At 39.2% G+C, this 102,925-nt stretch overlaps 7 protein-coding genes and 2 long non-coding RNA genes across 11 annotated transcripts; 4 read left to right on the top strand and 5 right to left on the bottom strand.

Moving 5' to 3' along the window:
- Positions 1-1,920: 1,920 nt before the first annotated feature.
- On the top strand, positions 1,921-12,245 carry LOC135080775 (uncharacterized). 2 transcript variants are annotated; one of them, XM_063975499.1, is made up of 9 exons: positions 1,921-2,521; positions 2,840-3,019; positions 3,380-3,576; positions 3,813-3,946; positions 4,164-4,291; positions 4,834-5,077; positions 7,024-7,159; positions 7,306-7,390; positions 7,687-12,245. In XM_063975499.1, exons 1-9 carry the CDS (start codon positions 1,964-1,966, stop codon positions 7,837-7,839), a joined length of 1,815 nt encoding a protein of 604 aa, XP_063831569.1. In that variant the 5' UTR covers positions 1,921-1,963; the 3' UTR covers positions 7,840-12,245. The 2 variants fall into 2 exon arrangements, with proteins under 2 accessions (XP_063831569.1, XP_063831570.1); XM_063975500.1 differs by lacking the exon at positions 2,840-3,019.
- Positions 10,468-23,785, bottom strand: LOC135080776 (protein phosphatase 1B). Its single transcript, XM_063975501.1, has 4 exons — positions 22,629-23,785; positions 21,975-22,092; positions 15,371-15,497; positions 10,468-13,321 (listed from the first exon to the last, which is right to left on the bottom strand). The coding sequence occupies exons 1-4, from the start codon at positions 23,439-23,441 to the stop codon at positions 13,213-13,215; spliced, it is 1,167 nt and encodes a 388-aa protein (XP_063831571.1). The 5' UTR covers positions 23,442-23,785; the 3' UTR covers positions 10,468-13,212.
- Positions 23,786-23,925: 140 nt separating this feature from the next.
- Positions 23,926-34,258, top strand: LOC135080774 (translation initiation factor IF-2, mitochondrial). The gene is made up of 15 exons (XM_063975498.1): positions 23,926-24,207; positions 24,269-24,422; positions 24,578-24,698; positions 24,947-25,110; positions 25,648-25,828; positions 26,590-26,766; positions 27,233-27,282; positions 27,677-27,891; positions 28,518-28,596; positions 28,881-29,006; positions 29,325-29,550; positions 31,685-31,806; positions 32,637-32,820; positions 33,211-33,351; positions 34,061-34,258. Exons 1-15 carry the CDS (start codon positions 24,182-24,184, stop codon positions 34,231-34,233), a joined length of 2,139 nt encoding a protein of 712 aa, XP_063831568.1. The 5' UTR covers positions 23,926-24,181; the 3' UTR covers positions 34,234-34,258.
- A 3,572-nt stretch (positions 34,259-37,830) lies between these two features.
- On the bottom strand, positions 37,831-42,732 carry LOC135080773 (WD repeat-containing protein 20). Its single transcript, XM_063975497.1, has 3 exons — positions 42,195-42,732; positions 41,630-41,812; positions 37,831-41,281 (listed from the first exon to the last, which is right to left on the bottom strand). Exons 1-3 carry the CDS (start codon positions 42,474-42,476, stop codon positions 39,956-39,958), a joined length of 1,791 nt encoding a protein of 596 aa, XP_063831567.1. The 5' UTR covers positions 42,477-42,732; the 3' UTR covers positions 37,831-39,955.
- A 232-nt stretch (positions 42,733-42,964) lies between these two features.
- LOC135080772 (17S U2 SnRNP complex component HTATSF1) lies at positions 42,965-44,822 on the bottom strand. The gene has a single exon (XM_063975496.1). It carries the CDS (start codon positions 44,675-44,677, stop codon positions 43,091-43,093), a length of 1,587 nt encoding a protein of 528 aa, XP_063831566.1. The 5' UTR covers positions 44,678-44,822; the 3' UTR covers positions 42,965-43,090.
- Positions 44,823-50,993: 6,171 nt separating this feature from the next.
- LOC135080780 (uridine diphosphate glucose pyrophosphatase NUDT14-like) lies at positions 50,994-53,355 on the top strand. Of its 2 annotated transcripts, none has more exons than XM_063975505.1 (5): positions 50,994-51,098; positions 51,175-51,383; positions 51,478-51,688; positions 51,886-51,962; positions 52,111-53,355. In XM_063975505.1, exons 2-5 carry the CDS (start codon positions 51,194-51,196, stop codon positions 52,266-52,268), a joined length of 636 nt encoding a protein of 211 aa, XP_063831575.1. In that variant the 5' UTR covers positions 50,994-51,098; positions 51,175-51,193; the 3' UTR covers positions 52,269-53,355. The 2 variants fall into 2 exon arrangements, with proteins under 2 accessions (XP_063831575.1, XP_063831578.1); XM_063975508.1 differs by having other exon boundaries at positions 51,046-51,056; positions 51,180-51,383.
- On the bottom strand, positions 53,232-90,017 carry LOC135080781 (DNA damage-binding protein 1). Its single transcript, XM_063975509.1, has 23 exons — positions 89,849-90,017; positions 89,186-89,334; positions 87,336-87,601; positions 87,135-87,234; positions 86,950-87,055; positions 86,743-86,825; positions 86,080-86,233; positions 82,619-82,840; positions 80,172-80,334; positions 79,663-79,771; positions 78,978-79,162; positions 77,590-77,741; positions 76,798-76,969; positions 67,087-67,230; positions 66,149-66,272; positions 64,156-64,357; positions 63,280-63,413; positions 60,754-60,879; positions 59,650-59,799; positions 58,971-59,101; positions 58,116-58,282; positions 55,413-55,639; positions 53,232-53,631 (listed from the first exon to the last, which is right to left on the bottom strand). Exons 1-23 carry the CDS (start codon positions 89,907-89,909, stop codon positions 53,548-53,550), a joined length of 3,411 nt encoding a protein of 1,136 aa, XP_063831579.1. The 5' UTR covers positions 89,910-90,017; the 3' UTR covers positions 53,232-53,547.
- Positions 83,495-84,485, top strand: LOC135080783 (uncharacterized). The gene is made up of 2 exons (XR_010259077.1): positions 83,495-83,980; positions 84,267-84,485. It is a non-coding gene; the product is annotated as an uncharacterized LOC135080783 (long non-coding RNA).
- An 809-nt stretch (positions 90,018-90,826) lies between the features above and the next one.
- On the bottom strand, positions 90,827-91,839 carry LOC135080771 (uncharacterized). The gene is made up of 2 exons (XR_010259076.1): positions 91,472-91,839; positions 90,827-90,965 (listed from the first exon to the last, which is right to left on the bottom strand). It is a non-coding gene; the product is annotated as an uncharacterized LOC135080771 (long non-coding RNA).
- Positions 91,840-102,925: the final 11,086 nt, after the last annotated feature.

Genomic DNA, 102,925 nt, shown 5'->3' with positions numbered 1-102,925 from the left:
CATCCGTACACAAATTATTGCCATGACTTAACGGCAGCCCTTCCCAAAGCTTATCTCAAATCTGCCTGGGATGAGAATTGGGAGTTCACTAGCCAATCTAAGGGGAAACATTACAAGCTCATTCAACCATCCATCCTTTGTAAACCATGGTTTGTTAAAATTAATCTTTCCAAAACAGTTACTACCATTTTAACTAGAATGCGACTTGGTCACGTGTGCACTCCAGCACACTTGGCTAAAATTCATGTACTTGATTATGATTCGTGCACTTGTGGTTCTGGCGTCGGAGACTTAAATCACATATTTTTTTACTGTTGCCTATATGATCGTTCCTCTTTTATTAGTTCTCTTTTAGCCATTAAAATTCCTTTTCCTACATCCATCACTTGCCTATTATATACCAATAACATTGATGTTTATAATATCCTAGCCGAATTTATTACCCATAATAATATAAAATTGTAAATAGTAATGTATATTGTACTTATGTAAATATTATTTTATTTTTATTATTTTGTACTTATATCACACCTAAATTGATCCTATGAAAACCATCCTTTGTTCCGTTTCCTTCCGTAATTGATTCGTTTCCCTACCTTTTAACTTTAACCCAATCCCACCCTGTCTAAACGCAATGTCCGCAAAACTTATGGCAAAACTGAACGCAAAAATCAAGAACCCCGTCGTGGCTAAACGCAATCCGCGAGAGCCATAAAGAAGAAAAAAAAAAAAAAAAGTATTGGAATTTATCGACTGAAGTCGCTGTTTGGAAGCAAGTTTGATCGTAGTATGGAAGTTTCCGTACCCTGCATTCATATTTTGAGGTGTTTTTGATAAAAATTTTGATAACCATTGACAGATAAACCTTCGAGACAAAGTCCACGGACGTCAACAACCACAGATTAGACAGAATTCAGCCAACAAAGACAAAATTCCGGAAGTCGTTTTTTTCTTAATATAGAATCATAGACAACAACACCAATAAGTCGTAGCAATAACTGTTGCATTACAAGATGGCAATGTGCCAACCATGAAGCTAAAGATAAAAATGGAGGGCAGAGTTGGAACAAAAACTTGAGTCAAATACCTACTTATATCTATCTCGCTCTCTGCGGCCCTACCTCTCTTTTTAGTGTGAACTGTAGTATTGCTATCTTCTGATTTAAATCTCCTTGTAAATTCTTTGAAATAGCCAATTCACTAACCAAATCAGAAGTTAAACAAATAAATAATTAATATTTGAAACTAAGATTAGCTAGTTAAATAAAAAATCACAAAATTGTCGGCCATTTAGGCTTAATGTGTTGGCGAATCAGGGAATTACAATCCCAATTCCTGGGTAATCGGTACCATGTGGCAACATCGGCCCAATCCGGCCCATCATGGCGGTTGTTTACTATTTTGTTTATTAAGCAGTTAATTTCGTTTGAGATTGTTTACAGGAAATAATCATTGTTTTATCACAAGAATTGGTGCAAAATTTTGTAGTGCGTGGTTGCGGTAGTACGTGGTGTCCTGGAAGTGACATAAGATTCCACGCGTAAGTGTTTATTTCGTGATTTCCGACATTGGATCATTGTAAACATTTTTCACATTTTTTACAGTAATTTCTTCCTAAAACGTTTTACCACTAATTACACTTATCATTTTTAATGATACCTATGTCAAGAAATAAAGATTTTACATTGGTTTCATTGAATTTGAGCAATTTTATATTTTTTGTTTATTTAGAAAGAGCGAGTCTGCCCACAGAGAGCGAGATAGTGATACTTAGTTTGTGCTTCAAGTAGGTATTCGGAGTGTGGCCTCCATTTTTATCTGTAGCTTCATGGTGCCAACCGCGTGAGCCACAGACATAATTGTGGCGTTAGCCATAAAAAGTAAAAAACATTTTGGCGTCAATTTTCAAAAACATCTCAAATTCTTTGCTTTTCTCTCATTATTTTTTCTTCTTCGTACAAAAATGAGTGTTCTCAAAGAATTTATGCAAAGTTTTCGAAAATCATCGTTTAAAGAAGTTTTTATTATATTGAATGTTGATATATTTCCTCAAGTTACAAATTACATAAACCTGATAGAAAATATAAAGTTCGAAGATGGCTCTTACCATACATATTTCGGAGAGGTTAAAAAAGTGATCAATGGCTTTCTCACTTATTATAAATTCGTTATAGACGACGTTATACAGGAAGCCGACAAATGCACAAATGTTATGAATCGTAACGAACTGTTGGTGCTAATAGATAGAACTATTGATATCCACCAGTCTCGACATATTTTTTTTGGTAGAGAATATTTACCTGTTCATACTGCAGCTGAAAAACAGTCGTATGAAGAAATGGAACAACTGTTTCAGCAGTACATGGAAAAGCTGCTGGAATTAAAAAACAATATAGAAAGACTGGACAAACAGGAAAAAGTTGACGATTTCATTAAGGATCATTTTAAAATGTCCATCAAAGGGACTCATGAACTATTTGAGCTGACGCACACATATTTGGCACTGTTGCTAGCTGACCGAGTGAGAATTTCATACATTAATTTCTACTAAATCAGTTAAATAGGTATTTTGTCTTTGAATTTTATCAAGCGGCATGCTTAGCTGTACCTTCTAATATTAGGAGTTTCAAAAACCGCACTGTTCGTAACGATGTCGTCTGGCGTACCTACCTTCATAAACCTAACCGCTTATCTTATTGCCTAGTTTTTCAATTCTGGTGAATTAAACGAGGCAACGAGAGAACTGCTAGGAAGAGTGCTCTTCCTATAAAAAATAAGTAGCCGTAAGCTAATATATTTTCCTGCTGGCCCTTCGTGAAACCAGTACCATTAATACCAGATCAACCAAATCCGCGTGAGCGTCGAGGAGATCCACTTACGAGCGCGGAACAACCTGCGCAAGATACAAGCGGAGTGCGGCGAGAAACTGAACGCTTTGCTGCAGCAGCTGTATGATAGGAACAAGAGCCTGCTGCAAGTCAACCGCCAGCACCGCAAGTGTTCCGTCGCCGTTGCTGAAGTATGGTTTTTTTTTTTTCGGTTTTTGGCTTTACACAGCTTGTGTGTTGCCATATGGTTCTTTCTTCGTTTACACGGGAGTTTCGCGGTTATTATCTGACCATAGACTGACCATAAAAGAGAAACAAAGCAGACCATCCATTGCCAAGTTGCAACACCAACATTATTACCAATTACTAACCATCTATGTAATAATCGCAGTTCCATTCGAGTCATTATATTTCTTCTTAAAATTCAATCAAATAACAAATTCCTTAACGCATTTAAACTGCACAGAACTTTTCTTCAAAATGTCTCCCTCATTCCTGTTTTCCTAAGCGTCGACCCATTGATTCTATCTCTAAACGACTCTTATTTCCAGGCTAGTCGCAGTATAGACCGCATCCGCTCCAAGATCGAAGAGTATTCCTATGACCCGCCCATCTCCCGGCTGGAAGAAGAAGTCGCGTACTGGGAGGACCGCGTCAACGAGTTCCACCAGATTGCGGGGAAACTGGTGATGCTTAAGAAGGAGCAAGCAGACGTCATAAAGCAGGAAGAGATCTATCAATCTATGAAGTATGTTCCACGAATAAAACATTGATGATGATAGCATCTGCATCATTCGCGTAGAATTCTTAGAGCGCTTTCATATTTAAGCGACTTAGCAGCGCGACAAACGCGCTGCCGATATATGACTATGACAGCGGATGTCTGCCTTCACATTATAAAAATGCTGCTGTCGCGCTTCTTACGCCCTAATGTGAAAGCGGCCTTTGAACTTAGATTCGTATCCATGGACTTCCTTATTCCAGAACAACTGAGCTTCCCGGATCGAAACGTATTTGCTGGTGGACCATGGGCAAAAACTTCGCACAAAGAAAGGAATACCTAAAAGATAGAATCTTGGAGGCTGCCAGACCTTTGATGTCTTATTTCTCTATTCGAGGTATTTCAAGATAGTTTAAGCTCTCAAATAACGTTCTACTTACTTCGCTAATGACGCTTTTCCAAATCAAAAACATTTTCAGATAGGTACATACTAATTTAGAACTTACTCGCGCATTTTTAATACGGTTCCTTTTTCAGTTTGAACCTAAAACACTACCTACTTGCCTTCTATCCCTAGATCTGCTCACGATTTTACAATATTTCAAACCTCATAGGAACCGACCGCCTTTTTTACACGGACAACATCGGCTCCTATTACGTGGACGAGTATAACCACCAAGTCTACGTGTTTGATTACGGGATGGGCATTTACCATCTCAACTGCGAAGGCGATTTCAGAGAGGTACTTACTTTTTAAATCACTTCTTTAAGCAAGTGAAACTGTGTCTTATACCCGGGAAAATTTGACTCACAGCTAAGATTAAGTACGTTACTTACCTAAGTTACCTACTGTCTTTTCGTCCAAAGACTATAAAGGATCCCTGTTTTTGTGAAGGTATACCCTGGATTTTGTCCCATTAATGGGACCACGAGGGAGAACTGTTTCTTATAGTCTCGTGAGCGGAAGAGCTAATTAGGTGATGTAAGATAAGACCGAAACATTACCCAAGTACAGACGATGGAATATTATAGAAAGACACGGGTCTTAACGATACATTTATTATTGAGTTACGTTATGTAGGTACCTACTCATTAATGAATCTCGCGTTAAGGCCCGTGTCTTTCTATTTAAGTCGAAATGGAAGTTTAAAATCTTATACAGACGATGGCTTATCAAGCTTAACACTGTAGCATCTTATGTGACTACATAAGATGCTATTGCGATTTGCGACTGCAATAGGTGCTATTTACAACAAATATAGTCTGATATCCTGTACATCCCAGGTGTCAGACAAAGACGTCCACTACTTCGACACTCGCGGCCGCTACGTTCTCGACTCCGAAGGGCAGAAGGTGTACCAATGTGCGCCCTGCACTAGTACCTACAAGCTGTGCAGCTCTGATCTCCTGAAGAAGACCACGAAGGACTGCGGACATTCTGAGAAGATGAACAAGAAGTGCCGGATGACTATTAAAGACCCGAGGAGCGGCGAGATACTGCCTGATGTGGAGAATGTTGATATCAAAAGTGAGTGGAAAAAATGTTATTTTCAGACGCCAAGAAAATATAGAAATCCTACCGAGGCGGACCGGAGCAGACAGGAAAAGTGTTGGACCGTTAAATGTTTCTATAGAATTTGACAGTAGTTTGCGGTGCGGCGCGGAACGGATCTGTGCGGTGCGGAGATTCGTTATTCAACACACTTCTCTGCTTAGTTCCGCTTTAATAATAATAATAATATACGTAATATCATCCACAGGAGTAGTACCGAAATCATTGGCAAAAAGCCTCAAATTACTAGACATGAATGACCAAATAACATACCTACTACAAAAGGCCGTAATTTTAAACACTTGCCGTCTCACCCGTAAGTTTTTATCCTCGGACATATCGTCATTTAACGCTGTTATGCTTGGCTGAGGCCCGCATAACAGATGTAATACCCCATCTTAAAAAGGTGGAGGAAAGATGCGAAAAATAAATAATAATAATAAATACTCTTTATTGTACACCACATAAAAAGAAACAGAAAGAAAAGGAACACATAAGGTACAATTAGGCGGTCTTATCGCTACGAAGCGATCTCTTCCAGACAACCTATAGAGAGGACAGTTATTTAAAACAAATGAAGGGGAAGGCGGTGTCGACACTAATGAAATAAATAATAATAAACAAAAGTGTAAAATTTAACCCAAAATAATACATACAAATAATATATAAAATATATTAATTATACATACATATATAGCATATAATATATACATACACATACAATTCTTGATACGAACCAAAGATAGAACTAGATAGCCAACAGTAAATAGATAGGAATTTTAAGAAGCTAAAAGGAATAGAGATGTAGGGAAATTAAGGTAGCAACGTGAGGAAGTGAGACTTGAGTCTTTTCTTAAAAATAGGAAGTGACTCAGATTGCCGAATAGACATCGGCAAGGCGTTCCATAGACGGATAGCTTGAACAGTGAAAGATCGCGCATAGGAATGTGAGGTGTGAGAAGGAAAATTAAGATGGAGTTTTTTTGACGACCGCATTTCGTGACCCAGAGCCGACTGCATAAATTGAAAACGCTCCTTCAAGTATGGTGGAGACTTTGGGTTAAAGAGGATAGAGAAAAGAAGGGATAGGATGTGACAGTCACGCCGACGTCTGATCGGTAACCATTTTAGCTGGGCTCGGTACTCAGAAACATGGTCATACTTTCGCAGGCCGTAGATTATACGAATGCAAAAATTTTGGAGGCGCTCGAGCTTAGCCAAATGGATTTCGTTAAGGTCAGGATAGCAACAGTCGGCGTAGTCGAGAATAGGAAAGAGTAAAGCTTGAACAAGAGCAATTTTGGTGGGTATGGGTAAAAAGTTTCGCAACCTATTTATTGACGCTGCAGCCGCAAACACCTTCCTGCTGACCTCCCCAATCTGGGTTGTCCATGTGAGAGCACTATCGATGTGAATGCCGAGGTTCTTCACGACTTTGCTAAAAGGTATCTGGACACCGTCAAACATGATGGGTGGAAGGGTACTCCAGTTAATCTGGGAAATCTGCCTGGCACCACCGCTTTGGTGGACACGGCCGCATTCAATTTTCATTTTTTGTTATGCATGGTGGCTCCCACTTGTATTTATTTCCCCAAGCTTGCATTGCATATACTTCGCTGTAGAAACTTCAATATGTGACAAAGCCACTAAAACTTTTAATCATCATCATAAATGACTGCATTGCAGGAGCACGCCCCTTTAATTTTAACAGACGGATATGACTGGCCACACGCCTTAACCCATGCTTCATCTTCATCATCATTTCAGCCACAGGACGTCTACTGCTGAACGTAGACGTCCCCCAATGATTTCCACATCGCCCGGTTGGTCCCGCATCCAGCCAGTGCCTTCTTGCTACTATTATGAGGTCGTCAGTCCACCTTGTACCGGAAAACGCAACCCATTATTAAGCTTTATTCTAGGTTCTCTGGACTCTGAAGTGGTGCGTTACCTCTGGGACAGCTTCGGGCATGTACTGCCGTTTGCCCTGCACGACGTGGGACGCGATCGCACTAAGAACCCCATACAGCATCTGGCGCATAAGCTGTTATATCACAAGTAAATGAACAAACTTGTTAAAATCTAACTTACCCCAATATAGGTAGTGGATAGCCTCTGACATCTGAAACTCAAAAATAACAAAGTTAATTAGTATTTAAAGAAAATAAATTACCGACCTTAAAATTTAAACTCTATTTTTTTAGGTATAATAAAACAATTTCTGAACTCGAGAAAAAGAAGAAAGAAGCCCAAGATTATCGCGCCAAAATATTCCAAGACAGGAAAGATGTACGTATAAAGCATACCTACTTACCTCTTATTATTTTGACACGCACGTGGACTCTTGCACGTAGCGTCAAATATTTTGATACAGGTAAATTGAGAAATTATTTGAGGACCAACTGTACCTTCGGTAGACATAAAAAATTCTTTTATCGAACTTCTACAAAAAACAGTTATACAATAGTTCTCCACGGTTGCTACGGTATAACAAGTGACATTTTTTATGAACAACAGTTGAATGATTCGTTATTACAATATTAGAAACTGCTCCACTTCTTACTGTGCCTCAAAACTTATTACAGAAAGCAATCGCGGCCAGCAAGGCGTGGAAGGCCAAGCAAGTGCCACGCAGCAAGCCTGAGGAGTCCTACGACGACTCCGACCAAAGGGCCCACGACGCGCAGGCGACGACGCAGATATTCCTCACCTCTTTGCAGTACATGAACTACGACTGACTTGAATTGTAATTTTTACAAGCTTATTTTAATATTGTACAATGTTCCGTTAATAAATATTACTCATTTAAATAACACCAGTTTGATTTTATAAAATTTTATAGATATCCGGCTCGAAGGACCACAAAAATGTCTACTTTAAAACACCATCAAGTATTGTAAATATTTATTCTTACACACCTAAAATCTCTGAACTACCGGCCCAAATTGGGGATGCTTGAATATTTGACGGGATTTAAAAATTGTGTACTTTCCATTAGGATTGACACTGCTCAAAAAATACATCCCCAAGTGTTTGAAAAGGGTGCCCAACCCGAATCCATGAATAATAAAAACTTTTAACACATTTTTTCCAGCAATCATGTGCTTGATATAACTCTTCCAAATGCACTGACTCCGGATTTTGTATAAATAAAGGCAGGTGAACAAGGGCTCATGTGAATTCTAGTTGAGCACCCTTTTATTCTATTTTTCTAGAACATCGAAAGCCCTGTACGAACTAACAACGAACAACCATCATTGATTGCTACATCTTGTCTTTCTGTAAACTATTATGAAAATGTTAGTATAGCCTGACCAGGAACATAAAAACCCTGGCATAGAGGCGCGTCAATTGCATTTGATAGTGCAACACTGAGTACAGTCGTACCTGTGTTAAATTAATAGGCTAACTTTATGTATCAGGATTTAGGATTACGGGCTAATTTGATATTTTCATGAATTAACGAAAAAATATTATTATAGGTAACCTGGTTTAAATAAATTAAATGAAAACATCAATCGAGCTAGTAGGATTTATTTTATTATTCATCAATAATCAAATTCAGAACTTGAGTATTCAACTGCAATGTCTGCTCATGAACGCTTCAAACTCGGCACTTCTTTCCCAATTCCATAAAATTCAACACTTAGAAAGTGACAAAAAACTTTAAAATAGGTAGTTGAAACAAAACACAGCTAATTTTCATAGTGGACTGTACTATACGATAAACATGTCAGTCAATTTGACACCCTTGTCGGAAAAAATATTCAATGAAAATATTGTCCGAACCCTTAGTATTTCTCTTCGACAAATACTTTAACACATTGTGAACCACTTTTCTTTCACGACTATAAAAAGATTTTAGCAATTTAATTCACAAAATCAATTGCGCACATTTAAAATAAAGTTTGTTTACACTTTGACAGCAATAGACTGACATGCAAGGTGACATGCCAATGAAGTTTTCAGTTACTGTTGCCATTAAAAGAAATTAGTACCATTAATTTTCCGCAACATGGCGAGGGTTTTTATGTTCCTGGTCAGGCTATATGTATAAAGTGACTGTAATGTAATATTCAGCAGCAAATAAATAATTTTAGTTATTGATGTGATACGAGTAAGTTATAGACTGCTCTAACTGTTTGATACTTGCTTGTGATCATCAAGGAAGGCTTTAAAAATAAATTTGAAAGCTAAAACCCAATGTTAACAACTTAATAGATAACTGAAACCCTAGATAAAGTAGACAGATATTACTGTGACAGATTTTTAACTTTGTCTAAGGCCCAGAACACACGGTGAAACGCAATGAAGAATGTTCACTAATTTTGTTTTTTAGCTTTCTGTATTCTCTGTTAAAAATAAAAAATACACGTGAAAGAATTATTTCGATACGTCAATTAGTTTCCAAGATATTGAATTTTAAAAGTGCGGGCGGCGGCCGGCCCGCCATTTTATGCGCGTGACGTCATATTACAACGACTGGCTCATATTTGTATGGGTGGAATCTTGCAAACTGAATTAAGACCCACTTCCAGGCAACCGATTAAGCTGAAATTTCGCAAAAACATGTGATTTGGATGACCATGCAATATTATGATGACATGGAGCTGATCTGATGATGGAGCTGGAAGGTGGCCATAGGAACTCTATAATAAAACGACTTAAATGCATCGAGTTTGGGCTCGTTCGTTTTGTATTGATGAGTATTTTAATTCTATATAGTAATCGGGGTCTAATGATGGAGCTGGAAGGTAATTCGCAATAAAACGACACAATCGCAACAAGTTTGGGTTTGGTTCAATTTTAATTTCTGTGATGGGTCTGGGTGTTAATATGTATAATAAGTTTGTATTTACAAAAAAAAATTATTTAAGTATGTTTATATCCGTTTTCTAGTGAGCGGACGCTGTGAATGTACGTCACACGGGGTCACGTGACCGTCGGCGGGACTCAATATTTAAGCGAACTTTGAATGCCTATAAAATCATAACTACTGGGTATTTTTGAATGAAATAAAAACTAATGTATTTGTAAATGTAAAAGCTTAACTGTAACATAGGTTTCAAGTGATTTTGCATACCTAGTAACATTCTCAATTGCAACGAAACTGCAACTTCTAGTTACTTTTGAGTTGCATCTAAGTTTCTGCCATAGATTCCGTTGAGAAACCACACATGACAGGACGACCAGTTTGAAACCGGTTTGAAATGGAACCAGAAACTTAGATGCAACTCAAAAGTAACTAGAAGTTGCAGTTTCGTTGCAATTGCGTTTCACCGTGTGTTCTGGGCCTAAGGGGGAAGGGCAATTAGTTTCATCGATTTATATTAAAAGGAACATAAAAACAATAAAATCAACGTTAGTAAAGGTACAGGTATTTATTGTTCAAGCGTCTACTGGATAATAACGAGACACACTGTAAGACGACGTCGACTTCCGACCGAAAGCAAAATTATAATAAAAAACAACCTACATTATTATTCTGGTGGATATAAAATGATTCCAATTAAACCCACTGCCAGTATTTGGTACATAAACAAAAACGAACTATCTAAACTAAACCTAAATAGCACTATGTATGAAACAAATCAATTTGTAAAAAGCAGTGTTGCCAGAATTACAAATAAAATACAAATAAATAGATAATAGTTTGCTCTGCAATGGGTCAGACAATATTTGTAACTGAAATGGTGATATCCAATCTGACACTTGTATATTTTAATAATTAAAATGGATTAAACCGATGAGATGAAATACTATGACACAGATGTTTTATTCTACATGCATATCGTATATCTGTGATGGGTTCTATCGTAATACAATAATATTATATCACTTTAGATATTACCTAGAGCTTACTTAATTTTACAAAGCCAATAAATGTCGCAGTATAAAAAAGAAAATCTTTCAAATAGTAGAAAACATCTCCTGTCATAGTCAAGATAATATTATGTTGGGAAAACAACACTATAGATTTAACTTTGGAAATGAAGACTACAATATTATAATAGGTGAAGTTATTTTCCGCATATACACTAATTCGCTCGAACAGGTACAAAAAGTATATATTTCTTTTTATTCACTCTTATATACAAGAGGAAAGAGACCAACCATAAAACGTGTACGATTTTACAGTAAAATTACTAAGAAAAAGTCATAGCCTTGCCCCATGTTATGTTTTTAAATGTTATGACACAATTTAAAATGCAAGTACCTTTATCATGAGTTTGATGTTTTCAATACACGCCACGTTTGATGGTCGGCCCGTAAATAAAGTCTTTGTCATTAAGTAAGATTGTTATTAGTTCTTATAAATTTGGTAACAATAGTGCTAATATGATATATTGGATTTCAGACTACTCGATAACTTTGTACGGTTATAGTACAACTCCCTAAAACAATTTAGATTTCCAAACACTGCTCGACATCAGTACTCACTAATACCGAAGCAAATTAAAAGCGAATTTCTAACAAAATTATGAAAACAAAAAATAGCTCGAAATTAAAATTTTAGAAGCGAAAATTAAACCTACTCATTTCATAACACGAAAAATTAATAATTTTGAACATTAAAAAATCTTTACGGGTATCCAAATCCCATTAAAATGTTTTCTGTGTAGTTTACAAATATAAGTTTACAGTTACTGGTGTCTTTCAGAATTTGGCAACTGAACTTACACTTGTACATTTATTAGAATTACAGCTATTAATGTTGTAGTATAGAAATATGTACAAAAAGAAACTACGAATATAATTGAGAACTCTGTCAATATCATGGAATATAACCGATGTATTTATTAGGCTTTTACGTGAAAACGATGAACATTTTAGATACCAATGTCAAGATTTACTCGATAGTAACACTAATGCGACTGGCCACTTCGAATCCATAGACTTGAAATCAAGACGATAGAAAACAAGGTTTTGCAGTTACTATAGTACGAAGACATTTTTAACAATATTTTTACTCGAGTCTCTATATTACACATCTAATATTATGACATTCATAAAGGGCCAATGAAAACACGAAAAATTAAAAATCTAAACTACAAAATAAAATTGTGAACCGGCCAAATGAAACACCCGTTTAATTCTGTACAAACGCTTCGAGACGCGAGGAGCCGTCAGTTGCGCGACGGCAGGAAAGAAATTTGTGCCACACATTCACATTTACAACGCCGGCTCGGACCGGCCGGCTGTGGGCGAGGACTCGCTAACGTTACAACCGATCGTCTAAGACCAAAGGAAGATGCCGACCACAGCGGATTATCCAGAATATAAAATTACACACCGTCAAACCCCAGAGTTCAAGCAAAATACGCGGTCACAATGTAGCTTCATGAGCCTAGAATGTGGCGAAAATTGATTTTATTTGCGTTGTATCTCGCTTCTGGAGTGGACCACGACCATATCCGGCCACAAAGTAACAAAGACAGCCGACATCGTAGCAATCTGTGGCCGGACTTTCCGCGCCGGTATCGCCGCACTACCCGCTACCGTAGACAACCACTAATTTATAGACTATTTAAATTTATTTTCACGTATGGGGCCGATGTTTTTACAAAGCGGGCGATGAAGTAACGACGATCGACACAGACGAAGTTATCGCGTACGAATCGAGCGAGTGGCGTCCGCGTGTGTCCGTATTTTTATTTACAAAAAATAATGTCGATCTCGACAGCCGAGGCGGCCGCCACTGCGCTCGGTTTGTACTGCGAAGTTGTATTCATCTAAAGTACAAAAAGCGTACACTATCAGGTAAGTTTGAAGTGCGTGCCGTTTAGATTGGCATAACTTTCATTTAATTTTGTCCCGTCGGTGATTTTGAAGTTAAATTACAACGTTAATCTAACATCATTTACGATTCAAAAGGTTGTTTTTAAATTCTGATTGTGACCGGACTTTGGAGTTGAACGAATTCAAATAACATTAGTTAAATGACAAGGACAAACAAGTTTAGTTTTTCAAGATGTACATACCAGATAGAAGATTCAATCGTAATCGCCATCTCGCAGAAGGCGATTACGCTAGATGCTATGTGAGTCAAGTCGATCGCATAGAGTCTATGTCAATCTAGCCGGCACGCGTGATAGCGGGTCGCCCGCGGCCTAGTTGGCGCCGAAGGCGTCGGCGAGCTCGGCCTGGCAGTCGAATGTCTCCGAGCTGTCTGCGTGCTCTGGGTAGAACTCCCTGTATATTTTGTCCAGTAGCGCTTGCCTGGAAACAACGTTTCAAAATTAATAAAATATCACTATAGTCTGGTCCGGGAGCACGTAGAATTTTGTCCAATGACCCCAAGCTACCCATCCTTATCGCTCGCGCGTAATTATATTGCTGTCGCGACTGTGCGACGGGCGCCCGCAGTGAGTGTGCGAGCACGACAGCAACATAATTACGCGCGAGCGACAAGGATGGACAGCTTGGGGTCGTTGGACGGGATTCTACGTGCTCACGGACCAGGCTTTAGACAAAATTATATTCTTGGACATTTTACAGCGCCATGTAGTCTTAAACTAATCCGAGAATTTTATCATTCTCAAATACTTTTTTGTGGAAAATACCCAGAATAATGTTCGTTCGTTACACCCAGAATAATAATAAATGTAGGCCGCCACCAACCGGCCATTGTGGAAATCATTGGGGGAGGCCTATGTTCAGCAGTGGACGTCCTATGGCTGAAATGATGATGATGAACGTTCATTAACACAAATTATCGTAAATACTGGCTAGTTTTATCGATGACGGTAGTCGTATAAATCCGTCGTTGTTTAAATTAAATGCTTAAAGACAATTTTGACACACATTCCATTATCAATAATTGGCATTCCTTCGAGCTAAAGTGTGTATGAGACGCGATAAGCTAATGAGAAAAACGACACTGCACATTTGTTAAAGCAAGCCTACTTGTTGGATATTTCCTCAATTTTCCTCTATCTATGCTGGAAAGAGGTTAAGTGAGTCTTAATCTAAGTATCGTTTTCATATTGATGGCCCGTTGGTATACTACAAAGTCCTTCCTAGTTGAGTTAATTTAGAAAACAATATTCTCTAAACTGGAGGACTACTCCGTAGCGCCATCTACGTAGTTTTAGTTTCGGGTCTATCTGTCACTATCTCTCATGTTAGCATCCCTCATTGTGCGAATGGGGCAGAAACATTCGGAACTTCGGATATCGTTTAGAAACTAGCCCCGCTGGTATGCTGAGTTTATTCAGAGATGACCTTGGTAAAACCAATGCTGTAACGAGTACGAGTTGTTAAGAAACCCGGTGCAAGGTTCTACATATAACCGCCGCTGCATGAAGGCGATGGATGCAGGACGCTTCCAAAAGCGAACTGCATCCAAACCTTTATAAAGCCTTGTGCACTAGTCGAATAACTCGCCTTCAGTGAAACTTCTCGCCAAAAAACTGTTCGCACTTTGGTCGAGTACAGTATACAAGTCATAAGCATTATGTGATTTTTATTGAACTCGACTAAACCGCCCGGTTTGGACTTGTTTATCCGATGAGCAAGTGAGGAGGGAACGCGTGGACGCCTGTCAAAATGGATTGGTTCGACAAACCATTTATAGTTCCAATATACTGAACTGTCCTAACCGTGTCATTGACAGCGGGGCGCCACCGTCAATACCGGATCGCTGGTTCCAATTTTTGCCATATTGGAAACTATTTAATTGAACGATGGTAGCAATGATTTTGGTGGGACAGTTCAGTTTAGGTCATCTATAGTTACCACTCGACTAAATTACTCGACTAGTTTGAACAAGGCTTCTTTCGTTCGTTTCAGCCAAATGACGTCCGCTGCTGGACAAAGGCCTCCCCCAAGGTTTTCCACAATGAACGGTCCTGCGCTGCCCGCATCCAGGCTCTTCCCGCGACCTTTACCAGATCGTTGGTTCACCTAGTACAGGGATGGCGAACCTTTATGTGGCAACGTGCCACTTTTCTAAAAAAATGTTTGATGTAGTCATAGACGTGCCACTTAATGCTAGCAATGGGGAAGCATCGTACAAGTGGCGCCACTGGCGAATGACAGCATTACAGCACCTTACTCTACAGTGGCGCCAACTGTTGTGGGCAAATACGATAGATGAGGGCTCAAAACAATTATTTACTATTTTATTTCATAGTGAATTTTGGGGTGATTGGTGGCGTGCCCTAAATATTGTGCCGCGTGCCATCAATGGCACGCGTGCCATTGGTTCGCCATCCCTGATCTAGTAGGTATTTAATTTATGAATTTGTAATAGCAATGTCGACTCACTTGGCAGCCAGCCCGCCGCCGGGCGGCAGGCCGGGGATGTTCTCCTGGACCAGCTGCTTCAGCACCCACGAGAAGTGGCACGACGTGTCCTCGCGCTCCTCGCTGCCCGCGCTGCGCTCGATCAAGGCTGGAATACAGAGACACTTGATTACTAATCATATACCTAAGTAACACTAATGTAATGATCACACAGATAATTTACTTGATGTAGACAAATTTTCGTGTATTTTCACATTTTTAATATACATCCAAATAGCCTATGGTTGAAACTATTATGAGCACGTGCACCAGAAGAGGCCACTCTTTCATAAATTATCTTATTATAGGTAAAAGATGAATTCTGAAATATCACAGATAATTAAGAAGTACAATGTTTGTGTGTGACTAGATTTTCTGGATCGTGCTTGTGCCATAGCTATATTCCGGTTCCCGTGAGTTTTGAAATAAAACCGCAATTCCACAACCGCCGCGGGAGCGGGTGAAAATCGCGCCGTGAGTTCTTAGCCTAACCCTGATGATCGATGCAATAAAATTACAGGGTGTAATTTTTAACAGATTTTAGTTGGTTGGACTCCCGGGTGTGGCAAGAAAATTTTTGGAAATCTCTGAATGCAGTTCTATTTCTCTTCAAAAATAAAGGAATGTTTTCTTTGAGTAAAATTTTCTATCTCCAGTATTAAGAGTACTTTCCCTCCAGGTGGCATTGCAAAATTCCACCCTGTAATAGCTACATCCACATACAGGGATATAAATCATGGCTTGTGCAGGCTGCAACATTATAAATAAATATGCTGGCCGAAAATCATGGCATGACAAAAAACTAATGACCCCCATTGCAGATCTAATCAGGAAGACAATGCAATGCCAAAAAAGCTATCTTTTATCTAAAAATAATCACCTTGCCAACAATAGCCAATGTCGCGACCGCTAAATACCAATAAATTAATTACTAAACACTCACAAATCATGCATTTTAATACTTCTAGAAAATGTTGGCATCAATAAGTAATGCTTGCGCTAATATTATTATCTTGGATGTAAGAGATACCTACCAGTTCGTCTTACAACTTATTTACTTCGTATTAAAGTCTTAATAATATTCGAATGACGTTATTGCTTATTGAATTATAAACGTTCATTCATCATTATTGCAATGTGCTAATCGGTAGCTCGTTAATAGCTGAAGTGTGTACGATATAAAACGCAATTTCGCGTTCAAAAATATGAGACTCATATTGCAACTTTCCGTGGGAAAAAAACTTGAAATCTGACCACACGGTCACTGATAAGGTGATTATGCTGTGTTTAGTAAAAATAACATAGGTATATTAAAAAGTAAGTTATAATTTCCTATTGTAATGCTCATATTAGAGACCAAAACTAGCTTTTAGAAACTATAAAGGTCGAATTTCGATTCCTTAATTCATTCTTCGACTTCTGTATTATTTTACACCTGTTCAAACATGATAAATGTATGAAAATCTATCTCATAATTTAAATATGGACGGACACATTTGCTTAATGCCTACCTACAGTCTATCTCAGACAGCGTTTTTTTAGAAATTGAATATTTTGTATCAATGTTTTCTTTGGTGGATAAGAACTTAAGTCAACATTAAAATACATATTCAATCGAAATAGAAAAACCCAACTGCATTTTTATAAAGCTTGCTGCAGTTGCAGCATAGAAGCGATTTGACAACTTTAAAATATCGCCATTCATTCCCGAGCATGGCAAAGGAATATAAACCGCGACAAGGTATTGGATGCCACCGTATGTGATCGGGGAGTTATCGCGCATTTATTTTTAGTGGCTCTAAAACCCGTGGCGGGAGGTGCCACTCGCGCTAGCAGGGTTGCCAGCAAACCGGGCTTATGCAAACTTTTGGCTTTCAGTCTAAAATTGAGACTAAAATCGTCAGAATTTATGAAAGATGAAAATTTTTGAAAGGAAGTTACTTCATTATTTCATTTTACGACCAAATTTCTGGCTTTTGAAAAGGACTTTCGAACTTTCAGTTGGTAGCCCTACAAGTGACGACTTATGGCATCCTTCGAGCCACACTTCAGCTGACATTCGCGTGACCGCTGCCTTACAATTTGGTTCAAGGGCGGGTGAATCATACCCATTCTAGGGCTCCCTTCGCCAATGTATAAATACAACCGTACATTTCTTGATTAAAACTTAATTATTCCATATCGGAGCAAAATTATATTTATAGACAGTAGCACCAAACATACTATCTGCGTTATCTCAGAATGACATCATGCTTTTCTTTGTAAAATGTTATACAGTGATGTCTTACCACGATACAACAAAGTCGCATAAAGACTAATGCCCAATTCATAACATTAGAAGCAATTTTATGGCATGGATATTTCTTAAACGGATCAATAGACACGAGACGTTATAAACTGCAGTATACAGTAATGAAAAATTTATAGCCACTGCAACCTCATGGCAATTGCATTTGCGTCCCCAGTGCATTTATGACGGCTCCATAACCGACTCTGACTAATCCGTCTCGAGCCTTGAAATAGCATCGACAGATCATTGCATTCGAAAGGGAGAAAATTGCCGGTAACTGAGGCACGATTGTATGCAAAATGAGTGTACACTGTGCAGCTTGGTCTATAATCAGCGTCGCACGTGACAATCGAGTAAATCGATAACAGCAAGAAACAGGATTATAATACACGCGTCGTACGGCTTCTCAAGATCTTATATTATAGCCTACGATGCTTGGGCACGCACTGCAGCCGCAAGCGTCGGCGCGGACGCATTCATTGCTTTAACCCTTTCGACACACCAACAATATGACTCAATTATTAACCCCTCTAGAGTGCAAAGGTAACTAAGGGTCAGGATTAAAGCAATGAAACTATGTATTTACAGTTTTCAATAACTTTAATAGCAAACAATGTTAACAATCTTCGTTGGGGGTATAAAAATTTAGTATCACATTATTAGTAAAACGTCAAGACAAATAGTAAAAAGAGTCTTTTAGAATTTAGATAGTTAATAATATCACAATGGTTAAATTACACAAATTGGATTAGAACAAGAATTATTTTACACAAACACTGAACTTTACAATATTTATACATAGGGTAGGAAAAATAGAAACTACTATCTATTCAAATGTCTTTTAAAATTAGTGAAATGTTCAAGTAGAAGATTTCTTGATATAGTTGAAATATGTAAATATTATATCAACATTCTAGATATTAAACAGTTGTTATTATTTAAATGGATTGTATTGCACTCAAGTCTTAAAATATAATCTAAAACGAAACAAATTAAAACTCTTCACTACCTTCTAACTTTTCATAAAATCAATAAAACTAAATAATAGAAAACAACAAAAAATGTACTTATTAGTACCAATATAAAAGATATATAATATTATATAACATAAAAATAAATATAATGAGTAAAAAAAAGTGATAATAATAACTATTATCTATTTGAGGAAAAATGGTTTTTCCTGGGTTTAGTTTTAGCAAGTGTGGGTTATTAAAATAAATATATGTAAATAGTTTGGCATTATAGTTTCCTTCTTCTTCTATTGGTAACTTGAAAATACTACTCAAATGTGAAATATACTATTCAAGATTAATAATACACATTAGACATTTATACAAGCACAAAATGACATTATTTAGCAGCTGAAATAACTATCAAATTCATGCTACATTTCAAAAATCCTTATCTGGATAAAAAATATTATAATCAGAATTATAATTATAATTTCTAGGGAAAATGTATAAAAATTACATATAAGTACTTTATTACGTATTTAGTTAATTATGTCTTTTCATCAAGGGAAGTTTTAAGTATTTTTACGATAGTGTAATTAATACATAGGTACAAATTTGGTCCAAATTACACTAACATTTATTTACATTACAGATAATATTGCTTTTATATTTTTTCCATATCTAATTCTTACAACCTCTCATAGACTAATAATAATAAAATCTGTATGTACTTTGCCATAGCCACTTATACAACTGACGTATAGGAATCCATTATATTTATAGGAGATGCAAATTAATTAATATGCTATGCATGATTCGAAAAATATGTATGGCAGAACGATACCATTATGGATTACTAATCGTTGGAACAACTAGCAGTAAAGATAGAAGTTTGAACGCGTTTATCTTGGTGCTACGTAAATAAATAAAATTGATACTTTCAACTTAATATTAAATGAGCCCATTACAGACTATGAACTTTCGATGGTTTTGTATCTGCAACTGGGTTTCATTAGTGATAAAAAAGTTGATCATAGTTACTTAGAATAAAATAGGACTGAAATCAAATCCTACGCTCAAAATATCTTTAATTAAAACGGTAACATTTGACAAATGTTGCAACCTATTAAAATATTATTTCGTAATAAAGTTGCCAACAATACCAATCTTCACTTCGGAATTGGTCCAGCACATGATAATCGAAAACAACACTATGTAATGAACTCTATCCAGGCCTTATTTTAAGCATAGCTTGTGATGCCTAAAGACCAAACCCTTTGTTAATTTTAGAGTACTTTAAGTACATTCTTTATGTAAAATTAACTATAACTAATAATAATAATGGCTCGGTAAAAACAGTAACTAGTTTAAAATGTAAACTAATATTATTTTTTATTTTAGCATGCATGCCTTTGATTTTAGAAAATTGAGCAACAAAAAATATTACTGGTTATCTCAGTCTCTTAACCAGTAGGAAAAAATCTAAAATATTTTGGGGATAAAAACAAAAAATCCTACATAATAACTCAAATCCTGCCTAAATTAAATTTCACGAGTTTTTATATTACTTTTAACACGCACTTTGGAGTAGAGTAGTGTTAAACTCGTGTAAGTTGCACTAGTGTAAATAATAAGGGAATACAAGTTTTATGAATGTTTCAAATAGGAACAAAACCAAATGAGATTCGATATGGCAAGCTCGTAGTATGACTATCGCAAATCGTATCACTGTAGCAAGTCCAGTTGGAACCTCATTTTTATGTACCCTCAGATGCGTGAGGCAAATCAATAAATTAAATTATGAATCGCTTATACAATCCAGAGATAACATGCAGACATTGAACTGGCTTCACAAGGATTCTGTTAACGTGTGCTACGTTTCAAATGATATGATAAGTTTTGCAAAATGGATGTGGAAAAAAGTTGAAGGTTCGCGTGACTTGAAAACTGCATTTGAAATGTGAATGATATGAAAATGTCATGAGAAACAATCTTTAGAGTCTTTAGACACATAACTATGTAATTCAGTAACTTCACACTGGTCATATTTGAGTTTTATTCTGGAAAAAAGGCTATGAATGTTAAAGCAGATATGTAAAAGTAAACAGATGGTTATTTGTTATCATGAAAATGTTCAATTACGATGCGCGATATCGGTCTGTTTAGTCCAAGAAAGATTTATCAGGTGTCTCTCAGTCTGAGTCAGACTTGAATAAACTCGAGCCAATGAGATTCGTTCGAACTGTTGCAGTTCGAGTCCATAACTTTCAACCCCACGAATATTCGATTCTGTAAACATCGAACTATGTACTGAGTTCGAATCAACTTCGAACTAATCGAAATTAAACGTCTTCCTTGGCGTTCAAATTCGATCGCTGAATTTCGAACTCATGGATGTATCTATCTCTTTCTTTCAGGTACTGTGCAACTGGATAGTGATGATAGTACAACTAATTATTCGTAAATTAATTTTCAGAATCAGACGAGACCATAAACAAACAGGCATATTTGAAAGTATGGACTATGCATGTTGTAATGTTTTTTTAACATTATGATCACTGAACTGTATCAAAACGAATGATACATGAGCTGTTATCATAATGACATTAATAAATTCGATGATTTAATTAAAGTTATCTACTAGTTTAAAAAAATAAACTCAAAATAAATCATAACAATGTACATAAATTATTTAAATAAAATACAACAAAAATCTAAGTACCTATTTGAACCCTGCATGAAAAAAAATGAATACTGGCAAAAATGTACTTTAAGTACATAATATATGGCTTATTAATAAATAAGTGAACTTCCTATGTGCTTTTAATAATTTTGAAGAGATATCCTTGAAATGAGTTTAATTGTTGACACAGGTGTATAATTTTTTCTTAAAAATTTTTAGTTCTTATAATATTTACCTAAGTAATGCTTTCCAAATTATTAATTTGGATACATACTTACGTACTTTAATCCGAATAATTACAACCTTAATTTTAGTTTTACTTGCGCATTTTTTTTGTCACAACACCTATCTGACAACCAAATTTCTTTTTCTAATTAATTTTGTTACTAAGCAATAAACTTAGCTTCAAATTGTTAGTTATCTATTATGTATTCTTTAGCACTAAAAATATGTTTTGGAAGTAAAATATGTTATTACAGCATCCTGTAAGTGCATTAAGTTGTTTGTTTAGATTTGCCTATTCGTCATCATTAGTCAACGTTAGTTAACCTCTAACTTCATTTGAGGCCCTACACTCAATACTTCGGTTTTGTCTGTCTGTCGGTGTGTTGCGGTCCCTACTTTTATGGGAGCAGGCATGCAGTAGTGAGTAATAGCAACCTGTGAGCCTCTGCCGGAGTGTCTCGTCCAGCTCTCGGTCCGCTCGCTGGGCTTCTGGGCTGGGTTTGGGGGCCGCCGGGAAAACCACTAGAACGATGCTCATGTTGTCTTTGCTACCCTGTAAAATTTATAATTATGTGAGCAAATGAAATGGGAAAATAGTGTTGTGAGGAGATTTCTGAAATTTGAAAATTTGAGCGATGTGTGAAATTGTCCAGATTTATTATTATTATTCTTGACATCAGAACTTGGACATTAATAATATAATACGGGTAAATAACATAATATGGGTAATCAAGATAATATGGGTATATTATACTGCATCATAAGGAACAATGAATAAATGCAGTGGCATATTGATTCAGTTCAGCAAATAGGTACCTACTGTGATATGTAAACTACCACTTCTAATCTTACTTGGTCACAGTGATGACTTAATTATTCATCAACCAGTAATGATTGTTCATGAATGAGTATTTCATCATTAAATAAATGTTCTTGGCAATTATCAGGATTTAAGCAAAGTAACTAGCACCAGGAAGTATGTTTGATATGTAAGATACAGTAAAAAACAATGCTAAAAGTATAACTACAGGGTACAGACCTCTACCACAGGGTTAACTATTGTAACATAATATTGAATAAGCTATTTACCTTGTATAAGCATGTGTCGATGACCTGATTGGTAATAGCCGTTAAGTCGTCTGTGAGCAGTAGAAGCGAGTGCACATAAGCACACAGGGCCTCATTGCTCATCACATCCCACACTCCGTCGCACGCCAGCACCAGGAACTCATCCTCGGCCTCGGACCGCTCGTGGACTGACACCTCAGGCTCAGGGGACACCAGCTGTTCACACGGGCCACGGTCCAAAACCTTCTTGTATTCATAATCTCCAAGCGCCCTAGACACAGCTAAGCTCCCATTCACACGCTGGATCATCACAGATCCACCTGCTTGGACTATACGCGACTTCTCCGAAGGTAGTTCCGGTTTGTGATCTCGGGTGGCGAATATCGGCGCGCCGTTTCGCGCGAGCACTGCGCGGGAGTCGCCACAGTTGGCGATGTAGATCTGCTTCGGCGACACGAAGGCGCAGACCGCTGTTGACCCTGACTTCTCCTCGCCGTTGGACAGCTCCGGCAGCTCACGCATCTTCTTGTCGAGGTCCAGGAAGCCAGCGCGAATAGCCTCCGCGATCTCCTCGCGCCGGAACTCGTCCGTCTGCAAGATGCACTCGAGGAGGTTGTCCGCGCAATGTGCAGACACCCGCGCCCCCGCGTGTCCGTCGAACACCGCGAAATATGACCAGTCCGATAGGGTCCCGTTCAAAGTTAGCTGCGCGTGGTGGGCATCCTCCATCTCCACCCGCCAACCCTGCATCGACGCCACGCCATATCGAAGACCGTTCCCTTCTCCGTTCTCGTTGTACTTCTTAGTTTCGGGCTTATTCAAAAACGCCCCCATGCTGAGTCCTCAAAATTTAATCCGTTAATCACACATAGTTCCCACACCATCAGGCACTCAAACGAACGTCGCAACCGATAACGTAAAAGGGAAGCAAAAGCATCATTGGAAGTACGATACGATCTCACAGACAGATCACGTCACACCGATGTTACACTACACTGGTGTCGAAGAAACTTCGACGCGTGGACTGTTTAGTTTTAGCTGCTTCCAGGTAGGTTATTCAATTACGCGATGGTGTTGCGTAGACCTTGATGACAAATCGGGCACTTTTGGAATCGTAAAAACGAAAAACCAACTCAAAAGAATGAATGGCGGACATAAATATGAATTGTCTATGATTTAACTTTTTAAGATTTTATTGGAAAATATTGTCTATGATTTTGAGGTCCAACTAAATATTTTTCATACTTGTCACGTGCGCGGGTTACAAGAGGAGAAACAAAACGCAGCTACTTGACACATCACATACTGTCAAGTCTCCGGAAGATTGTCAAAATATTGTCAAATGTTTTTGGTTAGTTTTTCAAAACTTACATGAGAAAAACCCATACGAATTACATACTTGACGAACACAGCATTAGTGTTTAAATGGTGTTTTTGTCTGTAACAAATGATTCATAATTAAAATACATTAGCAGCAGTCTATTCCTAAATGACATAACCTCTTTCAATCATCAACATTATCAATGAATTCTTCGGCTTCGATTAGTCTAAGCTCGTAATTTTTTACAGACAAAATGTACAAAACGGTCATATCTCGGTGGTAAGTGCACAACAGTTTTGCCTGATTAATTTAAGTTGAAAAACAGGAATAATCTAAATAGTACTTTTAGGTTACCTATTCGATTACTCAAGAGGGAATGTTACTTGAAACCCAGTGGTTCTAAAAGGTTGCCAGTGAATGTAAGCCAACAATGGACGAGGCAGTTGTCTATATCTGCCGTGTGTTGTAAGAAAAGGCGGTCTGAGGAAGAGAAGGTAAGTAAGACTAATAATAATTATCTTGCATAAAATACAAAAGTCAGCTGCAATCAAACTGATAGACTTCAAAAGCCTTCAGTCTTTTTCTATTTGATAACCTCTCACCCATATTACTCTGATATGTTATTAATTAACCTTTCAATTATTCACAGGCACTGCCATCAACTGGAAGACCTGCAATTAGATATTCTCCTAAGGGAGGTTCTGAAGTAGTGGGCATATGGAGGAATATGACAGTTCAAGATATAGCCAATGTGCTAAATAAAGATGTAGGCAAGTGTACCCAACTTATCATTTTTATGTTATGGAATTGAAAAGTTGAATAATGTCACTTCTCTCGATAGAGTATGATAATACTCAACTATTTGAGTTATTTTTCTCTTTAGTCTCTCTTCATAATTAAATATCAATATTTTGAAAAAGCATTAACCAGCTAAGACAGTCATATAGCACTGTATGAAAAATAAAGATAGTTATCTGTACTCAAAATATCATTTACTTATAAAAAAAATATTTTTCAGACCATGTTTTCAAAGCACTGGAGTTTGCAGACAAGACGTCAGACACAATTTACAAAAAGAACACTGTGATACACAACCCCCAGATCATCAGAGATGTGGTCAAGATATCTGGGATGAGGTTCAAGATCGTGCCCCGGCCTGACCAGGAGGTAGAAGAAGAAGTGGTGAGTATTCAGACAGTAGTAGTATTACTGTACCACATTTATAGCAAATAAATGATGATTCTGATTCTGATTCTGCTTTTTAGATGGATACAGGCTGATTCTATAGGAAATGGGTGAATGATAAAATTAAAGTTTTTTTAATCTGTTGAAACTAATTTCAAATGACTCAATAGAGCAGTAGAAGAACTATGTCAATAATATCAATAATGAAAGGTTATGATTACAAGTCTGATGTGAGTTCACTATGTAACCAAAAGAGGACATCGACAAGACAAACATCGATACCGTCGCCGCCTCCCTTGCGCCTCGTGCAGGTCTAACGCAGCCCCTATTGTACCTTGGTTTATTATGTAGTCAAAAATTGACACAGACAAGAGAATTTTCAATACCGTCGCCACCCCTAGGCTCGCATTTCCCTGACTAACGAAGCGCCTATCCATTGTATCCTTAAAACTCGCAGTTGTTTTTTGCGGCAATGTTGTGCAGTTGTTTTGAATACAGAAATGCTATCAAAACATACTCCATCTCCTAATTTAGAACAAAGACGCGGTACCAGCGCCGCCGGCGCCGCCCGAGGCTCTTAAACCGCGGCCGCCGGTGGTGTGCGTGATGGGACATGTAGACCACGGCAAGACCACGCTGCTAGACTCGCTGCGAGATACGTCCGTGGTGGACCAGGAGTTTGGTGGCATCACGCAGCATATCGGCGCTTTTGAAGGTGAGATTTGATGCTTGAGAAGATTTTTTTATCAATTGTGTCTATTTTCGTTTAATTCTGAGTTTATTATTTTATTATATCAATTTATAAAACCTTGTGTAAAGAACAGTTTGTTCCCCACACAAATGTTTAAGATTTATTTTCGTGACACAACGTAGTCCTATGTTTTCCTCGACCCATCTATCTCTGGAAATATTAATTAAAATAGATTCAGCTGTTTAGAGCCTAAATTTTGCGCGGGCGCACGCACGCATGTCTATCGAAATATAGACGCGTGAGAATAGTTTCCAGACGCGCGTCGGTCGGACAACTGGAGCCGGCACCTGGGTGGGTACTCCGAAACGCTGTTCACGTAGTTTCGGGTCTATCTGTCACCGTCGCATGCGCTGGCATCTCGCTTTGCGTGAGAGGGATAGCAACAATCGAAACTTCGGATAATGTTTTTTCGGAGTAACCCCGCTGCTCCGTGCGCCCGCGCAAATTATAGCGTAGGCTCTAAAGCGTGAAACGTGACTGACACTAAAGCCTGGTCCGTGAGCACGTAGAATTTTGTCCAATGACCCTAAGCTACCCATCCTTATCGCTCGCGCGTAATTATATTGCTGTCGCGACTGTGCGACGCGCGCCCGCAGTGAGTGTGCGAGCGCGACAGCAACATAATTACGCGCGAGCGATAAGGATGGGTAGCTTAGGGTCATTGGACAAAATTCTACGTGCTCACGGACCAGGCTTTACATTATTGTAACCTTATCCCCGTACAGTGAAACTCCCCTCCGGCGACCGCGTGACGTTTCTGGACACGCCCGGGCACGCAGCGTTTACAGCGATGCGCTCGCGCGGCGCGCACGCGACCGATATCGTGGTGCTGGTGGTGGCGGCCGATGACGGCGTCATGGAGCAGACGCTCGAGTCTATTAGGATGGCGAGGGAGGCGAAAGGTAACCCTTAAACAAATTGCAAACTATACTAATGCCCGTTTTCACCATCAATCCCTAAGTTAAGACCCCTATATAAGTATCCACTTGAATATACTCAGGCGAATGAGTGGCTCATTGCCTGAGCATGCTCCATTAGCCAGATCTCCAATAGAGGCTCAAATGGAGACGCTGTCTCAACCTGAGGCTGTCGTCGCCGCGGTTCCAGCCACATTTTGTCGCTCGGAACGAGGCAGCCGCTCTAGTTAGCCAGTCCGAGCGGATCGACCAAATGAGCCACTCATTAGCATGCTCAAGTGGATACAAGGCTTAATACATACATAATATAATTCCTGTCCATGCCTAATGTCCATAATTTTACAAACTACATATTATAAGACCGCCTTTTTTCCATTATAATTTATAGTGCCAGGATAGATCTTTGCCTACTCTAGATTAACGCAAGCTATTTACCATTATTTTGTTCCAGTTCCAATATTGGTGGCGATCAACAAAATCGACAAGCCAGGTGTGAACATTGTAGGTATGCCTCTATTTCACATTATTGTGCTTTTGTGTAATCCGCTTACAAGAACAGCATTTTGACAACATGTACACGGCCTTACAAAAATATTCTACAAACCATCTGGTTCCATTTAAAATCGCTGCTATAAACGCTTGATACAGGAGAAAACTAACGCTCGTTTAGGCCCAGAACAGACGGTGAAACGCAACTGCAACTGCTAGTTACTTTTGAGTTGCATCTAAGTTTCTGCCATAGTGTCCGTTGAGAGACCACACATGACGCGACCAGTTTGAAAGTTCTAACTGATTTCGTTTTGTTGCAGTTGCGTTTCACCGTCTGTTTTGTGCCTTAGACGTTTATTCTAAGTTTGAAACATTACGGCGAAAGCTAAGCTATAAACGCTTTTAGGAGCGGACTATGCGCGCACTTGCCCAACACGGCATAGTGTGCGAGGCGCTAGGAGGTGACGTGCAAGCGATCCCGGTGTCTGCTCTAAAGAAGACCAACTTGGATACCTTGGTGGAAGCTCTGACCTTGCAGGCTCAGCTTATGGACTTAAAGGCCGACCCTGGAGGCTATGTGGAGGGTGTGGTTATTGAGGCGCTGTTGGATCCGAAGACTGGGTGAGTTCGTTCGTTCGTTCGTTTCAGCCAAATGACGTCCACTGCCGAACAAAAGCCTCCTCCAAGGTTTTCCACAATGCACGGTCCTGCGCTTGTCCTAGCTGCATCCAGGCTCTTCCCGCGACCTTTACCAGATCGTCGGTCCACCTAGTAGGAGGCCTGCCCACGCTACGTCTTCCAGCCCGTGGTCGCCACTCGAACTTTTTTCGAACTGGGTGAGTGGTATTGAACAATACAGGGATTTTTAGAATATTAAGATAAGACCAACCTGGATATTAGAAGCTCATAGGCACCTGAAGGCCGACCCTGGCGGGTATGTGGAGGATTATTGAAGCACTGTTGGACACCAAAACTGGGTGAATGGAAAAATGTAGGGAGTTAGAACGTTAAGATAAGACCAACCTGGACACATTGGAAGCGCTGACGTTGCAGCGTTAGCTCATGAGCTTGAAATCCGACCCTGTCTTTATTGAAAAGCTGATGTTCCGAAGAGACTTGTCTGAAAATGTATCTAGGGTAGCCTTGAATTTAAAAAAAAAAAACTTTTATGTTGAAAAGGGTTATGGGTGACAACTTGTCGTATATATGTATAGAAGCAGTTTTAAAACTATTACTGTCCTTTGCAGAAAACAAGCAACAGTTCTAGTGCAAAGGGGAACGTTACGGCGCGGAAGCGTCATAGTGGCCGGCACTGGGTGGGCTAAGGTAAAAAATCATAAAATAAATTAATAACATTTTATAGATATAGGGCTATACAATAGTTACAGCGATGGGAATAGTGAAAATTAAATAGTCCCGTTACATTTCATTCAATGTTTCTTTAACCTTTAAACGATCATTACAATTTCAAATTTTAACCTTGAGACATGCGTTTAAGGCTTAAAATATGGTGGGAACTATATTCCCACTAGGTAATGGGATTATATTTCCATTACCTAGTGGGAATATAGTTCCCACCATATTTTAAATCTTATTCTTATAATGCATAGGTGCGAGTGCTGAACACGGCAGACGGACAGACAGTTCAAGAGGCGCCGCCTTCCACGCCCGTTTCGGTACTGGGCTGGCGGGAGCTACCTTCCGCTGGGGACCAAGTCTTAGAGGTTGAGTCCGAGGTATGTACTGCTTTATTGGACTTGGCCATTTTACTGCTTTGGCTTGTTAACGTTCAAACAAATAGCCGAATGCAATTGAAGTCACAACGCGAGGTGCCATATGAAGTAGACTACAACAAAAAAAAATACATCATCTTTTTTCCTCCTGATTAGTGTGCACTCCAATCCATGTATTATTCTTCTTGAAGTTGTCTAAACTATGCCAATATGTGTATTTCTTGTGATTATCAGTGGAGTGCAATAAGACTACTTCGTCGTCTTTTTAACTATGATCCCTCCCAGCTCTTAGAATAAAAAAGATTTCTGTTACTCCCTTAGAAAAGAGCAAACGAAGTAATGAAGTGGCGCCACAACCAACGCATGAAGGAGAAGCAAGCAGTGGACTTACAAGCGATAGAAGCGAAAGAAGCCGCGCACGAAGCGGAATACCGCGCCATGTTGGCACGCAAGCGAGCCATGGGACGCTACAAGATGCGCCGCGAGGGACCGAGAGAGAAGATGCTGAGGGAAGACACGCATCCTACCCTCAGCGTGCTCGTCAAAGGTAAGGGAACCTTTGCTGAAGGTAGCTGGTAGGGCAGAATAGACCTGCTACAAGCGATAGAAGCGAAAGAAGCGGCGCACGAAGCGGAATACCGCGCCATGTTGGCACGCAAGCGAGCCATGGGACGCTACAAGATGCGCCGCGAGGGACCGAGAGAGAAGATGCTGAGGGAAGACACGCATCCTACCCTCAGCGTGCTCGTCAAAGGTAAGGGAACCTTTGCTGAAGGTAGCTGGTAGGGCAGAATAGACCTGCTACAAGCGATAGAAGCGAAAGAAGCGGCGCACGAAGCGGAATACCGCGCCATGTTGGCACGCAAGCGGGCCATGGGACGCTACAAGATGCGACGCGAGGGACCGAGAGAGAAGATGCTGAGGGAAGACACGCATCCTACCCTCAGCGTGCTCGTCAAAGGTAAGGGAACCTTTGCTGAAGGTAGCTAGTAGGGCAGAATAGACCTGCAAGCGATTGAAGCGAAGGAAGCGGCGCACGAAGCGGAATATCGCGCCATGTTGGCTCGCAAGCGGGCCATGGGACGATACAAGATGCGCCGCGAGGGACCGAGAGAGAAGATGCTGAGGGAAGACACGCATCCTACCCTCAGCGTGCTTGTTAAAGGTAGGGAAACATTTGCTGAAGGTAGCTTGGTAGGGCAGAATAGACTTGCAAGCGATTGAAGCGAAAAAAGCGGCGCACGAAGCAGAATATCACGCCATGTTGGCTCGCAAGCGGGCCATGGGACGCTACAAGATGCGCCGCGAGGGACCGAGAGAGAAGATGCTGAGGGAAGACACGCATCCTACCCTCAGCGTGCTCGTCAAAGGTAAGAGAACCTTTGCTGAAGGTAGCTGGTAGGGCAGAATAGACCTGCAAGCAATAGAAGTGAAGGAAGCGGCGCACGAAGCGGAATACCGCGCCATGTTGGCACGCAAGCGGGCCATGGGACGCTACAAGATGCGCCGCGAGGGACCGCGAGAGAAGATGCTGAGGGAAGACACGCATCCTACCCTCAGTGTTCTCGTCAAAGGTAAGGGAACCTTTGCTGAAGGTAACTGGTAGGGCAGAATAGACCTGCAAGCGATTGAAGCGAAAGAAGCGACGCACGAAGCGGAATACCCCGCCATGTTGGCACGCAAGCGGGCCATGGGACGCTACAAGATGCGCCGCGAGGGACCGAGAGAGAAGATGCTGAGGGAAGACACGCATCCTACCCTCAGCGTGCTCGTCAAAGGTAAGGGAACCTTTGCTGAAGGTAGCTGGTAGGGCAGAATAGACTTAAGTGACCGAAGCGGAATACCGCGCCATGTTGGCACGCAAGCGGGCCATGGGACGCTACAAGATGCGCCGCGAGGGACCGAGAGAGAAGATGCTGAGGGAAGACACGCATCCTACCCTCAGTGTGCTCGTCAAAGGTAAGGGACCTTTGCTGAAGGTAGCTGGTAGGGCAGAATAGACCTACAAGCGATAGAAGCGAAGGAAGCGGCGCACGAAGCAGAATATCGCGCCATGTTGGCTCGCAAGCGGGCCATGGGACGCTACAAGATGCGACGGACCGAAAGATGCTGAGGGAAGACACGCATCCTACCTTTAGTGTGTTGGTTAAAGGTACGGAAACCTTTGCTGAAGGTAGCTTGGTAGGGCAGAATAGACTTGTAAGCGATCGAAGCAGCGCACGAAGCGGAATACCGCGCCATGTTGGCACGCAAGCGGGCCATGGGACGCTACAAGATGCGCCGCGAGGGACCGCGAGAGAAGATGCTGAGGGAAGACACGCATCCTACCCTCAGCGTGCTCGTCAAAGGTAAGGGAACCTTTGCTGGAGGTAGCTGGTAGGGCAGAATAGACTTGCAAGCAATAGAAGTGGAGGAAGCGGCGCACGAAGCAGAATATCGCGCCATGTTGGCTCGCAAGCGGGCCAGACGGGCGGGACGCTACAAGATGCGACGCGAGGGGCCGAGACACACTTTGCGTACTTACTTGAAGTACTCATCATCAAGTAATTTTGTCCCCAGCTCTCCATTACAGAACTTTGACAAAACAATAGTGTCATATCCGAAAAACTGGAACTCATTCCTTTACCAACTTGTGAACCTTATTCATGTAAAATTCACAAAATGCTTATTTTTGTCAATAGGTGACGTGGACGGATCCGTGGAAGCGATTCTAGACATACTGGAAACGTACGACGAACACGACAGAGTGCGGCTTGACTTGGTGCACTTTGGAGTGGGGCCGGTCACGCCTAACGACTTGGAGGTAATCTTATTGATACTATTTGACATTGACACCCATTTCATCAAATATCTGAAGATAGTGTTTTTCTGTTTCGAAATCGCGGGCAAGCAAGAGTTAAGAACATTCGTATTGTAAGTATCTACATCCATTGCATACATCTCAGTTCAAATAATATCGTATGAATATTTAAAAAAAAAAGTAAGGGCAAAAAAAGGTTTGTATTACTGCATGAACGCATGCATGACTTGGAGGTAATATTTTTAAACCCATTTTATCAAATATCTGCTGAAAGCCTTTATATTGGAGCACACTCCATGGTCCTACAAGATAGGCTTCTTTTTATTGCTGAAATATCTCAAGCGGTCACATGAGACCGCGTAACAATTGATTGATTTGATATGTCTATTGTGTCTCGATTCGCGGGGCTTGAAAAATTGGTCTATTCTATTTTGATCCCCTGGATTTGATCAACCAGGTGATCAAAGTGGACTCCACGCGACACTGTTTTTCATTGATCACCTATGGTTAAAGTGGAAGTACACTTTGATTACCTAGGACCTAGGTGATCTTACCCATAATGGGTTATCAAAGGACACCAAAATGTCGCCTGGAATCAACTTTGATCACCTGAGTGATCAAATCTAGGTGATCAAAGTGGAACAGACCGAAAAATTACACAAGTATTTTGTGATTTGTGAGTGAACCTTCAGAATCTCCCTGGCTAACTTCATGAAACAATACTTCAATCGTTACATCAGAGATGTTAGGTTCCTATTTATCAGAGGTTCTAAGAGCGAACATTGAAGACTTGAATCGCAAACTATTTGACAATAAAATTTTTTACTCCTCAGATAGCAGAAGCATTCAAAGCTGTAATATACGCGTTCAACGTGGACTGTCCTCCATCGCTATCAGTAGACGCGAAAAAGAAGAATATACCCGTCAAGAAGCTCAACATCATATACAAACTCGTCGACGACGTCAAAGAAGAGATCTCTGCGAGGATACCAGTCACGCAAGAGGAAGAACTTATAGGTATGGAAATTCGATTAATTTTTAGCCTCATTTTCGTTAATTCGTCTATACATCCGCCTCGACCACATATCGCACGTCTTTTGCTCCTGATAAAGATAAAAAAAAAATAGGATAAACATGTTTCTGTATTTGTTGAACAGGGTTGACAATGTTAACATCATTGATGTATTGCCTTTGTCCTAAAACATCCGCTTGTATTTTTTTGAGTGGCAACACCTACAAGCCTATGACGTCACTATTTCAATGACAAAGCAACTAAAAAGTAACAGATTTAAATTCGAGGGCTGAGGATGAAACGTGTTTTAGACAAGATTTGAATGGTGTTCTATTAGAGAAGTTGTGACTTTTAATGGTATATACTGATCGACTTAATATTTTGCTGTCGTGCAGGGGAAGCGAACGTGCTACAACAGTTTATGGTGACCGAAGGCAAGAAGAAAGTACCGGTGGCTGGCTGTCGCTGTATGAAGGGATCGCTCGCACGAAACGCGCTCTACCGGGTTATAAGGGGGCAAGAAGTTGTTTTTGAAGGTTGGTACTACTCTATTGCATAACTGAGTCTTCTTCTTCTTATTTTGTTTATGGCCAGGTCTGGGATATTACGGCCCATAGAGTGAAAAATGTACAAAGGCGTACCTACCCAGATTCTGCCCTAAGGGGGCAAGTCATACCCAGCTTCTGGTCTAGGGAGGGGGGCAAATCAGATTTTTTAGCTCAGATCGTTTGACTTAATTCCTTCAAAACGACTTCCAGGGGGAAAAGTCACGTTTTGATTTGAATATGACACCACCATTCAGTCCAGTGAGATACATTACTGCACAATCTTGCACCTCAAAAAGGGGGAACAAAGTGCCGGAGAAAACTATTTTCTTTCATATAAAACGTGAGTATTCCCACCTCTCGTTCCCACCGCTGCAACACCTGTGTAGCCAGGATCTACAGCAGTGTTTCCCAAAGTGGGCGACAACGCCCCCTTGTGGGCGCTGCAGGCTGCAGGCAGGGGGGCGGTAAGAGACCCAGAAAAAACATCGGGACGTTGTGTAGAGGCTTGGGAGGCGTCATTTACTAGGAGGTCTCTTAGACACCGACTGAGCACTCGACTCTCGACTACAAATGGGGGCGCTAAAAAGAATTTATTCTCAAAGTGGGCAGTAGACAAGATAAGTTTGGGAACCGCTGATCTACAGCTTGACTTACCTTTTTATGTGTCAAAAAGCTTTATCTTATCTTACCTTTCCAGGCAAACTGGCATCGATGAAGCACCTCAAAGACGAGGTGACGAGCATCAAGCGCGACCAGGAGTGCGGGCTTCGGTTCTCGGACGCGACATTCGCTGTGCAGCCCGGCGATACCATCGTGTGTTACAAGATGGTGGACTCACAATCCACCACCGGCTGGGACCCCGGCTTCTAATACTAGTAAATAAATATTTGTAGGTCATGTGCTGTTTTATTTGGGACTGTACAACTACTTTAGACGAAAAATATAGGATGGTTGACACCATAGAACAATAGTTCCAACCCAACTACCGTCTACTGCAATATAAAGACGAAGTAGATGAAACAAAATGGCGACTGAGAGTGCCCCTCCCCCAGACGAATGTCATACTAATGACATTAGACAAGATTTCAAAGGGAGATGAGCTCAAATCCAGATCTATTTCGTACTCACTATGAAACTGAACGAAAAATTAACCAACTTTTCGATGACTGCGAACGAACGACTAAATTCAAAAGTTACCTTTTTAAGCACCTACCACCAACCGCCTCTGTGGTCTAGTGGTAAGACCATCTGCTTTAGACGCAAAGGTCCCGGGTTCGATTCCCAGTGGGGGCAGATTTTTCTGTTCGGTTTGGTTGGTGGTAGGGCTTGTTCTAAGTCCGCCTGGCTAGCTACCACCATCTTACCTAAATCTGTCGCCATAACAACAATGTTAACAGCATTGTTGTGTTCCGGCAGTTAAAGGTAAGATAGCCAGTTCCTCCGTGGTTGAGGATTCCGGGTGAAGCTCACTTCCACCTTCGGCCTGATCATCACTTACCATCAGGTGAAATACAGGCCAAGAGCTTCCTCGTTGTGGTTAAAAAAAAATCCTCAAAGACGAGGTGACGACCATCAAGCGCGACCAGGAGTGCGGGCTTCGGTTCTCGGACGCGACGTTCGCTGTCCAGCCCGGAGACACCATCGTGTGCTACAAGATGGTGGACTCACAATCCACCACCGGCTGGGACCCCGGCTTCTAATAGACTAGTAAATAAATATTTGTAGGTTATGTGCTCTTTTATTTACGACTGTACCAACTACTTTAGACGGAAAATATAGGATGGTTGACACCATAGATCAATAGTTCCAACACTCTGCAAACTCAAGTACGTCTACCGCAATATAAAGACAAAGTAGAGATAAATCAAAATGGCGACTGAGAAAGCCCCTCCCCCAGCCGAATGTCATACTAATGACATTAGACAAGATTTCAAAGAGGGATACACTTTATTCAAGATTTATTTCGTACTCACTATGAAACTGAACGAAAATTAACCACCTTTTTTCGATGACTACGAACGAACGAGTAAATTCAAAACTTGCCTTTCTAAGCACCTCAAACACGAAGTGACCACAATTAAGTGCGGTGCGACCAATAAATTCAAACTCTTCACAATTCTGTGCTCTTAAAATGCTTCAAGTTTTGTTGTTTATCTTCGTTCTGTACATTTCTGAAACACTTTCTCCTCGGTCATCATAGGTCAATGCTAGGTAACACGAGTGAATAAAAGGCATACATTTATAAAGAGAATCCTCTATTTAAATATTAACTTGATAGGCTTGTATTTGTGTCTCACTAGTTTTGAACAAAGAATTCCAATAAATTAATAATAATATTATGTAATAATTTACATACTTTGCGTAGGTGAATTGTTTGAGACTACTTCAGTTTAGTGGACTGCGAATATGCGAAAGTCTGATGTATGATAAAATTGTACTAAAGTAACAATAGATCAATAGAAAGGTTACGTATTGATTCGGCAGTCCAGCAAACCTTGCCAACGCGTTCGATCGAGGAACTTACTTCTATAATGTCGTCCAAGTACAGAGAAGACTGATGGTGGAATAATAAATTATAGTTAGGAACATAATCTCTAAATGCATCAACAGTTTTACCCTAATAACTACGTAGTGCCCTGTAAGAGGTTAGTTACTTGTTACAACGGGAAGCCTCTAGATTCTAGAAGAAGATAGAAGATTGTGCTCCTGCAGCAGAGACTAACGCCCGTATTCACAAACGATGGTTGCTTAAGTGAAGCAGCAAATCAAACGCACAGCGTTGAATAGAGCTCTGTGATTGGTTTGTATGTCACCCTGTGCATCAACGCGCACTGTGGGATCTCATAGATTTTTTTGTGAATACGAGCGTATATGACCTTGATGGTAACATCAAACATGAAACTGCATACACGGACAAGTCTCTCTAGTCGGACTAATGTTGTAACAAGAAACTTTTAGCGTGCAAAACGATACATTACTTTATCATTATCTTGCAGATATAACAAGGTCTACTTTTATAGGGATTTTCGGTATCGATTCGAGATATGCTACAGCTTTCATAAAACAAAAAAAGAATAGTGATAATGTTTTACTGGCTGTCGATCTGTTTACCTTGATTGTACTTTATATGCACCCAAACTTTCAACTCGATATCGAACACCCTGTATATTGAATTATAACCACCCAGTCAGTGGCCATTTCCCTCATAGACTTCTCTGTACCGGTTATCTATAAATAATATAACGTACAGCCTGATATACAAAGTCTGCTGCCGGATTTCTTAGCAACCATACATAATGACCACAATACATGGTCGGTCATTGGACTTTTCAAAATGGCGCCTGATGTTATTTCCGAAAAAATCCGTCACCAGTATCAGTCTGTAATAATCTGCATCTGAAGTCTATATACAACTATGAGCATTTTACACCACGGAGCACAACCTATATTATGTTTAGAATTTATAAGAACCGCGCCGTGATTCGATGCTTTGTAACGCGAAACATCTCGAATATTTATTAGATCTAATCTCATATGAACTTTATGAACAAGCTACTGCTTTAATACCTTCTATGGAGATTTTCCTTTTATATGCTGTGCTCTAACTATAAGCTATGAAAGACCTTTCTAACTTTTTAAAACTATTCCGTGAGAGTTGTTTTGAATCCGAATGTAAAACAAATCTTGGCACGATATTAATCTGAAAGACAATCTGTTTCACGTTATCAAGCATCGAGTCTCACGCAAGTCAGTCTAGGCCACCACCATTTTGTTAGTTAAATAATGTTTTGTGATAATTAAGGCAAAGTGTACAATAAATATGTTATTGAAATTAGTACTAGGCGGTTTTTAAACTAACTTGCGATAAGAGGGCGTGGTTTAAATTAAACTATTTACTCTGTACCGTTTTAGGCATTGAAGGAATCGCCACAGAGATGGTTGTAATTTGATTAAAGAATTGATTTGTATGTACAGATTGCCGTCGCATCTCTGTGGCGGTTACCCAAATCCAATGGTTTGTTTACAATGATCATAAGAGAATTCCACCCAACGAAACGACACATAACACTTATAAGGCCGCATAAAACACGAATTTATACAGCACATAAAATGTATCACCATACGCTTCCATAATGTTTCGTGATAACATGATTTTGCATAACTCTCTGTCATGATTGTAAAACAAATTCATATATTTTATTGAGAGAATTGGAAAGCCAACCATTGTAAACAAAATACGATATAATTTGAAGGGTTATCTCATGCCGTATGTATCAGCATAGATCGCGGTGCAGTGATACATCACTACATGTAGAGTTTGTGTTCTCACAACTTTCGGTATAGAAGCAAGATATAGGGGGCATCTTTTACAATGGTCGCGATTTCCAATTTAATTTTTATCAGGATGAATTTTACATAAATAAACAATAGCCATTTCTTTCATCCGGCTCATGTTTTTCCCTAGCAATAATAAAGTGCGAAAAATCTCGAATTTTACAAGAACCGAATTTTATACAATATCCAGAGACTCATTTACATTAAATTTACAATAAAACAAGACGTTATACGTGATACACATAAATAATAGTGACTACAAGTGTTATTAAAATATAACAAATAACTAGGCAGGAAGGATACATGAAAAACGAAGTATTTAGCTAAATGTTCGTACATAATTTGCTAGTAAAGGTACTCTGCGTAATCATTAACTTTGACATCGAAAATTCTTCTTTCTCTATATAAAATATATTGCATACCATATCTGTTCATAGCATAACATTTTGACTTTACTGAAGGCCTTTCCTGCGACTGATTTAGTGGTACTTCGCGTTACATCTACGAAAGAGAACCAAGACACAAAGTGACAAATTGTCTATGATATAATATTTTGCTAAGCTATAACTATTAACTAATAGCTGAACTTCAATAATAACAACTTACGCAAGTCTCACATGGTAAAATGTATCGATAAAATTTACGAGTCTTACAGACGCGTCAACCGACCCAACAACACTTAACTTGATAAAAAGAAATAAATAGTTACATACACAAGTAGTCGATAAGCGCACGGGTGCGGGTGCCGAGCCGTCTTCGGCCTTACCTATCACTATATGTACATAAGTGAGCTGAGAAAATCCTGTCCCTTAAATCATACAATATAATACACTGCTATACATTACAGTTGAATTTCTTTTCTATTGCTAGCTAAACCTGCAATCGTATGTCGTCTTACATTAGAAATGCACACTTATACATACATACATATTACATACATTCCCACTGAAACTTTGTTGTGTGACATAGGAAGATCTCAGTGTATAAAGCTAGATTTGACAACTACTTTTCATTCTGTCTGTATAGTATTGAACTATCTGAAGGTTTGAATTCGAATTCTTGAGTTTGAATACTAAAACATTCAATCCTGGATTTTAAAACGAGTGTAATTGATTGGTACAAAAATTGAAATTGGACCAATCCATCACTCGAATCTCCAATCAAAGGTTGAGTGAGTAAAGACTTATAATTGAATGAATTTTCATGAGCTTAATAGGAAATGTAAACAATTAAAAATTATATCAAATTTGTCTAGATCTGCATACACAAAATAAATCTTTAAGTACAGATGTGCAATTACGATCAATCATCAAACCATGTTTTTATAATTTAAAGTATTAGCAGTAGCAATTAGCGCTCGTTAATTGAACTAAATCCACAAGATTGATTGATTTCCACAAATTTCAAGAACCATGCCAATAAAATTTACCTATTTATAAAAAAATAATCAAGACTGGTATTTTTTTAGGATAGCAACATTGATATTTCACACACAAAGTTCCAGCGCGCCTAGTCTTAGCGATAAAACGCACACAACCAAACCTTTAATGGAATAATTATTTAGCACTCAACGTCACACCTCAACTTTTAATTCGATATAGTACTGCTGGTTGGGCCTCCTAACTATAGTTCATAAGTTTGGCTCGTTCAAGGACTAATTTGACACTTAAATCATCACGTTTTAACATCCAAATTAATAATAATGTCAAGTTACAAAATATTCCGCGAAACTTATCGCTTGACATGGTCATGACATAACCTACTTCTACCAGAGTGCAGAAAACCTGGTATTTATAGTTTTAAATCGATACATTTGTTGTTAAGAAACGATTTAATGCATCGATATAAAGTCTTTAGCTCATCATAACAAGCGATACGTGTCGCGGAACAATCGTACCTTAGGGCCCTCGCCCACGGCGACTTTTTGTAGCAATGCAGTCGCGCAACTGTAGCGCGTTAGTAGCGCGTTGGCATCACTTCTGTAGTGCGTTGCAAATGCGACTAACGCGCGTTAGTAGCGATGCTATCGCTCGTTTAAGAAATGCGCGACAAAAAGTCGCCGTGGGCTAAGGGCCCTTAGTAATCAAGAATTTTTCTTCAAATCAGATCACATTTTTCGGTTTATAGTATTGTTTTAAACTAAGGTAATTATTTCAACCTTCTCTAGTAAAAAAAAAAAAAACAATTAAATCCTTGAACGGCCACCCTAGCTGCCTCACAGCGCCCAAACGCAGCAGAACCGATCGAAGGTCAGGGACTAGTCGACGAGGTCGATCCGCTCGATGCGGCGGTGCGGGCGCGGCTCGCCGTTGGCCGCGCGCGCCGGCCGCGCCCACGTGTTCACACAACCATCCGCGCACGCCGTCACTAGGTACTCGGAGCGAAATAATAGTGCCGTCAGCCGCTCATGTGCGATTTTTTTACACACCAGCGGCTCTAATACGGGACACTCGTCGAAGCGCGGGCACGACGGCGTGCCCATCAACCGCACCGGATCCCCTTCGCTCGTCGCGCCAGCTTTGCCACGTAACGCCACAGAACTCGACGCGGATTTCGACTCTGTCGGTTTCGAAGACGATAGACTGAAGTTGCGCCGGTGATCCGACCTCCGATCGCCGAACGAAAACCCGGCCAGCCGCTGCGTTAAAGAATTTACTCCCAATGAGCCGGAGCTCTCTTCCTTCGCCTTTCCAACGCTTATGTTTAAAGTGGCGACGTTGTTCGTTTTGGATTTCGTCGTCGCTTTAGCGCCGGACGACTCGCCCGTCGCCGTCGCTTGGCCGCTGAGTTCTGCGTGCTTGTGACCGATCTTGTTCGTCTTCGTTCCTTTTGCGGGAACCTTCATGCCCGGGACTCCGTTCGGGGAGAACGTTTGGCTGTTCGGTGACAGATGCGCGGACGCTCGCGCTCTCACCGGCGGCTTTAGAACGTCCTCCGTTAAATCCCAGAGACACAGCTGAGTGTCTTGCGAGACGCTGCCTAGTCTATAACACTGCACGCTCTCACTCTTCTGCCGGTCGTCTTCCACGCCCTCCTCGCTTTCAGGGTCAGTGAAGCTGACGACATACGGGTCGAAGGCGACCACCGACACCCAGGAGCGGTGGCCCTGCCCGCGCGCCACCACCCGCATCTCGCTGAACGACCACACTGTCACCAGGTCATCCTCGCCACCCACAACGACATATTTTCCGTCCGGCGACCAGCACACACACAGAAAACCTCCGAAGTACGATCTCGCCCGCCCGATCAGCTCCATCGTATCATAGTGAAACACTCTGAGGAAACCGTCCTGCGACACGACCGCCAGGTTAGTCCCACACGGCGAGAACGCGAATTCGTTTATGCAGCTACCCTCGGCGCCTATGACCCACCTGTATAAGGGATTTCTCGTTGACTTGGTCCGGCACGTGTGTATCGAGTAGCCCTCACCCTGTTTAAAGAGCTGGTAGTGAGGCGCGGTGGTGCCACAAGTCAACTCTTCGTTGTAGACGTACAGCTGTCCTGATGCGTGCGCCGAGATGAAAAGATTACTCGAACCAGGAACCCACTTTATGCATGTTACTCTTGTTTTATCAATCAGTCTCTGTAATTTAACAAAAAAAAAGACTTGATACTTCATTTGGTTCTACACACTAGTACAAAATTGCAATAACTCATTTATTACTGATGATGCCATTTGCTTCTATATCCTCACTTGAAATAGAATATAACCTGTTATTCTTTTAAGAAATTTATCTATAACAGCAGGATCAACAAATTGCAATCAGAAGAAATTGGACCTCAACTTAAATAAGTTCAGCTTTGTTTTTGATTCATTTAAGAATCTTTCTAAATCATTCTCTAGCAAAGAAAACTCTAAATAATGATATAATGTCAACTTGTGAAAAGATAAAACTATAACACAACAGTATTATAAGGAAAAATAACTTACCTCTTCATTGTACAATTTACTTAATTCCTTTTTAATAGGGTCTATGAGTTGAATTTGGCCGGTAGAAAATCCTATGACTAAAGATACACTCTCCGATGTCATCGTGACGGTGTTGAAGTCGTGACATGTTGGGTTTGTGCCTTTGTACATTTTTTTATCCACCGGTTTTGAAAGATCAGCCGCCTGATAAAGAAAACAAAATTAATTAGTTTTACAATTACATATTGTCCTCTTGCGACGACAGTGGGACATCTCCTTCGTAAATCTAATTGGAGATGTCACTTTGCGACGATTAAGTTCAGTTACAGTTAAAATTCATCAAAACATGCAATTATCAACTATGATTTGAAGCATAGTACTGTATACAACAATGATAACATAGAAAACGTCATTAAGAGATAAACATTATTGATGATGATTATAATAAATTTAAATGTTGTTGTTGCACCTATTTCAGTGCCAAATATGATGTAGTTGTTAGTACTACATAGTTTCAAACGTCTACACTATTATATAGATCCTTCAAATTATCACAAATGAGTACAAGAGAGTAGAAAACAAGTACCTTTTTGACTCCTCTGTACACATAAACATAAAGTTCCTTCCCGTGGTTGAAGCATATCCTGTCGTCTGAGCCGTGGCCGTCGGAACCCGGGGCCCCGCTGCCAGGCCCCGGGGGCAGCGACACGAGCGACACGCGTACATGAGAGGAGCCCGCGCCGCTTGTGTAGCCCACGCGATTAGGCCGCGAGTACTCCGACAAAGTCATCAAGCGGTAAACGCCTTCGCGAGTCGCAAACTGGGTCTTCACGTCGTCCTTCCCGCCAGAGTCAGGTTGCACAGCCATGTTATCATATTATCCAGTTAATATTCATGGAGTCGGCTGCAGAAGCCCCGATTACAGACGTCAACTTAACCCAAGTGTGGACGTGAAATGTACCGTTTCTACAAAACTTTCATCGCTTAAAATTACACTAGCATAAACTTGAACCAAGCAGCTTGAATTAGTAAACGGTAGAACTAATAATATTGGTCATTTATTATTTAAAATTCACAAATTGTGTTTGCAACATAAAAAGTCAGGTGTCAGACATGACGGCTCGTTGTTTATGGTACTTTATTTTTTTAAATCTACTTTCCAAAAATTGACTAGGGAATTTTTGTAGATAAATCCATAGACAACATCTTTTGATTCTTCTCCAATAAAATACCTTCATTTCGACCGATTATTATCAGATCAATCTATTTTCTTTAACTGCAATAATTTCTGCTTATAAAATAAATTATTACAAACCCCTTAATTTTTACTTTAAGAAGAAAATAAACAAAATAAAATTTTATTTTATTTGAAGAATCAACTTACTTTTTAATTAAAACCTACTCTTAATACATTCTTTTGTTATAAATTACTTTATGTACTTTACATAAAATGCATTTAAGGCTTAAAAATAAAGGCTTCCATTATACTTCTTCTTTTGCCAGATTTTGTGTATCCATTGGTTCATTAGATTTTTCTTTCAATTCCTCTGATTTTGATTCTGATTTCATTTCCTTTTCCTCTTTGCTTTCTGGTTTTCCATCATCCTTTTGTTCTAGGAACTTGTCCCACTTCTCAATCCGTTGATTGATGTCTGCATCTGTTTCTGCAATCCTGTATTTTGTTCGGCCATCCCAAATCTCCGCAGTGATTTGCCTCTTCCCAAACCATCTCCCATTCATGAGCTGGACCACAGCATCTGCTTGTTCCGGCTCCTTCATAGTTACTTGTGCTACTCCCTCAGGATGACGGTCATAAATGACAACTTTCCTCACTTCCCCACATTTCGTTGCTTCTTCTCTCAAATCCTGCTGGTAATCAAGTATCAGCTGAACTTCTTTATCAAAATCTGTTGGATGGAATAAGTTCTTTACAATAACCACTCTCTCATGTTTTGAGCGTTCCCCTATAAACTTCTCAGGCCTCCAATCGAAGAGTTTTTGCTGCATCTTCTTAATTTTTTCCAACTCTTTCTTTTTCTTCTTTTTGGGTTTCAGTGCAGGATTATATTCACCTTTGAGTTGGAAGTGTGCTCTTTCTACTTTAATTTTATTACCCTTAAAATCACTTCCATCCAGCAGTTTCAGAGCTAGGTCTACTGATTCAATCTTAATGTAAGTACATAAGGCATCTCCTTTGAAACAATTGTGTTCTTTATCTGTATAAAGTTTGACCTTCATCTTTTGTGAGCTTGGGTCTCGTTCTACAAGACCACATTTCTGCATAAAATCAACAAACTCCTCTTCTGTCAAATCTAATGGAAGATTGGATACATACACCTTGGTATTCTTATCTTCCGAGGGCTCAAACCACTGAGGTTCGTTTTTCCTCTTAACAGCTGTTGGATCACCTTTTTTCTGTGTTTCTGTCTTCTCAAGGTCCACTTTATCTTTTTTCTTGTCAGTGTTATCCACAAATCCGTATGACATTTGATAGAGAGCTAAGAAGTCATCATCCACTTTAGGAATCCATGCCTTTTTATCTGCATCCCAAAAAAACTTTGATCCATCTGCTTCAGTGTAAACATGGGTGTCATTTTCATAGCTATACTCTCTACCAGGTACATCAGATTCAGCACTTTTGGGAGCCCAAGCGTTAGTGGCTTGGCTCCATGTATATTTCTGTTGTGTGGAAGGATCTGTGTATATTGCCTCCTCTCCTTCATAGGTAATGTATGGAGCATAGTCGCCCCAAGATGCGTTAGCCTCGGCCGGATCGCTTTTTTTATTTTCAGCTGCATTACTTGAAGTCACCTCAGTCTCTTTTGCCTCGCTATCAGGTTTTTTATCGACATCTGGTGCAACCTGCTGGGTGTCTTGTTTATTACCTTCTGCTGACTCACTAGTATTTTTGTCGGAGTTTTCTTCGCTCGTTGCTACATTACTGGAAATGTTTTCAGCACTGGCTCTCTCTTTAGCATGTTGCTCGTCTTCATCGGCTAGTTTTTGTGCAGTCTCGGAGGACAACTTTATGACAAACCCAGAACGAGGGGTTTTATCTTGTTTAGCCATTTTACTAATTGAATTTCCACGTGCAATAAATTGACTACATGATATATTTTACAATAATTCACTAGCTTTGCGGATTTATTAAAATTATTTACAAATTCTATCTCGCTTTTGCTAACAAAATGTTTTTTTTTTATTGAGGCACTATTTATCCGATCGCTTGTCATGTGGTCGGTGGCTATTCTATTTTAACGTACGAATAACATTTCAATTGAATCGATTAACAGCAGACATGAATAGATTATCACTCAAGGTTTAAAATTTAAATTTTAAGACACGGACAGTTAGGACGGAGCAGTTAGCCAGTGATAATTGATTTGAAAAATATCAGACCGCTCTTGCAGTCCTACTATTCAATTTTTTTTAAATTTCACTGTGTTGTTGGCAGTGCCACAAGCAAACGGCCCCGAAGCAGTCAAAACACAACTGCTCAAACGATTCCGGTTCCGTGTATTTGTCGTGTCCGTAGATTACTGTACTTTGCTATGAAGTCACACGCAGTCACTGTTAGGATATATAATTTTATCATGAGATGACATGTTGCTGGCAGGTTTTATTTTAAAAGTAAACAGCATTAGAATAAAGTTTGAAAATAATGACAGGTGTAGAAAAGCAAGAAAATGTGACATTGTATCTTTGTATTATTGAATTTCGATAGATTCAGTTGTAAATGTTTTAATATTTAATATGTAATAGATTTGATAATATTTTAATAATAAAGTGTGTGTGAGTATTGAAGTGGCGTTATTACAGAGAGCAGAAATAACAGGAGTGGAACTGACAGGCAATCCCCTCTAGCAATGTAAGTAGACCAGTGGTTCACTCAGTTTATAAAAACTAGTTGCAGCGCCACCAATGACATATTCCAAATGTCACTATTGAAGAGTAACGTGCTGCGATAAAAATGGTGAATTGCAGTGTTTTTAATTGTAAGAAGGGATCTGAAACATCAAATCTTGAAAAGGACAACATTACATTCCATCGGTAAATATTATTTTATTTATTTCACATTAATTAATACACTAAATTTGCAAAAAACTAAATTTCTAGAAGTGTTGCCACTGGAATGACTGGAAAGCAAAAATTCCTAATTGTGTAATATTTTAAGGATAGTGTACTTGTTACGGTTAATGTGATAAATTGAAATATTAATAATAACCGGTTATTATGAATAATTACCGACAGTCGCGGTAAAAGTGATAAATTAGTCACATTTAACAGTGATTATTTAATAATTCAACCTTAGTACTAACAAATTTCATAAAAGAGAACAACATCTTGTGTACATGCTCCTGTACAGCCAAACTTTTGAACGTTTTGATATCATATATTAATATAATTTGGCATAATAAGCCACCCCTATGCCGCCTATTTAGTTTTATACACACATAAATGACCTCATATTAATCACATTTACCAAATCATGCGGTAATTATTCATAATAACCGGCGATTATTCATAATTTTCACATTTATCACTTTGACCGTAAATAAAAATTGAAATTAAGTTTTTCAGTTTTTCTCACTTTCCTTTTTTGCCAGTCTGGAAAATTTATTTATTTATTTATCTAATGAGGCATACCAACAACATTACATACAAAGTAATTATATGAAAATCTTACTTAAAGAAGTTTAGTGTGTATGAATGCCAATAACAGCTTTGGCCAATATATTAATTAATTAATGTAAATAAATCCTATATCCAAACGTTTGTAATAATACAATTAATTATGTTCGTGGAATTTGCCTGTTTCATTATTTTACATATTATGGTCAGTCAAAAGTGTGTACATTTTTATTTCAATACGCTGGCCACCCAGCGGAAATTTTAGTGTGGTACAGCACAATATGAAATATCGATATCGACATCGACTTGGTGATTGTATTGTTAGAAAGATTTACTTCTCTCCTGTAAATAATTTTACGTATAAACCGAACAAAAGAAAATTAAAACAGAGTTCCGTACCATCTTTCAAAGTTGAATTTCGACATTGAACTAACCTTCTATGTACCTTCACATACGCTAAAGTAATAAAGAATATTGAAAGAGCATGAATGCTCAAAATGCCACCTCTTGTTCATCCTCTAAGGCCCGGTTTACACTAAGGCGGAGTGGAGCAGAGAAGTTTTTTGAATCCAATCAGATTCCCTTATTTGCACATCTTCACTCCCCTCCGCTTCGATGGAAATGAATCAAGAGGAGAAGAATCAGGTGCACTTGATTTTCTATAGAATTTGACGCTGCCTTGCGGTGCGGAGAAGAGCGGAGCGGTGTGGAGTTGTGCGGAGCGGTGCGGTATTTCATAGATAGCAATAGACTGACAGCTAACAGCTACGCACAGCTCACGCATCTCCTCTCGTCTCAGCACCGCTGCGCTCTTCTCCGCTCCGCTTTGGTGGAAATAGCCTGCCAGCTTCGTCGTACATCTCTCGTCTCCGTACCGCTCTGCTTTGGTGGAAACCGGGCCTAAGGCTGATAGTCGATCCCCTTTGCCAAGGGAGTATGGCCGTGGGTCATGTTTGGTATATAAGAATATTAGGTACCTATTTCATGGGTAGTGTAGGGTAATGGTGGTAGGGTTAATACTGGGACGTGTAAAAGTGCTTTTTAAGAGCCTATATAAATGACTTTTTAGTTTTTTTCATATAACTCTTAACTTTCACAATTCGTATTCGTGCTAGGGAAGAAATGCCAAACTTTTGCGTATTTTCCTTTAAATAGAGATCTGAAATGTTGAATCTCCCATAGGATAATAAATTAATTCATATCATTTTTTTAAACGAGCCATAGACTATGAACCATAGAGCAATGATTCTCATCGACAAAAATATCGATAGTGTCTCAGCGCCATCAGCTGTTACACAAATGTCATTACCTCGTCCCCCTCAGGAAATGGCGAATTTTTTTTGTATGGAAATAAACGCGCGCTGCTACTCCTGTTATTTCTGCTCTCTGCGTTATTATGATTGAAAAATAACCTCCCAGGAGTTGTGTGGAGAGGCATGAGGCACACTCCTCGAACAGGTTATGGGCCCAGCGTACGTATCCAGAGGGCTGTAAGAATTATCTCTTGAATAAGAAGAAGAATGAAAGTTAAAGATCTATCCTGATTTTGTTTTGGAAAATTTTAAAATAACAATATGTCGGAAGAAAATTTTAAATTATCAACGTTTTAAGAATGTTTTATGTGTACCCCAACTTAAAAAGAATTTATTATCTGTGTCTAAATTAGCTGATGATAATTATATTGTTAAATTTTACAGAAATAAATGCCAAATCATGGATCAGAACTCTGAGTGTAAGCAGACAGGAGTTCGCAGAGAGGATGGCCTAAGCGGTTTTAACTTCTGCTTATTTATTAAACAGATGTTCAAACACAGTAAACATTAAAACACCGGCGGAGATGTGGTTTAATAGAATACCAAATTTAAAACACTTAAATATTTTCGGATCATTAACATACTTTAAAAATAATTTTCAGTTAAATAAACTTGACTCAAGAAGCAGTAAAGGGCTTTTAGTAGGTTATACTAATAACGGATATAAAATATGGGATCCTTTACATTTTAAAATCTATTATTCAAGAGATGTAACGTTTAATAATAGTAAGAGTGATGTTAGTGAGTTTTTAAAAACGTGTTATAGGGAAGTGAGACAAAGTGATTTAAATAATTTATTTAAAGAAATTAGTGTTGATATTAGTGATGAAGATATTAATGGTGATATTAATGGTGATATTTGTGATGAAGTTATAAGCGGTGGTGTTGGTAATGAAGAAGTTAATGAAGATATTAGAAATGGTGTTGAAGATAATGGTGTTTGTGAAGAAAGAGTTACCGATGTTTTTGAAGATAGAGTTGAAGATGTTGAAGTTGATGGTGGAAATACTGAGAATATTGAAGATTGTATTGAAGAAAATATAAATTTGAGAGGGGAGGTTAGAGAAGATTCAGCTGTTGAAGACAGTGATGGTTTAAGGATTTTACCAAATAGAGAGAGGAGATTACCTTCTAGGCTAATGGATTATGATTTAGAGAGTTCGTTTTTAACTTTTACGGAAGTTTTGAGTAGTGTTGATAAAGATTTATGGAAGAAAGCAATTGATGAAGAAAAAGAATCTTTAGAGAAGAATAAAACATGGGAAATTGTAGAAAGGGAGGAAGCAGGAAATAGAAAAATAATATCAAGTAAATGGATTTTTACAATAAAGCCTGGTGGAAGATATAAGGCTAGATTAGTGGCAAGAGGTTTTTTACAAAAGTATAACATTGATTATAAAGAAACATATAGTCCAGTGGTAAACACAACAAGTGTTAGATTGTTGTTGGCTATTGCAGCTCAACAAGGGTTTAAAATAAAGCAGTTCGACGTGAAAACAGCGTTTTTATATGGGGAATTAAATGAAGATATTTTTATGGAGATACCCTTAGGATACAACATAAAGGACAAAGAAAATAAGGTGTGTAAATTAAAGAAAAGTTTGTACGGGTTGAAGCAAGCGCCACTTATGTGGAATAAGAGGTTGACGGAATTTTTGAAGAAATTGGGATTGATACAAATGAAATTAGATCCATGTGTGTTTCATAATAAAAATAAAAATATATACTTAGCAATTTACGTAGATGATGGTATTTTAATTGGTAAGGATGAGACATGTTTAAATAAAATAATAAATCAATTAGAAACGGAATTTGAAATGCGGAAATTTGATAAAACTGAAAAGTTTATAGGTTTTGATGTGTTAATTGAAGAAAATTTTATAAAAATTTTTCAGGAAAGTTATATAAATCAACTTTTAGATAAATTTAAATACAAAAGCTTAAAGGATAGTAGTCATCCAGATATTTTGATAGATACACATCAAGAGGGGAAAGGTGGTGATGATGATGTGCATCGTTATAGGCAATTAATCGGCTCGTTGTTGTATTTAGTGAACAAAACAAGATTAGATCTGTCGTTTCATGTTGGTTATTGTAGTAGACATCAGGAACATCCTAATTTGAATGATTTTGCAAATATTAAAAACATTTTTAGATATATTAAAAATACAGTTAGCAGTGGTATAAAATATGTTCGTGGTAGCGATCTAAGTTTAAAAGCATATTGTGATGCAGACTTTGCAGGTGATCCTGATACTAGGAAGAGCACGACTGGTTTTGTAGTGTTTTATGGTGGTGGTCCAATTCACTGGTGTTCTCGCAAACAGTCAGTAACTGCTTTGTCTAGTACTGAGGCTGAATATATATCTGCAGCCGAGTGTATAAAAGATCTGCTTTACATTCAGAGTCTGATTCATGAGTTGACAGGCGAGTTACCAAAAACACAATTGTTTGTTGATAATCAATCAGCAATAGTTTTGATTAAAAACGGAATCTTAAATAGGAGGAGCAAGCACATTGATGTGAAATACCATTTTATTAAGGAGAAATTAGATAAAAATTTATTAGAAATTTATTATTGTCCTACTAAAGACAATTTGGCTGATATTTTAACTAAACCACTGGATAGAACAAAGTTTTTGAGACTTAGACAATGTATAGTGAGTGATACATAGTGGACATTTGTGATGTGACGAATTATGTAGGTTTATTAGAATATAAGGTTTTTGGGAGTTAACTTGAAATTTTAATTTTAAGTTAGTTATGTAAGGTGTTTAGGTTAATTAATTCAAAAGTATATTTGTTGTATGGTTGTATTGGGTAAGTTAGTTAAGTTGGGTTTTAAGGAGTAGATAGGTAGTTGTTATGATTATATAAAGATAAAATTCAGAGGGGATGTTAGGATATATAATTTTATCATGAGATGACATGTTGCTGGCAGGTTTTATTTTAAAAGTAAACAGCATTAGAATAAAGTTTGAAAATAATGACAGGTGTAGAAAAGCAAGAAAATGTGACATTGTATCTTTGTATTATTGAATTTCGATAGATTCAGTTGTAAATGTTTTAATATTTAATATGTAATAGATTTGATAATATTTTAATAATAAAGTGTGTGTGAGTATTGAAGTGGCGTTATTATGATTGAAAAATAACCTCCCAGGAGTTGTGTGGAGAGGCATGAGGCACACTCCTCGAACAGTCACAGCTTGAACCTGTCGATACTAGCTGCTTCAAGCTGTCTATGGTAAACATGAAGCAAATCAATCACCCATGCATGATTATGAAACCTTTGAACATCGATTACAATCGATATTTGCTGCTTGCTTGCACCTCCCTTCCCTTTTTTTGACTGACGTCTGTCTGCTCTAATCACAGCTAATCCTTATCTGTGTCTGTCTGACAGTACTGACACTGACTGTCAAATAAAGATGTTTTTGGTCACTTTACTTCCTTCAATTCGATTTTTCAGAATTTAATTTCTTCAGCTTTCTTCAGGCGAGGCTTCTGGCAGGTTCAGTTGATTAATTACTTTGAAACTCTAGGTAGTCAATTATAAAATTGGTCAAAATATTCAATCCAGTCCTGCAGTCCATAATTAAATAAATATTCTCTTCACAGGTGAGGTTATTAATTTGCAATGGAAGATTTGAAGCAAGTGTATCTCAGCCCGCTTCCCGACTCTCCGTACGTGAAGCCTTTCAGGCTCAACTACACGCAGAATGGCAAGAAGAAGACCTGGGACCTGCTAGAAGTCCATGACAGCGTCGCCATTATAGTCTTCAACGTTACTCGTAAAGTTATGGTTTTTGTGAAGCAATTCCGTCCTGGTAAGTATCTTCTATGTTTTGACATAGGTACTAAAGTATGTACATAATGCTTACTTTACTATCCATAATTACCTCACTATATTGTTTGTTTTAGCAATTTATTACAACTGTGTCCATCCTGATGACCGTGACGAAGATTTTATAGACACAAAGAAGTACCCGGCCTCTCTAGGCATTGCCCTTGAAATGTGCGCCGGCATTATTGATAAGGAGAAGCCAATTAATGAAATAGCTAGAGAGGAAGTGCTCGAGGAGTGTGGCTATAATGTTGAACTCAAGGATCTGCAGAGGATCATATCATACAGGTATCTAAAGAAAATTATTAAAACATCAGTGGGGCTCAGTACAATATTCACTTCCCTTTGAAGTCTACAAAACAGAATAGGCTTCTAGAATTTAATTACTTAACTGCAAATATTCTAGAATTTAAAAGTCAACCTAATAACTTATTAATTTTTTGTATTATCTGTTATCTTATCAATAAAATATTATCTCTTTACAGGGCTGGAGTGGGAGTTCAAGGAGCACTACAAACATTATACTACTGTGAAGTGACAGACGAAATGAAAACTGAACAAGGTTGGTTTGTTTACAACTTGATCCAGCCATTTCAACAGTCTGCAGTGTTGTGATATAGTATAATTATTATCAATCAACCAAAGAAGTTGAACTTGAAACCTATAAAAACTCATTGCAAGAACTTTTACTCTAAAATTTGATGTTTCAGGTGGAGGAGTGGATGATGAAATCATAGAAGTAGTTGAGAAGACAATTCCCGAGATTGAGGAGATGCTCAGCTCCCCAGGACCTCTTGCCAGTCCACCCAGCTGTCTGTTTGCACTCATGTGGTTTCTGCACCATAAGGCAGAGAAGTACAGAAAGTAAGAATGCCCGTTTTCATCATAAACAAATCACAATTTGTTCCTTTTGAGGGTCTCAAAATACAGGCTGTACAATTAATGCATAATATTCTTTGTAAATGCTAGTTTTACTGGTTTATGATATTTTTTGACCTATTTTGTTCATGAGTTTTTTTATTCACTCATTACTTTTACTTTCCCAAATAAATAAACAAATTGTATAGTTTCACACTCACATTGGTAAGCTCAAAGACAAATTGGAATAAATGTATAATTTAATTTACCAGTAAATTTCAATGATGTCTCAGATCTGTATCTGGATAATTTAAATACATTTGGAATAATGAACCATCCACTTTCCTTCAGGACCTTTGAGAGGACTTGTGGAGAATGTAAAGAATATTAACGAAAACATACTACAAGTACAAACTCGGTAAAAGTTTAATGTATTTATTTTAGAGTTCATTGCAAGGTCACCCACTGACTTCCATTTATGATAGATAATTTGCAACAGTATGATATGACCTGTGGTATGACTTAATTATCATTACATAATAATCTTGACTAACATTTGTATGCAAAAATTCCAACATAGATTGTACAAATTATAATTCTAGTTACATTTGATAATTTGTGTTGTTATTAATAATAATTGTATTGTATGTATCAAATAGTTTATTCCTCACAATGGCTAATAGATTAGACATTTTACACAATGTTATATTTTTTATTTATTAGGGTTATTTAATTTACTATTTTCTATATTCCATTGCTGGTTTGTGTGCAACTTTTTGCTAGATTATGCTTTGCTCGCAATAAATGCATTCAGTATTTTTAACAATACTATGAAACTGTGATTATTATGACTTTCTGTGATGTAATCATAGAAATGAATGAATTAAATAAATATAGGTAATTAAATATGAAATGATGTTTTCTTTAATCCTTTAATGCCTCTTGATGGTTAGTGATCAATGAAACAAGTACATCTGAAGTACATAATAGTATTTAATACATTTTCTCGACTAAATAGTAGATAAAACAGTCCACGAAAATAGCTTGATCTTAACATTTTACATATAAATCAGATTTCTCAAACAAGATATTATATTCTAAACAAAATTGGAAAGAGATTAACGCTTATTAAGCAAGGCTCTATCTACGCTTATGGATTGATATAGGATTTAATCCTTCAATATGTACTCTTCATATTGCAATCAAAGCATCAACTATTGCGAACCGAACCGAACACCACCGCAAGTCACCTTCGTGAACTATTTTATCTCTTTATATCACTGTAAACATTAATGTATCCGCGTGAGATCTTCCACGATTTTTATTAAGTCATCTACGGTTGCATCCCTTTTCATCCCGTCTCCATCGTCGATCTGGAACAAAAGGTCCTATATTAGTAATAAAGTAACATGCATGCATGTCTAGGTTTGCCAACTCTAGTTTTGTAGAGACAAAAGCAAGGCAAGGTCTAGTAGAAAAGTCAAATCAATTTTTAAGGTATTTTGTGGGGAATAAGAGCACTAATTCTTCAACCACACCAACGCGCGAAGATACCCATTGCCTGCGCGATCATAGTGAAATGACAGGTCGCGTGAACTGTCATGAGTCGCGCGACCTGTCATTGGCCTTTGATCTGCGCGCGTTGGTGTGGTTGAAGCTTAAAGGGTTTTCATATCGCAAACGAAACGATATCTGAGTATTTCTCAAAAAAAATGTACATTTTGAAAAAAAAAAGTGTGCTTTGAAACAGTTCAAAAGTTTTATATTTATAAATCATCACACAAAAAAAACACACACACAATTTTGAAGGATGAATCTTTAAGATAACGAAGAATTATAGCTATAATCCTACTTATTACCAAATATTTAGATATTTTAAAAATAGTCCTTTTTTACCTTTCATACAAAAACCTGTTTGCCACCCTAGCTTTTTCATGTATTTTTGTTTCATAAAATGCGATACGTAACTAAATTATTGTAAATTTCTTTGTATTATCGTTCTACAGTAATCGCAGTTTCTGTATCAAATTGATTTTCTATGGGGTGTCATAATGAATTGGCAATTTAAAGCAAAAAAACAAAATGAGTCGCTCTCATTTACTATTTCGTTATTTACTCTTTAGTTACGATTTATTTCTACTTTCCCATGGTTTCTGAACAATTCCGTATTTATTTTACACGGACAACAATAGCTGCACTCTGAATGGCTGTTGGCCTGACGTCTCCGCCATAAAATCTATCGCGAAAATTAGTGAAAACGTGTGTGTTTTGTGGGATTACTTTTTCGTAACAGGCAGTAAAATCAGCGATTTTATATAGAACGGTAAGTCTTCATTTAACCATTTTTTGTAATACGTGTGGTACGAACATTTAGTAAGCTTTTATATTTGCTGTAACAAATTTTATCAAAAAAATACTTGTTTCTGATCTCATTTTGTCTAATATTTCGTTACGTTTTTTGCGAATTTCGTTACGTTACGAAAAAGTACAACATAATGCTGAGTGTATACTGTTATTACCTGACTAAGCATAGTAATATTCACTACTTAATTAATTTAAAAAAATATAGAGCGTTAATAACAAAAGGATTGGATACTATCTGCTTTACAGAAGTGCCACCAGCAAAAAATTATCAAATCATTTAGATTACGTTTTTATGTGATTACTTCTTTTGTTTTTTTTAGGAATGCCGCCAAAAACCAATGCCGAAAGGCAAAAAGCTTACAGAGAACGACTCAAAATGGATAAACATGATGGAACAAAAATAATTTTATTAAAATAGTATGAATGATTACTCCCTTATTTTATTTCTAACCCCTTAATATTACCTCGTATTTGGGTGCATACTTACAAATATTTCGAATTGAATAAATAAAGAGCATTCACAATATTTCGCCAATGTATAACAAGCCTTATGGCCTTACTATTTCGTTACTACCGTTTCGTTACGTACATTTTTTTTGAGAAATACTCATCTACAGATTTTATGGCAAACAGATCGGATGGTTATTTGCACGATAAAACCCCTAAAACATTACGCGTGTGGTAAAGGGGAGATGTCTGATGATAATAGCTATGTCAGAGAATTTGATCAACATAAGTATAAAATTATTTTAAATTAGCACTACGACTGTAGCAACCCAGTGGGACCCACCTGCATCCCTTGTATGGTCTCCTTCTGTATATCCCGGGAGAGGTCCAGGAAGCTTTCGATGAGATCACCGTCTATGAATCCTTCGGCCGCCTCGGTGGTGATATCTGAGTTCAACGACCTCCAGAAAGAGTGCGGGATCTTGCCGACCGACTTAATCGTGTGCGTCAGTCGCTCTTCTAGCTGGTGGAGGAACTCGTACAGTTCTTGTGGCAATTGGACTACTAGACCTGTGGAGAAGAAAATATCGAATTATTATTGCCTCACCAGTCTGCTTATAATAAGGTGACCTTATATGCAGGCCAATGACAATTAGCCAATGATGACGTCCAACCCGTTTGGCCAGGGTGTAGGCAAATCATTTGTCTTTGGTAAATTGGAGAGCTTAGGGCATGCTCCTGCAGTTGAGAGACTAATGCCCGTTTTCACCATCAATCCCTATAATTTTTAAGTGACCCCTATGATAATTCCTGTTATGTGTTACCATAGGGGTCATTTAAAAGTTAGGGATTGATGGTGAAAACGGGCATTAGTCTCTCAACTGCAGGAGCATGCCCTAAGCTCTCCAATTTACCAAAGACAAATGATTTGCCTACACCCTGGCCAAACGGGTTGGGCACAAAGGGCCTGGTGATGATATGACGTCACAGCGTGCGAGCCGTGCTGCGTGACGTCACGTGTACTCACAGATGGCGCCGGTGACGGTCGCCAGCAGCACGGGGTTGGCGACGGGCGCGGCGGTGACGTCACGTGTCCACGAGCGAGCCGTGCCGCGTGACGTCACGTGTACTCACTAGGCTTGTTTTTACTCAGACACTGAACTGATCGCTCCGAACTAGTACAATCGGTCAAATAAACTAATTCGGTCTTCTAGTACTATTAGTTCATTTTAGTACACTGATTCTATTAGGTACATCGAACGAAAAAGTCTTTATTCCTATGTATTTATGGTCCAATATCGAAAAATACTCGCAACAGAGTTACAGAGTCGTAGCCATCTCACTCGCGCTCACATCAGTCACATCTCATTCTAGCACTATTAGTCTGTTCATTTCAGTACATCGATTTTTTAATAAGATCGGACGAAAAACGTCTTTATTACTATCAATTTATAGTACAATGTCGCAAAATACACGCAACACACAGAGTCGAATCCATTTCGCTCGCGCGCTTGTCACCAATTTCATGTCTCGTTCACACTTATTCATTCGTGATCGGCTGTACTAAAGTGAACTAAAAGACCGATTTGAACGACCAAAAAGGAATAGTTCGTTCTCGTTCACTTAAAGGAATTGCTTACTATTATAGTCCATTCAGCGTAAGATGGTGATTATGACAGTTCTATTTAGTGAGGCGCTCCTTATAAACCTAACCGATATTTTTTAGAATCGAGAATATTTTCTATAGAAATCTAATCGCCTTTTATTTGTTTGATTTTTAATCTTGATCAAAATTTTATCTATGAATTTGAACTATCTGGAAATGGAATAAACGTGAATATTCTTAGTGGTACAAAATAAATCACAAAGAATTAAATATATGCATTTTATTCAATAAAACATCAAAATAACAATAACAAACAATACGGGGAGAAATCGCATAAAACAAAACCGTCATCAAAGGCAAACGCACACGTACTGACTTAGCTTTGACCTGCCTGAGATAATAATCGTGATTCGATGGTAAGATGACCACCATGCCGATTACTGATTTATTGCGATTGTTTATGTCCCATCCCTATGAGCAAAAGTTCCGACTAACGCAGAAGCAATTCATTTAAAAAAAAATCACATTTTTTTCTAAATAATAAACTAATAAATAAATAGAAATTCTTGTTTAGGTTAATTGAGAAAGATTAGTGATTGATATTTCGGAAGGATGAAAACACACAAAAGTAAGTGATTTTTACAACTCAATATTTTTATTCGTAGAAAGTTAGAATCATAAAACGAAACGTTTTATCTGTCTAAATCACCATCATAAGTTGAATGAACTATAGTACATAGTACATGTACTAAAGCCTGGTCCGTGAGTACGTAGAATTTCGTCCAATGGCCCCAAGCTACCCATCCTTCGCAGTGAGTGTACGAGCTTTCTACGTGCTCACGGACCAGGCTTTACACAAGCCTAGTACCACAGAATAATAATAAGTATTACGTACAGAAGTTTTACTTCGCGAAGGTATTTAAAAAAATGTATGCTCAATGTCATTAACAATATGGTGTAATTAAGCCTGTCTCAAGAGTCAAGCTGCTTTAAAATGGTGCTTGACTCAAGCACCATTTTGTTGACAAACGTCAGTCGTTGACAAACGTCGTGCCGATCAGGCACTGCGCCGAAGCTATAGGGCTGACATCGGTAAAATGTTGTGACGTGAGGTGCCAAACTGGAAAATGGCGGAGGAAATACATGATTTAGCATGAATTATCATATTTATCATGAATAATATTAACTACTTATTTACCTCTCAGTGTCTTGAGGCAACATAAAAAAGTACATTCTGTGTTTTTATTATTATTTAGGCAGTTAAATACTGCACAGTATTTAGTACACGATTTTCTTCCATCATACACAAGAATACTCGTGCGTGAGTCAATGTTCGCTCGTATGTGAGGCGTTGTCGAATAGTATCCTGTAGGTGGGCCATCGTGCGTGTTTTGTTTTCGATGTAAACTCGCGGAGATGAACAGGCCTGGTAGTACTCACAGATGGCGCCGGTGACGGTAGCCAGAAGCACAGGGTTGGCGACGGGCGCGGCGGTGTCTGCGTGCTGCGCCACGAGCGAGCCGTGCTGCATTACATTAACCATGTCCCCGATGTGGAAGCGGCCCATGTTTTCTAACTGCTGCCGGTCTTCGTCTGTCGTCGCGGCACTGGAATGGACAAATATAAGTTTGAACTTTAGCGCGTTGTAATGCGAGGCGTTAGGGAATGAGGGCTATCGTTCTAGCGCTCACCAGTTAGCGCCACTGTAGAGTAAGGTCCTGTCACTTGCTAGTAGCGAAGACAGTGGCACCAACTGGTGAGCGCGAAAGTGGTAGGAGGACTATCGCATTTGCACTCATCAAGATGGCGCCACTGTCGAGTAAGGTCCTGTCAATCGCCAGGGGTGCCAACTGTTAAGTATAAAAACGATAGCCCTCATTGTCAGACGAGCGATTGTTTGCGACAGTGATCGACTAAGCGACGCTGACCGTAGTAAACGAAAACCATGATAGGCGACAGTCGGCTAATGCGATGCCGGCCGTCAACGGCTGTGGCCGTTATCGACAGAGTCTATCACGTACATACCAAATCATACTCTTTGTCATACAGGTGAACCCAGTCAAATGCTGTTGCAGTAAAGAGATCGCCTTTAGAAATTTACAACAAACTCGCAAACAAGATATAAAAATTAAATAATCATATTTGAAACCGTTGCTTTAGGTTTGAAGGCGCTGCTGGATGCAGGCCGCTACCAACCGGGCGATGTGGAACTCATTGGGGGAGGTCTATGTTCAGCAGTGGACGTCCTGTGGCTGAAATGATGATGATAATATTTGAAACCATACACACACTCACCCATCTTTCTGGCAAATGAACATGTTGAAGTTATTCTCGGCGCCGAGGAAGGTGTCGTCGTCGAGGATCTCCACGGCCGTCATCCAGTTGGGGCTGTGGTCGCGCGCTATCTCTTCAAAACTGCCCTCCATCTGCGGAAACCATTTTGTATTGTATACCATCGTCAGATGATTACGAATTACTATGTGATAGTGTATGAGTTAGGCCCAGAACACACGGTGAAACGCAACTGCAACTTCTAGTTACTTTTGAGTAGCATCTAAGTTTCTGCCATACATAGATTCCGTTGAGAGACCACACATGACGCGACCATTTCAAACCGGTTTCAAACTGGTCGCGTCATGTGTGGTTTCACCGTGTGTTCTGGGCCTTAGTCACATTAGCTTTTAAAAGCTGCTAGTAATTTTTGGTATAAACAATTGTTTTGTCAAAGTCAAATATTTGACTTGATGCTACACCATGCATAAAACATATTTGTGTATTTAAAAAATTGGCCATGTTCAAACAAGCGATTGTAAAACTCGAAACACGTAATGAGGAGAGAAGGGAAAAACACATAAAATCGAAACAAAATTTCATCCAGCTTTTCAGCAAGCTTCAGTTTTCTAATTCCTACAAATAAAAGTTACCATCACAGTACTTCAAGAATATTGTGTAAAACTAAAGAAACTTTACTAACCTGTTTATACTGTAATAATGACATGGATCGCATGATATCACCAACTAATATGAAGTCTCCCTTGACCTTCAGATATAGAGCTACGATGTTGTTGAAGTGGCTGCATTCTAACCGCAACTCCTTGTCGGACGTCCATTCGAATAACCGCACCTGTAAGAAATTTTATTTCAGTCTAGACCTGAAATTTTGATTATTTTAATCAGTCAAAGAGAACATCGATTAGGTAGAGAGTGATTTTTGTCTATGGTGCGCTTGATAAAAGGTCCTTGCTCCGATTAGGTAGAGTGATTTTTGTCTATGGTTAACTTGATAAAAGGATATGGGATAAAAAGTCCTTCACTTGGTTTTTATCACGCTGAACTTTGTTGAATCTATTCAAACATTACAGGTTTTCCGAGATCGTAAGTTCATCGGTGAAAAAAGGAACTTAAAGTTAGCTAAAAAAACGTTGTCAAAAAGGAATGGCATCATAAACACAGAACTCTGAATGTTGATCTTAGTCAATAAATCGTTTCGCAAACATCACTCCACTGATTGTATCAGCTTACATTTTGGATTAGGATTTTCATAGTGATAAACAGCATTGGAGGTAAGATTGACAGTTCCTCTGTGGTTGAGGATTCAAGCTCGCTTCCACCTTCGGCTTGATCATCACTTTCCATCAGGTGATAAGCAGGCCAAGAGCTTCCTCGTTTTGTATAAAGAAATCCTTTAGGCGCATTAGGGCTAATTCTCATTATGGCAACCGACTCGCTAATTTACTACTTCTCATTATAGCCACTTCTCATTTTGGCTACTTCTAATTAAGTCTAATTCTCACTTGGGCTACTTCTCATTAGGGCTATATCTATATATATAAAAGAAAGTCGTGTTAGTTACACCACTTATAACTCAAGAACGGCTGAACCGATTTAGCTGAAAATTGTCAGGGAGGTAGTTTAGAGCCAGGTGAAGGACATAGGATACTTTTTATCCCGTTCGAAATTAAAAAAAAAGTCTGCTTATTTATTGCCATTAAGGCGGAACAAAGTTCGCCGGGTCAGCTAGTCTCTTATATTAAAAGCAAATGGTCCCGGTAAGAATAACAAAGGGGAGCGGACTCACTGTACTGTTGATAGAAGCCAGCAGTTTCCCGTTGAACTCCACCATGGCGTAGCAGGCGCCTTTAATCTCCTTCTCGGCGACCTGGAGTAGCTTGCCTTCTGACCAGTGGAAGAGCAGGAGTCTGCCCTGCAAGTGGAAGGGTTAATGTGATACTATGGAATCAGAGTAACCGATATAGACTTACCATCAGAGGTGGAATTGTGTAAAGCAATTGTAATCATTTGACAGTTCATAACGTACGATTATTCTGTCAAACGCTTTGTTTAACTGACTTTATCGTACGTTATGAACTATCAAATGATTACGATTGCTTTACACAATTCCACCTCAGGTGAGATACAGGCCAAGAGCTTCCTCGTTGTGGATTAGTGACCGACCGAATATTCGTTTTCGTTTTCGGCCATTTTCGGCCAAAAAATGGACATTCGGCCATATTTTCGTTTTCGGCCAAAAACCAGCCGAAGCTTCGGCCAAACCGAATATCAGAAATACTTGAATAAAATGGTGACGTATATATAACGTTCTGATATCTTCGGGAGTGAATCGTGTGCACTCATGGTTCCAATCAGACAACGGACGGGATATTGTCACACTGTTTTGAAGTTGTGAAGTGAGGTTACGGTACAAAGGTGTCCAGCGGGAATTTTCCAAGTTCAAAATTGAATTCAAATAAAGCCAAAGGGTTTTATTAAGTTAATGCGGATTTGAAATACGTCATGAGTCACTTGGTCAGGAGCCCACAGAGTTCGCAATTGAGCAATATTTGAAATACGCCTCGGTCACCAGATCTCACACTATGCGACTTTTTCTTGTGGGGATATCTCAAGTCAAAAAATTTACAGTAACAATCCTCAAATAATTCAGGTTCCGTAAGAAAATATCAGCCGTGAAGTTGCAAGAAAATTACCAGCGCGTTTTGCTCTCGCGTAGTTGCGAATGTAAGAGTCCGGCTGTAAAAGTGCCTAGAGTAAAACGGGCATCATTTAAACGATATTGCCTATAAAAAAATAATCCGCATTGTTAAACTCCAGTTTGCATTAGTAATAAATAATAATAAAAAAACATTTCTGTCATTTGTATTAATTTTTGAAGTTGAAAAATTGCCACTGGATACCCTTTATTTCTCCTTCACTTCCTCCAGGTCACTAATGCCGGTTTTCTTTAAACAATCCATTATCCAAATCCGTCAAACGTCAATATGTTTTTGGTCAAAATACGGTTTTTGAATTTTTTACATATTTCATTGTTTACGAGACTACTTAAACAATTTAAGAGTGTAAAAGCATCGAAAATTATGGGCATTTGATCGCAAACAGATTGAAATTTGACAGTTGAAGGTCATTTTCGTTTTCGTTTTCGTTTTCGGCCGAAAATGAGACTGCTGCCGAAGCTTCGTTTTCGTTTTCGTTTTCGGCTGAAAATCCATTTTCGGTCGGACACTATTGTGGATAAAAAAAAGATTGCAGGATCGCCTAACTGAAAAGGGAGTGGGTCACAAAATGTAATGTAGGCAGGCCTTCTATTTGGTGAACCGACGACAAAGATTGTGGAAAACGCAGGAACGGTCGTTGAGGAAATACTTGTGGGTGGCCTTACTGGCCTTGATTCAGAAACCGGAAATATTGCCACCTCTCTTTCCAATTCCTCTATAGTCAGGATCTACAGCTTGATCGGTGATTAAAACCCAACCATCAGAAGCCATTACTGTCCCGGGAGAAAGTCGATCTGTTATTTGCCGCAACGAAACCAAGCAAATGAATGATGATGATGAGTCATCCGACCGATTTCGGCCATGGCGACCACTTCAACTCCTAATTGTCTTGGTGACTTGTCTCCTAACTGAAGATGGCTTACGTAGCCATTCGCGTCAAACCCCCGCAGGCACATAAGGGCATCTGAGCACGCCGATATAATCAGAAGAATATACAGGTTGTGGTTTTGTAAAAAAAACACCCATCTCAGTGGTAGTGACGCCAAAAAAATATAAAAAAAATATTTTAAATGTTCATGGAAAAATCCATGAATTCGGAAAAATGGTATTATTACGCGGACGAGCTATCGGATAATTCCCCCGCTCTCCCGGGGCGGCGGCTGCATGTGATCGGTGTGTAGCGGGGTACGCGGGGGTGGTGCGGGCTTGATGGTGGTAACAAGCGCCGTCTCACAAGTTTTAGGAGACGTTTGAACAAGGTACTATTAAAGTAATGGTGCGTCCAGACTGGGCGAACGGGCTCGCGCGGCAAACTCGGCATCCTGCTCACTCAAGAGCAGGGTGAGCAGGATGACCAGCGTGCCGCGCGAACCCGTTCGCCCAGTCTGGGCACACCATAATAGTTAAAATTTTATTTATATTTTTCTTGTAATTACTTTCATGTGTACTACCACCCCTGAGATGGCGTTGTTTTACAAAACCACACCTTGTAGAAACTCGAAATCAAGGCTTGACTGGATCATGTGCAAGGTCTTGATCCAGTAGTTAACGTCTTGGGTGAAAGGGAAAAGACCATAAGCCGCTATTATAGATACCTGCTTGGGCTCGGACTCCTCGGGGTTGACGATGGCGGTGCCGACGGCGTAGTAGTGGTTGGGGTCGTCGCTCAGCTTGCACGACACCAGCGACATCGCGAACTCGTTCGGCATCAGTTGGTGCGCGTGGAGAACTGCAATACAGCACAATAAAATATCTGGTCAAATGAAGTCAACCGTTTAGTACATAGCTGTGCTTCTGTGGTTCATGTAGAGAATAAGAACAACCCACTCTTTCCGTAGATGTCATAAGAAAGTAAAAGAGAAATATGCGAACATCAGGCCTTACCAATCCGAGGAGTGAGGAGTTGTAGGGCAAATCCTCCCCCTGTGGTAAATTAAAGAGCGTCGTCCGTCGTTCTTCTATGGTAAACTACTTGATGTTCTTGTCATTACGTTTTTATCTAAAGGTTCAGTCAAACTAACGCGTACAGGCTGCGTGCGCTATGACAATCACTTACGCAAAAATTATTCACACCGCCGCGTTCGTTTTCCAGACGTTTACCATGAAAAAGGTCACAATTAGGTCTGATCAACGAAACCAAGCAAATGAATGGAAACCCTCAAAAAAACCCTCGAAGGTGTGGTGGTTGGGCTTGGGCTGCTGCGGCGGCGCGCTGGCACACTAGCGGGGTCACACTCACCCTCGAAGGTGTGGTGGTCGAGCAGCAGCAGGTTGTGGAGCTCGAGGTCGAGCGCGCTGGGCGCGTGCTTGGGCTGCTGCGGCGGCGCGCTGGCACACTAGCGGGGTCACACTCACCCTCGAAGGTGTGGTGGTCGAGCAGCAGCAGGTTGTGGAGCTCGAGGTCGAGCGCGCTGGGCGCGTGCTTGGGCTGCTGCGGCGGCGCGCTGGCACACTAGCGGGGTCACACTCACCCTCGAAGGTGTGGTGGTCGAGCAGCAGCAGGTTGTGGAGCTCGAGGTCGAGCGCGCTGGGCGCGTGCTTGGGCTGCTGCGGCGGCGCTCCGCTAGTGGCTGCTGCGGCGCTGGAAGCGGAGGCTCGCTGGCAAACGGCTGCGGTGCCGCCGCCCGCTGTCCACTCTAGCTTGTCTACCCGCATCGTGATCACGGCAAATGTCTGATAAGAGATAACGAATCAGTGAAGCGAAGACAAGATATACATACATACGAGGGGCGGCTGAAAATTTCGCGGCCTAAGGTACTTAGCGATGAGTAATTAGCTTGTTACTCATATCACTAGTTGCAACACTCAGTAGTATTATAAAAAGCAATCACTAATTAAGTTTGCACAGATAGTTCAATTTCTATCGAACAAATGACATCACCATGTCCGCCGAATCTGGAGATTTGCGGAATTTCGACACCGCGCGCCGCGGACATAATTCCTCGTAAAGAAGGAAAATAGACCGAAAGACATTTTTGAAGAGATGTCATTGATTCTTCAGGATTCTGGACCTTCATATACTATGGTTAAAAAATGGGCCCGACTATTTCAACACGGACGAGAGACCTGTGAAAACGACCCCCGCCCTGTCACGATACTGAGTGAAGGAAACGTTCAAAAGTCGAAAAAATCGTTCCGGCTGACCAAAGAATTAAATCGTGGCAGATAGCTGAAGAATATTTCTTTATGTTCGCGAGGCTATTGTACAGAAATGACGGGGGAAACTGACACGCGGATTGCTCTTTCCGCAAGACAACGCGCCCGTTCACGCCGCACGTGTTGCGAGGCCAAGCCCTGAAAGACACCGGGTTCTCAGAGATTGACCACCCACCATATAGCCAAGACCTATTACCTAGCGATATTTTCCTGTTTTTCGATTTGAAAAAGGACTTACGGGGCCGGAGATATGCAGATGACAACGAAATTAAAGCTGCGGTTGGTCGTCATTTTGAAAATTTTTTGGGTGGGTAAAAGGCATTGTATGCGAGATTTAAGAAATGTATTTCTTTTGAGGGAGATTATATTACAAAATAAAAAATAGAAACCATTTATTTTATTTCATTAAGTACCTTAGGCCGCGAAATTATCAGCCGGCCCTCGTAGATCGTTTCACCCACGAATATGCGTCACATCAATTTTTGGTCGAAGAAAGCGCGGAGTGCAGGGAGTTTGATCCGAACAATCCGAGCGTCATTATTGTAGTGTGCGTGTGCACTCATGGATGATTTAGATTGTACCGATAACACTCAAACATTAGCGGAAGAATGGTGGGGCGCGTCTTCGTGATGATACGATCTATAACAGCGGATGGTTGTTTACCCGCATTGTGATCACGGCAAACGTCTGGTACTTCTGTCACGAGATAACGAATAACACGAATAAAGCGAACTAAGCGAAGAGAAGATGGCAGCGGCTAGGTGAAAAATAAAGCCTCTGCTAAAAAACGAAATAAAGGAGCAACAGCTGGGTGAAAATTCTAAGAGCCTGCTCTATAACTTGCGCGGGTTGCTGCGCTGTTACTGCACACTCGCGCTTGCCGCACGTGTGGAATTCCGTCGCACACGTTCGCGCCACATTGCACTACTCATGCTATAATTCAATACAGATACGCGTGCGTGCGCCCGCGCAAATGGCAATGCCAGATTTTGTATGGTATACATGCCATAGTAAGTTTGGTTTATTACACTATTTTGTAATCAAAAAACAAAGTTTGGTCGATGGCCGCGCGAAAAAAAGACGCCACCTTCCATGGAAAATCTGGCATTGCCATTTCAGCGCAGGCCCTGAGATTATGTTCTGTGACTTTCTTCGGAAGAGGTCATTAAGCAATAAACTATTATTGAATAAAATTATGGCATGCGCGTGCAGTGAAAGAAAAATAACTAAAAATAAATAAAAACGCTTTAAAATTAGTTGCAAAATAAATATCAAATGACACTGATGAAGGATGATAGAGTAACATACCTGCGTGGCTTCCTGGTAGGCAATGCGACGCGGCGTCTCACCCAGAGGCACAGTGCGAATGTGAAGCTTTTGGATTTCGTCTATCGTGCCGATCGTCACTGTGCTGTCTGTGGCCAGGGCTAAACTGTGAAATCATACAGTAATGTTAACCGATTATTTTACCTCCATCAATTTGTTTCACTTGATAATGAACCTGGGATTAACTCAACGGCCCTTAGGCCCGGTTTTTTGAATCGTAGTTAAAATAACCAATGGTCAAATTTGACAGATGTCAAATGACAAGTGGTTAAATATCAGAAAAAAATGTTTTTCGAACAATGGTTAGCTTGACTTTTAGTACATTTTTTAACTATTAGTTAGCATTTTGTTAATATTTAACCATTAGTACCAAAATTTAACAATTTGTTATTTTAACTATGAATCAAAAAACTGGGCCTTAGGCCCCGTTTTTTGATTCGTAGTTAAAATAACCAATGGTCAAATTTGACAGATGTCAAATGACAAGTGGTTAAATATCAGAAAAAAAATGTTTTTCGAACAATGGTTAGCTTGACTTTTAGTACATTTTTTAACTATTTGTTTACATTTTGTTAATATTTAACCATTAGTAACAAAATTTAACAATTTGTTATTTTAACTATGAATCAAAAAACTGGGCCTTAGTCGATATATGTGAGATACTAGAAGTAAATTAATGTTGTGGTCTCTTTCACGCGCTGACGTCAGCACATAGACAATGTTCAGATATCGATGGGAACGTATACGCTGAAGTCTGACGTCACGTGTAGCATTTACTACGAGAGTTTAGGTTTAGCGAATGAATTACTTCACATATTGATCGTATTTTGATTGTGATTTCTACAAATGACAAAACCGTTTAATAACAGTGGTCACGTTCTGATGTAATATTTTATGAGAAAAAGCCATAACAAACTTACCTGTCAGGATAAGCGACGGCGTTGAGCGAACACATATGCGTAACTTCCTTCAGGTTGACGTTTGAGAAGACGAGCTTGTGGTTGGAGGAGAATATTACGGTCGGCCGGTCGGAGCACGCGAAGATGTTTGTCGTGGATAGAGATCTGGGGACAAAAGGGTTATTAAAATAGTAAGACAGGTTTTAACGCGACGTTAATTAATGAGTTACATGAGTACATAATGTAACTCATTAAGAGCCATTTTACATTTTCGTGCGAATTTCTAAGATTTTGGAAGCATGAATTACTATCTTAAGCAACACCCAGAGATTATTTAATAACTGCGAAAGATAGGTCAATCCTTGGTGTTGACCATTAATGAAACGGATTTACTAAAACTCTTTTGCTTAATTCACAGTGCCCCATCTCCCACAACCATTTTACGGAAAAATTGCCGCAGACTCATTTTCAAAGTCCTGTATCTATTATTTATGCTCATATAATAAGCTTAAAAATATATAGTAATCATCGGACATATATTCTTGTAGTCCATTAATGAAATAGATTCTTGAATTTCATTACCATTATTGAGTAAAATCTAAAAATAATTTGGCAAATTTGAAGATTAACGTCACATTTTGATCGTGGTTTTTGGTTTAAAAACACAGCAATAACTGCAATAAAAGTATCCCAAAATAAAGAATATTCATTGTAGATTTGATTTCTACAGTTATTGTTTAAATATTAGTAACCACTTTGTCAAAATATTGATGTGAATATCAGTATAAATTACAATGCGCAAGCCGACATCGATTAGAATGGCGCGAGCGCCCGTCAAGGCAGGACCTGTGTCATTTTTCCCGCCGTGACGTTTACGTGCGTTCGTGTCGTAAAGCGGTGATTTGTACGGCGACCAAATACATTTGATACTATGCCGAGAGGCTGTTTCGAGTTGGCCGGCCGAGCAGAAATTGAAATGATGAATTTTAATTTCTCTGACGGATCTGGGTGTAACTATGTATAATATGTAGGTACCATGTATTTAATTTAATAAATAAATTTGAGTTTTGTTTCGTGAAGAAGAAAAAGAAGAGTTTTGTTTCGAGATGAAGCTTTGTTGTTAAATCTATACTAATTAAAGAGGAAAGATTTAATTGTTTGTTTTGAGGCAATAGGCTCCGAAAAAAAATTATTTCACGATTTAGAATCCTAATTTTTTTCTATGTAGGCTATAAAATATTTTCAAAAACTTTAGTCCAAAATCTTTGATAAAATTCGACGTTTTATTAAATAAATTAGATAACATATTAATAATTTTTTTTCAGTACGATTTTAGTACTTGTTTTTCAGAAATTCTACGATTTAACTAAACTTCTAAAGTGTTTATATTTTATGCATAATTTATTAACTTCTAAATTATACATATATCCTATTGACAGATGACGTGCTTCGTATTTTATTAAAATTATTACCTGACTAGGTTAAAAAGGTGTGGAATGTTATTTTGGAGATAACTTGGTTCCATAGAAATATAGAGAGATGCTAAGTAATGCGCTGAGTTCGAAACTCGGTGTCGTATTAGAAATTCACACACACAAAGAAATCAAATTATGTGCTCATTATCCACTGCGGTATCAGTATTCAACGTGCGAATAATCTTTAGTACTATGCAAGCAATATACACTGTTTACATAATGACGTCGCTACTGTCATCATTGCTTTCACAAGCAATATGTTCCAATTTGTCCCTTGTCACATTTCCCTTTAGTTTCTGTGCTCTGTGCTTGTTTCTAAGTTGATATCAATGAAATATTCCTTAGTACTTTTGATTTCATTTTTTTTTATTTTGACACGTGTTTGAAAAATCAAGGTCAGATTACAATAAAATAACAAGTGAAAACGTAACATTGCATTGCAACTCGCAATTTCGCAATATTGATGAGGAGATTCCATTGGAAAGTCTGTATTCATTCCTAGGATTCCCCTAACACCATCAAATTCAAGAGAATTCAAGAGAGTGCAGTTTCCCATCTCATGCTTAGGGACTACGGTTTAAAATAGTGTGGTTGCATAGAGCCTGCAACGGGCAACCGCGTGCGCAGCTGCTCATACTGATTTTCGATACAAAAGCAAGTGTTGGCGCCCTCACGAGTTTTAGCGGAGTTCCATATGGTAGCGGGAGTAGACTTAATGGAAATCTATGCTTCTCCGACGACCAGTTGTATGTGGAATACTCCAGAGTATGCGCACACAATAGCCTGGTGATTTTAGCACCTGAAGGAAAAACAAAAAAACATTGTTTACAAAGAAATCTGCGGCAGGTGTAGTGTTTTAATTTTGTTTTAGAAAGATCTCATAATTTTGTAAGTATTCAAATTAATAATTTGTAGATTTTATATCAAAAAATATAATCATTTAACAAAATTAATTTTCTTAGAATATTTTAATTCTATTAGAACCATTTTCCACTTCATCGCAGAAGAAGTCGCGGGCAAAAAGCTAGTATGAAATATGTAGTATTGCCGCGGCTTCGCCCGCTTGAAATTTAGTTTGTCACAGATCAGACTCCACCTTGCCGGGCTTCTTTTCGGGATAATTAAAAATAGAAACCCGTTTTACCTCTCCGACAAGCTGGCGTTTTCTTGTAGACCGGTGCGTATGGCTTATAAGCTTACCTACCCAAGGCACACTACGGCTGCATTCCGCGGCAGTTTTCGTTACGTGGCTACAAAATGTTGGAACAATATACCCCCACCAATCCGGAACTCTTTGACAGGATATGCTTTTAAAACCAGATTCAAGGCTTATCTTATTGAGCGTCAAAAACTGATGTAGTTCTGCACGTAACAATTTTGAGGACTGTTTGCACGTATCTACTGTTGGTATCTGATCTTGTGCCTTGTTATTCTTATTATCATTGTCATGTTTATTGTTTCTGCCTTACTTAAACTTATGCCAAAATGTGTATGTGTCACCGTTGCTCAGTTGCGTATTGTTTTTTTAATGTTTACCTGCGCCTCTCCACCACTACAATCAGGCGACCACTGAAAACCAGCGTCGTGGTGCTACGCACTGCGGCATTATGCTGAGTGGAAGCCTATTTGGCATAATTTTTAAATTATTTTTTTTATCGTATTAATATTCTGTAATTTGTTGTTCTAGTGTGCCAAATAAATGTATTTTCTTTCTTTCTTTCTTCTTTCAGATCGTCATAAATTATAGCCTATACATTGTTATTCCGGTCGACGCCAGGGATGGATGAGTGTCGCTGTCGCTGGCGACAGGGTCTTCTGGTTCAGGGTTCATGGCGTAGGTCTCAGGCAAAATGAAATCCACTCGTAGAAATTAATAAACTCAGTGTATTCACGAAAATAATTACACACAGCACTAGAGTCGTATCCGAACTGAGTGAACCAAAGGTCTTGCGATAGGAACGTCCGACCCAAGTGATAGTTGAACACAGACTGCCTAGTACTGCTGTACTGTACTGTAAAGTTTCATCAAAATCTGTTCAGTAGTTTTTGCGTGAAAGTGTAACAAACATCCAGACATCCACACAAACTTTCGTATTAATAATATTAGTAAGACTAGTAAGAAGTAAGATGAATTATTTTAGTTATTTGTTTACTTATAATAATATTTATTTATTTATTTCTTAGCTCTGTCTGATAATGGATCTGGAGGAGATGCAATGGCCACCTCCGTAACAAAACAATAGAACCCTATGGAGTTTGGGCTTGTGTGATTCGCCTTGACGAATATTTCGTATCCAGGGTCCGATAATGGAGCTGAAAGATTAGCAGATTTTTTTTTTCACTATGTGACTGTCTTTATTTTGTACTTAATATATATTTTACATATTATACCTATTCGTGTTTCATTATGAATCGAAATATAAAAGACTTAATAAACTCTATTAAAAATTTAAATTAATTTATCAAGTTTGAATACCTCATTCTACCTTAAAATTAATAACTTAAATCAAGTCTTAATACGGTCACGGCTCAAGATTTTTTTGTCCATTTCAGCGTTCTTTTTACTCTTTTGACGTTGCGTTGACAGCTTTTACCTAAATTCGCGCGGAATATTTTTGTGAAATGGCTCTTAATAAACGTCGCGTTAAGACCCGTGTCTTACTATTTTAGTTGAAATGGAACGCGAAAGTTTAAAAATTTAAAATAGTAGGGAATTTAGTGCAATGATTTGTATGGAGACCCCTCCACTTTGGTATAGAAGGCTCATTTTTGCACCAGTTGTTCTTTGGGTGCTCCTGAGTAGATTTCCGTCGGTAGACATCGGGAGCCCCCCCTGTGGTAGCAGGGGGGGCTCCCGATCAAGTTTCCTTCTGCCGCGCTTCACTTTAAGGCCCATATCTTCAAAACTATAGGTATTAGGGCAAGTGTGGTGTCATTTTCGGATAATTAAAGGATGGCGAATTCATTTCTAGAACAAACTTTTTGCCTTTTCATACAAAAAAATAGAAATATTGAGAAAAAATCACAAAAACCAAAAAGTATTTTTTTAGCGAAACGTCGTTTACTTTTAAACCATTGGAGATAATCTAATAAAAAAAATATGTACTGAAAGCTACATATACCAGGATTATGAATATATACATTTGTATGGTACTTTTTTCGAAAAAAGTAGGTGAAAAAAATTTTTTCTTCAGGACACAGCGGGCGAATTTTACTGCGCGTCGGAAAAAAATATTTATTTTATCCATGAATTCATAATATTTGGTTCATAAGCAAGTAAGGATTATTATTTTAGAATTTATTTATAGTTCCTGGCACATCTAGCTAACATGATTTGTATTTTTTCTTCAATTAATTTTGAACTCTATGTGTAAGACATAAGGTTGAAAATAGCTTAAATACATTTTAATATTGAAAATATCATAAGAAGAAAGCACTAAATAAAGAACATGAATTTGTCTAAACGTCTAATGATTATTATTATTTTAATTAACACTTATTTCTACATACTATTGTACCAGTGGTTTAACGGAAAGGAAAGTGTGAGGAAAGTGAGGATTGATAATCATAGTACGGGAGATTATTTTTAGCACAAAGGCTTCGGCTGTGACCATTATAGTTGTTTGTTCAGACAGCACCAGCTTCTGCACTACCTACTTCTTGCACTTACATCTCACCATTTTCAGGCAAGCTTCGGCAGCTACGGACAAATCGGTCCATGTAGGCTTCATGTTGCTATTGACTCTGGTCCACCCCCAACCAGTCGGGTAAAGGGAAGACTGAGTCGGTTGCTTGCAACTGACCCTATACGCGAACCCCTTGATATACTGCCAGTAGCCAATGCTGATACAAAGCTGTCTGGGTTATTTTATGTAGGGCCACACCTAAGCGTAGTCCACAGCGAGCCTTTAGGATCTTTATTCTCCCTTTTTTATTCCCTATCATCCAAAAAAAATCCTATCCATTAGTTAGGTGAATTAAGCGTCTGAGTGAAAGCTAGCTAATAGTATTCTGATGCCGGATATGCTGACCCAAGCAGACACATCCTTACAGTATTAAGTGTTTCATGGACCCCACTTGTATTCCAAATGCTCGAGAGCTTCTGTTGTTAGGCCCATTTTGTGGGACATGTGGTTTGTTCCCCAGTTTGCGTACCTGTAATTGCTTGGGCTTACCTTTGATGAGTTTTCTCCATGACCCTGTATTTCCCTTTTGGAATGATTTGGAGAGGCTTATATCGCGTTGATGCTTTCCCATTCAGCCCTGTGCTTCTTGGATATGGCCATATTATGGCCATGAGGTATGCTTTTAGATAAAGATACTATCAGTTCTGACCCAATAGGTATCGTCTCTGACCTTTGTCTCGCTAGACTGTCGGCTCTCTCATTGCATTCGATCCTTGTTTGTCCAGGTATCCCACATCAGGTACACTTTGTCATGCCTTCCGAGTTTGTTCATCTTAAGATTGCATCTAGAATAATTCTAGACTCAACCTTCACTGAGGCGATGGCTTTGTTTGAGTGCTGCCTGGCTGTGGCTCAGGATGTAAATATTGCGATTTTTACACCCCTGTTTTTTAACATAATTATAGCGTAGAATTCAGCTTGAAATACTGTAGCAAACCCCCTTAAATGTTCACTGTGTTCGTGTTTACAGTAGACGCCCGCTCCCGTTCCCAAGGCCATCTTGGCTTGGAGCTGTCAGTAAACCAGATTAGGCTGTTCTGTTGGGATTTTGGTCCTCTTTTCTAGTCGTCCCTTGTTCAAGATCTATCCACTTATTAGCTCAATCCACTGTTTTCTTTTCACTTATCATATTAATCCACTGGTATTGTTTTAGATCAAGTACCTCCTGCTATTACTACATGCTTGACTATGAACGAGTGCTGTAAGTGCCCACAAACCTAGGCAGTTTTGTATCAGATTCGGCTACGGGCAGTACCTATATCAAGGGCAGTAATCATGTCCTTATGATTTTTTTAAGTTATTCGCGTATAGGGTCAGTTGCAAGCAACCGACTCAGTCTTCCCTTTACCCGACTGGTTGGGGTCGGACCAGAGTCGATAGCAACATGGAGCCTACATGGACCGATTTGCCCGTAGCTGCCGAAGCTTGCCTGGAAATGGTGAGATGTAAGTGCAAGAAGTAGTGCAGAAGCTGGTGCTGTCTGAACTAACAACTATAATGGTCACAACCGTAGCCTTTGTGCTAAAAATAATCTCCCGTAGGTACTATGATTATCAATCCTCACTTTCCTCACACTTTCCTTTCCATTAAACCACTGGTACAATAGTATGTAGAAATAAGTGTTAATTAAAATAATAATAATCATTAGACGTTTAGACAAATTCAAGTTCTTTATTTTGTGCTTTCTTCTTATGATTTGTTGGACTTTCTGTAAGCCTTCAAGCAGATTATAAATAAATAAATAAAAATAAATAAAATAAATAAAATGATATTTTCAATATATTAGTATGAAAAATGGGCACCTTTTCTTTATTTCAGAATTAATCTGCGGATGTATTTAATGGGAATAAATTTTATAATAATACATTAACTTAAAATGACTTAAAAACTAAAATTTAAAAATTACTAATGATAAAAACTATTTACAAAATAAAAAATACTTCACCCCCAGCGCCGCAGTCAGGAATGGTGCCCAAAAGGCTGGCAGCATTGCCACGTTGAATGGCCAGGCTAATTCTCTGACCAAAATAGCTTAATTAAAATGTATTTAAGCTATTTTCAACCTTATGTCTTACACATAGAGTTCAAAATTAATTGAAGAAAAAATACAAATCATGTTAGCTAGATGTGCCAGGAACTATAAATAAATTCTAAAATAATAATTCTTACTTGCTTATGAACCAAATAGTATGAATTTATGGATAAAATAAATATTTTTTTCCGACGCGCTGTAAAATTCGCCCGCTGTGTCCTGAAGAAAAATTTTTTTTCACCTACTTTTTTCGAAAAAAGTACCATACAATGGTATATATTTATAATCCTGGTAAATGTAGCTTTCATATTTTTTTTATTAGATTATCTCCAATGGTTTAAAAGTAAACTACGTTTATTTAAAAAAATACTTTTTGGTTTTTGTGATTTTTTCTCAATATTTCTATTTTTTTGTATGAAAAGGCAAAAAGTTTGTTCTAGAAATGAATTCGCCATCCTTTAATTATCTGAAAATGACACCACACTTGCCCTAATACCTATAGTTTTGAAGATATGGGCCTTAAAGTGAAGCGCGGCAGAAGGAAACTTGCCCCCCCTCCCCCTGCTACCACAGGGGGGGCTCCCGATGTCTACCGACGGAAATCTACTCAGGAGGACCCAAAGAACAACTGGTGCAAAAATGAGCTTTCTATACCAAAGTGGAGAGGTTCTTGCACTAAATTCCCTACTAAAAGGTTTATTCATTCTCACTCCACGAGTAGGGATTGCAATCCCGCAAATCAGGTGCCTTTTGCTTTTTAAGAGCGTATTTTTTGGTATTCTTTAGAGGTTGGGTATTCAGGAAGAGGGGGTATTCTGAGATAGGGATATTCTGGGAGAGGGGGGGGGGATTCTGGGAGAGGGAATATTCTGGACGAGGGGTATTCTCTGAGAGTATTCTAGAAGAGGGGTATTCTGGGAGAGGGGATATTCTGGGAGAGATATTCTGAGAGAGGGGTATTCTGGGAGAGGGATATTCTGAGAGAGGGGTATTCTGGGAGAGGGGATATTCTGGGAGAGATATTCTGAGAGAGGGGTATTCTGGGAGAGGGATATTCTGAGAGGGGTATTCTGGGAGAGGGATATTCTGAGAGAGGGGTATTCTGAGAGAGGGATATTTTGGGAGAGGGATATTCTGAGAGAGGGGTATTCTGGGAGAGGGATATTCTGAGAGAGGGGTATTCTGAGAGAGGGATATTCTGAGAGAGGGGTATTCTGGGAGAGGGACATTCTGAGAGAGGGGTATTCTGAGAGAGGGGTATTCTGGGAGAGGGATATTCTGAGAGAGGGGTATTCTGAGAGAGGGGTATTCTGAGAGAGGGGTATTCTGGGAGAGGGGTATTCTGAGAGAGGGATATTCTGAGAGAAGGGTATTCTGGGAGAGGGATATTCTGAGAGAGGGATATTCTGGGAGAGGGATATTCTGAGAGGGATATTCTGGGAGAGGGGTATTCAGGGAGAGGGGTATTTTGGAAGAGGGATATTCTGAGAGAGGGGTATTCTGGGAGTGGGATATTCTGGGAGAGATATTCTGAGAGAGGGGTATTCTGGGAGAGGGATATTCTGAGAGAGGGATATTCTGGGAGAGGGATATTCTGGAAGAGGGATATTCTGAGAGAGGGATATTCTGAGAGAGGGGTATTCTGGGAGAGGGATATTCTGAGAGAGGGGTATTCTGAGAGAGGGGTATTCTGGGAGAGGGATATTCTGAGAGAGGGGTATTCTGAGAGGGATATTCTGAGAGAGGGGTATTCTGGGAGAGGGATATTCTGAGAGAGGGGTATTCTGGGAGAGGGATATTCTGAGAGAGGGGTATTCTGAGAGAGGGGTATTCTGGGAGAGGGATATTCTGAGAGAGGGGTATTCTGAGAGAGGGATATTCTGAGAGAGGGGTATTCTGGGAGAGGGATATTCTGAGAGAGGGGTATTCTGGGAGAGGGATATTCTGAGAGAGGGGTATTCTGAGAGGGGTATTCTGGGAGAGGGATATTCTGAGAGAGGGGTATTCTGAGAGAGGGATATTCTGAGAGAAGGGTATTCTGGGAGAGGGATATTCTGAGAGAGGGGTATTCTGAGAGAGGGATATTTTGGGAGAGGGATATTCGGAGAGAGGGATATTCTGGGAGAGGGATATTCTGAGAGGGATATTCTGGGAGAGGGATATTCTGAGAGGGATATTCTGGGAGAGGGGTATTCAGGGAGAGGGGTATTTTGGAAGAGGGATATTCTGAGAGAGGGGTATTCTGGGAGTGGGATATTCTGGGAGAGATATTCTGAGAGAGATATTCTGAGAGAGGGGTATTCTGGGAGAGGGATATTCTGAGAGAGGGGTATTCTGGGAGAGGGGTATTTTGGGGAGAGGGATATTGGGAGAGGGGCATTTTGGAAGAATGGGTATTCTGGGAGAGGAGTATTCTGGAAGAGGGGGTATTTTGGGAGAAAGGAGGGGGAATCCCCTGGGTACGCCTATTATGAATGAGTGAATTAGTCAGTCGGTCTACCAGCTGAAATAATTGATGATCTTTCTTGACTCCTCTCACCTGAAGGTCCGCAGTACTGTGGGCTGTGTGCCGAGCGTGAACTTCTTCTTGTTGCTGAGCACGCCGCTGTCCTGGTCCAGCGTGAAGTAGAACATGGAGCCGTCTCCTAGCGCGCACAGCAAGTAACAGACTCCTTCAAGCACGCATATGAGAAGCGAGCGTGGAATTATTTCTGAAACAACGATTGTTTGCTGATTTCTTGAAGAGAGCGACATGTTTTTATTGCCAGTTTTAGGCAAATTTCAGATGTTCGTGATGGTTTACATCTCCCATGTAATAGTGTAATCTCTTTACTGATCTTTTGATATCTGAACTTAAGCAACCAAGCACTGCGTCCTAATGCGATGTGTTGTTACAGCATACCATCAAACGAAGCATTCCGATAGCGAGCGCCATGTTAGAGCACAGGCGCTGGCAATATGTAGTTGTTATACGGATGCGCGTTAGTCTTAAAAATAATAATACGTATCTTTTATTGACACTGGATCTACATTCGATTTTTTTAACCCCCGACGCAAAGAGAGGTGTTTGATCAAGAAAACAGTCGCAAATCAGTCGCAAATCAGTCGCTGTCTCGTCGTGATGTGCCTATAAGGCTGGTTTTAGTGTCACGCGGATCTGTATGAACTGCTAGGGAGCGGAGCGGTTCCTCCGGACCGCAATACTCTAAAACGCTCCCTAGAAGTTCATACAGATTGGCCGTGCGGAGCGGGTCCGCACCAGACGGTCCGCGTGACACTAAAACCAGCCTAAAGGTCCACAACCCCACTGTGGCCCAGCTGTGGGACATACCTCCAGACAGCTTCTCCTTGTGCAGCGGCGCCAGGTCGGGCAGGCGGAGCACCCGCACGGAGATGTCTGTCCACAGCCCCACGCCTAAAAGAGCCGAGTCACCACCCGGGCCCAGGTCTAAGCACGCCACTTCCTCGTCCATGCACACCTCACTGCACAAAGAAGAACTTGGGAATAGGGGAAATATGCTGTATCGATTCTTTATCCACAAAATATGAGAAAGTAGTTTTTGAAGAACGACTCTCACAGGACAAATGGAGTATTTGGTTGGTATACACTACCCACTCTGGCTAGACGGGTTGTTAGCATATTTAGGTTTAAATAATAATAATTCGTTTATTTCAGACCATTATGATCGATACAGAGTTAAAGAACATTTATTTCTCATTAAAAAACTTACAGTCACTTACATGAGGAATTAACAAATTTTATGTAAGTAGGTAATTCACAATTTTGTCCAATAGCCAAAAGAAGCAGATGTACTTCCGCTTATTTATTCCTTAGTCGCCTTTTACCGCGAAAGGAGGGGGGTGACCCTATTTTGCGGTATTTAGGCCAACCATAGAGTATCATCATCATCATTCAGTCTCCACCGCAGAAGCAAGACCCTCTCTAATTTACCAGCAAATGGAGGACTCCATAGAGTATAAGTCAAGTATATCTTGAGTCCTACCCTTCGCATAGCCGTGCACGACATAACGTACGTTTAATCCACAACTCCTCGTTCAATTGCTTATTATCAAGCTTAAGTTTTTAACAATTGCGACTGGACGCTCTCACGTACGCCGCCCTCAAACTCTCCGCAATCTATTATCAAGTTTTCAACAACAATAACACTCACGCTAGCAACTCCAAAGCGCGGTCCAGTACTGCGACGAGGTATATCCTGGGCCTCACTACAGCCACCACTGACACGCCCCGGGAGTCACCCATGCTCTCTCTACTGCCTACCTAACGCTAGTCTGTTACAGCATCATATAAATATTCCGACACTCACGCTAGCAGCTCCAAAGCGCGGTCCAGTACTGCGACCAGGTATATCCTCGGCCCGGCCGCGCATACGGCGCGGGTCTCATTGCAAGCCACCACTGACACGCCACGGGAGTCTTGCGCTCTCTCTACAGCCTACCATAACGCTATAGTCTGGTCCGTGAGCACGTAGAATTTTGTCAAATGACCTCAAGCTACCCATCCTTATCGCTCGCGCGTAATTATGTTGCTATCGCGTTCGCACACTCACTGCGGGTGCCAGTCGCACAGTCGCGACAGCAACATAATTACGCGCGAGCGATAAGGATGGGTAGCTAGGGGTCATTGGACAAAATTCTACGTGCTCACGGACCGGGCTTTAGTCTGTTACAGCATCATATAAATATTCAGTCACTCACGCTAGCAGCTCCAAAGCGCGGTCCAGTACTGCCACGAGGTATATTCTCGGCCCAGCCGCACATACGGCGCGGGTCTCACTGCAAGCGACCACTGACACGCCGCGAGATCCATCCGCTCGCCATTCCGCCGTTAACTCCCACCCGTTAGCGCCGCGGCCGATTAGGCGGATTCCTTCGTCTGTCACCTAAGAAATACACATTTTGTTTTAAAACACTGTAAGGCTTGGACCATCTTATTTTGACTGTAACAAACGTCAAAAATCTGTAAAATCCATACAAAATACGCCGGTTATCGTTATAGTTACGTTCAATGTTAGGTGGTGCAACTCAGCCTTACTTTGTCAAATATGCTCACGTGACATTGGAAATATCGTGGTTCTTAAAACCAAGTCAATCAAAATCAAAAATATTTTATTCATTAGTGGCACTTGACACGAACGTCAAAATATAGTAAATAAAAAAAGGTAGCCCTTAAAAATAAAAGAAGAAAAGTTTATGTGTCTATGTCATAGCATAGACAAAGATTTAGGCCCATTATGTGACCCTCTTGCAAATAGACACAATATAGTTTTAGTAAGTAAAATATTGTTTTTAGGCTAGCTAGGGCGTAGACAAAAGTTTTAACTTTTAAGGTTTTATGATCATTGCAATAAACATAATTATTTTATTGGAATTTTGTACTTACTTGGATCAATTGATCATAGCAAACATTCCCCGTGAAGAAAGTCTGTCTATCTGACACAAATCCTTTGATTTCTGTTTCCTCCACCTCTTCTCCATTTAATGCTAAGACCCTGAAAATAACTATTATTTTAGACAACAATTTTATTGAATAAGAATATCAAGCAAAAGCATCAGAGAATGTTTCAAACAGGCTATTTTATTATGTACTAGCTTTTGCCCGCGGCTTCACCCGCGTGAAATTTAGTTTGTCACAGATCGTGATAAATTATAGCCTATAATTATGTTATTCTGGGTTATAAACAATAATATACTGTGAAGTTTCATCAAAATCCGTTCAGTAGTTTTTGCGTGAAAGAGTAACAAACATCCAGACATCCAAACATCCAAACTTTCCCATTTATAATATTAAGTAGGAAGTAGGATGATTAAATATTTAAATTGATGCTTGATAATTATTAATTCTTCTACTAATATATCTCTTAGAAAGCCAATATTTCAACATGTCCTTACCTTGTTTGTCCCACAAAAGCCAAGACCAGTGTGTCGTGGTATGAGGAGTTTTCCGCTAAGGTCAGAGCCCACATGCCCTTGATCCCGGGCAGATCTATGGACGCCTGCTCTTGTATGCCGATCCCGTTGCGGATGATACGTAAGGAACCCATTTTGAATGCACCTGTACAAATAAAATGTTTGTTTTCAATGATAATGATAAGGTGTGGGATAAACTGTAACCTCACTGTTTTAGAGCTGGGTTTTGCAGTAAGTACAAGATACAAATGGTGGCAATGGACAGGACACATGGTACGCAGAACTGACGGCCGATGGGGCAGCAAGGTTCTGGAGTGGAGGCCGCGTACCGGAAAACGCAGCGTGGGACGTCCACCCACAAGGTGGACCGACGACATCATAAAGGTATAGGGAAGCGCTGGACGCAGGCCGCTACCAATCGATCAATATGAAAGCATTGGGTGAGGCCTATGTTCAGCAGTGGACATCCTATGGCTGAAATGATGATGATGACAAGTGGTTCAACTATAAGCGTAGTGCTTAACTTATCAGTGCCTGAAATATGGAAGCGGCACAAGAGGGGTGACATCAGGGGCGTAGCTAGCGCCGTATCTGCCGTATCAATTATACGGGGCCCCCGGCCTACGGGGGCCCCCAAGGTGCGTAAGCAAAAATGAATAAAAACGTCGCAAATTATTTAAATTTCAGAAATAAGAAAAGTAAAAAAAGCAATTTCTTTTTTCCCGAGTAAGGCGTTCAAAAGTTGGCAACACCCTACATCGGTTAAAGCGGGCTGCGGGATTTCCCCGTTTAAGTAATTTACGAGGCGCAAACCGAGCTTTGCATTGGTGTGAGTGTATACAGATAGTGTAATGGCGTGCAATGGCATCCGTCACACGAGGCAAAGACTGCACACTTCACCTCTTGTTTTGGAAGCAGCGTTTTTTTCTTTTTTGAGAAATCAAACAAATTTTTATACGGGGCCCCGCCAAGGTACGCTACGCTTCTGGGTGACATTGTCATGGATCTGAAGTCTCGTTGACGTTACAAAAAACATCCTCCCGTGCCGCTCCCATACCTCAGGCACTGACAGAGTTAAGCACTAGTAGACCTATAACTCAGTGTATGAAATGGGAACCTAAATGGATTGTACAGTTTTTAGTCATTCTAATCTGAAAGATGGTCTAATCAGATTTGTCACTATTGCTATGAATAATTCCTATTGGTATAAATACAGCTTCTATTTCTATTGATTGCTGCAGACCATTTTCTCATTGGAATGGTAAGATACCAAGATGTGTTAGCTGTAATGTAAATAGTTAAAAAACACCCGTTTTCCCAAACGATGCTTGCTTAACCTTTAACTATAGTCGTGAAAAAATAATCACACTCCCATGGACGTCGGGTCTCACAGACCCCTATCTAAAATTCTTCATAATTTCATATCTGAACCAATTTGAATTTATCAAAGAGTTGATATATATCAAATAACTATTAATAAAGGATCTAGTAGTAAATGTAATCAATTTTTAATCATTATTTAATTATTTTTTGGCAAATTTAAAAAACATGAGTCATTTTTCAGTGTTAATTGACTTAGCATCACATATAGGCTCCTTAATTACAGTAGATTAATAATAAATCAAACTAATATTTTTTCCTTGCTTATTAATAACCGTGTAACATAAAAACATAAACAGAATTTCTGAAAGACATAAAATAAAAATTTTGACAAGGGTTAAACTTACAAAAATTATAAACAGTGGCCTAGAACACTAAAGACAAATTATCTCTACAGGTATGTGTCATCTTTCTTTGAGAGTTTTGATAGGCAAAATATACACCATTCAGAATCGGAATCTGCAGCAATGGTACCTTCTAAGACATCTAAACTCAAAAGAAGAATCGTCTACAAGTAAAACCTTACTTCTGGAATGTTACTCAGATAGTTGGGCTAATAATATAGCTGATGTACTCAGATACTTTCTACCATTATGTATTCTTAAACTAAAACAATTTACAACATATTATAATGATATACTATAAAAATATATAGTTGACAAGTCACATCCATACAAGTATGTTTGTATGGAAATTATAGTCATCGGGTCTGCCAGACCCCGATAAAATTTTGGATGGTTATTACTCACGTAATAAGTGCCGGAAGACGCGATTTTATGCCTCTTCGGTCCTAACACAGTTAAAACTGAAGCTACTGAGATGGTCGAGAGCAGCACGTGGCGGGAAGGTATTGAAACCGAGAAATTGGAAAGGGGGGTGGGCCTCTGAGACCCGACGTCCATAGTTAAAGGTTAAGTGAAGCAGCAAATCGAACGCACAGCGTTGAATAGAGCTGTGATTGGTTCGCGTGTCACCCAGTGCGTCCACGCGCACTGTGAGACCTCATAGTAATGTTTGTGAATACGAGCGTTTAGCTGTTGGTTACTTACCAGAACAAGTGATAAGCTGGTTCTGCCCCTGCCTCTCCAAGTCAACCACGCACATATCGACGATCGGCGCGAGGCTGGTGAAGCTCTCCATAGGCTGCACATACTGGTTGGCCTCGTCTCTCGTGGTGGACAGGCGGACCAGCGCCGAGTCGCCCAGCCGGGAACCAATGAACACCACCCCGTTGTCGAGGTACGTCATGCATTCCGGGATTGGTATGTCTCCTGGAAATTTTGAATACGTCATTTTTCGTTCTTATTTCTTTATAAGCTAGAATAATGTTTTGGAAATTCTTTGCCCAGCAGTGGACGTCATTTGGCTGAAACTAGAGGACGCTTTACAATGTCCACTGGCTGGCTTTACATTTTTATAAACGTTACGTTGACGTTCACGGTGAAGTAACGTGCTCATAATATTGAGCACACTACTCATGTTTCTATTATGTATTTCAGCAGTGCCTAAGTGTTAGTTTGACTTTATCTATTATTGTAGGCATTTATTGTTAAATTGTGGGTTATTTGCATAGAATAGGCGTCGCAAAAGAAAAAAAATTAAGCAATTGGGAAAATATTAAATGTTCTGTAAGAGGCAATTTGAAAGACGCAAAATAGAGGCATGTTATTATTTCAGTTTTTAACACAGGGCGCGACTGTGCGGCTTACCATTAGATACCAATTTGATATCATATTTCAATTTAACAACCTACTTTAGTCACTATCTTTTGATAAAACCACATAAAAATCGATTGCATAGTTTAAAACATCTAACACCTGTAGGCCTAAGATGCGCGCATCGACAATGACATGATATGATAAGACAATTTTCGATCACGTAGATAATTTTATCATTTTCCCTAACATGGGACCATCGAAGCTATCGTGTGATAACCGAATTGTTGCCATATTAAGAAAAAATTGCGTTATTATGTTGGCCAACCTTGAAATATTTTAGCTCATTCGTTCAATCTCGTTCATTTCTGCTACTAATTCGGCTAAAAACACATATCTTAAAGCAGTGAGAACGTCATTAAAAAAAAGTTATGTCAATTTTGTTGATATTACATGACTGCTTGATTGTATTTGTTTGTGTTTTTAAAATTGTATTTTTATGTTTCCAGTCTTATTTTTAATATTTCTAAAGTACGGAAAATATCAAACGAAGAGATAACCAAGTTAAAGAAAAACAATGAAGAATTCCTAATCATACCGATAGTATTAAAGAATGAAGTCTTCAAAATTAACAGAATAACCGAACTCCACTACCTACCCCATAATGCGAGGTTTACAGTAATTATTCAACTTACATGAAGCAGTCAGAAAGTTTATTGAGATTTGAGAAATAAAGTTACACTCATAAGTAGCAAAGTAAGTACCTAAAGTCTAAAATATTAGCTATACTCCGCAGATCTTGATTTTCATAAGTAACAGCACCGGAGAAAAGGAAAAATATCTTTATTCCTACAAATAAGCTTTCACCTTCTTTCCTATATTTATTTCACATAGTTCTTTCACCGTGTAATAATACTGTGATCAATATTTTGTATGTAAACTTAAAATACAAATAGGATTAAGTAAATGTTTCTATTTATGAACTGTTTATGTAATTGTAATATTTATAATTGTGTTTAAATAATATTCTTTCTTTTTTCAGACAGTGGATGAAGAAGTGTGGGATTATGAGTGATTATTTCATTCTAAAGCAGACATAATCAAGTCTTGCTCACTATCATGAAAATTTACAATAACAATCAGCAAGAAAAACTTCAAGGGTACTGGCTAGGCTAACCAATTCATGGAATTCTGTTTGTATTTGAAATTATAAATAGCTATTGTAAAACAAAAGTTTTCCAAATAAAGATTTTGTAAATAATGGTTGAATTATTTTGAAATTACACTGCAATAATGAATTTATTGCCTGCGTCCAGCGCCTTTCTGCTACCATTATGATGTCATCGGTCCACCTTGTGGGTGGACGTCCCACGCTGCGTATTCCGGTACCCGGCCTCCACCCCAGAACCTTGCTGCCCCATCGGGCAACATGGAAAGCATTGGGGGAGGCCTAAGTTCAGCAGTGGACGTCCTATGGCTGAGATGATGATGAATTTATTATAATGGAATAAATTGTACAAGATTATCATCCTGTCACATTAAAGCCCTTAAAAAAGACCACATGGAGGAATTAGATTGATAGTAATGTGGAATGTATGTATGGTATCACCATCAAGTTATAAAATTAGTAAAATTCATTTATTCTCATTGTTATTATAGCAAGTTTGATTACACATCCCACCCAATGCTAATTTCTGACAATGACCTTGCCACTGTTTGATGTAGACACAAGAAGCTCGGTCACCACATTCCGCCCCATTTTCAATAATTTTACAAGATTATGTACAGATGACAGTAGGTACTTAAATCAAGCTAAACACTGTGGGGTATCTCACGACATTTGCAACTTAATATGTATTGTCTGATGTACTGTTGACTGCCTACCTAAGTAGGTAAGTAATGGTTATTTTACAAGGTAGGTAATGTAATAATTAATATGTGGGTGGGACTGTGGGAGCACTAAGATTTTGCAGCTAGCGATTATAAACTGTCGCAAGATTCGCCTCACACTGATAAACTCTTGAACTAGAACTCAATCTCCACCTAGAAGTAAAAGTATCACAAAGGTGCTAGATTCCTTTCTTTGAATTTTACTAGCCTCAAATTAGTCGTAAAATGTCATTTACCATTATAAATGATAAATAAATAGAGTTAAAGTAGCTTGCAAAAAAGTTAATCTCCTATCGTCTTGCTATCGTGGGCAAGGATCGAGGACGATAAAAACACCACATCCTATCCTATCGTGATGTCAAAATATGATATAGTTAGCGCTTCATGTTAGGGCTTGCCAGGTTTATCACAAAAAAAAAAAACAAATCTATCACTATCACATTTTGACAGATGACATGATAATTTTCGGGGTGCCATGTTAGCGCCGGTAGATAAAACGATATAGTGACGTCAAAATCGATATAACGCCGCGATAGCAGTTTATCACGGCGCGCATCTTAGCCCTGCTGTATTCACAAACGACGCTTGCTTAAGTGACGCAGCAAATCGAACACACAGAGTTTAATAGAGCTCTGTGATTGGTTCGTGTGTGAAGCTGTACGTCCACGTTCACTGTGAGACCTCATAGTAATGTGCAACTTCGCTTTATCCATTGGTTCCCAAAGTGGGGGGCGCGTCCCCCAGGGGAGGCGCAAAGACCTTTAAAGGGGGGCGCGGGCCATCTGTGTACTTAAGTATAAAAAACCTGCGATCACTGAGATAATGCATTCCAGACTGCTCGATACTACCAATAATCTTGACTGGAGGAGGGGGGGCGCGGAATTTTTTGTATGGTCGAAAGGGGGCGCGTCTTAAATAAGTTTGGGAACCAATGCTTATACTATGAAAGATCCAAGTTGGCTCACCAAGTAGTTCCACCTTCAGATCCTTGACAGTCTGCGTGCCGTCCATCTTCTCCTGCAGCTCCAGAAGCAGCATGAACAGCCTGCCAGCGATGTCTCCCAACAAATACCTGTGGCCCGGGGTGTCGACGCGGCAGTAGCAGTTTATTGGGGTGAGCTGGGAAAAGATGTTTACCTGAGACCTCAACAGTTAAAATGAGATGAACTATGCACAACATGAATATGTGTATAGTACATATAATATTTTCATATTAGTGGTTAAGTAAGATGTACTGTGCACAACATAGGCTGAGTTGCACCAACTTATTTTACATGAACAACAAGTAAATAAAAATAAGTGGAAGTCATTGGGGGAGGCAGTGGACATCCTGTGGATGAAATGATGATGATGATGATTAACAATAACTAGTCCAAAAGATAAGGAGACATGTAAAGTGCCCCATAAGGGCTACCTTTTCTTTTTTTATTATTTTCTATTGACGTTCATAAGTGCCACTTGTGGTCTAAACTGAATAAATATTTTTTGATTTTGATTTTGATTTTGAGTGTTTTTTTAATGGAGTTTGACAGATTTTTGACGTAAAATTGCACCATTTTATCAGCATAAGAAGCAATAAATCAATATTCGCCTTGAAATGGTCAGATTCAATACAAAGTATAGGATACCTTTATCTGAGGTGGAGCTACAGCTACATAGTTTTGTCCATCATGATATACTATTGATTCTTGCCCAATTACAATGGCACCACCTAGAAAATAAATTATTTATAAACATTGTCAAGTGCAGACAATATAATATCAACTTTGTCCTTTTAATATGGCAACATTTCAAGCCCCTTTATGTATGATTTTTCACCAGTTTAGTTTACTTACCAAGAGGACTAGGAACAGGTATGAGTATAGATGCTTCTGTCTCCACGTTGTCTTGCTTCCAAGGTATTTTGCAGAACTCCTTATCTCTTACATTCAGTTCATGTGTCTGAAAAAGTGTGAAAGTTGTTTAGATTTCTCCTCAGATGTATGTAAAGTAATATGTAAGTTAAATAAATAGTTTTTACCTTTATATGTCGACCATTGAGGTCTTGGTGAATTAAGATTAATGTAGGGTTGGCACAGCCATGCATAAATTCAACATCAAACACATTCAGTTCTTCCAACCTGAAATATTTTTGTTTTCATTAATTTTAGACACAACTCAATGTAAAATTAGCGCAAAATTGTTCTATAGCTTTAAATATGCAACTGAAAGGTTGTATTACCTTAATGATACAGCTTTTAGTTCTGTAGAATCCTTATCTAAAGGTATAATCTTAAATAAACCATCATAAAGACGCAGACCAATGACCCTTGCTTGGGGATCGATGACTGCAAGCATGCCGTTCTCAGAAGGCTTGCCAACACGACTGGACACGTCTCCGTGGGCACGTGTGATTACTTCCAGCTGATCATTGGGCCCCATTTTCCATTCTAATATCATGGCGTTGTAGCGAGCAGTGAGGATAAATACCAGGTCTTTGTTTTCATCCTAGAAGCAAGGTTAAGTGGATTTTGTCAATGTTTTTGTATTACAGTAGAATCCCGATTATCCGGATCAATTAAAACCAGGGGTGTTCCGGATAATCGAAAATCCGGGTAATCGATTTCAATGTAAAATCAAACAATAATTAACTTTTTACAATAACAAGGGTTTTCAAATTATTTAGAGTCTAAAAATCTAAATTTTAGACTATTAAATGAATCCAATGGATTACTAATGTTTGGCCAAAAAACGTTTCCCAAATTATCACATCGCAAACAACGTTTCGCAAATTTTCATTTGGCAAATTCTCACTTGGCAAAGCAACTTATTGCAAACTTTTAATTCGCAAATGTTTTTTTTGGCATATTATTGTTTAGCAAATTATTGTTTGGCAAAGCATGGTTTGCCAAATGTTTTATTAGGCAAAAATATTTCACGATAAACTATTTACAAAATAATTTGATTGGTGCATAAAATGGTATACAAATAAGCTTGTGGTTATTATTTTGTTTAGTGGGGAGTTAATATAAAATTTGTTCTACATTAATTTCCTTATTTCATTCTTTGTATCGAAATTTCCAAATGATTCAATAACAATAGAGGTGATTCTAGCGCTCGGCGGCCGCTGCCGCGGCACGCTTCGCTCGCCTTCGCGCATTAAGGGTCACTGTTCTAACCTAACCTAACCTACTATTTTCTGTAATACCTACTTTTTGCAACCATACTATTTTCTGTAATGTTTTACATAAAATTATTGTGAAAACCATGATCATGTGCCTTATGCTTTGATTTGTGGGTAACGGTGGGTAAGTATGTGAAGTGTCAATTTGACCAAACAAATTATTTGGGATATAATATTTGGCAACATAAAACATTTGCTATATAAACATTTGCCAAGTAAAATTTGGCCAAATGATAATTTGACCAAATGAATTAGTTGCGAAAAGTACAGTTGCTAAAAGTTCATTTGGGAAATGAAACTTTGGCGATAAGTTGTTTGCGAAGTGAAATTTGGCGAAAAGTAATTTGGCCAAACGGAAGGATACCGAATCCAATTCTTTAAGCAATGAACTAAGACGAAGTCTATACCGCGTTATAATGGCTGCCCTTCTGTTTTTATGGGTCCAACCAAACCATAAATTGGTAATTAGAAACTCAAATTCAAATTCAAATTCGTTTATTTCTTTAACTTAGCCTAGTTCAGTTACAAGTTGTTGGAGCTTCCTGTTAAGCAACAGATGTTACTTGTGCTAGGAAGCACCGCTCTTCCATAACAATATTACAGTAGGTAGGCAAATTTAATTTTTAATGCGTTTAGTGTGGATAGAACAAAATAAATAAATAAGAACACTTTATAATATTTTACAAATGAAAATTTTATGTGAAAATTTTAAAATTAAAGTTAAATTAATTCGAAAATACTAATTAATACTAGAAACCAGGTAAAAGATATAATGTGCGAGTGTAGAAACTGTGAAGAATGAGTCCGGATAATCGGATATCTGGATAATCGAAGTCCGGATAATCGAGATTCTACTGTACTTCAAAAAAAAAATCATAATTTTGATGTTACAAGGATGTAAGACTCACAGGAGGTCTGAACATCTTCATTTTGGCAACTCTCCCATACAGCCCCACTTCCTTCATGGGGCGCAGGCCCTCCGGGGTCACGAGATACATCTCCAGGCGGGTCACCTTCGCGACTAGTAGATTGAGATCCGTTGGAGATGTGAAGTTGCCTAGAAGATTTGATAAAGCCAATGAAATTTTGATGTCTTGGTAGCTCATTCAATTGATTTAATGTCTAAGATATTGTTGTAAAATCATGCAATAACATTTGAATAATAAGTTTACAACAAAATTTATCAGAGCTAAGTCGCAAAAAAGCTGACTAATGAAATGAGCACGTATTTACTGTAGACTAATGAACCTGGGAGAAACCAAGGAGGAGTTTCGTATTTCTACGCTGCTTAAATTCATGTTGTCTGCATTTTCAGGTCATGTAGAGTGGGCTACAAATGGAATTTTCTACGACACAAACACATTGCTTGGCGGGCCATTGCGCCGGTTCTAAGTCCGTTTCAGACAGTTAAATTCGATATATCGATCGTTATTATAAGAGACAGCATAAATCCAAACAAACTATGCTAAATATCTAAATAGAACATCAATACAAAGCGAAAATAGCTTGATGCGCTATATTATTGTAGTTAACCTCAATGAAGAGAAACGGCAATGAATTTCACGTCTTACCTGTTACACATGATATTACAGCTGTTGGTTTCTGAGCAGTAACCACGTAATGATAAGCCATGATGGTAATTTACACTTTCAATCACTACAATTCAAGAAATTCATCAATATTATTTCGTAAAATTCAACAACACAACCCGAGCGGCCTTGTTTGAAATAAAGTAGTGTTGTTCAATCAAGTAGTCGTAACGTAAATTCGTTATCGAGACAGACAACTCGATATCGTGAACTTCAATTTAGTCTCGATCTTTTCAAATAATGATTAACTTCAACCGAATGAAATACAATTTATTGATTGATAAAGAGATTTTAGAATATTGTTAACTTTTCCATGAAACGTATTTAAATACAAAAACGAATAAACTTACTTGTTTTGAGTATTTTGTGTGTCCTAACCTAACTCCTAGCATCTGATTTGTTAATTAATTTAATTTTATTTGTAGACGTACCATTATGGCATGACCAAAGCGTTTATTATTTCGTATTTTTCTATGAATTGTACACTAATCAATTAAATTAATATAACTTAATCCTGAAACGATGTATTAATCGAAGTTAATATACGAACATCCCTAGCGTAGTTTTTTTTAAATAGTGCTCGCCTTGGGCTCGCGATAAATTAGCAGAGGTTTATCATTTGCCAACTATTATTTGGCCAGCTTTTATAATCGAGTAACGAAGCCACCAAGGCATGTTTGTTTGTTACTGGTTAGCTGAAATGGGAGTAATGCCTATTCTTCTAAAGTTACTTGCTTTGATAACATATTTTATGCATAAAGTTCCCTAAGTCTCATCTCTAACTTCTCTCTCATCATGAGAGACCATAATATCTAAGTGAGAGACAGAGAAACCTAAGTGGGACCACGTGTAATATAAGGATAAAATTCCCTAGCAGTTTCTGACTTGCTGTTAGTTGAAAGTATGTATTATATTGGTATTACTAACTACTCGGCGCAGGTCAGTAATAAAAGGAAGATATATTTACTAAAATATGTCCTTTATTTAATATTCTAATACTAATATTTACAAACATGCACTTAAAACAACAGTGATCAGTCTTGACGATTGCTCGGCGGGACGCTCTCGAACAGAACTTGCGTTAGGAATGTGAATTTTTCTGTGAACAAAGCAGGAAAAATTAGTTAAAGCAACAAATTGAAGATTTTGCTTCGTTTATCTGATTAACAGCTCTAAGTGATAACGCATCATCTGTGTGCTCCCAAAATTATGTACAGTCACCGTCAAATAGTTCGTGGCACCCAAAGTAGCCAAAAAGTTCGTAACAAGTCTTTGTTACAATTAATTCGTTTTGGCCACTTTGAGTGTCACGAACTGCTGTATAGATCGTGTCATCCACGAAGACGCGCCGCACCATTCTTCCGCTAATGTTTGAGTGTTATCGGTACACGCTAAATTATCCATGAGTGCACACGCACACTACAATAATGACGCTCGGATTGCTCGGATCAAACTCCCCGCACCCCGCGTTTCCCTCGACCAAAATTGGGCGCGTCTTCGTGGATGGCACGATCTATACTAATTGTATTTCGATACGCAAATCCAGCAAATCAGGCTGCTATTCTTAACATTGTTAAAAAAGTTTACCTAAGCCTTCAAACTTACCGAGTAAAGCAGTCGGCGTCTTTTTGTGATACACAAACACGGTGTATACCAGCACCCCCAGGACTATGAACCCGACTGCCATGAGATATTTCACCGACGGGTCGTGGACAATCGGCAGTATCGATAAGAATATCGCTACGAGTAGCACGAAGCACGGCACTAGCGTCGGGACTCGGTACGGTCGAGGTTTTTTAGCTTGCGTCTTTCGCAGCACTAGTAGAGCGACCATGGCCAACCCGTAGAAGAACCAGAGAAACCAGCTCGCGAATTCTATGAGGGTTTTGATGTTGCCGACTACGATGAATGCTGTGGTCAGCAACGCCTGGAAAGGAATTAATTTTATTAGTTACTAAACTGGAAATCACAGTGATTTTGTACGCTGCATGTCATAGGATTGCAATTCTTGGTTACGTTAATAGAGTTTTTCGAAACTATAACTAGAGTTTACAGAACCCTATTCTATAGCTACGGAATAGTCATTCCCAGTTCCCACCTCTCGTTCCCACCTGCAACTCCTGTGTAGCTAGGATCTCCTGCTTGATCGCCAATAAACACCCAACCAGTGAAGGTCAAGTTTGTCCCGGGGAAAGTTAAACTGACAATTTAATTAGTATGGTAGTAACCTGGAAAGCGACGGCCGGTGCGGGAGTCAGCCTCTTCATGTTGACGTAGGAAAACACTTCCAGCATATGGCCGCCGCGCGCCGCCGTGTAGCATACCCTGGAACACAATAATCATGTTTCAATTAAACAACAGTCGAAAACAACTCCCCAACCTGTCTGTGGCCTAATTCAAGTATTTAGACAGTCAAGATTCGTCCCATTGAAAACAGTTCTAAATCCGTATTCACAAGGATCATTTTGATAGAACGATTACTCGATTGTATCGCAACTCAGTGTTTTGTTCTCCTTGAAGTTTTGTTACGTGAATAAGGCTACTGATCAGCGGAGAGTGTAGGCCAAATCCTCCATTTGCCTCCGGTAAATGGGAGAGGGTCGTGTTCCTGCAGTGGAGACTAAATGACCTGATGATTGAACAACAGTATTCCATTAAAAAATGTTTTTGAAATCTGTATCTACATCTTAAAAACACAAGCATTACGTTAAGTCACTTGAATAGTGGAAAAGTTTGCCAGTTACATCGCTGCATCGTCTTTGGGACACTAGTATCATCATTAGGTCATTTACAAGTTTCATGTAGGAGGGCATCTCTATCAAATACCAGAGCAATGAAGACTTTGATAACCTATACACTTAACCAGCCCTAACCGGAGGTTGGGGAGGCTTAAGTTTGCCTATTTGCTTCTTAGTCGTTTAAGACATCCACGGGGAGAGAGGATGTGGTTCTATTCCACTTTCGTTGGATCACACGGCTAGGACGCGCTTATCTACCATTACTCTCTTTATTACTCAATCATAACAACCATTGCAGAATGCTCGCAGAATTGCTAAAATCAAGTGGCAGTGGGCGGGGCACAAGCACATAGCTCGTAGAGACGATGGCCGTTGGGGCAGAAACGTTCTCGAGTGGCGACCACGGACTGGAAGACGTAACGTGGGAAGGCCTCCTACTAGGTGGACCGACGATATGGTAAAGGTCGCGGGAAGAACCTGGATGCGGGCAGCGCAGGACTGTTCATTGTGTAACACTTTGGGGGAGGCCTTTGTCCAGCAGTGGACGTCATTTGGCTGAAACGAACGAATCACCATTTTAGGTACTCAATCTTTTGAGAAATACAGTGTGAGTCACGTTAAAGTGTACATATGAAAATAGATGAAACTAGACATATTTTTATCGACAAAAAAGAGGTCAAAAATTTTTTGAGATTTTTTTTAAATTTTTTATCGAATTTTTCTTCTTCCAATTACTTATTGTAAAGAAAACGTAATAACTTTTAAACCAAGCGGTATATCCTGATAAAATAAAAACAGTAATAATGCTAAATAACAGGCGATACTAAAAAAATACATAAAATACACAAAAAAGGCCAACAAAAAATAAAAAATAATATTTTTGAAAAAAATCTGCTTTTAAATTCGTGTTTTTTTGGTTATTTGATAAATTTCTCCATGATCGTATGAACGATCATTGCAAACGTTGTGATAGGGATAGATAGAGACATGCGATTTTTGGTTTTACGAAGGTAATACGATAGAAAATAATACAAAGTAATAAAAACCACCGGTTATAGGGGCATTTTTTGGAGAAATTTATCAAATAACCAAAAAAACACGAATTTAAAAGCAATTTTTTTTCAAAAAGTCTCATTTTTTATTACTTGTTAGCCTTTATAATATTTTAAACTATTATGTTGCATTTTTTACTATAAAATTATCACTTCACGGGATTAACATGTGAAGGAGGTACTAAGAAGGAATGGCTACAGTGCTACCACAAGACAAATGGAGAGGAGGCTCAAGAGGGATAAGCAACCAATGGTGAGCAGGGAACCAGCTTTCCTTCCGTACGTGAAAGGGGTAACGGATAAAATTGGAACAGTACTCAACAAATACTCCATTAAGACTGTATATAGTCCGTTGTCAAAAGTAACGAAGGAAATTCGCTCGCCAAAAGATATTATACCTCTTCAGACGCCGGGTGTCTATAAGATCGATTGCAGCTGTGGTAGTTCTTATATAGGACAAACTAAGCGGTCTATAGCTGAAAGAGTCAAAGAACACATAGCGGCTGTAAAGAACCAACAGACGTGCAAATCTGCGATAGCTGAACATTTGTTAACTTCGGACGTTAATCACTGGATGGAACTTCATGACCCGAAAATCCTCTCAACTGATAGGCATTACCATGTTAGGTTGATACGTGAAGCCATTGAAATTAAAAAGCATAAGAATTTCAATCGAGAAGATGGATTTAACCTATCATCAGCGTGGAATCCGGTGATAACGAAGTACAAATCGCGTTCTAGGCCGTCTCAGAGAAACCCGGACACTGTTAGTGTAGTTTGTCGGACTGACTGTACCACTGACGAAAATATTGTGCAAATGCGGGTGGGTGAAGAAAACTCATCGCGCCGGAGCAGACGACGCCGCATCTCTTCAGTCTGCCCGCGACCATGACTCGTGCAACCGAGCCGAAACGTCGGGAGGGTAAATATTATTTACCGTTAAAATAGATATTGTTGCAATAAATCCCGTGAAGTGATAATTTTATAGTAAAAAATGCAACATAATAGTTTAAAATATTATATAGCAAACCGATACGGGTCGGAATGTGTAACAAAATTAAAACATCTAGAATTACTCCGAAACAAAAAAGTGCGCCTTGAAACATCGTTGACATTTTTAAAAAACTGTCGCGATTTGAACTTATTACCTACGTGTGTGCGTCTGAAACCGCGTATTGGGATTGCATTTTCGGATAGAATTCTAAGGAACGCGAGTGTTCGTTTGCTAAAACAGCTTATTAAAAATACGTATAGCCAGTTAGACAAGGTACAGAGTGAGCTTTATGTTTTACATCTGGAATGCAGTGTAGTGTGGTCTCGTGAGGATTTTGACAGATGTGATCGGGTAACGTACCTACAAGCATCCCGCACTTATGTTCTGTGTGAGAATGGTCATAATCGAAAATTCGAAAAGCTGTGTACCCGCCAACTTCGTGATAATTTTTCGCGGAATGAGATTTGTGCGAACACTCAGGTACAGTCGGACACATTAAATACTCACACAGTTATCAATTTGTCGAATACTTCATTGGACAGTGCTGCACGAAGCGTGTTGGCGAAGGGGATGAATTTTGCTTTAACTCCTAAGAGAATACCGTATGAGAGCATAATCTGTGGCGTAGAGGAGACTATTATCCGCAATAAAGTTCCGCCAACGGATGCTGACATTTTAAGGCAGGATATAGCAGTGATTTTGCGAAAGTCTAGGCTCCCGAAAAGTAACGTAACTGCAGAAGAGCGCCAAGCACTTAAAGACCTGCGACAGAACCAGGATATACTCGTTCTGAAAGCTGACAAAGGCAACGCCACTGTAATTATGAATACTGAGGACTATGCCAGTAAAATTGGAAATATGCTAGCTGACACGACAGTATACAAACCAGTGTCATACAACCCTACTGCCAGAGTGACACGACGCATTCGCGCCCTCATCCAGGAGCACCGAGAGCTATTTACAGAAGACGTGTATACATACTTGCATAAAGCAAAAAACGTACAGCCACCAAAACTATATGGTCTGCCTAAAATACACAAGAGCAACGTTCCACTTAGGCCCATCGTGAGTCAAATTGATTCACCTACATATAAGTTGGCAAAACATGTTGCTGGAGTGTTGCAGCCATTAGTTGGGAAGACATCGTCCTACGTAAAAGACTCGATGCATTTTATTGAGCTTATCAAGAATATCTCAGTGGAGCCGGGTGACATAATGGTAAGTTTCGATGTCGAGTCACTGTTTACCAACGTGCCACTGAAGGATTGCCTGGAAGTCATCAAGGACAGATTGTTTGACAATGAGCTGCCCGATGAATATATTGTCCTTTTGCAAAACTGTTTGGACGGAAACTATCTCTTGTATCGAGGCCAATATTACCTCCAGATTGATGGCGTTGCTATGGGAAGTCCTGTAGCACCAGTGATTGCCAACATTTGGATGGAACATTTCGAACAAAAAGCATTAGCGAGCGGCCCCGGTATTGTTAAGTTCTGGAAGAGATATGTTGATGATATATTTTGCATCATAAACGGAAACCAAACAGAAGTGGAACAATATCTACAGCACTTAAATTCTGTTCATCCAAAGGTTAAGTTCACGTATGAAATGGAGAGGAACAGATCCATGGCTTTCCTTGATGTTCTTGTGACAGTGAGACCGGATGGGGCTTTGGCCCACTCTGTTTACCGGAAACCGACTCACACGGACAGATATCTGCACGCCTCTTCTCATCACCATCCCCGTCATCTTCAAGCAGTTATTTCCTCATTGGTTAATAGGGCATATAACCAATGCGACCCTGAACATGTGGAAGGGGAACTAAAACATGTGAAGGAGGTACTAAGAAGGAATGGCTACAGTGCTACCACAAGACAAATGGAGAGGAGGCTCAAGAGGGATAAGCAACCAATGGTGAGCAGGGAACCAGCTTTCCTTCCGTACGTGAAAGGGGTAACGGATAAAATTGGAACAGTACTCAACAAATACTCCATTAAGACTGTATATAGTCCGTTGTCAAAAGTAACGAAGGAAATTCGCTCGCCAAAAGATATTATACCTCTTCAGACGCCGGGTGTCTATAAGATCGATTGCAGCTGTGGTAGTTCTTATATAGGACAAACTAAGCGGTCTATAGCTGAAAGAGTCAAAGAACACATAGCGGCTGTAAAGAACCAACAGACGTGCAAATCTGCGATAGCTGAACATTTGTTAACTTCGGACGTTAATCACTGGATGGAACTTCATGACCCGAAAATCCTCTCAACTGATAGGCATTACCATGTTAGGTTGATACGTGAAGCCATTGAAATTAAAAAGCATAAGAATTTCAATCGAGAAGATGGATTTAACCTATCATCAGCGTGGAATCCGGTGATAACGAAGTACAAATCGCGTTCTAGGCCGTCTCAGAGAAACCCGGACACTGTTAGTGTAGTTTGTCGGACTGACTGTACCACTGACGAAAATATTGTGCAAATGCGGGTGGGTGAAGAAAACTCATCGCGCCGGAGCAGACGACGCCGCATCTCTTCAGTCTGCCCGCGACCATGACTCGTGCAACCGAGCCGAAACGTCGGGAGGGTAAATATTATTTACCGTTAAAATAGATATTGTTGCAATAAATCCCGTGAAGTGATAATTTTATAGTAAAAAATGCAACATAATAGTTTAAAATATTATATAGCAAACCGATACGGGTCGGAATGTGTAACAAAATTAAAACATCTAGAATTACTCCGAAACAAAAAAGTGCGCCTTGAAACATCGTTGACATTTTTAAAAAACTGTCGCGATTTGAACTTATTACCTACGTGTGTGCGTCTGAAACCGCGTATTGGGATTGCATTTTCGGATAGAATTCTAAGGAACGCGAGTGTTCGTTTGCTAAAACAGCTTATTAAAAATACGTATAGCCAGTTAGACAAGGTACAGAGTGAGCTTTATGTTTTACATCTGGAATGCAGTGTAGTGTGGTCTCGTGAGGATTTTGACAGATGTGATCGGGTAACGTACCTACAAGCATCCCGCACTTATGTTCTGTGTGAGAATGGTCATAATCGAAAATTCGAAAAGCTGTGTACCCGCCAACTTCGTGATAATTTTTCGCGGAATGAGATTTGTGCGAACACTCAGGTACAGTCGGACACATTAAATACTCACACAGTTATCAATTTGTCGAATACTTCATTGGACAGTGCTGCACGAAGCGTGTTGGCGAAGGGGATGAATTTTGCTTTAACTCCTAAGAGAATACCGTATGAGAGCATAATCTGTGGCGTAGAGGAGACTATTATCCGCAATAAAGTTCCGCCAACGGATGCTGACATTTTAAGGCAGGATATAGCAGTGATTTTGCGAAAGTCTAGGCTCCCGAAAAGTAACGTAACTGCAGAAGAGCGCCAAGCACTTAAAGACCTGCGACAGAACCAGGATATACTCGTTCTGAAAGCTGACAAAGGCAACGCCACTGTAATTATGAATACTGAGGACTATGCCAGTAAAATTGGAAATATGCTAGCTGACACGACAGTATACAAACCAGTGTCATACAACCCTACTGCCAGAGTGACACGACGCATTCGCGCCCTCATCCAGGAGCACCGAGAGCTATTTACAGAAGACGTGTATACATACTTGCATAAAGCAAAAAACGTACAGCCACCAAAACTATATGGTCTGCCTAAAATACACAAGAGCAACGTTCCACTTAGGCCCATCGTGAGTCAAATTGATTCACCTACATATAAGTTGGCAAAACATGTTGCTGGAGTGTTGCAGCCATTAGTTGGGAAGACATCGTCCTACGTAAAAGACTCGATGCATTTTATTGAGCTTATCAAGAATATCTCAGTGGAGCCGGGTGACATAATGGTAAGTTTCGATGTCGAGTCACTGTTTACCAACGTGCCACTGAAGGATTGCCTGGAAGTCATCAAGGACAGATTGTTTGACAATGAGCTGCCCGATGAATATATTGTCCTTTTGCAAAACTGTTTGGACGGAAACTATCTCTTGTATCGAGGCCAATATTACCTCCAGATTGATGGCGTTGCTATGGGAAGTCCTGTAGCACCAGTGATTGCCAACATTTGGATGGAACATTTCGAACAAAAAGCATTAGCGAGCGGCCCCGGTATTGTTAAGTTCTGGAAGAGATATGTTGATGATATATTTTGCATCATAAACGGAAACCAAACAGAAGTGGAACAATATCTACAGCACTTAAATTCTGTTCATCCAAAGGTTAAGTTCACGTATGAAATGGAGAGGAACAGATCCATGGCTTTCCTTGATGTTCTTGTGACAGTGAGACCGGATGGGGCTTTGGCCCACTCTGTTTACCGGAAACCGACTCACACGGACAGATATCTGCACGCCTCTTCTCATCACCATCCCCGTCATCTTCAAGCAGTTATTTCCTCATTGGTTAATAGGGCATATAACCAATGCGACCCTGAACATGTGGAAGGGGAACTAAAACATGTGAAGGAGGTACTAAGAAGGAATGGCTACAGTGCTACCACAAGACAAATGGAGAGGAGGCTCAAGAGGGATAAGCAACCAATGGTGAGCAGGGAACCAGCTTTCCTTCCGTACGTGAAAGGGGTAACGGATAAAATTGGAACAGTACTCAACAAATACTCCATTAAGACTGTATATAGTCCGTTGTCAAAAGTAACGAAGGAAATTCGCTCGCCAAAAGATATTATACCTCTTCAGACGCCGGGTGTCTATAAGATCGATTGCAGCTGTGGTAGTTCTTATATAGGACAAACTAAGCGGTCTATAGCTGAAAGAGTCAAAGAACACATAGCGGCTGTAAAGAACCAACAGACGTGCAAATCTGCGATAGCTGAACATTTGTTAACTTCGGACGTTAATCACTGGATGGAACTTCATGACCCGAAAATCCTCTCAACTGATAGGCATTACCATGTTAGGTTGATACGTGAAGCCATTGAAATTAAAAAGCATAAGAATTTCAATCGAGAAGATGGATTTAACCTATCATCAGCGTGGAATCCGGTGATAACGAAGTACAAATCGCGTTCTAGGCCGTCTCAGAGAAACCCGGACACTGTTAGTGTAGTTTGTCGGACTGACTGTACCACTGACGAAAATATTGTGCAAATGCGGGTGGGTGAAGAAAACTCATCGCGCCGGAGCAGACGACGCCGCATCTCTTCAGTCTGCCCGCGACCATGACTCGTGCAACCGAGCCGAAACGTCGGGAGGGTAAATATTATTTACCGTTAAAATAGATATTGTTGCAATAAATCCCGTGAAGTGATAATTTTATTTGTTAGCCTTTTTTGTGTATATTATGTATTTTTTTAGAATCTCCTGTTATTTAGCATTATTACTGTTTTTATTTTTTTAGGATATACTGCTTAGTTTAAAAGTTATTACGTTTTCTTTACAATAAGTAATTGGAAGAAAAAAAATTCTGTAAAAAATTAAAAAAAAATCTCAAAAAAATTTTACCACTTTTTTGTCGATAAAAATAGGTCTAGTTTCATCTATTTTCAACCGACTTCAAAAAAGGAGGAGGTTCTCAATTCGACCCGTATGTTTTTTTTTTTCTATGTTTGTTACGCGATAACTCCGCCAATTATGAACCGATTTGAACAAATCTTTTTTCGGCGTATAGGTAATATCTCAAGGGTGGTCCCATTTAAATTTAATAATAGAAAAAACAACCCCCAAGGGTGGAAAATTGGGGATGAACTTTTTTATACGCAATATCTCCGCCGATTATAAATCAATTTGAACGATTATTTTTTTGTTGAATATGTATTATCAAAAGGGTGGTTTCATGCGAATTTGAAGAAAATATTTCACCCCCAAGGGTGGAAAATTGGGGATGAACTTTTTTATACGCAATATTTTTAATTTTTAGTTTTTTTTTTGTGTTCACGCATTTGAAGTCGGTTTTATTTTTTTTAAAAGTTAATTATCATATGTACACTTTAACGTGACTCACACTGTATAGTTTTGACTTAGAGGTTTTCATCAGTTGAATGTTGGTGTATTTTTACTCAATTTAATTTTTACGCGGAGTACATAGTTCCGCCGTAGCTGGATGGAGATAACCTTGTAAATGTTTAAAAGTTATTTATGTAACAATAGTCAATAACTCATGTGGTAATGAAAAGAAACAAAACAAAGCATCAATGATCTTTTAGTACATATAATTTACCCATGTGATTAGCTATTATCTAATGGCTTACAGCTCAAAATTGGAGATAAGAATACTTACTTAATGCATGTTCTCGTTGGTTTGGAGACAAAAGAATATTTTGATTTGATTTATTTTGTTTTAGTGAACAAATAGTGTCAAGTAAAACCTGAACCTGATATTCTAATTCATTTATTTATTTTGCAAGTAGGCTTATAGGAAGTTCTTTTACACGTCCCAACATCAACTCTACCACTGCTTCGGGACAAAAAATGGGCCAGTGCTGAGAAGCAGCGCAAGAAACTCAGTCACTATTATAGAAAGATGCTGTGTAAAATTTTGAAATAAATAAATCAATATCAAATAAAAATCCACGTGGATTTAACGTGGTTATCTAGATTGCATTTAGAGTCAGTGTGTTATCGTTAACTACTTTCTCCAACTTCATTTACAAACGAGATAAACGTGCAACTGACTGATATGGACGTGATTTTATAGATTTTATAGCTACACTAATTTAATTAAGTAATTACTAAGTTGCTTATTAGATTAACCTCGTAAGCCCGGATGTGCCTCAGAAGGAACTGAAACTTTGTAGTCAGTAACGCCGAGACATTTTCGGAGGTGATTTCGAAGTATCGCCGGATGTGCCATCAGAGGAACTAAAACTTTAGCGATAAATTTAAGTTCAAAAATTCGCGCCTATCGAAAGAAAAGAGTGATAGTCTATGGCTTAAAGTATTCAAAATCAGGTATCCGAACTCATTAATATAAAAAAAACAAAATGTCACTGTCAAATTATCATTTTTCTTTGACAAGGTGGTTCGTCCAAGAAGACATGATGTGCGATTAATTTTTTTTCTTCACGTAAACGTAGTTTGATTGCAAAACTGACCAGTATAATTTAAGTTAAAATACTGCTAAACAAGCAAAAAAATTATTTTTCCCAATTTGAAGTAGTTTTGTAAGATTTTTTTTCGATTGAAAATAAAAGTTCTTTGCAAGGAACATTCGGTCTTGATGGTGAAAGTTTTATTTTTGTATATTTTTTCTATTGAGATGGGATTGAGTATTGGACTTTTAAAATTATGATATGATTGAGAAAATTTACCATGAGAACGTTCTGATTTTTAGTTTAGTAAATATCTGGGGGCACGGCAGTGCCCCCGCCAAGTCGAGCGCGAAGCAAACACTGCCGTACCATCCTTTACTGGAACCATTTCGCCGCATTTTCAGGCCTCTATTTGAGAACCTTTAGATAAGACCAGAACGCAGAAATTTTCGTCATCTAGTAAGCTATAATCACACACTTAAAATCCAAAATTTCAAGTCTGTAGGTCAATTAGTTCCGAAGTTAAGCGAAAGCAAAGTTTCGCATTTATGACACTCACTCACTGATGATCATCAAAATAGAACTAGTACTTCCCATTAACTCAGAGAGCTGAAATTTGGTACAGAGTTAGGGTTTAATGGCCACATAAAGGGAAAACTATAAAAACTAGGAAAATCGAAGATCTGGAGTAACACCACATTCATAATAATCAATACTACTAGCGCCACACCGGCGCCGTGGTGTTCGCCTGTACCGCTCACCGCTAGATGGCGCTAGCACTTTGAGCGTCGATTTTCTGCACCGCGGTGTCCAGATTTTTTTTCCTCTCTAGTTATTATTAAATCAATTCTGATTCGTTGTCCATTTTAAAGATGTGTTTAATATCGTAAAAAAATGACGATAATATTAAAGGACGACGACGTTTAATAATTATGCCACATTCTACAAAAAGAAGTGAAATCCCACCAAAAACATTCTGTAAAAAACTAGCCAAGTCTCGATGGAGCTGCTTGTTTATCTCTAAAAAGTAATGAAATCTAGACAAAGTCGTGCCAAGTCTATGGTTCTTTACTGCGATTTTTTTTTATTATAGTTAATGTTGTGTGAGTTGGCCGTTGAACAATCTTTATTAAGATAATCAATAATTATGCATAAGTATTATTGAAATACGCAGCTTTATTAAGCCTACAATTCACTGGTTATTAAATCAACGTTTTCCAATTGGCAATTTTCCATCGTCAATGGGTAGTGGTTCTGGCAAC

Source organism: Ostrinia nubilalis, chromosome 18 (genome assembly GCF_963855985.1).
Source record: "Ostrinia nubilalis chromosome 18, ilOstNubi1.1, whole genome shotgun sequence".
In the NCBI taxonomy this organism is placed as follows: Eukaryota; Metazoa; Arthropoda; class Insecta; order Lepidoptera; family Crambidae; genus Ostrinia; species Ostrinia nubilalis.
This window is presented reverse-complemented; position numbering and strand designations above follow the sequence as displayed.

Bases quoted from the DNA above. Each gene is read 5' to 3' on its own strand.
- LOC135080773 (XM_063975497.1), bottom strand. From the start codon at position 42,476: ATGGCTGTGCAACCTGACTCTGGCGGGAAGGACGACGTGAAGACCCAG. The intron at 41,813-42,194 runs GTACTTGTTTTC...TTTCTTTATCAG, and splicing joins TGTACAGAGGAGTCAAAAAG to GCGGCTGATCTTTCAAAACC. The intron at 41,282-41,629 runs GTAAGTTATTTT...GTTAAATTACAG, and splicing joins GTAAATTGTACAATGAAGAG to AGACTGATTGATAAAACAAG.
- LOC135080774 (XM_063975498.1), top strand. From the start codon at position 24,182: ATGTACAAAACGGTCATATCTCGGTG. The intron at 29,551-31,684 runs GTAAGGGAACCT...TTTTGTCAATAG, and splicing joins CCTCAGCGTGCTCGTCAAAG to GTGACGTGGACGGATCCGTG. The intron at 32,821-33,210 runs GTATGGAAATTC...GCTGTCGTGCAG, and splicing joins GCAAGAGGAAGAACTTATAG to GGGAAGCGAACGTGCTACAA.
- LOC135080781 (XM_063975509.1), bottom strand. From the start codon at position 89,909: ATGGCTTATCATTACGTGGTTACTGCTCAGAAACCAACAGCTGTAATA. The intron at 79,772-80,171 runs GTAAGGACATGT...AGTTATTTTCAG, and splicing joins GCTTTTGTGGGACAAACAAG to GGTCTTAGCATTAAATGGAG. The intron at 77,742-78,977 runs GTGAGTGACTGA...TTCTTTGTGCAG, and splicing joins CGCGCTTTGGAGCTGCTAGC to TGAGGTGTGCATGGACGAGG.
- LOC135080772 (XM_063975496.1), bottom strand. From the start codon at position 44,677: ATGGCTAAACAAGATAAAACCCCTCGTTCTGGGTTTGTCATAAAGTTG.
- LOC135080776 (XM_063975501.1), bottom strand. From the start codon at position 23,441: ATGGGGGCGTTTTTGAATAAGCCCGAAACTAAGAAGTACAACGAGAAC. The intron at 22,093-22,628 runs GTAAATAGCTTA...TAAATTTTACAG, and splicing joins TCGACACATGCTTATACAAG to GGTAGCAAAGACAACATGAG. The intron at 15,498-21,974 runs GTTGCTATTACT...TCTGTATTCCAG, and splicing joins ACTCCGGCAGAGGCTCACAG to CCTTGATCGAGCGCAGCGCG.
- LOC135080775 (XM_063975499.1), top strand. From the start codon at position 1,964: ATGAGTGTTCTCAAAGAATTTATGCAAAGTTTTCGAAAATCATCGTTT. The intron at 3,947-4,163 runs GTATTTCAAGAT...CAAACCTCATAG, and splicing joins GTCTTATTTCTCTATTCGAG to GAACCGACCGCCTTTTTTAC. The intron at 4,292-4,833 runs GTACTTACTTTT...TGTACATCCCAG, and splicing joins GCGAAGGCGATTTCAGAGAG to GTGTCAGACAAAGACGTCCA.
- LOC135080780 (XM_063975505.1), top strand. From the start codon at position 51,194: ATGGAAGATTTGAAGCAAGTGTATCTCAGCCCGCTTCCCGACTCTCCG. The intron at 51,384-51,477 runs GTAAGTATCTTC...TGTTTGTTTTAG, and splicing joins TGTGAAGCAATTCCGTCCTG to CAATTTATTACAACTGTGTC. The intron at 51,689-51,885 runs GTATCTAAAGAA...ATCTCTTTACAG, and splicing joins CAGAGGATCATATCATACAG to GGCTGGAGTGGGAGTTCAAG.